Below are 144,179 nucleotides of genomic sequence, written 5' to 3' on the forward strand. Positions count from 1 at the left end.
CAGTTGAGGCATGGTATGGCCTGGATTGAAAAAGAAATTGTCGTTGAATGTGCATTGCGATATGTAAAGCTAATGACAAATAACATCATAGGAAATCAAATTCGTGTATTGTGCCCTATAAAATAAATAGCAGAATATGTTATTCGTTTCAAAAGGTTTAGCTTTGGATTTGGATTTGCATGGAAATATGTGGACCGTTGTGGAACCTTACTGTTAGACTATGGTGAATGATATGCATGAACTAAGAGGTCAGTACTATTATTGCTATGATTTTATAATGGATTTTATATGCCTACAAACATAGGTATATCGAGTTTTTTTTACCATTTTGTGTGGTTTTGTACCAAAATGTTCAAATGCAAAATTACCCATAAATACTCCATTAAGGAACAGGGGCAGTCTTTTCACATATTAATGAGTGCTGTCCGATTTAACGTTAAGTTCAATGATAAGGGGCCTCCTTTTTGTAGCCGATGGCGAACGGCGTGCCGCAGTGCGACACCTTTTTGTGTATCCCGAATTTCAGAACTGTTGTTCAGTCTGGAAAGAAAGTACAAAAATGTACAAATATCCAAAAACAAAAACTTTAGTCTCCCGGTACATACTGTCAAGTTGTACCTGTATTCCAAATTTGAGAGTTGTAGCTCAATCCGTAAAGCAGGTACAATTATGTGCGTTTTAGTACCAAATGTACGGATATCAAAAAAACTTCTAGTCGCCCGTTAGATACTGCTAAGATGTACCTGGATCCCAAGTTTGAGAGCTGTAGCTCAATCTATAAAGAAAGTACGAAAAAGTACCAATTACAGCACTTGAGTACGTTTTCTCCCACTCCTGGTACGATTTCAGTTTTTAGTATTTTTATCGTATTTTTTGTCAAGACTACGATAATTTTAACCCAATTATTTAATTTTACGCTCTCCGTTTAGTGTAAAAGTAAATAAGCTATTTCGTACAATTTATTAATTTTTGGTACCATAGTGTACGATTTGTGAAAAAATCACTTAGTCAGCCAACATATGTTTCTTAGTTGAACCTACATGTTAGATTTTAGTACTAAACTTACTTTCCTCCCGTTTCCAGTACTATTTTTCATATGTTTCTATCTATCCCCTTTATTTCGCAACAACAATCATGGAAGGCAAATTTCGAAGTTCTACCTCTACCTGTAGTTTCGAAGTTCTAATTACCAAAATTCAAGGCTCTAGCTTAATTAACAAAAAAGGTACCAAAATGTAGCCATATCAGTACTCAACGTAGTATTTCTCCCACTTCCGGTTCGATTTTGGATTTTTTTTCACCAAGTTTTATTTTTTTCAGACGCTCTTTAATTTTAGGGCCAATTCATTCCCCTAATCCTGCCAGTTCGCGCTGGGCAAACATTCACTGTCTAGTACTTTTTAGTACCTAAACGTATGAATACCAAAAAAGTCTTATCCCGCGTCTAGGTTCCATGGCCCACATTCGTGCCAAGATTCATGCTTCTAGCTTTAGACATTTGGGCTGGGCCCAAGTCGGCCCATTCTACTGAAAATTTAAATTTTGATGGTTAAGGATTTCTCTTAAAACTAACGGTACTAACCATATGTTCATGTCTGTGACACAAGTCGTTGACAAATGAGCAGTTATGTCCCCCTTTAAAATCTTATTTTTTGTGGTTCCTCAAAAAAAAAAGAAAACATTTTGCTTACATAAACAAAAATTTTTTATAGCTTTTATTTGTAAAAAACTTCATACGAAAACATCCATTAGTTGAAGGGGTCCTCTTATATAATTATTTTTTTTTTTAATTTTCTACTTTGAAGGGTTTTATTTAAAAGGTTAGTAAACATTTCTTAACAATTTCTATTTTCACTTTCACGTTTTTTCCCTCCTCGACCATCAACAATGCTCTCGCACCATTCTTTTTTAAATAATGTGAGAAGGGAAAAAAGATTTTTTTCCATATTCAGCAATAGCAATAGATTGTTTGTGTTATTAAGGCTTAGACTGAACAGAATATTAAGTCCCATTTCGTTTCCACTTCTGCTCCTATCTCTATTAAGTGAGCATCAATAATCTTCCCGTTCTCTCTACTTCTCTTTGGCTATTTTACTGTTTGGAATCAAAATTTTAGAGTACAAGGTAGGGTCTAAAACAATGGAAACAAGAGGGAGATAGTAAATGTTATGTTAAGGAGAGCAGCAGCTCACATAACATCAATGACACTTTTTCCGCTTCCAATGCTTTACTGGAAACGGAAAGAGCGCTGGCATAAGGGTATTAGAAACAAAACTTTAAAGAAGAGCATCTTGGCTCTTGGAAAATTACATACCTTCATTGTGTTCAATGAAATCAAAGAACTTTTGGCAAACTCTTTAGTTCTTTATAAGCGGTTGGCGGGTGGACATTGAAAATACGGTAATCGGACGATCGGTTTTCGGTTTAGTAAAATACCTAGTCATTGTGAAAATAACTACAAGATCGATCAGTACAAACAAATAAATATGAACTATAGGAAGATTCCTATTTGGAAGTTGTTTTGCGTAAAAATATACAAAAGGTTTGTCATGCATTTTTCTTTTCGTTCGTTACTGCATGTGTGCCGTGTGCGTGAGTGTTTCGTGAGTGCATGTGTGTAAAAAAAACCTTGAAAAACCTTTTACCGGTCCGCAAAATTGGTGTACGGTTCTCGCCATAAATGATGGCAAGCTATAAACGAAAAAAGGGTTTTAACAAATCTTTCCAGTGAAAATTTTGGGAAAAGTAGCAAACAATTGGAAATGGTTAGTGAGCGACTTAATCAAAAGTAAAACTACAGAAAAAACAAATAATTGTAATGCTAATATGTAGATACCTATAATCGATAGCTGTAAAAGTAATCCTTTGCCTTATTCTTTGTTATAATTTTGTGTATATCCCAAGTGACTTAAATCAAATTCATGTCATTCGTTTCTTTAAGCAAATTTCCTTTACCAACTACAAAATAAAACCAAATGTAATGTGCAAAATCAGTACAGTAGGGCTTAAAATATGAATCAGTTAAAATATCATCAGCTCATTACCATTGTTGGGGTCTGCGTGTGTTCTTTCGTGTGTATACAATTCTGTCGTCAGAAATGCGGACGTCGTCGTCGTTAATGGCATCGTTATGTGTTTTGCGCTGCGCGAGTGTATAACGAACCCCCCAACTAAAGCAAAGCTTTTGATTGTACGACTGACTCATGGCAACAGGCGAGTGAGTGTTGGCGCAAGAAAACAAGTGCTTGTATGAGTTTAGGGATAAGCAAAAACACAAACAACAGAAGCTGTTCTAGTGTTTAAGTGATTTGATGAACAGATCTTTATTTTCGTATGTGTTTGTATGTTGTTAGCAGAGTATGCATGTCAGTGGTTGACACATAAAAGTGTTAGAGCGAATATATGTTACAGGGGTTGATTAACAGTTGAGGCATGATATGGCCTGGATTGAAAAAGAAATTGTCGTTGAATGTGCATAGCGATATGTAAAGCTAATGACAAATAACATCATAGGAAATCAAATTCGTGTATTGTGCCGTATAAAATAAATAGCAGAATATGTTATTCGTTTCAAAAGGTTTAGCTTTGGATTTGGATTTGCATGGAAATATGTGGACCGTTGTGGAACCTTGCTGTGAGACTATGGTGAATGATATGCATGAACTAAGAGGTCAGTACTATTATTGCTATGATTCTATATTTGATTTTATATGCCTACATACATAGGTATATCGAGTTTTTTTTACCATTTTGTGTGGTTTTGTACCAAAATGTTCAAATGTAAAATTACCCATAAATACTCCATTAAGGAACAGGGGCAATCTTCTCACATATTAATGAGTGCTGTCCGATTTAAGGTTATGTTCAATAATAAGGGGCCTCCTTTTTGTAGCCGATTGCGAACGGCGTGCCGCAGTGCGACACCTTTTTGTGTATCCCGAATTTCAGAACTGTTGTTCAGTCTGGAAAGAAAGTACCATTTTTTACGGTTAGTACCAAAATGTACAAATATCCAAAAACAAAAACTTTAGTCTCCCGGTACATACTGTCAAGATGTACCTGTATTCCAAATTTGAGAGTTGTAGCTCAATCCGTAAAGCAGGTTCAATTATGTGCGTTTTAGTACCAAATGCACGGATATCAAAAAAACTTCTAGTCGCCCGTTAGATACTGCTAAGATGTACCTGGATCCCAAATTTGAGAGCTGTAGCTCAATCTATAAAGAAAGTGCGAAATAGTACCAATTACAGCACTTAAGTACGTTTTCTCCCACTCCTGGTACGATTTCAGTTTTTAGTATTTTTATCGCATTTTTTGTCAAGACTATTATAATTTTAACCCAATTATTTAATTTTACGCTCTCCGTTTAGTGTAAAAGTAAATAAGCTATTTCGTACAATTTATTACTTTTTCGTACCAAAGTGTACGATTTGTGAAAAAAATCACTTAGTCAGCCAACATATGTTTCTTAGTTGAACCTACATGTTAGATTTTAGTACTAAACTTACGTTCCTCCCGTTTCCAGTACTATTTTTCATATGTTTCTATCTATCCCCTTTATTTCGCAACAACAATCATGTAAGGCAAATTTCGAAGTTCTACCTCTACCTGAAGTTTCGAAGTTCTAATTACCAAAATTCAAGGCTCTAGCTTAATTAACAAAAAAGGTACCAAAATGTACCCATATCAGTACTCAACGTAGTATTTCTCCCACTTCCGGTGCGATTTTGGATTTTTTGTTTCACCAAGTTTTATTTTAATTTTAGGGCCAATTCATTCTCCAATCCTGCCAGTTCGCGCTGGGCAAACATTCACTGTCTAGTACCTAAACGTATGAATACCAAAAAATCCCTGTCTTATCCCGCGCCTACGTTCCATGGCCCACATTCGTGCCAAGATTCATGGTTCTAGCTTTAGACATTTGGGCTGGGCCCAAGTCGGCCCATTCTGCTGAAAATTTAAATTTTGACGGTTAAGGATTTATTTTTGTCTCTCTCTTAAAACTAACGGTGCTAACCATATGTTCATGTCTGTGACACAAGCCGTTGACAAATGAGCTTTCAGTTATGACCCCTAAAAATTTATTTTATTTTGGTGCTCAAATTTAAAAAAAAAAAAAAACATTTTGCTTACATAACAAAACTTTCGTACGAAAACATCGATTAGTTGAAGGGTTTTTTGAAAGACTAGTAAAAATTGCTTAACAATTTTCATTTTCACTTTCAAGTTTTTTGGCTGCTAGGGCGAAGATTACTTAATTTTATAATTTATGTTGGTTTCTCTTTTCTATCGTTAGAAGCCATCAATACAACTTTCAACAGGTGCACAGAATTATGTGTTTACCATAAGAGTAGTATAATTTTTGTAAACAAAAAAACTGTCATTTACACAAAACCACATGTATTGGGATGAGTACAAGTAATAGACAGGGTTGTCGAGCGTGGTTAATGTGGTATTTATATCATAGAGGCGTTTTCACAATAAATTCAGTATAAGTACAACATGCCTCCGAAGCCTTCACACCTAATATGACTGATGAGTTATTCTAAACAAATTACGAAACGCGTCCCATAGTGGTTGGTGAATGATGCGATCTCCTGCTTTCCTTTTTCATTCACAAAGAAAATCTTCGATCATTGAGCTTGTCTCGAAAGAGAAACAAACATTTTCGATTTGTGTCCACCGGGGCAACCCTGTGCGGGGGTCCCTCTGGGACTTTTTTTATAAGTTTCGTATTCTACTTCCAATTATCTTGCAATTGATACCCATATTGCCCCAATCGGTAAATATGTGATGTAAGGGCCGTTTTTGAGGGAGGGGCGGGCCCCCGACTCAAGTTCGTACTCTACGCTTAAATGCTTTTCATTTCATATCCATATTGTCCCTATCACTAAATATCTGCTATTGGATGGGTTTTGGTGTAGGGCGTACCCACGATTATTTGACCCAAAACATACAAAATTCCACTTGAATCGATGCATCCATTTCCGAGATCAAAATCGGTTCAGCTGTTTTTTAATCTATTCGGAACAAACAGACAAAGCGCAACACTTTCATTTTTATATAGTAGACTAGCTGCACCCGTTGTTGTTGTTGTTGTAGCCACATTTTCATGTGGAGGTGTGGATCCTCGTCAAGTTCCTGTAGGTGAGCAAGCTCGTTGCGGTCCAAAGCACCGATCGCCGGTGAAATATGAAGGATATTGGTTATTTAAAGGCACAAATAACTCGCCTTGTCATATCGAGCATCATAGGCACTCAGTACTTTTGTAAGAGCCGGTACCGCCCGACCTCTCACTGAGATTCTCCGCTCGATACCGCTGATTGTCCGCGACTGCCGTTGCAGCTACTCCGTATGGAGCATTCCATTATCCCCAACTTGTGCGCGTGCCCGGTAGCTTGCAGCTAAGCTTCTCGTGATAGCAATGAACACCACACAGATCGAACCTCAATGTGCAATAATCAAAAAAGCCATTTTCTTTAAGTTTCATTTTCTAATCACGTTTATTAATTTTTTTACTTATATCTTTAAGTAGTATTATAAGATGTTAACCGGCACTCTTAGATGTGTGTATAAGTAATTTTAGTCAACCACTTCAGGTGGTTCCTCTGCTAATTGATTGATTTGCTTAATTTTAATCGTTTTTCCAGTGTTACGTTCGAACATTTCGGTTAAGGCCTCGTCGCTCATGGTAGCTTGATGAACACGATTCAAGTGGCGCTTGAATCTGAAAGAAGAATATGAAATATCGAATTAATTAAAACCATTTGTCCGCTTAAATCAGAGCCTTGTATATGACACTTACACTACACGTGTGGAAAATCCATGATCATCACATAACTCACAACGATATGGCATGCCCGTGTGTTTAAATGTGTGTGCTTTTAGCTTCTGTCTGGAATTGAATTCTGCATGACATTGTTTGCATTGATGCTTGATGCCGTAATGCTTTTGCAGGTGATATGTCAATCGGACTTTGATGGCAAATCGTTTGCTACATAAGTGACACGCAAAAGGCATCTCTCCAGTATGAGATCTCAGATGGACATTTAAGTCAAACTGCCGGGCATACTTTTTATCACAGTGGGGGCATTGTATATTCTTTTCTAGATGTAGTTTCATGTGATTCATGAGTTGATTTTTTAGTTTGAAGGCATTGCCACATATAGAACAAACATGATCTCGTTCCTTGTGGGCCTGCTTGCGGTGGGTTTCCAATAGGAATTGTGAGGTATACTGACGATCACAATCGCCACACACATACACTGTATCGGGGGATTCTCCTTGATGGGTTTTTTCATGTTGATACAGGGATTTTGAACTTTTAAATTCACGAGCTGAAGATTGATGGATGAATGGTAGGTTAATGAAATACTTTTACACATTTATTCATTTTAATGTTTAGAAATCACACAAAGTTGGCACAAATATTTTTTTGAATTTCATATTTTCACCTCATCAGGCGAGGGTTCAAGAAAACCAAAGGGAAATGGAAGAACAAATCAGTTCAAACCAGCAGGTAAGGCATTAACGTCTTTTTCGTGCACAAGCAACGACTTAACTAGAAGTTGTGTTTCTTTTGCAAATTGCAAATTTTGCCCATGAACGTTCCACTAAGGAACAAGGGCAAACTTTTCACATATCAATGAGTGCAGTCCGATTCAAGTTTAAGCGCAATTATAAGGGGCCAAGTCCGAACGGCGGGCCACAGTGCGACACCTCTTTGGAGAGAAGTTTTTACATGGTATAGTACCTCACAAATGTTGCCAGCTTTAGGAGGGGAAAACTACCGCTGAAATTTTTTTCTGATGGTCTCGCCAGGATTCGAACCCTGGCGTTCAGCATCATAGGCGGACATGCTAACCTATGCGGTAAGGTGGCCTCCTTTTGGTAATTTGCATAAAAGTCGAAACTAGGAACAAGGTCTTCACGTCACTTGAAGGCAGCACTTGACTGACAAAGAAAACGTGTTGACCACGATCAAAGCAATTGGCCGGTTTGTGGTAAGTTATGCAGCGCCAGTGTGGTCTCCTCAACTATGTGACCCGTATGCCGCTCGAACAGATGGACTTAAAAGTATGAAACAACAAAGGAGACAGAGAACTAATATTTAGTGCAGTTGAGAAAAGCGGATTAGATTTCTAGGCCCAACCCACTTTAAGCATTTTTAAAGATAAGAATTTATACGGAAAATATTTGGACCGCATCGTTGATAATCAACTCTAAGAAATAATTAAATTTTGTTTATACTCGTACCAATAGAAAAGTGACTACCCTTCCCAACATCCCAAAAAATGTTAATTCAGAATCTTTTTGAGGCAGCTGAGATTACAAATTTATTTGACGCAAGCTCGTTCCGGTTCAAAGCACCGATCGCCGCGGGAACAGAGTGGCCATTGGTCATTTAAAGACGCCAATAACTCGTCTTGTCAAATCAAGCACCATAGGCAATCTGTATTTGTGCAAGAGCCGGTGCTACCTGACCTCTCACTGAGACTCTTCTCCGCTCGATACCGCTGATTGTCCGCGACTGCCGTTGCAGCTACTCCGCATGGAGTATCTACTATCCGCAACCTGTGGACACGCCCGGTAGCACCAGCTAAGCTTCTCGAATCAACGATGAATGACTCACAGATCGGAAATGAAAATGAAACAAGTTAAAGCGTGCTAAGTTCGGCCGGGCCGAATCTTATATTCCCTCCACCATAGAACGTTGATTTCTTTTCCCGACACCTCTTTTTAGGCAAACAAAGGATAAAAGAAAAGAATTGCTACAATACTGGAGCTATATCAAGTTATGGTCCGATTCGGACCATAATCGAACTGAATGTTGGAGACCATAGTGGAAGTCATTGTGTAAGATTTCAGCCAATTCGAGTAAGAATTGCGCCATTTAGGGGCTAAAGAAGTAAACTAGAGAGATCGATTTTTATGGAAGCCGTATAAGGCTATGTACTGATTCAGACCATATTTGACACGTATGTTGAAGTTCATGGAAGAAGCCGTTATACATAATTTCAGCCAAATCGGATAATTATTACGCTCTGAGGAGGCTCAAGAAGTCATGATCCCAGATCGGTTTATATGGCAGTTATATCAAAACATGGACTGATATAGCCCATTTACAATCCCAACTGACCTACACTTATAAGAAGTATTTGTGCAAAATTTGAAGCGGTTGGCTTTACTCCTTCGAAAGATAGCGTGCTTTCGACAGAGAAACGGACGGACAGGCGGACGGACTTGGCTAGATCGACTTAAAATTTCATGACGATCGAGAATATATATATTTTATGGGGTATTTCGAGGAGTTACAAACAGAATGACGAAATTAGTATACCCCATCCTATGGTGGAGGGTATAAAAGTTTTAAACATCATTTTATTTTATGAGAAAAGAACGAAATGCCACGATTTTTTTGAAAAAATGTTCGCCTTCGCTGTTTTTCCATAATTTTTAATTTTTCATTGTCATTTGATATCCGAATGGCCTCAAGACCTTTGGATCCTACCCGGGTCTAATTTTTAGACATTTGGGTCTAAAGTTGGGTACCAAATTTGTTAGGTTATGTTAGGTTGAAAAGAGAGGGCAGATATATTTATCCGCCCCATGCCACTATGGACATAAACCTAAGCCAGTAATCGACTTGTTGTGCGCTCTAAAAACTATAAAGTAACCTTTAAAAAGAAAATTTTAAGTTAGGAATTCCGTGCTACTTACAAAATCCTTAATTGTTTTCAATACTCCCCTAAGTTGGTTCATGTCTGGTATTCTGTCTCCACCTAAGTGCCGGTATCTGTTAGACGCAAAAGCCGGGCAATGACAAAGGAAATGCTCCAACGTCTCACCATCTTTCTCACATGCCCTACACAAGCTATCACTTGCCGCACCGATTTTACAAAAGTGACCTCGAAGTCCTATGTGTTCCGTTATGATACCAATAGCTACACTGACCTCCTTCTTACTTTCTTTCAGTAATAGCCTCGTCTTGTCACGATCTGGATGCCTCCATAGGATTTTCGCCGCCCTACCGATCGTTTCGCTGTTCCACAATGTTGCATACACATTCGTCGCCCACTCCCTTAAATCGGATTGCGTCGACCCGAAAGGCTTCGGGTTAACCAAGTTTATTGACGGCAGTCCTCTTGCCTTCACCGTCAAATCATCTGCCCTTTCATTTTCCATTACTCCGTTATGGCCCAGCACCCAAACGGTGCGGATTTTGCCATCTTAAGAGAAGGCGTTAATCTCCTTCTTACACTGCAAGACTGTTCGTGACTTTGCCGTCCTGGTTGTTATTGCCCTTATAGCAATTTTTCTCTCGGTAAAGATGTTCACAATTGTCTTCCTCGCGTTAGCACCACACCACTTCACGCATTCCGTGATCGCCCGGATCTAAGACTGCAGGATCGTATTATGGTCGGGCAGTCTAAAACAGATCTCAGTCCCTGGGTTCTCAATGTAGACTCCCAGGCCCACTCTGTTCTCTAGCTTTGATCCATCCATGTAACATGATCTTCCAGATGGCAATACTAGGGTTCCGCCAATCCAATACTGTGCCGATGGCAACAGTGCCTCACTCGACTTCAAGGTTCATCTTAGGTATCCGATCGGGAAGCTCTTCCCTTCCTTCCATCCTCAATCCGTTCTCCCATCGCCATAAGTCGCTGTGGCTGCCTCACACTTAATATGTATGTCAAAGGGTCGGATATCTAGAATAGTCTCCTGTGTCCTAGTGGGCGTGGTCCTCATCACTCCGCCTACGCCAAGACAACATGTTCTCTGAACTCTCTTTGTAAGGTCCTTATGTTGTACTTTTTCCCCATAGCAGTCCACCAAACTACAGAGGTGTAATTAAGTATTGGTCTTATCACGCTCCTGTAGAGCTAGTGGACAATCCTGGGATTCAGGCCCGTCTACATAGTGTCCAACATCTGTGAGCCTTCTCAGTACGCTGCTGAATGTGACACTTCCATTTCAGTTTTTTGTCCAAGATCACACCTAAGTATTTGACCTTGTCAGATATCGAAATCGTCTTATTGTCCACCCGGCACTGGTCTAACGATTGGATCAGTGTGTCGGTCCGCATATTGTTTGTGTTTGAGCAGTTCGCTTGGTGTCCTATTTTTTATCATGGTGTCTACAATACGTTCCGTGGTTTTGAGAAGAATGGACGTAGGGCTTATGGGTCTTTAGGCCTTTGGTGTCGCATAACTTGCCTTGCCGGGCTTGGGTATGAACACCACCCTTGGCTCCTGCCAGGTTTTTTGGATTATACGCAAGTCCTAGGCGCGCTGTGAAAATTTTGGCCAGATTTGGCGCCAGATAGTCTGCCTCTTTAGTCTACCAAATTTGTACTATGCTTTTAAAGACCCATATTATCCTGATCGGCTACATGTCACTTTTATTGCGGGTAGACGATCCTCGGATATGTGGGTTCAAAATTATACAACAGATTCATACTATATTTCCAAATACATTTCATTTGATCCCCGTATTGGGTGTTTTGTTTTGAGCGTGAGGTGGCTCCCAAGACACTTGTCCCAAATTTGGATAACAAATTCGTACTCTCTTTCCAAAGATCGTTTATATTAATCCCATATTGTGCCAATAGGTCTGTATGTCAATTAAGGATGTGGGGTGGCCCACTTGGCCCACATTTTTATATCAGATACTCTATTTGTTTATATATTTAATTTAATACCCAACATGCCCCATTCTGTAAAAATGTTCCCCCACCCGTTTTGGGGTGGGTCGTTCGCCTATGTTGCTTGCCCAATTTTTTTTTACAATTTCATGTTTTTGCTTTACCATTAGATTGCAAAACAAAATTTCGATTCGTTGCACATATCTCTGGAGGAGCGATGTATTTGAGACAGCAAGTCTTTTTACAGTAATAGGCATAAGATAGATTTAAATATATAAAAAAATAAAATACTTACGGCAAAATGTACACAAAAACTTGTTAGTGTCCTCTTCGTTTGGCATCTTATCCTTTCGCTCATGCAATGACATGTGCCTCTTCAAATTTTTCTTCGATATTTTCCTATTACAGACATCACAATTAATAATGGCACTACTATTTTCCAACATGTTGTCTTCGTTCTCATCTAGTACAATATCATTGTCTTCCGTAGATGAACATTGTTTGCTTTGAAGGGTTAATGGTGGCACAGTTGCTGTCGTCGCCAAATTGTTCTCATCAACTTCTGCCGTTTGTCTCATTTTACGAGCATGAACATAAAGTAAATGGTCCACTATATCATCTACCACAAGATCGGGACATAAAGGACAAGTTTGTATATCGGGACGATGACCGTGATTAAGAACTTCATGTATCAAAAGATCTCTTTCATTGTGACATTCTTCATCGCATTGTATGCACATATAATTAACAGATGAAGACCTCTCTGCATCATCTGGCTTAGGTCTTTTTGTATGTCTCAACTGTTTGTGTTTTTTTAGGGTGTTGCGACATCTGAACTGACAACGACATTCTGGGCAAACATGAGGTCTCGATTGTTTATGTATATTCATATGACCCTCGTAAGAAACGTCTCCTCGTAAAATCTTTTTACACTCAATGCATTTCCATTTTGGGGGCTTAAAGTTGTGAGAAGCTTCGTCGGCAGGATTGTAGACTATGAGATAGTTGTCATCACATTCATCTTCTGGATGACATTCTGTTATAGTTTTCACATCATCAGTAAGGCTTTGCTGGTCATTCACAATAACATTTTGTTGGGTGGCAGCTACTTGGGCAAGTTCTTCTAATGGACCTTTGGGTGAGGGTTTAGGAACATCGCCTTCAAGCTGCTGTTGTTGATGCAGCACTTTCGGTTTTTGTTCTTCCTCATCGACCTCAATGATTTCTTCCACCATTTGAAGCTCCTCTACATTTTGTTCCTCCTTTAGTGGAGAAGTGAAACAAATTATGTTTTCCTATTATAATTGAAATAAATATATTTTCTTACCTTTGCATATGGTTCGACTATTGTCATTTCATGACACTCACCAGGTACTTCTTCTTCGGCATCCAGTACTTCCTCTTCTAGCACACATACTTGCATGTAACCCTCCTCATTATCCAATATTTGTACATTTCCCTCCAGTGGTTTTCTTTCCTCTTGCTCATTTCTTAATAGCTCATCACTTTGTCGGATTAAAATGCAAAAATCTATAATGTTTTCAATTTCAGCGCAACACACATTACATATTTGTTGTGGCAGGCCATCACTGGGAAGCAATTCGACTTCAGCTAAATGCCTTATGTTATTCGCATATGTTGTTGATGCTTCGCTATCGGCAAATAACTCTAAATATCTATCGGAATATTTTAAACAAATACGACATCGCATTCGTTCCATTTAGATTGTTTTGTTTCTCTTTAATTATGGAAAAAAAACTAATAGCGTTGTTTACGTTTATGGCAGCTTTTGAACTGTGTTATCGATAATCGATTGTCCACTATTTTCATTGATGAAATTACACATACATATCGATGACAACTTGGTAGACCCAATGGGAAAAACTGTCAACACGTAATGATTTCAATTTTTCAAATACACATTTCGGCTGAACTGTATTTTACGGGGTAGTTCGCAAAAAAATCAAATTTTTTGCATACCCCCTAATTTTGACCCCAGGAACCCGAATATAAAGTCCGTTTTTGGGGCTCGGGCCCGTGGACCCCTGAGGGGCATGGTCGACTAACACGCATGTAACAATGTCGAACAGCGAAACAAAACGGTCGGTAGGAAGGCGGAAGAAATTAACAAGGAAAGGGAAGTAAGAAGGAGATCAGTATAGCTTTAGGTATCAAAACAGGACAGATAGGACTGCAAGCTCACTTATGCAAAATCGGTGCGGCAAGTGATAGCTTGTGTAGGGCATGTGAGACATTGGAGCATTTCCTATGTCATTGCCCGGCTTTCGCGGCCAACATACACCGGCCGGTGTATGTTTGGTATTGGAACCAACTAAGCGGCGGGGTATGAAAAACAATTAAGGATTTTCTAAGTAGCACAGAATTCCTAACTTAAATTTTCTTTTTCGATGTTGCTTTTTAGTAGTTAGAGCGAACAACATGCCGATTCCTGGCTTAAGTGTATGTCCAAAGTGGCATGGGCGGATTAATATCCGCACCCTCTTTTCACCTTCCCCCTTACCCTAATTTTCAGAAACGCCAGATCTCGGTGATGGGTGGTGCGATTTAAGCGAAATTTTGCTCTCTTATAGTAACATAAAAATAAAATTTTGATATCAAAATTTCGGATGGTGTACCTAGGTTGCCGCTCCGCCCTAAAACCTACCAAATATATATTTGGACCAATCACGAAAATATGGGTATTTAGGATAAGAAAACGTATCTGATATCCAATTGTCGGACCAAGTGTTATAAGGACCACCCCAACCCCCTAAATCGGATATATTTATCGACCATGGCAATCAAATGAATATTTGCAAGTGGAATACAAATCTGATGTACAAATGCGGGACCAAATTTCTGGGGGTCCACCCTTTTCCAAAACACGCCCAAAAAGGACTTATTTACTGACCAATATGGGGCTTAAATTAAAGGTATTTGAGTGTAGAATACGAATCTGATATCCAAATGTGGGCAAAGTGTTTGCCTCTCCCAAAAATAACCCCCAAAGAGTACAAATTTACGACCATAGCCATATGGAGCTCAAATGAAAGGTCTTTTGGGAGTAAAGCAAGAATTTGATATCAATATTCGGGAAAAAGAGTCTATAGCGCCACCCCACCCTCATAATACCACCCATATATGACGCATTTGCTAACCATTATTTACCGACCACGTCAATGTGGGGGAGAAGAGTACGAAATTGATACCCACCACTCGCGACCAATTTTCTGGGGGTCTACCCCTTCCCCAAAACACCCCACAAACAGCAATTATTTACTGACCATCGCAATATGGGGCTCAAATAAAGTTATTTGGGATTAGAATACGAATCTGATATCTAAATGTGGGACAAAGTTTCTGGGGGTCCACCCCTTCACCAAAACACACCCCAGACAGGATTTATTTATATTGCCATATGGGGCTCAAATGAAAGGTATTTGGGAATAGACCACAAATCTGATATCAACATTCAGGACCAACTGCCTAGGGGACGTCCCACCCCCATAACAACCCCCCCATAGGACGGATTTCCTCACAATGACAATTTGGGTCTTAAAGGGAGTTGAACTCGATATTGATAGTTTTTAGGGCTCATACCCCAAACCGGATATATTTGTTGACTTTGGCAATAAGGAATTAAAATGAAAGGTATTTGAGATTAGAAACGAATTTGATATCCAATTTTGAGTCCAATGACAATATGGGGTTCAAATAAGTGAAATTTGAGAGTAGAGCACGATGCTGATATATTTTCAGGTTTAAGTGTTTGGAGGACAACCCCACTCCCCAAAACACCCCTAAATCGGGCATATTTACCCACCACGTCAATGTGGGGCTCAAATGAAAGGTATGAGGGGGAGAAGAGTACGAAATTGATACCCACTTTCGGGACCAATTTTCTGGGGGTCTACTCCTTCCTAAAACACTCCACAAACAGCAATTATTAACTGACCAACGCAATATGGGGCTCAAATAAAGGTAATTGTGAGTAGAATAAATGGTCGAAAATAAATATTCAAAGGACAATTTTGTTCTATATAAAGTAGAAGAAGGCACAGCGGAGCGGGCCCGTTTCAGCTAGTAATTTATAATTTTTTTTATAAATTTAATGAAAACATTTCCTAAACAGTTGAATAGAGTTTCATGAATATAATAAATGTTATTATAAATTTTATGAAATTTTATGAAATTTTTTCTTAAACGTTATGAAAAATGTTCATAAATGTAAGGAAAAGTTTCATTGGGACGTATTTAAAAATTTGGTTATACATGTTATCACAAAATCATAAATATAAGGAACATTTTTCTTTCTGTGTAGGTTGTTAAAGATCATTGTTCTTATTATTATTGTTCTCTCTATTCGTTCGTTCGGTGATTTCAATAAGTTGGCGAATGACGAAAAGTTAGTGGTTTTGCCAGTTATTCTACTTATTGTATATGTTCGATAGGGACTCTTAAGTATAGACGGTTCCTAAGTCCGCGATTACTTACAACCTTTATCATGGTTTCATGGCTTCACCGATTTCTTAGTACTTACTCTCGATTCCCATCGATAATTTAGCATCACATCTATCAAATTTTAATTAATATAAAGAAATTTGCATTAAATCATTAAATTTTTTATTTTAAATGGCAATGATTTTGTTTAGATTCTTATACATATATAATTCGATTAACAACATCTATACAAATATGCTTCAGTTTGTCTTCAATATCATCGGCAACACACAATGGGGTTCAGTGGTACGTGGATTGTCCGAGTATAAAGCGACGGTCTTCTCATTCAAATCAAAAATTCCTATGGCAATTGTTTTGACTTCCTGGCTCAGGTTTCCATCTTCACGAAAGACACAATGCTCGCCACCGCTGCAATCGCCCAGCATGTTTATTACATCTTGTTTGCTTTTCGCTGGCTCATAGGTACCAAAAGTGTTCATGCGAGAAATGCTGGAGTCCAACATTATCTGATTGGCTTGTTCGATTTCAATGCGTTCGTATCTGCAAAAGGAGATCAAAAGAAATGTTTGTAAATATCAACATAACTTACAAAAATAGTTTTATAAACAATTTTTTAATGACAATACTTTAATAATTTGAAAATTTAATTAAAAATAGTAATTTGATTTTTATTGAAAATTTAGTCAGATAGTTTAAATTTTCAAAAAAAAGTTTTATGAAATTTCATTTTTATAGAATTTTACATATAGACTCCTCCTCTACCAGGTAATCTTACTTCGTTCATTTCCTGTTACGCCATAAGGCTTTACTGACGGCCAATTCTGACTTCACCACACTTATTTTGTATGAAACAACTTGAGTTGGAGAAGAGCAATGCTCTCTAAAGGTTATAGGCTTAAATAGACGCTATACTAAGATATGTTTTTGAACATTTTATTGGTGACGGAAATTTTTCCAATTCCTAATAGTTTTCCATAAAAATGACGAAATTTGGGAATTTGTTTGCAGAGTTAAATTTTTCAACGCAACGCTCAAAAACCAAGCTTAACGTATTTATTAATTTTTGGCCTTAAATAACACCACCACCTTTGGTACTTTTCATCAAGATTCACTTAAACTTGATTTTTCACCCAAGCGTATTACAGTCTGGCAGAGCAGATTGAAGGCTCCACGTTTTGCACGGTAAATGAATATGCCCCCACTAGGATTGCGAGCAGGTGTAGCAGCTCGCCAGACATTTCCATTGCTCCTCTGATCTCCCGAGTGACGTATTTTGGCAAGCCGTCATTTTTTTTGGGATCAGACCTCCTTCCCATAATTCTCAAATCGACCGACACCTGACTACATAACCTCCCTCTGAGCGTAGGACGTTTATCAATCAGAAGAAGAACGATTGGGCTGGCTTCAGATAGTACCCCAATCGCAGCTTCAATGAACTGACACACCCCTCGAATTTGCTAGTTGCCGAGAGGGAATTCCGAGATATCATTAACGCAGCAGTCGCTCACTTGATACCAGCCGGTCGAATACTCCAAGTGCGGCCCAATTTTCCGGCGCAGGCAGTGGTACTCGCAGACGAGCGTGATGGGATTCGTTGTACCGATCCCACTTAACCCGAATCGGCGAGCTGAATTTGAAAATAAACAGGGCAGTCAACGAACATAAGCGGAATTTTGTGGCTGGAACACTTGGAGCAATGTTACCCTGGCACCGGTATAAGCAAGCTGTAGTCTACTGTTAAGTCACTGTTGAACCCCGGTAAACGGTATGACAGGACCTCAGCCACTTTTGGCGACGTAACCGTGACTGATCCGAAGAGATGTGTCAGGTTGTTCGACCGTCAATTCATTTTGCATCCCGAAAGTGACGCAGTTTAAATATCTGGTCTATGGTTGATTTACCAGGTCTAAAGCCACATTGAAAGTGCCCATTTATTTCACTGACATAAACTTTAATCTTTCACACAGTACGCTTGAGAGTATCCTGCATGCGATGGGGAGGAGACTTATTCCTCTGTAGTTGGCACATATCGTCTTGTCCCCGTTCTTGTGTACAGGACATAGTAGAGGTTCTAATCATCGGGTGTGCGTTCTTCTAGCCAGATTGCGCAGACTACTACTTCATTCTCGTTCCTGAACATTTCGATTCCCTCACACTCACACTCACGTCTTTCCATTTTCTATTTCTTCTTCTTGCGGAAGAGACGTTTTCCTCTCTCCTTTTCTCCCGAATCTTTTCCTTCATCTGATGCGTTGTTACTGACTGTAAGGTTGCCCTGTATTCATCATTCTTGGCTTCAGCAGCACTGTTGGTCGTACCATTGGTTCTTTAGCGGAAGCTTCCTGTACCCAAGTACGGATTTCGCGGCATTTTCCATTAAGTGGGCAATGGATTGTGTTGTGTTCTGTTGCGTTCGCAGCTTTTCAATGTCGAGCTTCCGTGCAGTGTCAGATCGTGTCTCGCTACACTAAATCGTGTGCGAACATTTGCTGCAACAAGCTAGTGATCCGAATCGATGTTTGTCCCTCGGTTTGATCGTACATCTAACACACTTGTTGAATGCCTTCCATCTATCACAACATGATAGATAATAGCAATATGAACGTGTGAATTCTTCGATGTTTGAATCTGGTGTTATTAACTTCCTTGTTCTTTGCTGCGGCGAAATCTATTAGCCTCAATCCATTTTCAGACTTTTCTTCGTGTAGGCTTAATTTTTCGACTGTTGGGCCAAAGATATTTGCCTTCACTATTTTCGCATTAAAATCTCCTCGGACGATTTGAATATCATGGGCGGGACAGCGGTCCAATTCTGTTTATAGATGCTCGTAGTATTCTTCTTGGTCTGTTCGTTCTTGTCTTCCGTAGGGCCATAGGCGCAATTAAGGCTGATCTTGAAATATTTAGCCTTTATGTGGACTGTGGCTAGCCTCTCATCCACCGGAGTAAACCTGGAGACAAGGTGTTTCAATCTCCGACTAACCACATATCCACAGCCAAATTCATGCCTCCATTTCATGGCAGCTATAATATAGGGTATTGTGTGGAGTCTTTTCTTTCCCGAACCATCGCACTTCCCGCATGGCGGTAATGGCTGCTCTGTATTTCTCCAATACACGTATACTTGCCCCCTCTATAAAGAGTGCGGACATTCCAGGTGCAGATACGCAAATCATGGTCTTTAAAACGTTAGTCAATATATGGGGGATGCGTTTTTAATCTTCTTCGTTTTTTCACAGTAATCTCTTCAAGTTCTTCAGAAGAACTCGTGGCTCTTTTAGCTCACTGCCTTTGACGGATGTTTTTAGGTAGCTACCCCGGTGACACCGAGGGAGGTTTGTGTCCAGACTTTTGATTTTCATATCATAATTTGACGAGATTTGATTACCAAAAAAAAAAAAATTGTAGAAACCTGATTTTCATTTTGTCGAAGTCTAGAAAATAATGTCGAAATTCGATTTTCATAGAAAATTTTGTGGTAATTTGTTTTTAAAAGAAAATTTTAGTGAAATTTGATTTTCGTAGAAAAGTTCAAAAAATTTGATTTTCGTAAAAATCTTGTGGAAACTTGATTTTCCTTCAAATACGATTTCCTTCGAAATTCGAATTTCATTCAAATATTTGTCGATATTCCCTTTTCATACAAAATTTTGTCAAAATTTAATTTTCATTCGTTCAAAATATTTGATTTTTATAAAAAAAATTGCTCGTTCAACTTACTTATTTGCATGATAACTGTGTTCACCGGTTTGAATTTTTCTAATATTCAATGTCGATTCTTTGGTATTGCCTTCGGTTGGGGCCATTTCAATGTTGTAGCACAAATTTGAGGGATCGCTGCAATAAGAACAACGAATTAATTTTTGCGGATTTTGAAAAAGCCTTAAAAATATATGTAAATAAATAATGGATTTGCCATACTTTATAAAGCACATGTTTATGGAACATCCATCACCAGCACCCACTCCAGCATCCCTAAGAATTTTCAAAGCTTGGTCTGAATTATCGGCACTTAACAAAGCCCGTGTGACAAAATGTCTGGCTGCAATAATCATAAACATATAATGAGGTAGGAATATTAATAATATCATATAAATATGATATGCACAGTGGAACTAAATGAAGAAAAAGCAGAAGATATAATCCTATGACTTAATGATGATGCGACCACTTTAAATTAATATTTAGAGTTTTCCAGAGAAGGATGTACTGCTAAGCTATTCTACGATATGTATGACTGAGGAATTACAACCATTTTAAGTTGTATACAATTTATTGATGGATTTTCGATGCAAGTTTAAAATTTTGTTTGTGAAGTAATGGATTTAAAGTTTGATGTTTCTCTTTCGTCGAGTTGAGCTAATTGGATTTTTTATGGATTTTCGGTGACATTTTTAACATTTTTTCTCTCTCAAGTTGAGTTTTATAATCGAAAAAATGTCTGTTATGAACAAAGAAATGACATTTGATATCCACACCATATTCATTTTCCTCTTTCTTTGAGGAAAATTTAAAATTTTTAAATATTCCGAAAGTGCATATAAACGAAAATCTATATGTCTCGAAAATTTTAAAGTGGTCACATCCATATTTTAAACATGATATATCCTCTCTTCCTTCGCCTCCTCTGTGGTCTGTTAAGGTCTTACGTGTTTTGCCACTTCTCAATATTTCAGCCGATAAGGTGTTAATGGAGAATACCAAACCGTGGTGATTGTAATTCATGGTATAGCCTGGCAAATGACCTGCATAGCACAGTGACATGAAACGTTCCTCCTTGACATTGTATTTTCCTTGGGGTGTTTCGTTGATAATATGGGCAACCACAAAGTAATAGTGATTCAAAGTTTCGGTTAGAGCATCCTCAGTGTGACCCAAAACACGCTGTTTAAATTAAAGCATTTCGGAGAGAATTTTTTTGAAAAATGTATGGTTTACAAAAAAATTTTTGCTCTCACCTCATGTTCTCCATTTACAATGATTGTAGAACATCCTACTGGCTGTTTTTTAATTGAATTTAAATGTTTAACGCTTTGTGGCAGTATATCATCCATATGCAAAAGGAAGAGCTGAGAAATAGAGAAAAAAAAATAAATTAACATTAAAATTACATTTAAAAAATAAACCAGTCTACACAATTTTAGTTAAAACTTCAAGATAATCAAAATTGAAAGACAACCAAAATTCCAAGAAAATCAAAATCCCGAAAATATAAAACTTCGACCACATTTTATATGAAAATTATCAAATTTTTCTATGAAAATCATATTTTGAAGCGGCTTTCCACCTAAAAATGATCCTATAAAAAATCAAATTTTGCCTAAATTTTCTAGTTTTGCAAAGTTTTTTATGAAATTAAATAATTTCGAAAAAAACTCTTCTATAAAAAAAAAAAAACAATTTCGACCACATTTTAATGAAACAAAATTTTCTATTAAAATAGAATTTTAAACTCCCGGCAGGCGAGAGGCCCAGAGAACGCGATAGCGCTGAAGAGAGGCCAATCAGGCACCGAAACGTCCGCTAATGGTGTGTTTGTCCGTGTCCGATCCGGCTGTAAGTCTGGAGATTTCTTTTTTGTAATCATGATCATAAACAGATGTGAGGCACCGAATCGTCCGCTAATGGTGTGTTTGTCTGTGTCCGATCCGCCTGTAAGTCTGGAGATTTCTTTTTTGTAATCATGATCATAAACAGATGTGAAATAAATAGGTTAGAACTACTTTCCGCAGTTGCTCAAGAAATCAGAGAAGTAGGTTATATGGGAGGTATGTTTTTAGGTTATTGGCCGATTCTAACCATACTTCGCTCGTATTTTGGAGGTTATAGTAAAAGTAATTTAGCAAAATTTCAACCAAATTGGGTAAGAATTGCGCATTCTAGTAGATTCGAGGGATCGGTGTATATAGGAGATATATCAGGTTATAGACGGATTCAGACCATACTTAGCACGTATGTATGTTGGAGGTCACAGTAAAATTTATTGTACAACATTTCAGGCAAGTCGAGCAAGAACTCTGCACTCTAGGGGCTCAAGCAGTGCATTCGAGAGATAAGTTTATTTTCTTTTCATTTAATCAACACGCAGGGTATGTTCCCTATATCTTCAAATGCATTGTGTTGGCGAAAAAAAAGTTAGGAATGGGAGGGAGAAAGAAAGGAGTACTAATTATTGATATTTGTCTTGAATTTCTGGATGTCGTAGTCGGTGAGAAAGTTATTTGCCGGAAGTCGATTCCATATACAAACAGTTCGGGCGAAGAAGAAATTTTCTCTGTAATGCCAATCAATCACAAATCCTGGAGAGTCTCATAAGGAGTCTCATATGGGCGCATATGAGACTCCTTATATAGCATACTTGGCATGAATGTTGGAGGTCAGAGCGGCAGCCATTGTGCCAAATTTCGGCCGGGACTATTATATGGAAGCTATATTAGGTTACAGACCGATTCAGAGCATACTTGACACGAATTTTGGAGATCATAGCAGAAGTCATTGTGCAAATTTCTGCAAAATTAAGTAAAAATTGCGCCGTCTAGGTGCTCAAGAAAAACATTCAGGAAATCGGTTTATATGGCAGCTATATCAGGTAATAGATCGATTCAGACCATATTTAGCACGAATTTTGGAGATCATAGTAGAGGTCATTGTGCAAAATTTTTGCAAAATCGGATGGCGGCCTATAGGGGCTAAAGAAGTCATAACGATGGATCGGTTTATATGGAGGCTATACCCAAATCTGAACCGATGTGGCCCCTTTGCAATCCTCAATGACCTACATCAATAAGAAGTATGATTGCAAAAATATCAAGATGAATGATTGCAAAATTTCACCCTTCATATATTATTTTTAGTTCCTTTTTTTGGGTAGGATTTGAGTACAAAATATTCTCGGTCGTCCTACATGGTAGTTTGGTGTTGTTTTTATTGGGAGTAGTGGGTCAGTGCCCCCGACGCTAAACCTAAAAGATTAGAATCCTTTATTGTTGCGATCTACATGCCCTGCTAAACGGCAGGTCGTGACCCAAATACTTGAATCCTTTCATCAACATTATATTGGAACTCTACTGACATAGACCTTTCTTTTAATTGACATATTATCCCGTCTCAGACACCAAGGAATACATTTTTATGTCAGATTTGTACACTACTTTTAAATACCATTCATTTGATACCCATATTGTCCAAAGCGGTAAAAGTGTCCTGTTGGGTGGGGACCCCACGACACTTCTGGTGACATTTTAATGCCAACTTCGTACTCTACTCTTTAATAGCTTTCATTTGATACCCATATTGATCCAATCGGTGAACCTGTCCGTTCCCCCGAGTTATTTGACCCAAAATTTTGTACCAATTTCGCGTTTTTGGGGTACCATAAGGTAGCATGCAAAATTTCGTTTAAATCGGTGCACCCATCTCCGACATCTGGCGTTTCCGAAAATTGGGGCAAGGGGGAGGGTCAGCCTTCTAAATTGAGATATTTTGCTGAAACTTTACACAGATCAGTATTTCTTCCATAAGCGGGCTATGTTCTTGAACGGGCCATATTGGATAATATTTGGATTTAGCTGTCATATATGTCCCGATTTAAGGTCTTGAGCTTGTAAAAGGTGCATTTAATATCTGATTTTTATGAAATTTGCAAGAGAGGTTGGTTTAGGAGGCCATCGTAGCGCAGAGGTTATGGAGGCCACCGCAGCGCAGAGGTAAGCATATCCGCCTATAATGCTGGATGCTTGGGTTCTGGCGAGTACATCAGAAAAAGCTTCCAGCGGTGGTTATCCCTCCTAATCCCATGTAAAAACTTCTCCCCAAAGTGAAGTTTGCCTCTGTTTCTTAATAGAATGTTCATGACAAATATATTTTTTTGTCTTGGAATAGCCCCCATATTTCCGAACCAAATATGGTTCATATCGGACCATATTTAGATGTGGCCGGCATATTAACCGATTGGCGCGTAAAAGGCGCATTTATTTATCCTTATTCCGGTTGGAGATGGCGTAGTCTAATTTCGAAACTATTCTTTTACATTGTAGGTTTCACGCAAGTTGAATTCGACTGTCAAATTTGGCGAAAATGATCGATATATAAGTTAAATGGTAATGGTGGGTATCCAAAGTTTGCTACGGCCGCACTAAATGCGTTTTTACTTGCTTTAAATGAACTTTTAACGAATTTTTCAATGCAAGCCACGAAATTCCTCGAAATTTTCTTTATTGCAATTACATAAGTTTTTCATGCCAATGCTCACCGCGACTCATTAAAATTTGCCATTGAAAGACATTTGGGCCAATGTTGCACTTTAGTTAGCCACCATTGACCCTTAACTTTTTTTTTTTTGAGCTACTGTTAATATTACATTGCCAATAGCAAGGGCTTCAATAATAGAACACCGTATGAAAATGACACGCAAGCATTTCAATTCTTAAATTATTCCTCGTTGTATTTCAAGCTACAGTCAATCTACCACAATTCGGGGGAGGGTAAACGGAATACCATTTTTACACTGAAATGGATGTCCGCATTTTAAACTGTAAAAGTGGCAGAAAAAAAAACAGGTGTTAGAAGCCAAAAAAAATTCAATAAAATTGAGTGAATTACATGGGGCTTGTGGGCCAGCTTGTTGTTTAATTCTAATCGTATACTCTAGTACATGTTTAGTTTCAATTCTTATAAATGTCAGCTATAAAATTCAAGGCAAAAACAGCTTAATTAAGCTTTTGAAATAAGCATTCTTTTTGTGGTTAGGCATTGCCTTTTTAGCAGCAAATGACAACTAAGTTTGATCTGATATTGAATAATTATGGTTGTAAAATTTTGTAAAACTACTGCGTTACGTATGGATATATTGTAATAAAAATTCCTTAGCTGTCAAATTACTACTTGGGAACACTTTAAGAATATTTACATCAAATTTTATGATATATACAAAATCACGATAAGAACTATAACTTCGATAGACTATTAAAACAATGCTTTTAGATTAAGAAGCATAAACAATGCTGTTTTGAATTTAGCTTGGAGTTCTTTGGCCAAAGGAATGTCCAAAGTCTCCATCATACAGATAACTTCCGATCCGAAAATACAAAAGATAGGAGCAACGTTTGTAAGGGACCTACACCATATTAAAGCTGAGGACTAACAACAGCAATTTTCTGAAAGAACATAGGCTTTCTGCATATATTTAAATTTAAAGTATTTTGTACTGATCATATCAACATATAAAAACTGTGGCGGTGTTTTCACTTTCAAATTCGGGGATCGGTTTATATGGGGGCTATATCTGTTTATAGACCGATTCGGATCAAACTATGCATGAATGTTTAAAGCCATAACACCAGTCTTTAGCCAAATCTGATGAAAATTAAGGCTTCTAAGGGTTCAAGAAATCAAATCCGAGGATCGGTTTATATGGGGGCTATATCTGTTTATAGACCGATTCTGATCATACTTAGATTGGATGTTGGAAATCATAACTCAAGTCTTTGTTCCAAATATCAGCCAAATCGGATGAAAATTGAGGCTTCTTAGGGGTCAAGAATTCAGATCCATGGATCTGTTTATATGGGGGCTATATCTGTTTAAAAACCGATTCGAATCATACTGGGCATGGATGTTGAAAGTCATCACGCAAGTCATTCTTCCAAATTTCAGCCAAATCGGATAAAAATTGAGGCTTCTAAGGGCTCTAGAAGTCAAATCTGGGGATCGGTTCATATGGGGGCTATATCTGTTTAAAGACCGATTCGAATCATACTTGGCATGGATGTTGAAAGTCATCACGCAAGTCTTTGTTGTACATTTCAGCCAAATCGGATGAAAATACGGCTTCTATCGGCTTAAGAAGTCAAATCGGGGGATCGGTCAAGATGGGTTTCTACTGGGTAAATACCCAATGCTTGGGTATTTATTGAGTAAATACCCAATAAATACCTTTTTTGGATATTTATAAATATTCAGATATTTTGGTAATGAAATAATTTTCCAAAAAATTTATGATTATTTCGTATTCTCTGTATATAAACCTGACCAACTGATCCCATAAAATCGGAACTTAGTTATAAATAGCCGATATATAGACCGGTCTCCAGACGTAAATAACGCAATAAATTGGACATTTTCCATCCGATTTCGATGAAATTTGGAACAGTGAGTTCTGGTAGACCCTTACCCATTTCTGTGAAGTGAAGTTCAGATCGGAACATATTTGGATATAGCTGCCCTATAGACCGACCACTCGATCTCATACTTAGATTGGATGTTGGAAATCATAACTCAAGTCTTTGTTCCAAATATCAGCCAAATCGGATGAAAATTGAGGCTTCTTAGGGGTCAAGAATTCAGATCCATGGATCTGTTTATATGGGGGCTATATCTGTTTAAAAACCGATTCGAATCATACTGGGCATGGATGTTGAAAGTCATCGCGCAAGTCATTCTTCCAAATTTCAGCCAAATCGGATAAAAATTGAGGCTTCTAAGGGCTCTAGAAGTCAAATCTGGGGATCGGTTCATATGGGGGCTATATCTGTTTAAAGACCGATTCGAATCATACTTGGCATGGATGTTGAAAGTCATCACGCAAGTCTTTGTTGTACATTTCAGCCAAATCGGATGAAAATACGGCTTCTATCGGCTTAAGAAGTCAAATCGGGGGATCGGTCAAGATGGGTTTCTACTGGGTAAATACCCAATGCTTGGGTATTTATTGAGTAAATACCCAATAAATACCTTTTTTGGATATTTATAAATATTCAGATATTTTGGTAATGAAATAATTTTCCAAAAAATTTATGATTATTTCGTATTCTCTGTATATAAACCTGACCAACTGATCCCATAAAATCGAAACTTAGTTATAAATAGCCGATATATAGACCGGTCTCCAGACGTAAATAACGCAATAAATTGGACATTTTCCATCCGATTTCGATGAAATTTGGAACAGTGAGTTCTGGTAGACCCTTACCCATTTCTGTGAAGTGAAGTTCAGATCGGAACATATTTGGATATAGCTGCCCTATAGACCGACCACTCGATCTCCCTATATAGCGTATTAAGGTCATAAAAGATCCATTTATTACCCGATTTCGATGAAAATGCCATAGTGAATTCTAGTAGACCCCTACCCATTCCTGTCAAATGTGGTAAAAATCGGACCATGTATGGTGTTTTACTGGACAGAAAATTGAACTTCAAATCCAACATTTTGGAAAAGGCAGGAAAGGTATCTTTTGCCCTATACACCTGTAAGAGAGCCATTGGCAAAAGTTGGGGGCTTACACCGCGTGTTATTCATTGGGTATATACTGCAGTTGTCAGACCTATAATTTTATATGGTGTTGTGGTCTGGTGGACGGCGCTTCCAAAGTCCACCACACCCGCACTGAGGACGACACTATCTGATGCACTGAATTTAATGCTACATCGTATGACTCTGGACATTGTGGGTAGACAAATTGCAGCGACCACTGCCGTGAGGTTAAGGGTGCTTTCTCATTGGTCATGTGGCGGCCACGGGCACTGTGTTATCCTTGATACAATGTCCGATGTTCCAGGCGGTGTGGATTACACCCTACCTGAGACGTTGTTTCATAAAATGTACTGTACCACTATTCCTGATAGAAGCGATTGGAACTACGATATCCCTGGTAACAGAAGTTATGTAGACTTCTATACCGATGGTTCAAAATTAAACGACCAGGAGGGCTTTGGAGTGTACTCTAATGATCTAGAACTGGTCATATCGAAAAGGTTACCCGATCACTGCGGGGTGTATCAAGCGGAGATCCTTTCAATTAAGGAAGCGATGTAATGGCTTAGATATAATGTCATTGCGACGATTGGCATAAATATCTTCACAGACAGACAGGTAGCCATTAAATCCCTGGATAACGTATTTCTCAACGAGATGGCTGAACAGTTCAAAATTCACCTGTTCTGGTGCCGGGCCACAGAGATAGCCCAGGGAATTGTAAAGCGGATGAGCTTGCGAGACTAGGAACTACATTACACATTCCAGGGATACTGTAACCTGTGGGTATGCCTCTAGCGACATGTAAGCTAAGTTTTCAGAATCAGGCCTGAAAGACAACGAATGATAGATGATGACAAAGAAGGGGCTGTAAGCATTCCAAAACTATGTGGCCTAATCTAGACTTGAAGAGGTCTACTGCTTTGCTGTCATTGGCTAGAACAGACGTCTCAGTCATCTCAGGTCACTGTCTAATCGGAAAACATGCTGACAGTCTGAAGTTTGCCAGCAACGAATTTTGCAGAAGCTGTGAGGACAACGAAGAAGAAGAGACTGTAGAACACCTTCTGTGTGTGTGACCCGCACTATCAGTCAGAAGGAGTTCCACTTAAGGTTCTCATTTCTTTGAGAACCTGTCTGATTTAGCGGATGTGAACATTCGCAAGTTATTGGGCTTTTTAAAGCGATCTGGATGTTTCAAAGGTAGGAACTAGAAGGTATCTTCCTTCTTCTGTTCCTGTGGTATTACAATGGACGAAAACGTCTAAACGTGAGTCTGATGGCTGCCACTAAAACTTAACCTAACCTATGCTGAATTTTCCAAAATAAGTTTAATGGAAAAAAAAACAATGTTTTGACCGACCGGGGTACTCGAACTTGTGTTTGTAAGTCATGAATGGCATGGGAGTTTTGTGCTCTACATGGTACTACGCGTATTTTAACAACTATCTCAACGAATTTGTTGAAAGTCGACAAAATTTCAATAATTTGTTCTGTCTCTTGTAGAGACTTACTTACGTAAAAATGCAAATTTGCCCATGAACATTCCATTAAGGGACTGGGGCTGACTTCTCACAAATCAATGAGTGCCGTCCGATTTAATTTTAAGCTCAATGATAAAGGACCTCCTTTTTATAGCCGAGTTCGAACGGCGTGCCGCAGAGCGACACCTCTTTGAGGAGTTTTTACATGGCAAAGTACCTCACGAATATCGCCAGCATTAGGAGGGGATAAGCACCACTGAAAAATTTCCTGGCAGGACCAGGATTCGAACCCAGGCGTTTAGCGTCAAAGGCGGACATGCTTACCTCTACGGTGGCCTCTGACTTACTTGCGTACTTCAACAAATAATATCGTCGATTCAATGCTAAAATTTGTTGAGATGAGATATACAAATTAGGTAGTTGGTGTTTTCTAAGAGTTATTTTTTCTGAGTACCAATCTACCAATTAAGGTAGATCGATGATTTTTTCGCAGGATTTTTGCGAAAATTTTTTATTTAAATATTAGCAAGAAATGATTTTGAATAATATCTCACTAAAACTAGAAAATATTCTCAATGTTGTTTCTATGGAACAAGTGATCAAAATGCAAACATTGATGGAAGAAGCAGGGCCTGCGAAGGGGCTACCTCCTTGCTGTCGGCCTTGCTCAGTCATAGAGTGGTTCTTTCTCTTTAGAAGCAGGCACGGAATCGTTGCCATTTAAGTAAAATAAGGTAGCACTTAGTTAAGGGGATAGATGAGAAAAGGGAGATATTTTAGGCGAATAGAAAATGACAATTTTGAATGATGTTTATCAAAACTGCAGCATTAGGTGTTGGCCCGCCGCCTATTCTTAAATTTCTTGCCCAACCTTGCCTAATTTTTAATGTTGAGTTAATTCCACTCACAAATGCTAGTGGAAAACCAAGGTTTATTATGCCTTTACTTCAAACATTCCCACACTTTTGTGCCTATCAATATTCCAATTTTCTAAATGACATTTAAATACATAACCAAAATGTGCAACTGTTTTAACGCCTTATAAATTTAAATGACATGTAGCGGTAATTGTTATAGCCGCATTAAAATTGTTGACTGATTGAGCGGAATCAATAACACCACAAAAAAAAAAAACAACACAAGTCAGTATTTAAAAATTACAATTGCAAGGCACATTAGCGTTCCATTAGCAACTCAATTAGCATATCAACAACCGCCGCCAACACACACACACAGAGGTAATAGAATAAATGCGTTATTAGTTGCCGCTTATTGATTGATATACAAATCCAATTAAACAAACTGTGATTGAAATACACTCCAACTACACTACGTTTAGACAGACAAAATCCAATAACCAAAAAAAAAAAAATCCTATCAGATAATAGTATCGAAATTGGTCTTAATAATTAAGGTGGCCATTACCTTAAGTGATGTCTTTAACTAAAGAATTGGTTTTACAACAGTGGCTTATCAAGTATGACCACTTGGTTAATTGATCCTTATTATGGCAATGTTTGAACAAGAGATCAATTGATCATCTGAAGGCTAACATCCATAATAGAAGGTTGGATCCATTTTTGCGGATCACTGCGAATGCCATTATCATTTGGCGCATGGTCAATGTTGCATGTTACAGCTAATTGTTAACAATTTTTAGAGGTATTAGAATCAATCATTAAGAAATCGAGTTCTTTTCAAGGATTGATGTTCAACTCATGGTGGTAGGTGCAGCAAGCAATACGACCTCCGAAACCTTGAATATGATAATAACTATGTGAATACTTTTATTAACTGTGATAACAAAGACAAAAGGCCCATTAAATGCATAAGAAACTTATCTAACCATATCTTGATATAGCTCTCCTACATATTTGAACAAGTAAAAAGGCGTTAAGTTTGGCCGGGCCGAACTTTGGATACCCACCGCCTGGGATATATTTGTAAACCACCTTTCGTCAAAATCCGGTGATAAATGAATATCTTATGCCCCATAGCAGCTACATCGAAATATGTTCCAAATTGGACCAAATACTAATAAGTAAAGGGTGATTTTTTTGAGGTTAGGATTTTCATGCATTAGTATTTGACAGATCACGTGGGATTTCAGACATGGTGTCAAAGAGAAAGATGCTCAGTATGCTTTGACATTTCATCATGAATAGACTTACTAACGAGCAACGCTTGCAAATCATTGAATTTTATTACCAAAATCAGTGTTCGGTTCGAAATGTGTTCATTCACCGTTCAGCGATGAGGCTCATTTCTGGTTGAATGGCTACGTAAATAAGCAAAATTGCCGCATTTGGAGTGAAGAGCAACCAGAAGCCGTTCAAGAACTGCCCATGCATCCCGAAAAATGCACTGTTTGGTGTGGTTTGTACGCTGGTGGAATCATTGGACCGTATTTTTTCAAAGATGCTGTTGGACGCAACGTTACGGTGAATGAACACATTTCGAACCGAACACTGATTTTGGTAATAAAATTCAATGATTTGCAAGCGTTGCTCGTTAGTAAGTCTATTCATGATGAAATGTCAAAGCATACTGAGCATCTTTCTCTTTGACACCATGTCTGAAATCCCACGTGATCTGTCAAATACTAATGCATGAAAATCCTAACCTCAAAAAAATCACCCTTTACAAGTCATTGTGTATAAAAAAAATTAGGCCTTTTGAGTAGCTGTATCTAAAAACAAACCGATCTGAACCATATACGACATGGATGTCGAAAAGCCTAACATAAGTCACTGTGTAAAATTTCAGTGAAATCGGATTATAAATGCGCTCGTTATGGGCCCAACACGTTAAATCGAGAGATCGGTCTATATGGCAGCTATATCTAAATCTGGACAGATTGGGGCCAAATTGAAGAAATATGTCGAAAAGTCTAACACAACTCATTGTCCCAAATTTCAGCAAAATCGGATAATAAATGTGACTTTTATGGGCCTAAGACCCTAAATCGGCGGATTGGTCTATATGGCAGCTATATCCAAATTTGGACCGATCTGTGCCAAATTGTAGAAGTATGTTAATAGGCTTAACTTAACTCACAGTCCCAAATTTCGGCGACATCGGACAATAAATGCGCCTTTTATGGGCACAAGACCTTAAACCGAGAGATCGGTCTATATGGCAGCTATATCCAAATTTGGACCGATCTGGGCCAAAATGAAGAAGGATGTCAAGGGCTAACTGTCCCAAATTTCAGCAAAATCGGATAATAAATGTTACTTTTATGGGCCTAAGACCCTAAATCGGCGGATCGGTCTATATGGCAGCTATATCGAAATCTGGACCGATCTAGGCCAAATTGAAGAAGGATGTCGAAGGACCTAACACAACTCACTGTACCAAATTTCAGCAAAATCGGATAATAAATGTGACTTTTTATGAGCCTATGACCTTAAATCGGCGGATCGGTCTATATGGTAGCTATATCCAAATCAGGACCGATTTGTTCCATGTTGCAAAAGAACGTCGAGGGCTTAACTTAACTCACTGTCCCAAATTTCGGCGACATCGGACAATAAATGCGCTTTCATGGGCGCAAGACCTTAAACCGAGAGATCGGTCTATATGGCAGCTATATCAAAATCTGGGCCAAATTCAAGAAGGCTGTCGATGTGCCTTACACAGCACACTGTCCCAAATTTCGGCGACATCGGACAATAAGTGCGCCTTTTATGGGTGCAAGACCTTAAACCGAAAGATCGGTCTATATGGCAGCTATATCCAAATCTGGACCGATCTGGGCCAAATTGAAGAAGGATGTCGAAGGACTTAACACAACTCGCTGTCCCAAATTTCAGCACAATCGGATAATAAAAGTGGCTTTTATGGGTCTAAAACCCTAAATCGGCGAATCGGTCTATATGAAGATATAGTCCGATATAGCCCATCTTGGAACTTAACGTGATTATGGACAAAAAGATAATCTGTGCAAAGTTTCAGCTCAATATCTCTATTTTTTAAGACTGTAGCTTGATTTCAACAGACAGACGGACGGACAGGGCTAGATCTTCTTAAACTATTACGCTGATTAAGAATATATATACTTTATAGGATCGGATCGGATCGGATCGAATATACCCCCATCCTATGATGGTGGGTATAAGAAGTCATTAAAAACCCTTGTCAAATGTGACTCATGGTGGACGGTATATAAGATTCGGCCCGGTCGAACTTAACGCGCTTTCACTTGTTAGGATATGGAAATACAAAAAGACCCTATGATGTTAATAGGTACCTAAACAATTTTTAGTTTTTCACCATCTGTCCAGTTCTCTTCCAATAGATTTGGTTTCAACAAGTGCCAAAGATAAGCGTATATATCAAGGTTGCGCTAAAACAAGGCAAAGGCCAAAACAGAGGCACATCTGTGTCAACCAATTCTACTTAGAAGCCAAATAAATACTTTGAATGTCATTGTGGACAAGTTGTACAAGAATAAAGTGATTCACACTGGTTAACGCTGCTGGCGACTGCACTCTGCTCAACAATTTAATTAGTCTGCCATTCTAGTTGGTACGATGCATTCGTTGATAATTATGTCTTATTTTAAGGCACGTAATGTCTAACAATTGCCGCAGACATACATTCATCATATCGATTACAAGACTTCTACTACATAACTAACATCTAAATACATGTGTACGTATTTAAATGGATGTTAGTGTATAGTGGAGCCCACCATTACGTGATAATTCCGATTACATATTACAATGTTGTTGCTTATCTTAGGTTTTTATAACATGTTTACTTTTCTAATTGGTGCAATGAGGTGACCAGATGGTGGTATTGTGTGTGAAATTACTGTAGCAATTGGCTACGACCATGACAAATAGCAGATACAGTGATTGTTTGCTATTTGGGATGCGATCCTCGAGTTTACCACAATTTTGAAAAATACTATATCAGAGATGAGCTGACTAATGAAGTGTTAGCAACGCATCCGGTAGGATTTCACCAGATCATCGGTTCTAAGTGGAGGATCTGGTAAAGAGAGGATTTTGGAATATATGATGAACTGTGAGCCGTCGCACTGCGGCACGCCTTCCGAGTATAGAGGGTACATATTGATGCTGCGCCTTGCGTCAGCAGAATGTATTGAGACCATCAAAAAGCTCATTGGAAGTATCCACAGTACAGTACAGTCCATTGTAAAGCTCAAGTATCGATACTATCGATAGATTGATATTTATTATTAAAACTATCGAAAATATCGAATGTAGCAATTATCGATAGTTTGTCAGCTCTACTCTGTAGTGGCTCAGGAAGTCAAGATCGGTTTATATGGCAGCTATATCAAAACATGGACCTATTAAAACGATACTTAGCACAGTTTTACAGACCGATTTCAACCATACTTAGCACAGTTGTTGGAAGTCATAACAAATTTGCTAAATTTCAGCGAAATTGAATGAGAATTGCGTCCTCTAGTGGCTCAAGAAGTCAAAATCTGTTTATATGGCAGCTATATCAAAACATGAACCGATATGGCCCACTTACCGACATACACTAATAAGAAGTATTTGTGTAAAATTTCAAGCGGCTAGCTCTACTCCTTCGAAAGTAAGCGTGCTTTCGACAGACGGACGGACAGACGGACATGGCTAGATCGACTTAAAATGTCTTGACGATCAAGAGTATATATACTTTATGGGGTCTTAGACGAATATTTCAAGGAGTTACAATTAGTATACCCCCATCCTATGGCGGACGTTATAAAAAAGATATGCAGCTTGTAAAATGTTTCCCTACTAGACATTGTCCTCACATTCTCTGACTTCTGAATATATCCCATCGTAATAGGTGTCGAGGATGGGATTTTTCTTAGCCTAAAGGCCTCAGATGTATCCTCCACGGAGCTGCAGAACTACACCCAGGATTTAGTCTGACCCTTTTTCAGCCCTCCCTTGTATTTTCTAAGCTCAACCTAACAGACGTCCCCATCGTTTGGTGCCCTTGTGAATTTCGACCTGTTGAGGAGTTTTCTGCAGCCCTTTCTTAGACAAACCAGTTATAGGCCGCATTGTACACGGATGTCAAGGGGCCTAAAATAAAAAACTGTCCCAAATTTCATATAAATTTGTTAATAAATGTGTCTTTAATGAGCCTAAGACCTTAAATCGGTAGATAGGTGTGTATGGCAGATATATCCAGCCCATTTTCAAACTTAACCTGCCCATGGAAAAGCAAGTAAAAGCATTCTAAGTTCGGGCCGAATCTTGGGAACTCATCACCATTGATTCTGCACAGTTGTTGGAAGTCGTAGCAGAACACCCAAAGTTTCAGCCAAATCGGACAAAAATTGCGGCTTCGAAGAGCCCAAGAAGTGTGTTTATGTGGGAGCTATATCAGATTATAGACCTATTTGAACCGTACTTGGTAAGTCATAACAAAACACTATGTGCAAAAGTGCAGCTAAATTGGACAAGAATTGCGGGTTGTAAGGGCTTAAGAAGTCAAATCGGCAGATCGGTTTATATGGGAGCTATATCAGGTTATAGACCGATTTAGACCTTACTAGGCATAGTTTTTGGAAGTCATGGCGGTACACTACATGCAAATACTTAGCCAAATCGGATGAAAGTTGAGGCTTCCAGGGGCTCAAGAAGTCAGATCGGTTTATATGGGAGCTATATCAGATTATAGACCGATTTGGACCGTACTTGGCACTGTTGTTGGAAGTCATAGGAGAATACTATGCGCAAAATTTGAGCTAAATCGGACGAAGTTTGTGGTTTCTAGGGGCTCAATAAGTCAAAACGGGGAATCGGGTTATATGGGAGCTATATCAGGTTATAGACCGATATGGAGCGTACTAGGCACAGTTGTTGGAAGCCATACAAAATTTGTGGCTTCTAGGGGCTCAAGAAGTCAAATCGGGAGATCGGTTTATATGGGAGCTATATCAGGTTATAGATCGATTTGGGCCGTACTTGGCACTGTTTTTGGAAGTCTTAGGGGAATACGATGTGAAAAATTTCAGCTAAATGATCCGAAGTTTGTGGCCTCTCAAGGGCTCAAGAAGTCAAAACGGGGAATCGGTTTATATGGGAGCTATATCAGGTTAAAGACCAATTCGGCCGTACTTGAAATAGTTGTTGGAAGTCATAACAGAACACTAAATGCAAAATTTCAGCCAAATCGGACAAAAATTGCGGCTTCCAGCGGCTCAAGAAGTCAAATCAAATCAAATATGGGAGCTATAGCAGGTTATATACCGATTTGAACCGTACTTGGCACAGTTGTTGGAAGTCATACCGAAACGACATATGCAAAATTTTAGCCAAATAGGACAAAAATTGCGGCTTGTAAGGGCTCAAGAAGTCATATCGGGAAATTTGTTTATGTGGAGCTATATCAGGTTCTTGACTGATTTGGACCGTACTTGGCATACAAAATTTCAGCCAAATCGGAAGAAAATTGCTGCTTGTAGGGGCTCAAGAAGTCAAATCGAGAGATCGGTTTATATCGGAACTATATCAACGCTACGTGCAAAATTTCAGCCAAATCGGGCTTTAATTGCGACTTCCAGGGGCTCAGGAAGTCAAATCGGGGGGTCGGTTTATATGAGAGCTATATTTAAATCTGAACCGATATAGCCAATTTAAAATCCCCAAGACCTACATCAATATTAAGTATATGTGCAAAATTTCAAGCAGCTTTGCTTTACGCGTTCGACCGCTATCGTGATTTTGACAGACGGACGGACATGGCTAGGTCGAATCAGAATGTCGAGACGATCCAGAATATATATATACTTTATGGGATCGCAGATTAATATTTCGAGGTGTTACAAGCGGAATGACTAGGTTAGTATACTTCGATCCTATGGTGGTGGGTATAACAATAACCTGTGGAAAGTTTCAGTTGAATATCTCTATTTTTAAAGACTGTAGCGTGATTTCAACAGCCAGACGGACGGACAGACGAACATGGCTAGATCGACGACCAAGTATATATGTACTCTATAGGGCCAAATATGCATATTCCGATGTGTTGCAAACGGAATGAGAAAATGAATATACCCCCATCCTTTGGTGGTGGGTATAAAAATACGCTGAGATGAAATGAGAATGCCACCAACAATTTGATTCAAATGTTGCTTATTAACGTATTAACCCATGCATGTGTAAATATATTTTAGTTTTTTGCTACTCAACAGCCAAATGGTTTCGATTTCCTTTTTAAATGAAAAAAAAAAAAAAATATGCACAAGTGGTATTAATTAAAGAAATGCATGCATTTTTTGTTTTGTAGATAAAATAAAAATAAATACAACTTAAGATTGAGACGATAGCAATGGTGGGTTTTTTTCTTGTTTTGCCATGTGAAACAGCTAAACATCTGGGCAAAATAATCGTCATTTATTTGAAATATGATGGTAATTTTTTACATCTCTATATTGACGCATTTTAGCTTGCGGGTGATGCTAATTGTTTAATGGTTACTGACCTAGGTTCATACACTAAAACAAGTTGCGATGTTTTTTTGTGCATTTATTTTGCATTGAAGTGTATTTTTCAGGGTTAGTTAATTATTATTTAACATTGCATAGATTTTTGTGCTAAATTTAAACATGGCAAATTATAGACGAGTACTTATTCAATTGAATTGAATATGTTTAGAAAGTTGTAATGATTTGTATGATTTGTGGGTAAATGCGTTCACAAAAACAAACTTAGAATTTGCATCAAACGCATATTTGCATATTTAATTTAAAAGTAGATTTTCTATGACAAATAATGGAGTATGAAACAGGTAAAAGCGCTATAGTGAGGCCGGGCCGAATCTTATAAATCCTCCACCATGGATCGAAAATTAATTTTTCAAATATTTAGTAGATATATTAAGTTATGAACCGATATGGGTTGTACTTGTCATGGCTGTAATAGGTAATAAACACGTAAAAGTTCAACCATTTTGACAAATTTTGGGAACCCACTACCATGTATTCTGCTAAATTTAACAACGTCTGCGATATCTCGCTTTGCCGTAGAAGGAGATATCGGTTTATATGGGAGATATATGAGGCTTTAAACCGATTTAAACCGTACTCGGTACAGTTGTTGGAAGTCATAGCAGAATGCTACTAGCAAAATTTCATCCAAATCGGATGGCAATCGCAGCTTTTAGGCGCTTAAGACGTTAAATCAGGTGACTACCATGTATACTGCTAAATTTAACAACGTCTGCGATATCTCGATTTGCCGTAGAAGGAGATATCGGTTTATATGGGAGATATATGAGGCTTTAAACCGATTTAAACCGTACTCGGTATAGTTGTTGGGAGTCATAGCAGAATGCTACTAGCAAAATTTCATCCAAATCGGATGGCAATCGCAACTTTTAGGCGCTTAAGACGTTAAATCAGGTGACCTTTTTATATGAGAGCTATATTAGGTTATAGACCAATTTTGCCAATACTTGGCACGATTGTTGGAATTTGTAACAGAATACTATGTGCCAAATTTCAGTACATAGGATAACAATTGCGGCTTATAGGGGATCAAGAAGTCAAGTCGAAGGATCACATTATATGGGAGCTATATTCAAATCTGAACCGATATGAGCCATTTGCTATAATAAAAATATATGATATCCAACTTTTTTTTTGCACAAAATGCAAAAGCTTGACTTGTATGACATGTGGTTTCAACAAGACGGTGTCACATGCTACACAGCACGCGTAACAATGGACTTATTGAGAGGCGAGTTCGGTGAACATTTTATTTCACGTTCGGGACCGGTCAATTGGGCGCCTAGATCGTGCGATTTAACACCTTTATACTATTTTTTGTGGGGCTATGTTTAAACTCATGTCTATACAGACAAGCCCGCTTCAATTGACGCTGGAAATTGACATTGGAAAAATTTATTAATGATATACCGGAATCCGAAATCGGTATATAACCTTATGATGTGAGAAGTGTGCTCCTGTTCCTTAGTGGAATGCTCATGGGCAAAATTTGCAATTTGCATAAGCTGATATATCTTCCATATAAACCGATCTCCCGATTTGACTTTTTGAGCCCCTGGAAGCCTCAATTTTCATTTGGTTGAAATTTGGCACATAGTTTTCTGTTATAACTCAACTGTTCAACAGCTGTGGCAAGTTTGGTCCAAATCGGTCTATAATCAGATATAGCTCCCATATTTCAGCAGAATCTATGGTGGTGGGTTCCCAAGATTCGGCCCGACCGAATTAATTTTCTTAATTTTTTTTTTAAATTTTATTAAAAAAATTGTAATATTTTTATCAGCCACACAATTTTTACTGCAATAAGCTATTTTTTTAGCATTATATAACACTTATGGAAAAAATTGGATTTTAGTGCTCATGACATGGCTTTTCGCCATACCAATATTTTTTAAAAGGACAGCAGGAAATGCTATTAAAGACTGAAAGGGTTTACAGAAATTCCACTTACGAACATTTTCCAAGCCATTTTTTTTAAATTATATAAAATTATTGATTTGTAACAAAAAATTTTGTTAGTTGTCTTTATTAAATGAGAACAAGTAAGAACGTGCTAAGTTCGGCCGGGCCGAATCTTGTAAACCCTTCACAATGGATCGCATTTGTCGGGTCCTTTGCACGGTATCTCTTTTTAGGCAAACAAAGAATAATGGATAATAATTATTATGCTATTGGAGCTATATCAAGTTTTAGTCCGATTTGGACCATAAATGAATTGAATGTTGCAGACCATAGTAGAAGTCATTGGGTAATATTTCAGTCCATTCGGATAAGGATTGCGCCTTGTAGGGGCTCAAGAAGCATAATCAGGAGATTGGTTTGTATGGGAGTTGTATCGGGCTATAGAACGATTTAGATCATAACGTATGTTGAAGGTCATAGGAGAAGCCGTTGTACAAAATTTCAGCCAAATCGGATAAGAGCTATCTAGCCTCTAGAGGCTTTACAAGTCAAGATCTAAGATAGGTTTATATGGCAGCAATATCAAAACATAAACCGATTTGGACCATACTTACCAGAGTTGTTGGTAAAAAAAGCTTCTCATGCTAAATTTCAACCAAATCGGATGAGAATTGCGCCCTCTAGTGGCTCAAGAAGTCAAGATCCAAGATCGATTTATATGGCAGCTATATCAGGTTATAGACTGATTTAAACCATACTTAGCACAGTTGATAAAAGTCGTAACAAAACACCTAATGCCAAATTTCAGTCGAATCGGAGGAGAAATTTGGCCTCTAGTGGCTCAAGAAGTCAAGATCCAAGATCGATTTATATGGCAGCTATATCAGGTTATAGACCAATTTGAACCAGACTTAGCACAGTTGTTAGAAGTTATAACAAAATACCTCATGGAAAATTTCAGCCCAATCGAATTAAAATTACGCCCTCTAGTTGCTCAAAAAGTCAAGATCCAAGATCAGCTATATCAAAACTTGGATCGATATGGCCCACTTACAATCCCAACCGACCTAAATTGCTAAGAAGTATTTGTGCAAATGTTCCAGCGCCTAGCTTTACTTCTTCGAAAGTTAGTGTGCTAGCTAACGGACGGACATGGCTGGATCGACTTAAAATGTCATGACGATCAAGAATATATATACTTTATGGGGTCTTAGATGAATATTTCGAGGTATTGCAAACGGAATGACGAAATTAGTATACCCCCATCCTATGGTAAAGGGTATAATTGCATATGCAAATGCAAATTTTGCCCATGAACATTCCACTAAGGAACAGGGGCAAACTTCTCACATATCACTGACTGCAGTCCGATTCAAGTTTAAGCTCAATGATAAGGGGCCTCTATTTTATAGCCAAGTCCGAACGGCGTGCCGCAGTGCGACACCTTTTTGAAAAGAAGTTTTACATGGCATAGTACCTCACAAATATTAGGAGGGGAAAACCACTGCTGAAAACTGTTTCTGATGGTCTCGCCAGGGTTAGAAACCAGGCGTTCAGCGTCATAGGCGGACATGCTAACCTCTGCGCTACGGTGGAAGGGTATAATTAAAACATTTTATTCTTCACCTAGAAATTCTCTTAAAGGCATACAATTTCTTTTCTCCACCATTTATTTAGTTTTTGAAGTATATACTCCATATTCCTCACTTCCATACAAGCGTTTTTTTGCAGAGTTCACTGGCGTTGCCCATGGCAACAAATCACGCTACCTGAGATGATCATCACCTACATGTCGCTGTTATTGCACGTTATTCCGCTCTTGGGCTTGGCTGCATGCATTTGTGAGTGTTGTGTGCGGTTGTGATGGCCTGTGGTCCGTTAATTAATTTGTACAGCTGTCAAGGGTATATTTAATTCGGCTTGTGCACCCCTTTGTCCCTTGCTTACTATCGACTGGTGATGGTAAGCACCATAACGAGATCATCACATCACTTGTGTGTAATGCAACAACAACATTTTGTCCCCTTTTTTTCTATCCATTGCTAGAGGATGTTGTTATTTTTTATATGAAAATCGTTATTTATTGCTGCTTTTCTTTGAAACACAACAACCACAGCATCACTTGAATATTGTCTTGTTTCGAAGACCGCTGGTGAGCTGTGGAATGCTATGCTATTGTTTTTTGTTTGCTTGTCACAGCCGGTCAATTTTCTTTTCAAAATTTAAAAGCTTCCTAATAATAATAATTTGAGCAGCAGTCATTTTCAGCAAACAACTGACTTTTCAGCTGTCAGTTTGCTGTTCTGAAACTGCAAACATTCAGCTATAACAGCAGAACTAATGCTGCAATAGCAGCAAAATGAATTACTTTCAGTCAGCAGAAAGTGTTTGCTTTTCTCTATGAGTGTAAAATAAGTGACTGTAAAACGCCTCGAATAATTAGTTAAATCTAACCCTCTTATAATTTACCAACATTGTATAGCCCTTTTCTCAAGCAATTCATACGTTACGGAAAAATACCAATGACTAACGTAAAATGTGAATTATTGTGTACAATATTTAAAATATTTTCTCAACAACATCTGTTATAGGCTTAAGCAATTAGTAATGCTCTTAAGGTTGAGCTGTTAACTAAGACAATGAGTCGTTTACACGATAATTAACTGCTGAAAACATCATTTCAAGTGTGAAGCTTAAAATTAAGTCTTGTTGGAATTTTTAACAATTTTTAAATAAGAAATATACAAAACAAAAAATAATATAAAAAATATGTAAACAACATTGTTAACCACAGCAAAAAAGCTCAAATAAGACTCGGGCATAAATTCATTTTAAATCTTAAAAGCAAATAAAAGTTTTTACAGATGAGATAATAATATGATTGATCGTCTGCAACTATTTGCCATTGAGAAACAGATTATTTAAGCTATTATATGTGCTTCTTCTTTTGGCTAAGGAATTCTGTTTTTACATCTATACGCTGTTGCGATGTAATAGAATATTTAATTTCGTAACTTGTTCAAGTTAGCATGACAAAAAAACATTCCCACTCATAGTAATGAGGGGGATAGAACTTAATTCCTCTAAGTGCATAGATAAGATAGTGAATAAACTGTTAAGTGCTTATAATCTTTCGTATCTATATAATTTTATGGACATTGTGTGCAGTCAATTTGTATAATAAAAAGGTGTTAGCAACTTGCCAATTGCTACTTACTTACCTTATGGAATTCGACTTGAGCTCCCTCGGCTACACCTTCCAATTCTCTGATGTATTGAGGGAATGAGTTTTTTACACTTTCCAACGTTTCGTTATAGGCATTTTCTAAGGAATTGAAATTATATAACAACATATTTAATTAGTAAAATTAATAATAAAGCCATACATTAGAAAAAAGAAACACGTTTGTGATGCAATGACTTTGTTTACTTGCTTTCGTCTAGTTTACTTAAAAAAATATTAAATTAAATTCAATTAACCTAGTTTTTCTGTTTGTAAGACTCGAAATATTGATCTGCGATCAATATTAATGTATTGATCCTAGATCTAAGTTGATCTAGCTATGTCCGTCCGACCGTCTGTCGAAATCGTGATAATTTCTATAGGAGTTGCAAATTGGCCACATCGGCTCAGATTTGCTTATAGCTCCCAAATAAAGTGGTTCTTCGACTTGAATGAATCCATACAAAATTTTTAAACTTCTAAAAAAAAGCGTGCAAAGTTCGGCAGAACCGAATCTTGGGAACCCATCACCATGGATTCTGCTTAAAAATGTATTAAAACTTAATTTAGTTGAAGGGCATATTTTTACAATAGATTTCTGCCAAATCGGACAATAAATGCGTCCAAGACCTTAAATCTCGAGATCGGTCTATATGATAGCTATATCCTAATCTGGACTGATTTGGGCCAAATTAAGCATGGATGTCGGGAGGTCTTACATAGCTTTCTGTTCCTTATATCGGCGAAATCGGACAATAAATACGCCTTTGATGGGCTAAAGGCCATAAATCGAGAGATCGGTTTATATGGCAGCTATATCTATACCGATCTGGGCCATATTGAACAAGGGTGTCGAGAGGCCTAACAAAACTCACAGTCCCAGATTTTAGCGAACTCGAATGATAAATGTAGCTTTAGTGGGTCTAAGTCCTTATATCGGCAGATCGGTCTATATGGGGGCTATATGAAGATATATATATATATATATATATATATAGCCCCATATAGCCCATTTTCAAACTTAAGCTGTCTATGGACAAAAAAAGAATGTATGAAAGGTTTCAGCTTTATATCTCTATTTTTAAAAACTGTAGCGTGATTTCACCAGACAAACGGACAGACGGACGGACGGACAGATGGACGGACATGGCTAGATCGTCTTAGATTTTTACGACGATAAAGAATATATACACTTTATAGGGTCGGAAATGGATATTTCGATGTGTTGCAAACGGAATGACAAAATAATTTTACCCCCATCTTTCGGCGGTCAGCAAGAAAAAGGGAAACCTGGTTACAGATACAGATGATGTGCTTAACATATAAAGGGCAAAGCAGCAGGAGCCAATGGATTGGCAGCCGAGCAGTTTAAGACTCGAGGCGAGACGCTGATAGGGCGTATGTACTTTCGACGGTTAGGAATTTGAACCTGTCTGCTATGCTGGCAATGAAATACAATAATACCTCTTAGGAAAAGGAATTTTAGGTTCTCTATAGGGAGACCGAATGCATTTTGGGAATGGCTTGCGACTCGGCCAGACCAATGGGTCTCAACGTTAATCCGTAATCACTCACGCCCACATGTCTAATATGAATGGTGATGTTATCGAGGTTGTGTGCAAGGAACATGACGAGGCCTTGGAGCACTTTTGATGTCCAGCTTTCGAAAGGGAAATGTACAACCGTTTGGAATCAGACGTTACACTAAAATGGAGTCTAGATTTTGAAGCAGACTCCGATATGGGCACAGACTCCACAATCCCGATTGAATCAACTCAGAAGCATAGAATGTGAGAGCCTCAAGGAAAATGTGAAAAGCTCAGACTTCCAGACATAGGCTTTTCGAAGTTTCGTTTTAGAACTTGAAGAGCGCATCTTGAAATGATCACTGGATTGTGCTTTGTCCTCAAGGACAAATGACGGCTTAGGTCCCGTACTTTTTTCTTCAACCTAACCTAAATGAACTGAACTATGAGACTTTGGAACGTTTTCTATACCAATGCTCCGCTTCCAACGGTTAATAGGCTAAGGCATTTAGGTGCGGATACGTTACCAGGCTTGAACCAACTCGAGAGCATAGAATGGAGAATGATTAGGGATTTTGTGGTCAGCGTGGAATTTCTGACATTGATTTCTTCGGAGTTTAGATAGCATAACAACTCAATTGCTGGCGATAATTTGCACCCTTTTCTTCAACTTAAGGCCTGGTTGTGCTCTCGTAAACATACCGTAAAAGTAGGAAAACGTGTCAGCTGTTTTGTTTTGTTTTATGAAAACGCATGCAAACGATTACCGAACGTTTGTCAACCGTAAACGGAAAGTAGAATTCAGTAAAAATAAAATTTTACGTTCCGTTTTCATGTCAGGAGATAAAATTTGAAGTTTGAAGAAATTCCAAAACCAAAAATTAATGTTTAGAAAACTGCTATTCTCCTATTCTATTTCTCTGTGGCATTTATTACAATTTATTGTTAATAATAAAGGTTAATCGGGTAGTCCACCATGAAAAGGTGGCCAGTCTGACCTGTTGTGGAAAGTAAATGTTGTGAAAAAAGTGAGACATATGCGATAACAAGAAATGACAAGAAGAGAATCGGGGTAAGCGCCAATACGGCGCTGTCGTATCCGCTTATCCATGTTATCGCTATGTCGTGAAACTGAGGTCTATTCCACACACTCCTCCAGTCACTACGATCTCACTGTTCTAGAACCCACGGCCTTTAAGGCCGCCATATACACACACAGATTTCGACCCGGCACGCGATGTTTATAAGCACCACATCAGTTGAAACTCTGAGCTCAAATATGTTGGGTGTTCATCGTCACTACAATAGGCCCAATGGCCATAACGTTCCCGCGGTGATCGGTGGGCGGAACGAGCTTGAAGAGAATCGCTACCTCCACATACAAATATGGCTACAACATCATCAACAACAACTGATTTCGAAAACTTTTAATCCCTTCCCAGAATTTCTTTTGCGTCTGGCACATAGCTCTCCCTGAAATGTTGTGTGTGTGTCGCAGTATATTCCCAATCCCTGTCTCTTGAAACCCTCCTCAGTCTGCCCACCGCATCCATAGTGTCAAGAAGGGAAACTTGGCCTTATTCTGTCTCCCCGTGCGGCTCAGGGCGGTGACTGTCGACCCATTTCCTCGTTGTTAAATGTCTTCTCAATATTCGAGAAGGCCACTATTGCGTACTTCTTCAGTTGCAGAGACGTCTCAAATTCAAGCATCACTCGTGGAGGATCGTCTTCTTCGACTTGCCCTTGAGTTATGCCTGAAGTTCTTCAGATCTCTCTCATCTTCAAGCCTTTTTATACCCTACACCAATACTATGGTACAGGGTATTATAACTTAGTGAACTAGTTTGTAACACCCAAAAGGATGAAAGATAGACCCATTGATAAGTATAACGATCGACCCAGAATCACTTTCTGATACGATTTAGCTATATACGTCTATCTGTCCGTCCGTCTATCTTTCCGACTGTCCATGTTAATTTTTGTACAAAGTACAGGTCGCAGTTTTCATCCGATCGTCTTAAAATTTGGTACAGGCATGTTTTTCAGCCTAGAGACGAAGCCTATTGAAATTGGAAAAAATTTGTTCAGATTTGGATATAGCTCCCATATATATGTTCGTCCGATTTTCAGTAATAATGCAATAAAATGGTTATTTGTAAACCGATTTTCTCGAAATTTGGCATGAGGGATTTTCTCTTGACTCTCAATATTACTGGTGAATTTCATGGAAATCGGTTCAGATTTAGATATAGCTCTCATATATATATATAGCTCGATTTTAACTTCTAGAGTCACAGCAAGCGCATTTATTGACCCATTTTGTCAAAATTTTACAAAACGCTATCCTCGACGACTGCCACAGTATCTGAGGAGTTTGCTCGAAATCGGTTCGGATTCAGGTATAGCTCTCATGATCGTCCGATTTTGAGAAATATTGCAAAAAAAAGTGCTCATTTGTTAACCGATTCTGTCAAAATTTTGCAGGAAGGATTTTGTTATGACTCTCAATATAATTGGTGAATTTTATAGAAATCGGCCCAGATTTAGATATAGCTATCATATATTTATTAGGTTGCCCAAAAAGTAATTGCGGATTTTTCATATAGTCTGCGTTGACAAATTTTTTCACAGCTTGTGACTCTGTAATTGCATTCTTTCTTCTGTCAGTTATCAGCTGTTACTTGTAGCTTGCTTTAGAAAAAAAGTGTAAAAAAAGTATATTTGATTAAAGTTCATTCCAAGTTTTATTAAAAATGCATTTACTTTCTTTTAAAAAATCCGCAATTACTTTTTGGGCAACCCAATATACGGCCAGAGTTTCACCCCAAGAGCCACTGCAATCGCATTGTTTGACCAATCTTGCCAAAAATTTTGCACAACGCTTTCCACGACGACTACTACATCTGAGAAATTTTTCTCGAAATCGGTTCAGAAGTAGATATAGCTCCCATATAAGTATATGTTCGTCAGATTTTGGGTAATTTGCCATAATGTTTCCACCTGTTGTCAACCGTAGTTTGAACATATTTGCTCGCCGAGGTCCATCAAAATTGGTTCAATATTGGATATAGGTCCCACGTTGTATTTATAGGGTAGGTGTAGGGTATTATACAGTCGGCACCGCCTGACTTTTGCCTTCCTTACTGGTTCTTTTTTTTAATTTTTTTGTTTGAAATGTCAAATGCTATGTTTGGTAGTTGCCTCTTTACATTTACGATACATTTGTTGTACATTTACGAGAGCATAACCAGGCTTTTAGCCTTACCTAAATGAACTTGAACAGAAAAATTCAGATATATGACAAATGTTTTCAAAAAACAGAAATTCAAAGTCATCATTAGTCGTCATTGAATCACTTATTTTTCGAACCTCGCGTAATGTTTATCAACTGTATTCAATACTGAAAATATAACGATTGTTAAAACAATAAATATACAATACTTATGAAAATTAGAAGAAAAGTAAATAAATTCCAAGTTCGCTTCATATTTAAAAATAGTAGCTCTTTATACTCACTTCCTTTTTCTGTGGCATACAATGGCAAATAGACTTCATTCAATGGTCCCGACAATAGCAAAAAGTTTTTAATAACCGATGCAAAAGTGCGACCCTGAAATTAGAGAAGAAAAGGGGCAAATGGTATTTAGTTCGACACTAAAATTGAAACTTAAATTGTTAATATAAAATTTAGCATGTTAATGGATTTCTTAAAACGTGAGGGAGTGCATGGTATCAGTTTAAACACACATGCACACGAAACAGACCATCTAACGTTATTTGCATATTCTATTCATGAAATGGTAACAATTAAAATATCATGCATGCTAAATATGTTAAAAAAAAGATTTAAAAGTTCAACATTTTAAACTATCTTAGATAAATACATCACGATTTTAACTAATGTAGCCAAGTTTTTATTTATTGTTTTCGGTATTTCAATTCTGACAAGATACAATTTGTGTAAAAAAACCCCCCAGAAGTTTTTTAAGATTTATTGCTTTACAAGGCACAGTGTTGTGATAACCTCAAAAATTTATGGTAATTTTTTTACCAACCGCTATAGGTTGGTATACAAATTGGACATCCGCTATAGGATGTCCAATTCCGATCCGACAAGGGTCATATCATATATTTTTGATCGTCGTAAAATTTCAAGACCATTTCGTCTACCCTCAACCAAATTTGTTATTCAAAACAGCAAAAATGTTTGTTTGTCTGCTGAAAATAGGAGAAAAAAACATAACTGCCGTTTCAGCAAACACAGGGCTGCTATACTGGCAAACATTTCGGTCAGCTAAATCAGCAAACAAAATCTGATAAACAAAAAATTTGCTTTTTTATGTTTGTCTGTTACTTGTTTTGATTACTTTAGACATTTTTTTTTAGAAATTTTGTTGGAAGAGAAGATGATTTTAATTTGTGGAATATTACTGTAAAGAAGCTACCTGATCCATCCATTGGTATTCATTTCGAAATGTGCCTGAGCTCGCTCGCATTTTTTATACCCACCACCATAGAATAGGGGGTATATTGATTTAGTCATTCCGTTTGCAATACATCGAAATAACAATTTCCGACCCTACAAAGAATATATATTTCGGATCGCTATAAAATTCCAAGAAATTGAGATATTTAGCGGAAATTTGGCACAGATACGTCTTTTTGATGCACGCTACTTAAGTTCTTGAACGGGCCAAATCGGACCATATTTGGATATAGCTGCTATATATGGACTGACCTGCCGATAAAGGGTCTAATGCCCATAAATGCTTTATTTTTTATCCGATTTAGCTGAAATTGGAAAAAGTGAGTAGCTTAAGGCGCTTTCCGAAATCTGACCCAAATATGGTTCAGATCGGACTATATTTACATATAGCTGCCATATATACCGATCTGCCGATAAAGGATCTGAAGCTCATAAAAGCTTTATTTTCGGATTTCGCTAAAATTTGAAACAGTGGGTTAATTTAAGCCTCCCGAGATTTGAACTTCATATGGTTCAAATCGAACTATATTTAGATATAGCTGCCATATAAATCGATCTTCCGATTAAGGGTCTGAAGCCCATAAAAGCTTTATTTTTTAACCTATTTCGTTGAAATTTTAAATAATGAGCAGTTTTAGGACCCAAATATGGTTCAGATCGGACTATATTTTGATATAGCCGTCATATAGACCGATCTGCCGATTAAGGGTCCCGAGACCATAAAAGCTTTATTTATTACCCGATTTCGCTGAAATTTGAAATACAAAATTCAACAGTTACTTATATTTAGTAGACCACTCAATGTCCATGCAGAATTTGGGTGCATGAGTTATCCTATTTTTACCGGATTGCGGCGAAAGGGGGTTTACATATATACCCGAGGTGGTGGGTATCCAAAATTCGGCCCGGCCGAACTTAGTGCCTTTTTATTTGTTGTTATTGCTCTACTAATAAGAAACACATTTAGATTTGTATTTTATTTTTATACCCTCCACCATAGGATGGGAGTATACTAATTTCGTCATTCTGTTTGTAACTCCTCGAAATATTCGTCTCAGACCCCATAAAGTAAATATATTCATGATCGTCATGATATTTTATGTCGATCTAGCCATGTCCGTCCGTATGTCTGTCGAAAGCACGCTAACTTTCGAAGGAGTAAAGCTAGCCGCTTGAAATTTTGCACAAATTCTTCTTATAGGTGTAGGTCGGTTTGGATTGTAAATGGACCACATCGGTCCATGTTTTGATATAGCTGTCATATAAACCGATCTTGGATCTTGACTTCTTGAGCCACTACAGGGTGCAATTTTTATCCGATTTGGCTGAAATAGTGCATGAGGTGTTTTTTTATGATTCTCAACAACTGTGCTAAGTATGGTTGAAATCGGTCTATAACCTGATATAGCTGTCATATAAACCGATCTGGGGTCTTGACATCTTGACCCTCTAGAGGGCGCAATTTCCATCCGATTTAACTGCAATTTTGCATGAAGTGTTTCGTTATGACTTTTAACAACTGTGCTAAGTATGGCGCAAATTGGTATATAACCTAATATAGCTGCCATATAAACCGAATCTTGACTTCTTGAGCCTTTAGAGTGCGCAATTCTTATCCGATTTGACTTCCATAATACTACTGTAATAAGGATACTGCCTTTGGGTCCTAAGCCCATAAAAGGAGTAGAACCGAATATTGTCCAAATCGGACAATATTTAGATATAGCTGTCAAATAGGCTGATCTGGCGACTAAGGGTCTTTATTGCCTGAATTCACGGATATTTGGCACAGACAGTTTTACATGTGTCCCCAATGTCGAACCGACAGTGATTCAGGTCGGTAAAGATTAAATTTTTGATAGGCCATATGAACCGATCTTCTGACCGAGAGCCTTGACACCATAAAAGGCGATTTTATTATCCGTTTCCACTGAAACTTATAGCAGTAGGTTGTATGAGGTTCCTTGATACCTGTACCGTGCATGGTAAAGATCAAACTATCTTCAGATATACTATAGCAGAACCATCTCCCGCATCATCCGAGGCGAATACCATTTTTGGACAAAAGCGCCATATTGACTCCAACATCTTTTATACCCACCACCATAGGATGGGGGTATACTAATCTAGTCATTCCGTTTGGAACACCTTAAAAATATTCGTCTAGGACCCCATAAGGTATATATTCTTATATATATTCTTGATCGTCTCGACGTTCCGAGTCGATCCGATTTTTTTCCGATTTGGCTGAAATTTTGCATGTGGTGTTCTGTTATGACTTCCAACAACTGTTTCAAGTACGGTCCGAATCGGTCTATAACCAGATATAGCTCCTATATAAACCGGTCTCCCGATTTGACTTCTGGAACCCTTAAAAGCCGCAAATTTTTGTCTGATTTAGCCGAAATTTTGCATGTAGTGTTCTGTTATGACTTTCAATATGTATGCGAAGAACGGTCAAAATCGGTCAATAACCTTATATAGCTTCCATAAGAACCGATCTCACGATTTGAATTCTTGAGCCCTTAAAAGCCACAATTTTTTGTCTGATTTAGCCGAAATTTTGCATGTAGTGTTCTGTTATGACTTCCAAAAACTGTGTCAAGTACAGTTCAAATCGGTCAATAACCTGATATAGCCCCATATAAACAGATCTACCGATTTGACTTCTTGAGCCCTTACAAGCGTTATTTGGCTGAAATTGAGCATATGGTATTTTGTTATGACTTTCAACAACTATGCCAAGTACGGCCCAAATCGGTATATAATCTGATAAAACTCCCATATAAACAGATCTGCCAATTTGACTTCTTGAGTCCTTACAAGCCGCAATTTTTGTCCGATTTGGCTAAAATTTTGTATATAGTGTTCTGTTATGGCTTCTCTCGATCATCCTTGTTCGGTACCTAGAAGTATGTAGAATAAAATTAGGCCCTTCATCTAAATTTATTTTGCATAAATTTTTTGCATAATCCATGGTGGCGGGTCCCAAGATTCGTCCCGGCCGAACTTAGCACGCTTTTACTTTTTTTTAATTTTTAAAATTTTTTTGTTAATTTTAATTTCCTTTATTTAATTTTCATTTTACTGTAATATTATATATTTTTTTTAATTATTATTAGTTTAGTTATGTCGTGTGCTTGGCGTAATCCATCTGATGTTGCTTTGATCTCCATGCCTTATTACCATGGCGAATTCTGTCTTATGTATATTTACTACCTAGCTGAGCGAAAGACACACTTAATTTTATTCTGACAAGTGGTTAGTAGTCGCATGATGTTGTTTTTGTTGTTGCTGGTATTACTTGTTTCGAAGTTCATGACCGAGGCAATCGGCAGACCAATTTATTGGCTATTTCTATTTATAGAGAGACAAACGTGCAAAGTGGAACCACTAGTGTGGTTAGCGTGATCTTCATACCATTCTATAGCAGGCCTGACCGCGATGAGCGTTTTTTTGATTTATAAAGTGTTTCTTTAAACAAGAAAAAAATCTATAAAAAACACTAATTTACCATAAAGTTTATTTATAACAGGGGTGCTATTAAGTCGTTGTGCGTTTTTTTTTTGGATGTTGGTGATCAAATTTTTTGGCGAAACTTAATATGTTGTGGGAACTTCACTCAAAATCGAAGTGAATGTTTATTAGTTGATATTTTTAATTGTACGAAAGTACGATAAGGTCGAATTTCATTGCTTAGTCAAGGTTCTATTTATTTTAGAAAATTACCTGAAATATTGATGAGATTGATGTTTTAAAGCTTCCATGAGTTTAGGAAATATTACAATATATATTTTTTTTTAATTTTTTACAAAAAGGAAATTAACGTAGTTTTGTCTTTATTTCTCCAATTAGTTTTAACAATAATTTATACGTGACTATTTAACAAAATACTTTATTTTTCGCATTAGATATGCACATGTTTTGTTTTTTTTTTCTAAGTACACTCCCTTTAGCGATGTAGTAAATAAAAACTATTTACATCCGTGAGGGAAACCCACAAATCATTTCCAGCCATGATGCTTGGCCGTTGTTGGGTATTTTCCATTCAAGCTATTTCATTAAATTTTAATAAGTTGAAATAAGAGTAAGTAAAAACGGCTTAGTTCGGCCGGACCGAATCTTATATATTTTCGTCAGTGACAGAGATTATCTGTTCGTCCAAAGTAAAATACATTGAGCTTAAAACTGGAATCGGACTGCACTCATTGTGAGATATGTGAGATGTTTGCTCTTGTTCCTTTGTCGAATGTTCATGGGCAATATTTGCATTTGCATTTACACCTATAAAAGTTTTTTTCTGAATTTTCAATGACGAAAAATAATCGAAAATATACAACACTAGCTGAACCGGGTCCGCTCCCCTGCGCCTTCTTTTACTTTATATGGAGAGCAAAATTTTCCTTGGAATATTTATTTTCCAAAATTAAAGATCTTTTAGTGAAATACCATGCTACGAAAATAGTGTATCGCTTGACTAACAGTTTAACAATATAAGTGCCTTTATCTGAATCCCATATGATCTTTATTGGTCTACGAATTTAAGTTTGGATGTAAGATGTACTCCATTCTTAAAATATTTTATTACAGCCCGATATTCTCATGATGTCTGATTTAGGGATGTTTTCGGGGGTGAGGTGGTCACACTGACACTCGGCCCTGAAAAATATCAGCATCGTGCACTTCTCTCAAATATCATTTATTTAAACCCCATATTGCCATTGGTTTAAGGGGAGTTTACATGATGAGGCGTCCCCCAAACACGAGGCCCCAAAATTGGTTATCAAATTCGTTTTCTAATCTCAAATACCTTTCATTTGAGCCACATATTAGCATGGTCGAAAAATGTTTACCCTTTGGGGGTGTTTTGGGGAAGGGGTGATGCCCTTAATACATGGTCCTACATTTGGATATCAAATTCGTATTCTACTCCCAAATACCTTTATTTGGGCCCTATATTGCTATGGTCAGTTAAAAATTACTATTTGTGGGGTATTTTGGGAAAGGTAGACCCCCAGAAAATTGATTGAAAGTGGGTATCAATTCTTGCTCTCCCCCCCAATACCTTTCATTTAAGCTCCACATTGACATGGTCGGTAAATATGTCCGGTTTAGGGGTGTTTTGGGGTTTGGTGTGGTCCCCCAAACACTAAGTCCTGAAAATATATCATCAACGTGCTCTATTCTCATATATCTATATATGATTTATTTGAACCCCATATTGCCATTGGCCTCAAAATTGGATACCAAATTCGTTTTCTAATCTCATTTAAACTCCTTATTGCAAAAGTCAGCAAATATGTCCGGTTTAAGTTATTGACTCTAAAAACTATAAATATTTAGTTCCACTCTCTTTAAGACCCAAAATGTCTTGGTGAGCAATTACGTCCTATAGTGGTGGGACGTCCCCTAGACAGTAGGTCCCTTATGTTGATATCAGATACGTGGTCTACTCCCAAATACCTTTCATTTGAGTCCCATATTGTCATGATTGGTCTATTAATATGTTTGGTAGGTTATAGGATGGGGCGGACCCCCAAAGTACCCCATCCGAAATTTGGATACTAAATTTTTATTTTTAGGGTTCTATATGAGAGCACACAAAATTTCGCTTAAATCGTACCACCCATCTCCGAGATCTGGTGTTTCTGAAAATTAGTGTAAGGGGGAGGGTCCAGTAATCTAAAAACGAAAATTTGGCATCAAAATCTAGGGTGGGGTGCCTAGGAGGGTCGCTCATCCCCAAAACCCGCCAAACAGATATATAGACCAATTACTACAATATGGGTATCAAATAAAAGGTATTTGAGAGTAGGAAATGAATCTAATATCCAATTGTGGAACTAAGTGTTCCGTAGGCAGCACACCCCCAAAAAAACCCTCAAATCGGACATATTTACCGGCCATGGCGATATGGATCTTAAATGAAAGGCCTTTGGGAGTAGAGCACCCCAACCCAAGCAGGACTTTGTACTGACCATTGCAATGCGGGGTTTAAATAAGAGGAATTTGAGAGCAGAAAAATCTGCTGGTAGATTGCAATACATTCTTAACTAAAATTAAGCAGAAATATTTTACAAATTTAGAGTACTCCTCTCCCACATAGCATTGTCGAGCGCAGCGGAGCGGGACGGGCTTAGCTAGTATAAAGGGTAATTTTTTTAAGAGATATAGGAAAGTTCTTCAAAAAACACATAAAATTCGGAAAAATGTATGAAATCTTTACTTGAATCGATATAATTTAATATTTGCAGATTATTTCATGCAAATGTTGACAGTGACTGCGCCTCAAATGGTCCATCCGATTAGTCCAATTTCGGCATACACTATCCAACATTTCGACCGATATCTCACGAATAAATGCCTAATACAGTCAATGACAGAACATTTGTACCACTAGCCGAACGTAGAATAGCGTTCCAAGCGCCTCGATCTTCTGCGATAATTCTAAAATGTCTGACACTAAGTTTCGAAGTGTCTCCCACCACTTGATCTTGCCATCGGGCTTTTAGTCTTCCCGGTTTGCGTGTACCACCGTGTTTGCCTTCAAAAGACTTCTTTGCTGGAGCTTCTTCATCTATTCTGACAACATGACCTAGCTAACGTAGCCGTTGTATTTTGATGCATGTAACTATGCTATCGTCGTCATACAGCCCATACAGCTCGTGGTTCATATGTCGCCTATATTCTCCACAAAATATAGTCTAAAGGCGTTAAATGACACTATCTAGCACGCCCAATCGACCTGTCCCGAACGTGAAATAAAATGTTCATCGAACTCGCGTGTTACGCGTGTTGAAACCACATGTCATTCAAGTCAAGCTCTTGCATTTTGGGCAAAAAAAAGTTGGATATCATCTCACGATAGCGCTCACCATTCACAGTTACATTGCGATTCGCATCATCTTTGAAGAAGTACGGTCCAATGATGCCACCAGCCCATAAACCGCAACACACTGTGACTTTTTCTGGATCCATTGGTAGCCCTTGCAATGCTTCTGGCAGATGTTCACTCTAAAATTGACAATTCTTGCTATTTACTAAACCATTGTCCCAAAAATGAACTTTGTTGTAAACTGGAAGAAGCGCGCGATGATCTTTCTTAACAGAGCACGGATTTTGATAAAAAAATTCAATAATTTGCAAGCGTTGTTCGTTTGAAAGACGATTAAAGGTTAAGTTATAGACCAAACTGAAGTTGTTTGACAGTGAAACAAAACACGAAACGTGCGTGAGATGTTTAAGTGTTGCCAAAAATATAATAGCAAAAAAATCACCCTTTATAAATAAATGTGACAGTCGTCTAAACATGCGAGGCATTATATTTACAAACAGCGCTTAAAAGGTGTTTTTGGGATAATCCGAGTGTTGCGCAGCAACCTTAAAACAAAATAATCTGTGGAGAGATTTTTAAATAAATCCATTTTGCACACGGTCGTCGCATAGTGGGATAGAATCAAAAGAAAAAACTAGTAAAAAATATGCCATTTGACAACGGACAGAGATGTTCGGACTCGGCTATAAAACGCAGGTGCCTTATGATTGAGCTTAAAACTTGAATCGGACAGCACTCAATGATATGTGAGAAGTTTGCCTCTGTTCTTTAGTGGAATATTCATGAGCAAATTCGAAATTTGAAATTTTGGCCGAGATTGGCTTCGTATTTTGTGATTCACGAGGGCATTTATGGTTCGTTTTTCATTTTGATGCATGATTTGGATTGGTGAAAATGACCTTGCTGCAGTATGCATCAAAGTCCGATAATTCAAAATATGTAAGACACGTTACAATAGAATTGCTAAAATATCAAAAACGTTTTATTGTTTAAAAATTTTATAAAAAATCCTCAATTGGCTGTTTGTTTCAATTGGTTAATGTGGATATTGTAAGCTCTCATTCAATTTTACTAATTTACAAATCCTATACATAAACGAAATGTTTAAAACAAAAATTTAAAACGGGCTTGTAAGTAAAATGGAACAAAATCTCGATTTGAATTGAAAAATTGGAAAGCCATGTCGTCAATATTTTCAACAACGCCTGTTCATGATTATGACACCAAAATTGCAAGATTTTACAACGTTTGTTTTCTATCAGTGTTTTAGTCCAAATATTTTTGTTTGTTATATAAAAGTGTTACTCCACCGAACGCCCACAGCTTTTCTTTAATTTGTAAATTCCTTGATTGTTGGCTACCACTTGAATTCCCCAAGTGTCAACGACTATCTAACAGTAAAAGGTATTAATTAAATTATAATGACATAAATTGCTTTAATTTCTAATGACTTGCATAAAGCGTTTACCATATTAAGGGAATTGGAAATTGTTGATTACAATCTAGAAAAACTACAAACAACATTATAATGAGAAAGAAATTTGTATTTAATTAAATGCAACGTTCAGACAATACAATAAAAAGGCGTTTAGTAAAACAAAAAAATAAAAGTGCTAGACAGTCCAAATGAGTATTCAAATTTGTGGGTCGGTTGCTTTTGCCACAAGTTGAAATATCATATGTAAAGCTTCATATGTATAGTATACTAGATGAACCGGGCCCGCTCCGCTGTGCCTTCTTTTATTTTATATGGAACAAAATTATACGTCCTAAACATATGGTCCCGAATATTGTCATCAGATCCTTTGTTTACTTCCAGATACCTTTTATTTGAGCTCCATATTCATATTTCCATAGCCGGCAAACATGACCGGTTTGGGGGGATTGGGGCGGCCACTCAGTGATTGCCCTCGAAAATATATATCAGATTCGTGTTCTACTCTAAAATACCTTTTATTGGAGCCCCATATTGCAATTGTCAGCAAATACGTCTTATTTTGGTGGTATTAGTGGGGTGGGCCCGTTGACACTTTTCCCGAATATTGATATCAGATTCGTGCTTTACTCTCAAAGACCTTTCATTTGAGCCCCATATTCCTATGGTCGTAAATTGTTCCCCTTTGGGGGGTGTTTTGGGTAAGGGGTGGCCCCCCAGAAACTTGGTCCCACATTTGGATATCAAATTGGTAATCTACTCGCAAATACCATTCATTTGAGTTCCATATTGCCATTGTCGATAAATATGTCCGATTTAGGGGTGTTTTGGGGATTGGGGTGGTCCCCCAAACACTTGGTCTGACAATTGGATATCAGATAAGTTTTCTTATCTTAAATACCTTTCATTTGAGTCCCATATTGTCCTGATTGGTCTTTATATATATGGTAGGTTTTGGGGGTGGGGCGGCCCCCCTAGGTACCCCATCCAAAATTTAGATACGAAATTTTTGTTTCTAGGTAACTATAAGAGGACATACAAAAATTTCATTTAAATTTCCACCCACCCATTTCCGAGATCTGGCGTTTTTGAAAATTAGGGTAAGGGGCAGAGTCCGCTCCCCTTCAGATATCAAAAAATGTAGTAGCCCCGAATTTAAATCAGCGTCGTGCTCTGCTCTCAAATATCATTTTTTTATTTGAACTCCACATTGCCATTGGCCTCGAAATTAGATATCAAATTTGTTTTCTCATCTCAAATACCTTTCGTTTAAACCCCTTTTGCAAAAGTCAGCAAATATGTCCGGTTTGAGGTTTGGGCCCTAAAAACTTATATTGCTATGGTCGCAAATTTTTCCTGTTTGGGTGTGTTTTTGGGTAAGGGCGGCTTCCAAACACTTGGTCGCACATTTGAATATCAAATTTGTATTCTAAACTCAAATACCTTTTATTTGGGACCCATATTGACATGGTCAGTAAATACGTCCTATTTGGGGAAGGAATGGACCTCCAGAAACTTGGTCACAAAAAAAAGTTGTTAAGTGAAGAACTTTTATGCCTTTCAATAATATCCACATCAAAAACGGTCCAGATCGGGCAGTATTCGCCTTTAACCCTTGATAATATGATTTTAAATTTTATTTCCCACCTTTGTTTTCAAATAAATCCCACTTCCATTCGCACTTGCATGGTGTTTGCTCAAATGTTATCATTCATATAAAGGTGCAATACACATTAACATTAGAGTGGGACGATTTGAACATCTTAAGCGTTTCTGATTTTAGGGATTGTAAATGCAAATTTTGCTTATGAACATTCCACCAAGGAACAGGGCCAAACTTCTCACATATCAATGAGTGCAGTCCGATTCAAGTTTAAGCTCAATGATAAGGGCCCTCCTTTTTCATGGCCGAGTCCGAACGGCGTGCCGCAGTGCGACACCTCTTTGGTGAGAAGTTTTACATGGCATAGTACCTCACAAATGTTGCCAGCAGTAAGAGGGGAAAACCACTGCTGAAAATTTTTTCTGATGGTCTCACCAGGATTCGAACCCAGGCGTTCAGCGTCATAGGCGCACATGCTAACCTCTGCGCTACGGGGGCCTCTTGGGATTGTCCGGAGCAAAAAAGTCCACTAGACCATACGTCTATGGTGGAAATCGAGCCTCCGAGCCATCTGTTTTGACTTGCAGTTTTTTCTCTGACTTTTGTCACGTTTTTTGCATATTTTGGGCTATAACAGCCAAACCATTAAGATTTTCGACCCAATACTAAGATTACAAAAGCACCGGAACGCTCCTTAACGCAGTTTTGGTCTTGTGCAAGTGCAAATTTTTCGTCCAAATATTGATAAATTATTTTGAACAACTGACAATGGTAGTTCATCAATATTTTCAAGAAAAATTTTGACTTTCTCAAGGATAAAACACCTTTTTTTTGCTCAGAAACGCGAAGCGCCCATTAAAATATTTTTCCTTCCATACTAATCGCCCCACCCTAATGAACATATGATTTTATTTTTTATTTATTCATACTGTTATTATCATCACTTGACTATTTGCTTTAAAATTCGATGAAGCAATTTCGTTCGTTTATAACGAATTGCTTTTTTTATTGCCAGCGTTATCTTAAGTTATTTAATGCTAGATTGTATCAGAAATTAAAGATAATAAAATAAAAGAAACAAGTAACAAGTTAAAGCCTGCTAAGTTCGGCCTGGCCGAATCTTGGGTACCCCACACCATGGATTCCGCTAAAAATGTACGCTTATTAACTGGGTTCGTATTTAAATTATTTTGGTCTCAAGAAGTAATATCGGGATATAGGTACTTTGGGGGGCCTTTATCACCATATTGAACGATTCGGATAAAACTTGGCACTGATGTTGGTAGTTATAAGAAAGGGGTTTGTGCCAAATTTCAGTCAAATCGGATGAAAATTGAGGCTTCTAAGGGCTCAAAAAGTCAAATCCGGGAATCGGGTAATATGGGGGCTATATCTGTTTATAGACCGGTTCGAATCATATTTGGCATGGATGTTAGAAGTCATAACTCAAGGCCTTGTTCCACATTTCAGCCAAGTCGGATAAAAATTGAGGCTCCTAAGGCCTCAAGAAGTCAAAAACGAGAATCTGTTTATATGGGGGCTATATATGTTTATAGACCAATTCGGATCATACTTGGTATAGATGTTGAAAGTCATAATTTTTATCTTTGTTCCAAGTCTTAGCCGAATCGGATGAAAATTGAGGCTCCTAGGGGCTCAAGAAATCAAATAGGGGGATCGGTTTATATGGAGGCTATTTCTAAATCTTAACCATTATGTGCGATTTGCAATCCCCAAAAATTTCAAGAAGCTAGCTTTACGCGTTCGACCGTTATCGTGATTTGGACAGACGGGCGACTCAGAATGACGAGACGATCCAGAATATATGTACTTAATGGGGTCGCAAATCAATATTTCGAGGTGTTACAAACGGAATGACTAGATTAGAATAGCCCTGTTCTATGGTGGTGGGTATAAAAATGAGTTAAGCTGCCATTACATGATCAGACATGTCATTTCAATTTCAACAAGTAAAAAGGCATTAAGTTCCGCCGGGCCGAACTTTGGATACCCATCCCCATGGATAAATTAATCATCCTTTTTTATTATAACTCCAGTAGCATATATATATTCATAGGGGCTGATCTGGATCATATTTGATTCAGGTCCCGATAACTCTTATACAAGTAACAGTTTCAGCGAAATCAGGCAACAAATCGGCTTTTTGTGGGATTAAGACCCTTAATTGGAAGATTGGTCTACATGGCAGACATACCTATATAGTCTGATTTGAATCGGATTCAAACTAATTCAAATTTCAGCGAAATCTGGTAATAAATAAAGTTTTTATGGGCTTCAGACCCTTCATCGGCAAATATAGTCCGATCTGAACCATAAGTGAGTCGGATTTCGGGAGGCTTAAAACTAGTCACTGATGCAAATTTCAGCGAAATCGGGTAATAAATAAAGCTTTTTTAGGCTTTAAACCCTTTATCAGCCGATCTTAATGGCCTATATGGCAACTATATCTATATGGTGTGATCTGGATCATATTTGGGTCGGATTTCGGGAGGCTCAAAAAACTCACAATTGCAAATTTCAGCGAAATCGGGTAATTAATAAAGCTTTTATGGGCTTAAGACCCTTTATCGACAGATCGGTCTATATGGGAGCTAAATTTTAATATAGTCCAATCGGAACCATATTTAGATCGGGTGCTGGGAGGCATATAACATTACTCAATGTTCGAAATTTCAGCGAAATCTGGTAGTAAATAAAGCTTTTATGAGCTTCAGGCGCTCTATCGTTAGATCCGTCTATAGAGCAGCTATTCCAAATATGGTCCGATTTGGACCGTTCAAGAACTTAACCTGCGTGCTGCAAAAATACGTATCTGTGCCAAATTTCAGTGATTACAATGACAGACAAACGGACAACGTTAAATCACCTTAGAATGAGCCTTCGATGTTGGGCATTATGTAGACGTTCCGTAGGCTCCAAATGGGGCCTCAATCCGAGGATAGTCTACTGGCTCTGCAGGGGCTTGATTAGACCAATACTTACTTACGCCTCAGTAGTTTGGTGGACTGTGATGAAGAAAAAGTACAACATAAGAACCATACAACAGGTTCAGAGAACATGTTGTCTTGGCATAGGCCGAGTGATGAGGACCACGCCCACTAGGGCACTGGAGACTAATCTATATATCCGACCCATTGACATACAAATTAAGTGTGAGGTAGCCACTGCGGCTATGAGACTTAAGGCGATGGGAGAATGGATTGAGGATGCGAGCAGCACACACCATCGCGGTATAATCAAGGCGACGATAGGAAACCTGGAAGGAAAGGAAGAGGTTTCCGATCGGACACTGATGCCAGCGGCACAGTCTTGAACTGACGGAACCCTAGTATTGCCATCTGAAAGATCATGTTACATGGATGGATCAAAGCTGGAGGACAGAGTTGGCCTGGGGGTCTACATTGAGAATCCAGGAACTGAGATTTGTTTTACAACGCGAGGACATCGAGTGTGAAAACCTTTACTGACAGTAAAATGGCCATAAGGACGGTAAGGTTACGAACAGTCATGTAGATTAAGAAGCAGATTAACGCCTTCTCTGAGGATTGCACAATCCGCATCGTTTGGGTGCCGGGCCATAACGGAGTAAGGGGGAAAGAAAGAACAGACGATATGGCAGTGAAGGCAAAAGGACTGCCGTTAATAAACTTGGTTAACCCGAAGACTTTCGGACGACGAGCGCGAAACAGTCGGTAGGACGGCGAAAATCCTTTGGTATGGTCCGGATTGTGAGAGGACGAGGCTATTACTGAAATGAGATAAGAAGGAGGTCAGTACAGCTTTTGGTATCATAACGGGACACACAGGACTACGAGCTCACTTATGCAAAATCGGTGCGGCAAGGAGGATATTCAACAAAAATGTTTGGAGGGGTACCAGAACTCCCTGTGCCAAATTTCAGCAAAATCGGATGAAAAATGCTCCTTTAATGAGCTCAATACTCTATATCGGAAGATCGGTCTATATGGCAGCTATATCCAAATATGGTCCGATCAGGACGATATTCAACAAAAGGTTTTAGAGGGGTACCAGAACTCGACATGCCAAATTTCATCAAAATCCGATGAAAAATGTTCCTTTTATAGGCTAATTACACTATATCGGGAGATCGGTCTATATGGCAGCTATATACAAATATGGTCCGATCTGGACCACATTTAAAAGGGATGGGTAGGGGTCTTTCAGAATGTACTGTGCCAAATCGAAATCGGATAAAAAATGACAAATTTATTGCCTCAAGACTTTATGTCTGGATATCGGTCTATATAGCGGCTAGATATAACTAAAATCTGATTTTATGAGATAAGAAGGTCAGGTTTTCCTACAAAAAAATACCAAATCATCAACAATTTTTTGGAAAATATTTTTATACTCAAGATATCTGCAAAAATATAAATACCCAAATAAAAACCCAAAAAGGTATTTATTGGGTATATACCCAATCAATATCCAAATGTTGGGTATTTACCCATCTCTATGTATGGGGTCCAAATCCTTGAAAATGCAGGAGAGATGTCCCAACCAGTCTACACCGAAAAAGCTTTTGTCCTAACTTTAAATATTTAGTTAAGTTTTCATCAATATCAAGATTTTTTACTTGATATTAAAATGTTTTATTTATATTGAGGAATTTTCATTTACTTGATATTAAGAAAGACAATTTTGGAATGGTAAACAGACACACGTTTTTAAATAAATTTACTTATCGTACTTATTAAATAAAATTATACTAACTCTTTATTTATTTTTTTTTTTAGCCAATATGAAGGTAAGTTCTGCAACAAATTAGATTTTTTTTCCATTTTCCCGGTAAACTACATTTTACGGAATTATTTTTTTTTTTAATTTTGGTTCCACACAAATCATAGAATCCTTATAGATATTTATGTATAAATGTAGCAATGTTGAACTATTTTTAAAATTTTTATTTTCATATTCCTTTATATTCGTCGAAGAGCATTTATTGACTCCCAATACAATATTTTTACTTAACAATTTTTTAACCACTGCTCGCTCCATCACTTACCATGTCAAATCCAACCTCATAATGAGTTCCACGGGTGTAAAGGACTGGAACAGCCTGGCGACGAGGAATATTTTTAGCGCTCATTTTTGCTACTGTTGTTGGGGTTGTTTCTGATGTGGTGTTGTTGCAAGCTGCAATTTGTTGATACTACTGACTTTGGTTTTGCGAAAATGCAAGTGACTTGTGAGAGCTTCTTATCAATTTTTTTGTCAATATGTAGCTTTATGAAGAGTAAATATTTTTAATGCGATAAATCTTTTACAATATTATAAAAAAAAAAACAATGCCAATGCCAGCAACACAACACTTTTTCTTATAAAAAGAGAGGGAGAACACACCAAAATTTGGCACAAAAAAAAAAAACAAAACAGATTAATTAACCAAATAAATGACACTTGAAATAATATACACAATTTTTGATGACAATGTCGTCGCTGTATGTCTGTTTTCCACTTTTGAGTGTTCGATACTATTTGACTTTTGGTGTAAGAATTTTATTTTATATCATTTTATATGTTCTGTTACTTTAAAGGTTTGAGCAATTAATTTCTCCGTTCAAAAAATTCGTATCGATGTGCAGCGTTTAACCGTAATTCTCAAACTAATTGGTTTTGGATTTGTAGCCCGCTAAGTGAGTTCGCTTTTCTTGGGTGGTTGGTGCTTGTCTTCTAATTTTTGTTTTTGTTGTTGCTGATTATTTGGTTAGATGTTTTGTTGTAAGTTCTCTCTGTTTTGTTTTCATGTTTTGGTTCTAACAATAACAATAACAACAACTCACAACACAGTGGCGGCAACGACGACCCAATCCAACTCAACCACTAGAGATGTGCACGTGAGAGAATTTTCACTCTCGCACGCTCACGAGAAAAAATTTTTATGATTAAAATGTGTATGGTCAAGCACGACTTTTTATGCCGACTCACGTTCACGCAGGATTCATGAGAAAATTACGACTAACGAGTCACTCACGACTCACGAAACTTTCTCGAGACGCTCACGACTCACTTGATACTCACGAAACACTCACGAGACAATCACGACTCACGAGAGAATTATTACTCCCGAGAAAAATCACGACGAAACACTCACAACTCACGAGATGCTCCGAAGTCACAAGGCTCTCACAACTCCCGGTTGAAAATATATTTTTCCCTGAAACGAAGGCCACTGTAGCGCAGAGGTTAGCATGTCCGCCTATGACGCTGAACGCTTGGGTTCGAATCCTGGCGAGACCATCAGAAAAAATTTTCAGTGGTGGTTTTCCTCTCCAACATTTGTGAGGTCCTATGCCATGTAAAACTTCTCTCCAAAGAGGTGTCGCACGCCGTTCGGACTTGGCTATAAAAAAGGAGGCCCCTTATCATTGAGCTTAAAACTTGAATCGGACTGCACTCATTGATATGTGAGAAGTTTGCCACTGTTCCTTAGTGGAATGTTCATGGGCAAAATTTGCATTTGAAACGAATATTATTTTCCAAGCGTCTCAAATCAAATCGCCCAGCCCATACGGCTAAAGCTAGAATAATGAAATTTTGCACAAATGTTGGTCTTGGGTCAAAGGCACGGGATAAGGCTGGATTTGATGATATTCGCCCAGCGCTAACGGAAAGGCCTAGAATTGTGTTTCAGGCCTCAAATAAAAGAACGTCTCAAAAAATTAAATTAAAGAGCGTCTCGAAATAATAAGGTTTGGGTCATAGGCACGGGATAAGGCTAAAATTTGTGATATTCGTACGTTTTGGATGCAAAAAAGTTCCAAGAAGTACGAAATGGCGCTAACGGAAAGGGCTAGAATTATGTTCTAAGGTTTGGTAAAATATTTTGGAAAATCGTACCGGAAGTGTGGGAAATAGTACCTATAGTGCCGCAATTGGCATTATTTGGTACTTTCTTAGTAAATTGAACTAGAGTTCTGAATTTTGAAACTTGGGTACACTATGGCAACCTTAATTGGGTGACTATAAGAGTTTATTGACATTCGTACATTTAGATACTAAAAAAAGTAGCAAAAAGGTACGAAATGGGTGAACTTTGTACAGGGTGGATGGATAGAAGTAGAATTTTGAAATTTGACTTAAAAGACATCTGGGGCAAAAGGATGAGGGCAAAAAAAAAAATGGAAAAAGAGTACAAGTTACGAGAGAAAATGTACATTTGGAACATCGTACCGGAAGTGGGAGAAATAGTATGTTTTAGTACCGCAATTGCTACTTTTTGGTACGTAATTTGTAAATTGATCAAGAGCTCTGAATTTTGAAACTTGGGTACACTATGGCAAACTTAATTGGGTGACTAAAAGAGTTTGTTGGAATTCGGACATTTAGGTACTACAAAGTACTACTAAAGTACGAACTGGGTGAACTTTTTACAGGGCGAATGGATAGAGGTAGAATTTTGAAATTTGACTTAAAAGACATCTGGTGCAAAAGGATGAGGGTGAAAAGAAAAATGGAAAAATAGTACTGGTAACGGAAAAAAACGTACGTTTAGTACCGCAATTGGTACCATTTGGAGCTTTCTTTACAGATGGCAGTCCTTTACACTCAGACAATTTTAGGTCCATTGTGATACCACAGTAGCGACAGACCAAGGCTTCTGGCGGGAATCGAACCCACGACCACAGCACTGGTAATCCAAGCATGCTACCAACTCGGCTACCGGGGCACCCACAGATGGAGTTAGAGGTCTGAAAAATGGTATGATGGGTGACAATATGATCTAATTAAAATTCGTACATTTTGATACCAAAATTTGTGCTATTGCGCATTTTGGTGACTATGATCTCTTTACAAGTCGCACATTTAGATGATAATATTGGTACCATTTGGTACTTTCTGTGCAGTATGTAGGCATGTAATAAAACCTATGTATAAATAAATGATGGGCGACTAAATGTTTGTTTCACAATGCGAACATTTTGGTACAAAAATTGGTACTTTGTTTACATATGGAGCTAGAGGTCCGAAATTTGACATGAAGGTACAACTAAGAAATATATGATTGGCCAAATGATCTATTCACCATTCGCACATTTTGCTACCAAAATTAATACCATTTGGTATTTCCTTCATAGATGGTGTTAGGGGTCTGACATTTGGCATGTAGGTCCACCTAAGAAATAAATAATGGATGACTAAATGATCTATTCAAAATTCGTACATTTTGGTACCATATTGTACTTTGTGTTCAGGTGGAGTTTGAGGCCTGGAATTTGGCATGTAGGTACAACTAAGAAATATATGATGGTGACTTAATGTTCTATTACAAATTTGTACATTTTGGTACCATTTGGTACTTTCTTCATAGATGGAGTAAGGGGTCTGAAATTTGGCATGTAGGTAGAAATTAGGTAAATTATCATACATTTTGTTATCAAAATTGGTACCAATTGGTACTTTCTTTACCGATAGAGCTAGAGGCCTGAAATTTGGCATGCGGATACAACTAGGAAAAATATAGTGTTTGACTATGAGCTTTTTGCCTGAATTCATACGTTAAAATGCCGTATAATTTAAGCACATGCAAAAAAAATGTTTGTTTTGATATACTGTAACGGTTAGTGGTGATTTTCTCGTGAGTCGTGATTGGTGTCGTGAGCGGGATTTCACTCACTTACGCACGAATAATTTTATTGAATCACGGTTACGCGTGATCACGTGATTTGATTTAGATCTCACTCATGAATAACTTGACTCACGCGTGGTGCACACGTGACACGACAGCTCTCTACTCACGTGCACACTTCTACCAACCACTACAAGTCAAAACCGATGATTTGTTGTTATCACAAATCCACACTCGCCCAATGCGCCAATAACACTCGTCCAATCCACCAATAACACTCGTCCAATCCACCAACAACAGTGACGTATGTATGTTGCCTTAAGTTTAGCCGACCACTACGACATCTTTACCTAAGTTATTGTTTTTGTTGTTCTCCATTGTTATTATGCCGTCGCAATCATTGCTACGTTATCCACGAACAATTTTCGTACTGATTCGTGTTAGAATACGATTGCGACGATTAGCAGGCGGCACACTTATGCTCAAAATTCGATTCTATAATTGGCACTACTAAACTTTTAACGAATTTTGTGAATGCTGATCTTTTAATAGATCATTTTCTTTGTGGGGTTCCCCTTTGGCTACACATGTTCGAGAGAAATAATGAAGGCGTTAATCATATTCGTTTGTCATTTCTTTATGGGCAAAGTGTTGCCATATAGCGAAGTATTGGTTTGGGATTGTGAAAAATATAAGTCGACAAATGAAATTAGCCCGTGTTTTTGTAAGGAGGGGGAAAATTAATTTTAAAATTTGGGTTTCATACATAATTGCGTCGAGAAATTTTAGTAATAAAAATTATATCGAAATATTTTTATTAGTACCTAAATATTTCCTCGAAAGAGTATTTTCATAATGAAAAAAATGTATTCTAAATATAGGTTAGGTTTGGTTGAGGTGACAGTAGGCCATCACAGACTGCCACAGGAGCAAAAAAAAAGAGGATGCCTTCTAGTTCCTACCGTTGAACCAACCAGATCTCTTTAAAATGCCCAACAACTTGCGAAGGTTCACATGCGCTAAATCGGACAAGTTCTTTAATGAGACCTAAAGTGGAACTCCTTCTGACTGCCAGTGCGCGACACACACAGCAGAAATACAGCCAGAAAAAATAGTCTGCTCATAACAGCAAACAATGTCTGCAGATATTAACTAAAAAAATTTTTAACTTTTGAATGAATCCATTCAAAATTCAAGAAGTTAAACCCTGTATATCAGGGTTTATAATGATTTAGGCCATATTTGGCAAGCATGTTGAAGGTCATAGGAGAAGTCGGATAAGAATTGCATCCTTTAGAAGCTCAAGAAATAAAATCGAGCGATCGGTTTATATGGAAGCTATATCAGGTTATGAATCGATTTTATCCATATATGGCATAGTTGTTATAAGTCAACACAAAACACTTCATGCAAATCGGATAATAATTGCGGCCTCTAGAGGCTCAAGAAGTCAATATCCGATATCGGTATATAAAGCAGTTATATCAGGTTATAAACTTATTCGGACTTACTTAGCACAGTTGTTAGAATTAACAACACAACACTTCGTTATAAATTTTAGCTAAATCGGGAAAAAAATTACGTCCGCAAGAGGCTCAAAAAGTCAAGATCCGAGATCGGTTTATATGGCAGCTATATCAAAACATGAACCGATATGGCATATTTACAATCCCAACCGACATACCCTAATAGGAAGTATTTGTGCAAAAGTTCAAGCGCCAAGCTTTATTCCATCGAAAGTTAGTAAGCTTTCGACAAATGGACTGACGTGACTATATTGACTTGGAATGTCAAGAAGATGTAGAATATATATAATTTATTGGGTCTCAGATCATTATTTCTATGTGTTACAAACGGAATGACGAAATTAGTATGCCATCCTATGGTACAGGGTATAATTACTGCTTCCCATTTTCAGAAGACTATGCGGTTACAGCAAATATTTTTGCTGGTTTTTACTAAACAATTTCTATGAGTGTAGTCCCTTTTTCCTCGACAGCTTCTGCAAATGCCGTTACTTGCAACTTCAGTGTGTCAGCATGTTTTTCGATCAGGCAGTGACCTGTAATGACGGATACAGTAACTGAGACGTCTGTTGTAGCCGGCGACAGCAAAACGGTAGACTTCTTCAAGTCTAGGTCTAAAACTTTATTTTTGCGACTATCTGTCAGTAGTTGCTCTTCGGACATGATCCTGAAGACTTAGCTTACATGTCGCTAGAAGCTTACCCGCAGATTTCAGTATACCTGGAATGTGTGCTAGTGTCGCAAGCTCGTCTGCTCTACAATTCACTGAAATACTTCTTTGACCCGGTACCAGAGCAAGAAAAGATGGATGGATGCCAGAATTTGCAGACAAGAGTTCCAACTTTGCCTTAATTTGATCAAAGCGATGAGAAAAGACGCATAGGTCCACCTTATCGGTGTCCCCAAGGAAGTCGTTTTTACGCCAGTGAATGCCGTAGGGTGTCGTGCATTCGCTGTCTCTAAGACAGAGTATAGTAAAATTTAAATTAGTGTTGGCTATAGAATCAACCTTGTTTTACTACTTTATAAGTCTAAAAAGGTCGACTTTCTTCTCCATTGAAGCGGCCGGAAACCCGCTTGTTCCTTCTGCAAAATGGACTGAAGTGCAGGAGAAATACGCTGACAGCGTTATTGCTGTCAAATTTTTACCCTGAGTGAGCTCACCCTTCTTTGGGATTGTGACCATGATTTCCATTTTCCATGCTGTGGGAATAACATTTGCAGCACACGCCTCTCCGATGATAGGGGTGATCGATTGAGCAATGGACAATTCGACAGGTACGTTGTCAGGACCGGCTGAGAGAGTCTTCAATTAATAACAAGTCAAGAGCTTAGAATTTGTTTTAATTTGATTTAATAAAAAATTTCGTCAAAATTTTAAGTTTCATAACTTTCAAAATTTTAGGAAAATTGAGATTTTCGTGGAAAATATACTCTAGATTGAATTTTAATAGAATTTCTTTTAACAGAGCACATCTTTTTTAAAAAAATGTCCCCTTAACTTTTTCAAGAAACACTAACATCTGGTAACTCATTTGATTAGTTTCTTTTATCTGGGCGCTTTTTTACTTTCTGTCTCTTCTTTTGTATATTTTACATGCTTAGCTACTTTCAAGGGCTAGCTTTTGTGCCTGTCACATAAACCCAACATTCAAAATCGATATTTGCTATACGTTGTTATGGTAACACTTAAGCCATTTTTAACAAATTACCTGTGTATTTTTAACATTTCTTTAGAATGTTGTTGCGGCCATGGGACGCCGATTTCAAAAGAATGCGTCGGGGAAAAAATTCAAAACAATGCGTGGCGCATAAAAATGCTTTGTGGATGTAATTAATTAAAAAGCTATATTTAGAAAGCTGTATTATAAAAAGTTTTTATTGGGTTTTAATCAAAACGTACAAAGAATGAATGAATAAATGTATGGCTTCAGACCGTAGGGTTCTCTGGGAACCCAAACCATGGATTCTGCTAAAAATGTATACAAAATAAATTTAGTTGAAGGGCATAATTTGACTCTACATAGCAAACTTCTGTCAAACCAGCAGAAATTAAAGTTTCTAGGAATAGAACAAGGATGATCGAGAGACCGGTTTATATGGGAGCAATATCAGGTTAAACATTGATTTGGTTCAAATCGGTTCATAACCTGATATAGCTGTCATATAAACAGATCTGGGATCTTGACTTCATGAGCCTCTAGAGGTCGCAATTATTATCCGATTTGCCTGAAATTTTGTACGACGGATCCTCTCATGACCATCAACATACGTGTTTATTATGGTCTGAATCGGTCTATAGCCCGATACAGCTCCCATATAAATCGATCTCTCTATTTTACTTCTTGAGCCCCCAAAGGGCGTAATTCTTATTCGAATTGGCTGACATTTTACACAGGTCTCCAACATACAATTTAATTGTGGTCTAAACCGGATCATATCTTGATATCGCTCTAATAGCAGAGCAAATCTTTTCTTATATCATTTTTTGCCTAAGAAGAGATGTCGGGAAAAGAACTCGACAAATGCGCTCCATGGTGGAGGGTATATAAGATTCGGCCCGACCGAACTTAGCACGCTTTTACTTGTTTGACATTATATTCGTATTCCCGAAAGCTTTTCGTTTAAGTACCATATTGTCACTTTGATTCTTGACGGTACTTTTGGGGAGGTTTTGGGCTTGGAACGCCTCGCTATGTACTTGCATCCAATTTTAAGTATCCTATTCATATGCTACTCCCAAACATATTTCATTTGATTTCCATATTTTCCCGTCCACTTTTGGTTTTGAGCGCTACTTATGGGGCTGTTTTGGGCCTGGGGCGGCCCCCCAGGTATTTGGATCCAATTGTTGACACCATATTCGTATTTAACTCCCAAATACTTTTCATTTGAATCATTGTCCCAATCGGTAAATATGTCCTGCTGGGGTTTTGGACCAAGGAAAAAGACACCAAGGAAAAAGATTTTATGTCAAATTTGTACTCTATTTTTAAATACCTTTCATTTGATACCTATATTGCTCAAAGCAATAAAAGTGCCCTGTTGGGTGGTGTTTTTGTGGTTGGTCGACCCCCCCGAACACTTAGTGTGACATTTTTATATCAAGTTCGTACTCTTCCCTTAAATACCTTTCATTTGATACCCATATTGTCCCAATCGGTTAACATGTCTGTTCGGGTGGGTTTTGGGATTGGGCATCCCCCCAGGTTTTTCGACCCCAAAGTTGTATACAAATTTCATGTTTTTTGGTGAATCATAAGGTGGCATACAAAATTTCGCTTGAATCAATGCACCCATCTCCGAGATCTGGCGTTTTTGAAAATGGTGATAAGGAGGAGAGTCCGCCCCCCGCTTCAGATATAAAAAAATTTAGTACCCTATTTCAGAACTAGGTGTATTAGTTGTGCTTCCTATTGGCGACGTCACATTGTCTAGACTGGCGCTTTCGCTTTGGGTTATCGTTTATAAGACTTCACGTGTTGTGTGGGTTATGAAATTTTAACGTCAAATAAAATATAAAAATGTCTATAATATGAAAATTATAAATTTTAAGTAGCTTCAACTGTTTAACATACACGAGCAAAATATACACGAGCAAAATATACACGAGCAAAATTTGCAATTGCAAATTGTCCATGAACATTCCATTAAGAACAGGGGGCAAACTTCTCACTTATCAATGAGTGCAGCCAGCAGCAAAATGTAGTGTAGGAAAAAAATACATCTTATATATAAAAATCGGACCCTCCCCCTTACCCTAAATTTCAGAAACACCAGATTTCGGAGATGGGTGGTGCGATTTAAGCGAAATTTTGTGTGACCTCATATAGTGTCCTAAAAATAAAATTTTGGTATCCAAATTTCGGATAGGGTACATAGGGGGGCCGCCCCATCCTAAAACCTACTAAACATATAAAGGGTGATTTTTTTGAAGTTAGGATTTTCATGCATTAGTATTTGACAGATCACGTGGGATTTCAGACATGGTGTCAAAGAGAAAGATGCTCAGTATGCTTTGACATTTCATCATGAATAGACTTACTAACGAGCAACGCTTGCAAATCATTGAATTTTATTACCAAAATCAGTGTTCGGTTCGAAATGTGTTCATTCACCGTTCAGCGATGAGGCTCATTTCTGGTTGAATGGCTACGTAAATAAGCAAAATTGCCGCATTTAGAGTGAAGAGCAACCAGAAGCCGTTCAAGAACTGCCCATGCATCCCGAAAAATGCACTGTTTGGTGTGGTTTGTACGCTGGTGGAATCATTGGACCGTATTTTTTCAAAGATGCTGTTGGACGCAACGTTACGGTGAATGAACACATTTCGAACCGAACACTGATTTTGGTAATAAAATTCAATGATTTGCAAGCGTTGCTCGTTAGTAAGTCTATTCATGATGAAATGTCAAAGCATACTGAGCATCTTTCTCTTTGACACCATGTCTGAAATCCCACGTGATCTGTCAAATACTAATGCATGAAAATCCTAACCTCAAAAAAATCACCCTTTATTTAGACCAATCACGAAAATACAGGACTGAAATGAAAGGTATTTAGGATAAGAAAACGTATATGATATCAAAATGACAGACCAAGTGTTAGGGGGACCACCCCAACCCCCAAAACACCTTTAAATCGGATATACAATATTTACCGACCAAGGTAATATGGGAAATGAAAACTTTTTGCGAGTAGAATACGAATCTAATATCCAAATGTGGGACCACGTTTTTGGGGGTCCACCCCTTCCCAAAAACACGCCCCAAACAGGACTTATTTACTGACCATGGGATTATGGGACTTTAATAAGAGGTATTTAAATGTAGAATTAGAATCTGATATCCAAATATAGCAACAAGTGATGGGGTGCCACCTCTCTCCAAAAATATACCCAAGGGGACAAATTTACCACCATAGCAATATGGGGCTCAAATGAAAGGAGTAAAGCACGAATCAGATATCAATATTCGGGAAAAATGTCTATGAGGCTACCCCAACCCCACAACACCACCCAAATAGGAAGTATTTGCTGTCTATTGCAATATGAGGCTCAAATAAGATACTTTTTAGAGTAGAACACGAATCCGATATATATTTTTAAGGCCAACTCACTGGGTGGTCACCCATCCCCCGAAACACCCCCCAAGCCGGTCATGTTTGCCGACTATGGAAATATGGGGCTCAAATTAAATGTATATGGGATTAGACCACGTATCTGATATCAACATTGGGGGCCAACTGTCTACCGGACGTCCCACCACCAAAACAACCCCCATATAGGACATATTTGCTCACCAAGACAATTTGAGTCCCAAAGAGAGTGGAGCTAAATATTCATAGTTTTTAGGGCCAATATCCCGAACCGGACATATTTGCTGACTTTTGTAATAAGGAGTTTAAATGAGATTAGAAAACGAATTTGATATCCAATTTTGAGGGCAATGGCAATATGGGGTTCAAATTAATGATATATAGATATATGAGAATAGAGCACGTTGCTGATATATTTTTCGGGCTTAGTGTTTGGGGGACCACCCCAATTCCCAAAACACCCCTTAATCGGGCATATTTACCGACCATGTCAATGTGGAGCTTAAATGAAAGGTATTGGGAGTAGAGCAAGAATTGATACCCATTTTCGGGACCAATTTTCTGGGGGTCTACCCCTTTCCCAAAATACCCCACAAACAGCAATTTTTTACTGACCATCGCAATATGGGGCTCAAATAAAGGTATTTGGGAGTAGAATACGAATTTGATATTCAAATGTAGGACCATGTATTTAGGCATCACCCCTTTCCCAAAACACCCCCAAAGGGAAAAAAAATTTTCGACCATGCCAATATGTGGCTCAAATGAAAGGTATTTGAGATTAGAAAACGAATTTGATAACCAATTTTGGGGCCATGTGTTTGGGGGACGCCTCATCCTGTAAACTCCTCTGCAGCCAATGGCAATATGGGGTTTAAATAAATGGTATTTGAGACAAGAGCACGATGACGATATTTTTTCAGATCCAAGTATCTGGGGGACCACCTCTTCCCCGAAAACACCACTAAATCAGACATCATGAGAATATCGGGCTGAAATGAAGTATTTTAAGAATGGAGTACACCTTGCATCCAAACTTAAATTCGTAGACCAATAAAGATCATATGGAATTCAGATAAAGGCACTTATATTGTTAAACATTTAGTCAAGCGATATACCATTTTCGTAGCATGGTATTTACCTAAAAGATCTTTAATTGTCGAAAATAAATATTCCAAGGAAACTTTTGTTCCATATAAAGTAAAAGAAGACGTAGCGGAGCGGGCCCGGGTCAGCTAGTATGATATATAAAATAATCTCATAATAATTCTCATTCTTAATGAAAGTATCAGCATTGATTTGTATGGGTTTAAAGTGTAAATTTTTGATACAGAAATCAAAGAAGGATTGACTAAAAATTGAGGAAGAAGAGTTGTAAGCAAATCTTAATGAATCGAAACGAAGGAAGTATTCTCTATTACACTTCAAGTGGCTTAGCCCGCTTCTGCAATGAAATGATTCAATAGATGGGAAGTATTGAACTTTATGACCTCACCCCAAGATACTTGTAGCAGAGTACCGCTACAAATGGGTGAGTACCGTGCTCAACTGACACGAATTGTTCGATTCGGTTTAGTTTAGCTGCGTCAAAAAAACACTTGTGTCAACCCTATTTTTATCTGAAAAGAAAAATCACTGTTGCTCAATAGGTCTTTTGTGCAAATAATACAAATATAAAGCCCATATATCAACTGTTGGTCTAACTCCCGTATAAATTACCATTGACTGAAAAAAATATTAATAGCCATTGGTATGTTGGGTATTAACATGCGTTGTGTACAACTATTGAATATCTGTTGAGTTAACAAGGATGATCATTTTAGGTTATAACACAATATAAACGATTAATTATTACTGCAATTAATTTAGATAGCTGGAACCTTAGAAAAAGTTCATATTTCAATCCAGCTATCAATATCATCTCTACTTTTTTAAGTGTGGCAACGCACAAGAAACACACTTAGTCATCATTAAAAAGCCATTGCCAAATTGTCAGCCACAATGGGTTGACTTAAACTAGCCATTGAACATTTTGTCGTAACCCTACGATTAGCCTCTACATAGCTATTGGGTTGCCCAAAAAGTAATTGCGGATTTTTCATATAGTCGGCGTTGACAAATTTTTTCACAGCTTGTGACTCTGTAATTGCATTCTTTCTTCTGTCAGTTATCAGCTGTTACTTTTAGCTTGCTTTAGAAAAAAGTATAAAAAAACTATATTTGATTAAAGTTCATTCTAAGTTTTATTAAAAATGCATTTACTTTCTTTTAAAAAAATCCGCAATTACTTTTTGGGCAACCCAATATAAAAGTGTTATCATTTGTTTGGACAACGATGTAGCAGAAACGATTGTTTTATTTTAAATTAATTGAAGATGCGATGAAAGCTTCCGTTATAACAAAAGAGGAAGAAGAAAGAAAAAAGTAAACAAATAATAAGCTATCGAATGTTTTCATGTTTCCTAGGTCAGTTAATGGCCTGGAGCAATGAATGAAGCTATAAAATGACTATGCAAATATGAATTTGGGGTTTAAACAAATTTTGAGCGTGAAACCATCAACAAGTTTGCCAGCAGAAGCAGAAATTGTAGACAACGTGAATTCGAGCAAAATGGGATTATATAAAATTATAACAGTTAGTATAACAGTTTGCTAAATGGTGTATAACGGATTTTATAAATGTTCAAAAATTAAAAAGAAATAAAATGTGTCGATAATAAAAAAATTCAACTTGAACTTGAAAAAGATACATAAAATAAAACAGTACAATTAAAGTGATTGAGGAGACTCGTAGCGGTGTAAAAACACAAAAAATAAACAAAATAAAAAAACATTACAATAATATTCATTGCCATATCCTAAGTGTTTTATAGGATCGAGGAAACAAAAACCACTTAACTGATACAGAGAAATTATTGAATACAATTTGCCATCTTTCTGATAAGCAGTATTCTTGGTTTCCTGGCTGCCAAAACAGAAAGTGAAATTTTCATTTATATACAATTTGAATCATGGATTATTAAGCTCAACTCAAAAGAAAATGAACACCTCATAGAAATGCTTAAGTTTGGTGACAGCATCTGTTGTGTTGCACACAAAATCAACTTTCCATTCATATCTCATCTTATTGGATTAATCAGAAAATGGAATTTTATACATTTTCTTTGGTTAAACAAAAGATTTATATTATGTTGAAATTCTGGAATTTGTATACCCTCCACCATAGGATGTGGGTATGCTAATTTCGTCATTCTGTTTGTAACACCTCGAAACAAGCGTCTAAGACCCCATAAAGTATATATATTCTTGATCGTCATGACATTTTAAGGCGATCTTGCCAAGTCCGTCCGTCCCACTGTATGTCGAAAAGCATGCTTGAAATTTTGAATATTTTTTATTGGTGTAGGTCGGTTGGGTTTGTAAATGGGCCGAATCGGCTCATGTTTTAATATGCCTGCCATATAAACCGATCTTGGGTCTTGACTTCTTGAGCCTCTAGAGGCCACAATCTAGTCCGATTTCACTGATAAAAATATCAGTGGTTTTGATGTTTTGATATCACTTCCAAAAACTATGTTAAGTATGGTGCAAATCGGTTCATTACCTGATATAGCTGCCATAGAAACCGGTCCGATTTAGCAATTATCGTCCGATTTAGCTGAAATTTTGCACGTGGTGTTTTGATATCACTTCCAATATCTGTGTTAAGTATGGCGCAAATCGGTTCATTACCTGATATAGCTGCCATAGAAACCGGCCCGGGATCTTGAGTTCTTGAGCCTCTAGAGGGCTTAATTCTTATCCTATTTAGCTGAAATTTTGCACGTGGTGTTTTGATTTCACTTCCAAAAACTGTGTTAAGTATGGCGCAAATCGGTTCATTACCTGGTATAGCTGCCATAGAAACCGGTCCGGGATCTTGAGTTCTTGAGCCTCTAGAGGGCCTAATTCTTATCCTATTTAGCTGAAATTTTGCATGACGTGTTTGGTTATGACTTCCAACAACTGTACTTAGTATGGTTCAAATCGGCCAATAACCTGATATAGCTTTCATACAAACCGATCTGGGGTCTTGACTTCTTGAGCCTCTAGCGAGCGCAAATCTTATACGATTTAGCGTTGGGGAGGCCACTCTAAAATGCCAATTATTTGAGCCCCATATGGCTATGGTCGGTAAGTTTGTCCCTTTTGGGGGGTGCATTGGGGAAGGCGGCCCTATAGACACTTTTTACCAAATGCTGATATCAGATTCATGCTTTACTCTCAAAGACCTTCCATTTGAGCCACATATTACTATGGTCGATAAGTTTCTCCTCTATGGTGGTTGTTTTGGCGGAGGGGCGCCCCCAAACAATTAGTTCCTCATTTAGATATCAGATTAGTATTTTACTCTCAAATACCTTATATTTGAACCCCATATTGCCAAGGGCATTAACTTAGTCCTTTTTGGGGGTGTTTTGAGGAAGGGGAGAACTCCCAGAAACTTGGTTCCGAAAGTGGATATCAATTTTCTAAATACCTTTCATTTGAGCCCCATAATGCCATGGTCTGTAAATATATTCTATTTAGGGTTTTTTTTTGGGAGTGGGGCGGCTTCCCAAACAAATACGGCGGCTCAAATACCTTTCGTTTGAGTCCCATATTGTCGTGATAGGTCTATAAATATATTTGGTGGGTTTTTGGGTGGGGCTATCAAATTTTTGGTTGTAGGTTACTTTGAGAGAGCACACAAAATTGCACCATCTCCGAGATCTGGCGTTTCAGAAAATTAGGGTAAGGGGGAGGAAAAGCCCCTCCCCCCTTCAAACATCAAAAAATGTAGTACTCTATTTTTACCACGGGACCATTGTGCACAATCTGTGAAAATGCCAAGCAAATCGGTTCCTCCATTTTTGAGTCTTTATGGAACAGACAAACAAACACAAATTGATTTTTACATATAAAATTTTGTCAAAACGCAATTTTCACAAAATATTCATCAAAATTTAATTTTCATTGAAAATTTCTTCATAATTACTTGTGTATGTCTCTTAAATCCCCAAAAACGCAGTGTTAACGGATAAGATTTGTTTCTGGATATGCTATTAGTGTTTTAAAGAAGGATTTGAAGAAATTTAAATTTCAACGAGTTTTTCAAATGTCGGCGTTTTGTGTTAATTTCTCTTTGAGTTGGACTTAAAGATCACCAATTTGATGCAAAGGAAAAAATTAAAGCCACAGAAGATACATCACACCAACCATAATTTGACGCATTTTAATTTCATAAGAAATTTGTCCACACGTTTTAACCTTCCGTATAACGGAAGCTCTTTATAATGAAAATTTTAACACCTCTATATTATGCTTTTTCAGATTTCTTTTATGTGTCTACTTTTAATTGACTTCCTAGAAAGTGTTCCCACATTTTTGGGTGATGAATTTGTTCACATTAAGGTTCATGTGCCTAAGAAAGTGCCCATTTCTAGTCCACCCCATAATCCCAATAATGGCCATAAAGTTTCGCGACACTATCATGGACACAAGAAACCAAACAAACCACCTTCGCATTTCGATACTGGTCCCTTATTAGAGAATATTATACTCTCCGAACTGGACCATCCTAATATAGCCCCCACTGGCAATGCTGAAGAGGAGAAAAATGTAAAAATCAACACATTTACAGTGATTGAGGAGACCGATTCTTCATATAAAACTCCTACTACTGGACATGGTGGAGATCATTTGGAAACTCTACTCATTAGAGAGCAAAAGGACCGACCACATGATGTCACCATTAAGGTGCTGGGAAATACCCATGGCCACCATTCCAAATATAAGAACAATAGACCACATGAAGAGATAATAAAAGTGGTTCATGATGATCACCACCATCACCATCATCATCACGATTCAGATGCAAATGAGGAGTACGAAGATGAAGTTCATGACCACCACGATCCCTGGAAGGAGACGTTTAAGGGAGTTAAAGCCAACAATTACAGAGATCCTGAGGAAACCAAAGATTCAAGACACAAACACCATCGTCATCAGCATAAATATCAAATCGAAGATATAACCACGGATGGTGATTCCGATGACTACAATGACTCTGAAGATTTGGAGGATCACCATCACCATTCTTCGCATGACCACCGCTCCAAACATAGAAATTCGCATGGCAAATATTCATATAAACGTCCACATCACCATTCCACAAATCCCCAGTATGATTATAGCCCTCCATCAAAAAATAAAGAAAGTTTTTTGTTAGAGCCCAAAGTATATCCACGCCATAAAACCCGTTCTCGCCCATTTTACACAAACATTGACAAGTATCACTCATCTGTGGAACCACATAATGTAGGTTACCGGCAATCTTCCCCAACTTATGTGGATAATGTTGATTGGAATCATGATGGCGAATACAGGAGACCTTTGCCGCAGTATTCCAGATATGCAGAATACGTGACAAGAGATACTTTCCAAAATGCCAACCAAATATATCGGCCCGATTTCTCACCACCTGCAGTAGGCGATAGATGGAAACAACAATTTGCTGGTCCTCCAGAAAACGAGGACGTAGAGTTATTCCCTTACAATACCCAAAACACACTTACGGGTTATGCGAACCAAGGGCGGCCCTCATATGGATATCCCCCCACTCGTCAATCGCCGATTTCATATTCAGATAGACCATATCTTCAAACAGATCATTTCGAACCACCACCTCCACCTCCTATAAACAATGCTCCCATACTTCATTCAACATTACCTCCACCCCCACCCCCACCGGCTTTGCCGGTCCATCAAAATACTCTGTTCGATGATTTGCCACCAGAAATTCCGCCAAATCATAAATCGGCGCCTAACATCGATTGGCCCGAAGGTATGGGCAAACCTAACAACTCGGAAATATATTCCGGCCCCGATAGCTATAGTGCTGAACATGTCCAGGGATTGAATAGTGGTGGATATCTCTTTGACTCTTCATATCATTAGCTAACAAAGTCATCCTTAAGATAATTGTTTCCTTAAGTAGTACAAAATTATGGAATAAGCTATTTATCATATTAAATATAAGATTTAAATTTTTTAGTTTTTTCACTTTTGTTGTTTTTTTTTTTTGTAGTCGATACATCAGTGTCGTGTTCTTAGAAAGACATTATTCCAATACTCACTAGTCGAGTATATTTTGTCGGTGTAACATAAGGATCGGTGTTAAATGGAGTGCTGGTACTTCGACATTGGTTGTATGAGACAACTTTGGGGTGAAAGCACAGGGCTTGGTTATGTTAGGGAATGCATTGCCAATCACCTTTGCACATGGGACCAGAGTCAACGCCCTCTACCGGTTATTTACGCGGAATGGTGATTGGGAGACGGGCTTTACGTGTTTTGGAAATGGCGTGATCACGGCAATCATATAGATGCCAAAAGTTGTTGTAACCACATTTTCATGTGGAGGTAGCGTTCCTCGTTAAGCTTCTGTAGGTGAGCAAGCTCTGGTCCGGTCCATAGGACTGATCGCCGTGGGAACATTGTGGTCACTGGTTATTAAAAGGCGCCAATAACTTGCCTTGTCTTACCGAGCATCATAGGCAAAATTTAAAATTTTTGCCCATGAACATTCCATTAAGGAACAGGAGCAAACTTCTCACATATCAATGAGTGCAGTCTGATTCAAGTTTAAGCTCCATGATAGGGGGCCTCCTTTTTATAGCCGAGTCCGAACGGCGTGCCGCAGTGCGACACCTCTTTGGAGAGAAGTTTTACATGGCATAGTACCTCATAAATGTTGCCAGCATTAGGAGGGGAAAACCACCACTGAACATTTTTTCTGGTGGTCTCGCCAGGATTCGAACCCAGGCGTTCAGCGTCATAGGCGGACATGCTAACACCTGCGCTACGTTGGCATCATAGGCACTCAGTGTTAAAGCAAGAGCCTATGGCACCAGGACTCTCCACCCGATTGTCCGCGACTGCAATTGCAGCTACTCCGTATACGGAGCATCCCACTATCCGCAACCTGGGGATGCGCCGGGTAGCTTTCAGCGGAGCTTTTCGTGATGATGATGAACGCCACACAAATCGGAGCTCAGAGTTTTAACCCGTATGGTACTTATAGGCATCCAGTGCTGAGATGCCATACATCGATGTTATCTGTGGCCTGCGATACTCAAGCACGTGAATTATATCACGGCTTTCATGATGGCGATTAACATGACTTTGAGTCACGTAAATCCAAGTCTCAAATGGCCTGCGATAAGCATAAACACGGATAAGATGGGTCTGAATAACTTATGGTTTGGGATCGGCCTTAGGTCAGATGGGTCTGAATAACTTATGGTTTGGGGTCGGCACGAACGATGCTAGTGGATGGCAAAATTGCAAAATAACAAAAAGTCATGGATGCAAAATGTCACACGTGAGTTTTGTCGGGGTCACTTTAGGCCAGTGATAAGCACACAAGTGAAAATAACTCGAACAAGTAGGTAAGGTTAGGTTAGGTTGAAAAGAGGGTGCGGATATTAATCCGCCCTTATGACACTATGACCATACACCTAAGCCAGTTATCGGCATGTTGTGCACTCTTAATACTAAAAAGTAACCTCGAAAACAAAATTTTAAGGCAGGAATTCCGTGCTGCTTACAAAATCCTTAATTGTTTTCAATACCACTCCCCTATGTTGGTTCTTGTCTGGTATTGTGTCTCCACCTAAGTGCCGATATCTGTTAGACGCGAAAGCCGGGCAATGACAAAGGAAATGCTACAACGTTTCACCATCTTCCCCGCATGCCCTACACATGCTATCACTTGCCGCAACGATTTTACATAAGTAAGCTCGTAGTCCTCTGTGTTCCGTTATGGTACTAATAGCTATGCTGACCTCTTTCTTACTTCCTTTCAGTAATAGCCTCGTTTTCTCACGATCTGGATTCCCCCATAGGATTTTCGTCGTACTGCTGACCGTTTAGCTGTTCCGCGAACCTAACTCGGACTGTATCGACCCGAAAGGCTTCGGGTTAACCAAGTTTATTGATGGCAGTCCTCTGGCTTTCACTGCCAAATAATCTGCTTTTTCATTCCCCCCTACTCCGCTATGGCCCGGCTACTAAACGACGCGGATCGTGCCATTCTCAGAAAAGTCGTTAATCTCCTTACATCCCCGCACTGTTCGTGATCTTTTCGTCCTGGTTGTTATTGCCCTTATGTCCTGTTTACTGTCCGTAAAGATGTTCATAATCGACCACCACACGCATTCCGTGAACGCCCGGATTTTCGCCCGCATGACCGTTTTATGGTCATGCAGTTCAATACAGATCTCAGTCCTTGGGTTCTCAATGCTGACCCCAGGCCCCTCTACCCTCTAGCTTTGGTCTATCCTTGAAGCATGAACTTCCAGATGGCAATACCACAGTTCAGTCAATCCAATCCAAGCCTGTGCCACTGGCAGCAATGTCTCGCACTCGACCTCAAGGTTCGTCTCAGGTATCCGGTCGGAAACCTCTTCCCTTCCTTCCAGGTTTCCTATCATCGCCTTGATTATACGGCGATGGTATAAGATCCTCTCATCCTCAATCCATTCCCCCATCGCCTTAAGTCTCATAGCAGACGGGTTCAAATCCGCCCACAAATCGAACAAGTAAAAACGTGCTTAGTTCGGCCTGGCCAAATCTTGGGAACCCACCACCATGGATTCTGCTAATTTCGAAATACCAAATTTCTACCAAATCAGGCAAAAATGATAAACCGATTTAGACCATACTTGGCACGATTGTTCGAAGTTGTAACGAAACACTCATGCCAAATTTTAGCTCAATCAGATAATCGGGAAGTCGGTTTATATGGGACCTATATCAGTTTATAGACCGTTTCATGTACTAAGCACGATTGTTGAAAGTCGTAACAGTACACTACGTGCAAAATTTGAGCTCAATCGGACAATAACTGCGGCTTCTAGGGGCTCAAGCAGATAAATCGGGAGATCGGTTTATATGGGAGCTATATCTGGTTATAAACCTATTCGGACCATATTTGGCACGATTGTTAGAAGTCGTAACGAAACACTCATGCAAAATATCAGCCCTCAAGATGTCAAATCGGGAGATCGGTTTATATGGGAGCTACATCAGATTATAGACCGATTCTTAAGAGTCGTAACGAAACCAAATGGGATAACAATTGCGGCTACCAGGTGCTCATTTGTTATCCCAAAACCAAGCCAAACCAAGATATGGGTTTATATGGGAGCTATATCCAAATCTGAATCGATATGGCCCATTTGCAATACCCAACGACCTACATTAAAAAGAAGTATCTGTGTAAAATGTCAAGCGGCTAGTTTTACGCATTCGACCGCTATCATGATTTCGAAAGACAGAGGCACGGACGAACAGGGCTAGAATGTCGAGACGATCAAGAATATATATACTATTAGGTTGCCCAAAAAGTAATTGCGGATTTTTCATATAGTCGGCGTTGACAAATTTTTTCACAGCTTGTGACTCTGTAATTGCATTCTTTCTTCTGTCAGTTATCGGCTGTTACTTTTAGCTTGCTTTAGAAAAAAAGTGTAAAAAAAGTATATTTGATTAAAGTTCATTCTAAGTTTTATTAAAAATGCATTTACTTTCTTTTAAAAAATCCGCCATTACTTTTTGGGCAACCCAATATTTGATGTCGCAGATCAATATTTCAAAGTATTGCAAACCGAATGGCTTGATTTGTATATCCTATGGTGGTGGGTATAAAAAAGAGCTTTTGGGATAACGGAACCTCAATAAATGGTGTTATAACGGAATGCCACATGGGCGATATGGGTCTGCGTTACATATAGTCAGGGATATGAGGTATCACATTCACTAACGAATCCATTACTGGGGTCTCTTGATGTGGGTGGTAAGCACGAAAGTAAAAATAACTACAACATACAAGTAGGTATTATGGAAGCGGTCCCAAAATAAGCCATAGGTAGGTTGCCACTTTTCGGGAAAGAATTTATTTTCATACAACTAACGCCATCTTGGGCGCCCCGGCAGCCAAGTTGGTTGCGTGCTTGGATTACCAGTGCAGGGGTCGTGGGTTCGATTCCCGCCAGAAGCCTGCGTCTGTCCCTACTGTGGTATCACAATGGACTTAAATTTGTCTAAGTGAGTCTGTAAAAGACTGCCACTCTTAACTTACCTAACGCCATCTATATGCCAGGTCATGTTGACCACCACCTCAGATTTCGTCAAAATCCGACGACTGCGAACTTTATGAACCAATAGCAGATATATCGGAATATGGTCAGATCTGGACCAAAATCGGCAGGACCTCGAGACGTATAACCACAACTCACTTTTCAAAATCTGGAAACCGGACAATAGGTAGACCTTATATGCGTTTAAGGGGCCACCTTAGCTCAGAGGTTAGCAAGTCCGCCTACGACGCCGAACGCTTGGGTTCAAACCTCGACGTGAACACCGGAAAAAATGTTCAGCGGTGGTTCCCCCCTTCCTAATGTTGGCTACATTTTTGAGGTATCCTGCCATGTTAAAACTTCTCCCCAAAGAGGTGTCGCTCTGCGGCACGCCGTTCGGACTCGGCTATAAAAAGGAGGTCCTTTATCATTGGAGGCCACCGTAGCGCAGAGGTTGGTATGTCTGCCATGACGCTGACCGCCTGTTCGAATCAGAAAAAATTTTCAGCAGTGGTTTTCCCCTCCTAATGCTGGCAACACTAGTGAGGTGCTATGCCATGATGTGTCGCACTGCGGCAAAGTGGTGTCTTGAATCGGAGTGCACTCATTAATATGTGAGAAGTTTGCCCCTATTCCTTAATGGAATGTTCATGGTCAAAATTTGCATTTGCTTATCACTGACCTTAAATTTGAATCGGACAGCATTCAGTGATATGTGAGATGTTTGCCCCTCTTCCTTAATGGAATGTTCTTGGGCAAAATTTGCATAATATTCGTTTAAGACCGCAAATTGGGGAGATCACTTTATATGGCAGCTATAATCATATATGGTCCGATATGCACCATTTATGAACCCATAGCTGCTATATCGAAATGAAGTATATAAAATAAAGGCAGGATGTCACTGTTTAAATTTTAGAAATTGTATAATAAGTAGGCTTTATATACGTTTAGGATCGTACAATAAATTGGGGAGGTCACTCTATATGGTAGCTATAACCATATATAGTCCGATTTGCACCATGTGTTGGGGTCTAATACAACTCACTGTACCAAATTTCTGCAAAATCGGGTCTGAAATACGCAATGTAAGTGTTCAAAACCTGAAATATGGAGATCGATCTATATATGGGGACTGTATTCAAATATGGTTAAATCTGAACAATACTCAGCACAAATATCAAGGGGCCTAACCATAAGCATAGAAAGGGTGGGTTAAGCAGCCCCCAGAATAGTTTTAGCCTCCCACAATTTTAAAAACTACGTTGTGTTCGACAAAATTTGCTAATGTTTGTACTTCTCAAAGCATACCCTCAGTAGAGTACCTCACAAATGTCGCCAGCATTAGGAGGGAATAAACACCACTGAAAAGTTTTCCTGATGTTCTCGCCAGGAGAAACGTCTATTCCGTCAGAATGAAGTCCGGAAATTCTACCAAAGAATTAAACATCAAACCGATGGATTTGGTGCAGGCACATCCTCATGCAGAGACAAGGAAGGAAATCTATATTATATAATATTTTATACAATTGCTAGTGTCCGACGTTGACGGCGAAGAGGATACCGCAGAACCAATCAATGAATAGAATGTTTACCTCCTAGTCAGAATGAGGTCCAAGTAGCAGTGACCCGTCTAAAGAACAACAAGGCAGCAGGAGCCGACGGGTTACCCGTTGAACTATGTAAGACCGGAGGCGACACGCTGATATGGCATATGCATCAGCTTATCTGCATAATCTGGCTAGAAGAATGCATCCCGATAATTGGTACCTCAGCATACTATGTCCCGTACATAAGAAAGGAGATAAAACGGAATGTACCAACTACAGAGGAATAAGCCTCCTCCCCTTTGCATACAAGATACTTTCGAGCGTACTGTATGACAGATTAAAACCCAAAGTCAATGTGATAATTGGGCCCTATCAATGCGGCTTTAGACCAGGTAAAACCACCCTAGACCAGATATTCATACTGCGCCAAATCCTGGAAAAGATCCGAGAAGGACAAATCAACACCTACCATCGCTTTCGATACCCCTTTACGTTCAAAGGTATTTCAAGTCATATCTGAGTTTGGTTTCCCTGCAAAATTAATAAGACTCTGCAGGATGACACTTGAATCTCTCCGAACTGTTCTATACCAAACGAAGTTTCAGAGAAGGAGACATCCTATCGTGTGATCTCTTTAATATCCTGCTGGAGAAAATTATACGAGATGCAGATGTGAATAGATATGGCACACTAATCGCAAGAGAACACGTGCTACTCGCCTATGCCGACGACATCGACATCATAGGTCCGTCACCGAAAGTAGTAACTGCAGCCTTTGAAAGAATCGAAAGATAGTCAGTGAAAATAGGTCTGGCCGTAAATGGAGATAAACGAAATGGATGGTTTCAACTCCCAAAACGCCTTGTACAACCGAGCAGATAAAGAAAATGAAGAAAGTTGGGAACCACAACTTTGTGATAGTCAGTAACTTTATTCACCTCGGCACCGCCGTAACCAAAACGAATGACACCAGTTTTGAGATAAAGTGAAAAATAATATTGGCAAACAGAAGCTAAGCAGTTTAGAAACAAGGCCACCTCTCGACAGACGAAGATTACACTATACCAGACACTGATACTACCCGTGCTGTTATATGGTTCTGAGGCAAGGGAACTTTTGAAAGCAGATGAGGCAGTGCTTGGAGTATTTGAGAGAAAGTTTCTTCGTAAAATATACGGACCAGTTTGCGTTAATGGAGAATAAAGCCGACATATGAACCACGAACTGTATGACGACGATAGCATAGTTACACGCATCAGAATACAACTGCTGCGTTGGCTAGGTCAAGTTGTCAGAATGGATGAAGAAGCTCCAGCAAAGAAGTCTTGGTACACGCAAACCGGGAGGACCAAAAGCCCGATAGAAAGATCAAGTGGTGGGAGACACTTCGGAACTTGGTGTCAGAGATTTTAGAATGATCGCAGAAGATCGAGGTGCTTGAAACGCTATTCTACGTTCGGCTAGTGGAACAAATGTCATATTAATGTCATAGCCAATTAAAGCAAGTAAGTTACCTTGTTGCAATATTAAGATCTGCGATACAAAAATTTATGTTGTCTTTAATATAATTAATGTAGTGTTGTTAATGAATGTGTGAAGAACCAAAATTACGGAAAAATTTTACTTCGCCACAAATGAACATTGGCAGCTTAAAATTTTTTTTTTTTTGAAAGGAGAGTGGCGTTAGGGGCCTCTGGGCCTCATAAACCTGGAAATTTAACATCATCTCTTCAATATCTCAGCTATAACAATTCAACATTCTTTCACGCGAACCATGATAGAGAATTATTTCAGGACAAGTTTGCGAATGCAGTCGCGGATAGGGGGGTTCGCCTATCACTCTGTGCCTTTTCTATAGTTGGGTTTTTCAAAATTAGCTTAACCGGGCCCTCTTCGATGTGCATTCTTTCACAGTATAAGAAGCAAAAGGGCCAACTTTTGAGACATTTCTATAGGAATTTTGTTAAAATTTCATTTCTATAGGAATTTTGTCATAGTTTCATTTCTATGAAAATTTTGTTAAAAATCTTTTTTTAATGCTTTTTGTGTGCTATCACATTGTACGTAGGGAATTTCGACATTTGGAGTATTCCTCATTACTTCCCAGACCAATTTGATATCTAAACGTTGGACAAAACCACAATGTCATTGTACTATAAGTTGATAATGCAATGTGAATGACGTGTCGTAAACTCATTTTGACCCTTGCCATGCATTTGAAATAAAAATGAACTTTTATTTAAATGATCGCAACTAAAGAAAGGTTATTGATTGAAGCCACATAAATTACCAATGCACTCCTACTTTTTTTAATTACCATTTGCAAAATCAACATTGCTGTGCTTACTTCAACAGTCTGTCTACTTTCGGGAATATGCTTATCAATATGAAGTTATGTGGTTATGGTTTGTTCAACTCATTCAATTTTTTTTAATAAGTTATTAAAAAAAAATTTCCTCGAGCATTTTTCTTCCCAACTTAAAAGATTTTAAGCGTGCCAGTGGCTTTGGAATAATTATTTTCTGTTTGGCAACCGTTTGGCCATGACACTCCAGATGTTTATCTTCTAAGCACACGTGGACAAAATAATTGCATGAAATATGAGCCACCTTACCATTCCGAATGCAGGAGTGGTCAAATGATGTAAAATTTGCATTTTTCTTAACTTTCGTTTATTGATCACTCAGCTTATTCTAAAACAATAAAAAAGGGGTAACAGCAAATGCCATGTCCAATTTCACGAATGTGGCTGTTCCGGAGCTGTCGATATGGAAACTTAAAACGTGTGGTATATGGGAATATATTTACATTTTTGATTTGAAATAATAACGAACTTTTTTTTCTTCTCTCAAAAACTTCATATGAATGTATGAGAGAGGTATGGCTATCAATTGCCGTGGGTGATTAAACTTTTTACGAGATAACATAAAAGTAAGATTTATGAGCTTTGAACCAACGTGAGAATTTTGTAAAACTTTTATTTCTATAGAAAAGAATTCCAAAATTTAATTTTTACAAAACTAAATTTAATTTCTACGTAATATTTTTTAAATTTCATTTCTATAGAAAATTTTGTAATTTCTGTAGGAAATATTGTCAATGCTTTGTTTCTATATGAAATTTTGTCCAAAGATCATTTCCATTGGAAATTTTGTCAAAATTAGATTTTTATCGAAAATTTTGCCAAAACTTTATTTCTATAGGAAATTTTGACAAAATTACATTTCTATAGGAAATATTTGTCAAAATTTCATTACTTTCGGAAATTATGTAAAAATTCCATTTTAATGGGAAATTTTGTTAATTTTTTTAACGCGTTTTGTGTGCTATCCCATTGGCATTTCGATATTTGGAGTATTCCTCATACTTCCCATACCATTTTGATATATTAACGTTAGACAAAACCACAATGTCATTGTACTATAAGTTGATAATGCAATGTGAATGACGTATCGTAAACTCATTTTGACCCTTGCATTTGAAATAAAACTTCACTTTTATCTAAATGACCGCAACCATGGAAAGATTATAGATTGAAGACAGATAAATTACCAATGCACTTCTACTTTCTTTAATTACAATATACAAAATCAACATTGCGGCGCTTACTTCGACCGTATGTCGACTTTAGGGAATATGCTTATCGATAGATATGCACTGCGGCACGCTGTTCAGACTTTTTTTTTTTAAACTTATCATCTTAACCTAAACAAGTATGGGAGCTATATCTAAATCTGAACCGACTTTGATGTAATCTTGCAGATATATTAAAATCAGTAACCAAATCGGCTATGCCAAATTTTGTGCAGATCGGTTAAAAATTGTAGCTACTACGGTCATTTAAGTTCAAATCGGGCGATACATATATATGGGAGCTATATCTAAATCTGAACCGATTTTGATGAAATTTTGTAAATATGTTAAGATCAGTAACAAAACAATCCATGCCAAATTTTATGCAGTTCGATTGAAAATTGTAGCTACTACGGTCATTTAAGTGCAAATCGGCAGATACATATATATGGGAGCTATTTCTAAAATTGAACCGATTTCGATGAAATTTTGCAAATATGTTAAGATCAGTAACAAAACAATCCATGCCAAATTTTATGCAGTTCGATTGAAAATTGTACCTACTACAGTCATTTAAGTGCAAATCGGGCGATACATATATATGGGAGCTATATCTAAATCTGAATCGATTTTGATGAAATTTTGCATATATGCTAAGAGCAGTAACAAAACAATCAATGCCAAATTTTATGCAGATCGGTTAAAAATTGTAGCTACTACGGCGGCTTAAGTGCAAATCGGGCGATACATATATATGGGAGCTATATCTAAATCTGATCCAATTTTGATGAAATTTTGTAAATATGTTAAGATCAGTAACAAAACAATCCATGCCGAATTTTGTGCAGACCGATTGAAAATTATACCTACTACAGTCATTTAAGTGCAAATCGGGCGATACATATATATGGGAGCTGTATCTAAAACTGAACCGATTTCGATGAAATATTGCATATATGCTAAGAGCAGTAACAAAACAATCAATGCCAAATTTTGTGCAGATCGGTTAAAAATTGTAGCTACTATGGCGGCTTAAGTGCAAATCGGGCGATACATATATATGGGAGCTATATCTAAATCTGAACCGATTTTTACCACAATCAATAGCGTTCATCCTAGGGCCAAAAAAGTGATATGTGCAAAATTTCGTGATGATTGGACAACAAATACGACCTGCACTTTGATTACAAGAATACATGGACTCACAGACGGACAGACGAACATGGCTATATCGAATCAGAAAGTGATTCAGGACAATGGGTCTAGCTCTTCTTCTTCTTAGGACACGGATGTCGAAAAGCCTAACCTAAGTCCCTGCGTCAAATTTAAATGAAATTGGATAATAAAAGTGCTTTTTAAAGGGCCAAGACTTCAAATCGAAAGATCGTTCTATACGGCACCTATAACCAAATCTGGACCGATGTGGACCAAATTAAACAAGGATATAATGATCATCCTATTTTATCATAACTCCACTACTATATCCGTAGTTAATAGGGGCTGGTCTCGATCAAATTTTATTCAGGTCCCGAGAACTCATATACAAGTAAAATTTTCAGACAATAAATCTGCCTTTTATAGGCCTCAGACCCCCTATCGGCAGATCGGTCTATATGACAGCTATATCTATATAGTCTGATCTGACTCATAATTGGGTCGGATGTCGGGAGGCTTAACAACTCACCTTTTCAAATTTCAACGAAATCGGCTAATCAAAAAAGCTTTTATGAGCTTCAGACCCTTATTCTGTTTCAAATTTCAGCGAAATCGGTTAAAAGATAAAGCTTTTATGGGCTTCAGACCCTTTGTTGGGAGATCGGCCTATCTATATCTAAATGTAGTCCGATCTGAACCATATTTAGGTCAATTGTCGGGAAGATTTAAACTACTCACTGTTTCATATTTCAGCAAAATCGAATGAAAAAAAGTTTTTATGGACATTAGACTCTTTATCGGAAAATTGGTCTATATAGCAGCTATATCCAAATATGGTCCGATTTGGCCCGTTCAAGAACTTAACCAACGTGCATGAAAAAGACGAATCCGTGCCAAATTTCAGCTCAATATCTCATTTTATGAAGGCTGTGGAGTGTATACAACAGACAGACGAACGGACAGACACACGGACATCGTTAAACCGTCTTGGAATTTTACGACGATCCGAAATATATACACTTTATAGGGTCGGAAATGGATATTTCGATGTGTTGCAAACGAAGTGACACAATGAATATACCTCCTATCCTATGGTGGGGGGTATAAAAAACTAAACATATAAAGACAAAGAATCTTTCTCTCAAATACTCCAAGCACTGCCTCATCTGTTTTCACAAGTACCCATGCCTCAAAACCATATAGCAACACGGGTAGTATCAGTGTCTTGTATAGTGTAATCTTCGTCTGTTGAGAGGGGGCCTTGTTTCTAAACTGCTGACTTAGTCCAAAGTAGCATCTGTTTGCCAGTATTATTCTTCGCTTTATCTCAAAACTGGTGTCATTCGTTTTGGTTACGGCGGTGCCGAGATGAATAAAGTTACTGACTATCTCAAATTTGTGGTTCCTAACTTTCTCCATTTTCTTTATCTGCTCGGTTGTATAAGGCGTTTTGGGAGTTGAAACCATCCATTTCGTCATATCTTCATTTACTGCCACACCCATTTTCACTGACTGTCTTTCGACAGACCTATGATTTCGATGTCATCGACCTATGATTTCGATGTCATCGGCATAGGCGAGTAGCATGTGTTCTCTTGTGATTAATGTGCCATATCTATTCACATCTGCATCTCATATAATCTTCTCCAGCAGGATATTACAGGGATCACATGATAGGTTGTGTCCTTGTCTGAAACCTCGTATGGTATTAAATGGTTCCAAGAGATTCTTTCCTATTCTTACTGAGGAACGCGTATCAGCAAATGTCATCCTGTAGAGTCTTTGCAGGGATACCAAACTCAGACATGGCTTGAAATACTTTTGAACGTAAAGGGGTATCGAAAGCGGCTTTGTAGTCAACAAAGAGATGGTAGATGTTTATTTGTCCTTCTCGGGATTTGGCGCAGTGTAAATATCTGGTCTAGGGTGGATTTACCAGGTCTAAAGCCGCATTGATAGGGCCCAATTATCTCATTGACTTTTGGTTTTAATCTTTCACACAGTACTCTCGAGAGTATCTTGTATTCCTCTGTAGTTGGCACATTCCGTCTTGTCTCCTTTTTTTGTGTACGGGACATAATATGTTGAGGATCCAATCATCGAGTATGCGTTCTTCTAGCCAGATTGCGCAGATAAGCTGATGCGTACGCCTTATCAGCGTGTTGCGTCCGGTCTTAAATAGTTCAGCGGGTAACCCGTCGGCTCCTGCTGCCTTGTTGTTCTTCAGTCGGGTCACTGCTACTTGGACCTCATTCTGACTAGGAGGTAAAAATTCTATACCTTAATCATTGATTGGTTGGAAAGCGTTGACCACCGCTGAAAATATTTTCTGATTTTCTCGACAGGATTTGAACCCAGGCGTGCAGCGAATAAAGTCACTATTGACACTGGAAGCAAGTGGTGTGAAAGAGGTGACGTATGCTTCAAGACATTATACGTATGACACCGATGTGGGCAACCAAAAGTTGTCCAGGCGTTAATCCACCTAAGACGGAAGTAGTTCTTTTCAGAAGGACGTCAAGGTAACCTTGGTGACAATTTTTCCTTTACAAGATGAAGAAAAAATGTTCTATTTTTTTACCGGACATAAAATTAAATTTCACATTTCCTTGTAAAAAGGGAGAAAGGCCTGGCCATGTCCTGGCTAAAATGCTAATTTGTCCATGAACATTCCATTAAGGAACAGGGGCGAAATGTGCTGTCTGATTCAAGTTTAAGCTCAATAATAAGGGACGGGAAGAACGCTTAACGCCTGGGTTCGAATCCTGTCGATACCATCAGAAACAATTTTCAGCGGTGGTTTTGCCCTCCTAATGCTGGCAACATTTGTGAGGTACTATGTACAACTTCTCTCCAAAGAGGTGTCGCACTGCGGCACGCCGTTCGGACTCGGCTATAAAAAGGAGGCCCTTATCACTGAGCTTAAACTTGAATCGGACTGAACTCATTGATATGTGAGAAGTTTGCCCCTGTTCCTTAGTAAAATGTTCATGGGCAAAATTTGCAATAAGGGAACTCCATTTTATATCCTAGTCAGAACAGCGAGTCGCAATGCGACTTCTCTTTGGGGAGAACTTTTTACATTGCCTCTATGCATGGCATAGTACCTCACAAATGTTGCCAGCATTAGGAGGGGATAACCAAAACTGAAATTTTTTTCAGTGTAACTTTACCCACTTATAGTTATGCCACATATAATTTTATAACAATTTACATTTCTTGTGTCACTGTACGCTGTTCTGCATTTGATTTTATAAACCTTTTGCCTTGCTGCAAGTTTATGGACAACATATATTTGAAATAAAGCCGGAGCTGCTAAGACATACGCTTTCATGTGATGCATTTTAAGCACTCACTCTTAGCGGGTAACGACAATGAATGACGTTTGGCTGAGCATGCCCAACAACCATTTGAAGTGGTTTCAAATGATGTCTCCTGCGAACGATTCTACCTAAACTGTCATTTATGAAAAAAGGAGAAGCCTTACGTTATACATAAAACTGCATGCCATATACGATGCGTATGTTATGAGAATTATTTTTGCATTTGCAAAAATATCATAATTTATGTCTGCAAGGGTGTAGTCTGGAGACTTTATGGCTGTAATTAAGAAAGTATGGAGCATTCATATGGAGTATGCAAAGCATTTCATATTTGCAAAAATGATGACATCATGCATCGAGAACACAAAAAGTTATGTTTGCAGAGTGGAAATGTTACCAAGTAAAAGCGTGTTAAAGCAGATGAGTGGTTAAGAGGGGTTATATTAGTTGCCCAAAAAGTAATTGCGGATTTTTTAAAAGAAAGTTAATGCATTTTTAATAAAACTTAGAATGAACTTTAATCAAATATACTTTTTTTACAATTTTTTTCTAAAGCAAGCTAAAAGTAACAGAACAGAAGAAAGAATGCAATTACAGAGTCACAAGCTGTGAAAAAATTTGTCAACGCCGACTGTATGAAAAATCCGCAATTACTTTTTGGGCAACCCAAAACCCAAACCCCTCTTAACCGCTCATCTGCTTTAACACGCTTTTACTTGGTGACATTTCTACTCTGCAAACATAACTTTAACATAACCGATTTGCACGCTATTGTTTGAGAATTTCAGTTAAAAACCCACTATAATTGCAATTCGAGTGGCCCAAAAACTCAATTTGGTTGTTGTTGTTATAGAAGCCACATACTTTCATGTGGTCGTATCAATCTTCGTCAAGCTTCAATAGGTAACCAAGCTCGTTTCAGTCCATAGAACCGATCGCCAAGGGAACGTGATAGCCATTGGTTTTTTAAAGGTACCGATAACTCTCCTTGTCATATGGAGCATCTTAGACACTTAGTATTTGAGAGAGTGCCGATGTCGCCCGTTCTCTCACTGAGACTTTCAACTCGATACCGCGGATTATCCGCGACTGCAGTTGCAGCTACTCCATATGGAGCACCATCCCCAACCTACGATTAGGTTACATTGACAAACATTACGGTTAGCTTACATTGACAAACATTTTTTCAGTGTAGTTTTCCCGGGCGCCCCGGTAGCCGAGTTGATAGCGTGCTTGGATCACCAGTGCAGGGGTCGTGGGTTCGATTCCCGCCAGAAACCTTGGTTTGTCGTTACTTTGGTATCACAATGGACTTAAAATTGTCTAAGTAAGTCTGTAAAGGACAGCCACTCTTACCTAACCTATCCCGTAGATCTGTTTTTATGAGAGCTACGTCAAGCATGGCTACAGTATGTTAAAGATTTCAGCCAATTTGCATAATAATCGCACTTTCTAGAGCCTCAAGAAACAAAATCGCAAGATTCTATCTTAAGCCCTTACAAGCCGTAATGTTTGTCGGATTTGGCTGAAATTGAGCTTGTAGAGTTCCGTTATGACTTCCAACAACTGTGTCAAGTATGGTCCATATCGGTGTTTAACCAGATATACCTCCCATATAAACCGATCTCCAGATTTGACTTCTTGAGCTTTTACAAGCCGCAATTTTGGTCCGATTTGGCTGAAATTTTAAATGAAGTGTTTTATTAAGACTTCCAACAACTGTGTCAAGTATGGTCCGTATCGGTCTATAACCTGATATAACTCGCATATAAACCGATCTCCCGATTTGACTTCTTGAGTCCTTACAAGCCGCAAATTTTGTTCGATTTGGCTGAAATATTGCATTCGGTGTTCTATTACGACTTCCAACAACTGTGCCAAGTACGGTCCGAATCAGTCTATAATCTGATATAGCTCCCATGTAAACCGGCCTCTCGATCATCCTTGTTCGGTTCCTAGAAGTTTTAATTTTTGCTGGTTTGACTGAAGTTTGGTATGTAGAATAAAAGTATTGGGTTGCCCAAAAAGTAATTGCGGATTTTTTAAAAGAAAGTAAATGCATTTTTAATAAAACTCTAAAGCAAGCTAAGAGTAGCAGCTGATAACTGACAGAAGAAAGAATGCAATTACAGAGTCACAAGCTGTGAAAAAATTTTTCAACGCCGACTATATGAAAAATCCGCAATTACTTTTTGGGCAACCCAGTATACCAAGATTCTTCCCGGCCGAACTTAGAAAAATTGTTCTACGTTATAGGATGGAACGGTCTAATATTTATACATCTTCGGGTGTATTTGTATTGGTAATTTTTTATATTGCCAATTTTTTCTTCTTCAGTTTGGGGTCCAATGTTATGGCGCTGGTATTACCTTCTCAAATTTAGAAGGCATTAGTACTTCTTGAGGTGATACCATCCATTATATATCATCAAATAGAAGTTAATTCATGTATTGATAAGTTATCCGTGTTTCGTATTACTAATCCAATATTGAAAGCAAAAAAAAAGTTAATTAATTATTTCAATACCCAGAAGTGCATTCCAAATCCAATGACATATTCGATTTAAAGATAAGTCAATTGACTTTAAACTTCATATTCACTATTATACTGACAATATCAACAGTTCAGTTCCAGAAATGGTGGTGCAAGTGTCTTCTTTCTTGCATTGGCATCTTAAAATATTTCAAGTATTGGGGTTTTGCTTTGAGAACATAGGCAGCGACAATGTAAATCGAAAACGATGGTCATACCTATGGCCCTGTTTTCTTATGATCGCTTTTAATGTTGTAGCTTTAATGTCTCTCTGCAACAGTGAAGTTGTTTTCTTTGCCAATGACTCCTTTGGATTCTTCAATGATGTTCTAAAAGTGGTTGCTGCTGACATTGCTGTTACCATCTCATATATGGAATCGATATTGAAACGTTCTTCTTGCCACAAATTTTGGTCAATTTATTGCAAATTACAAGAACAGAAATGGGAATGGACAAATTGGCAAGAGGAGTTACGTGAAAATTTTCGTTTTGCCATTATGTTTTACACATTTATCATATGTGAAGCATTAGTGTTGTTGATTTTGGCTATTGCTTACCCTTTTCAATTATTTTGGAGTATCTATTTTCCCTTCATCATTGTTATCCATTTACGTAATATGCAAGTCATATTTCATGTTGAATTAATACGCCTTGAATTGCTGAAACTCCGCGATGATCTTATTCGCATGGCAGACTACTCGAAATTTCTAGCTCAAGGCAAAGGATTTAGGGGTCTTGAGAATTTTTTTCACTTCAAAATAGTAGAGAAACAGAGAAACTACCAAATGATCTATGAAATGTATGAACATTTTCAAAACACATTTGGCTTCTCCATATGTGCTGTGCTTTTGATGATTTATGTTAGGATTTTGGTGGACTCATATTTTGGTTACTACAATGTTTACCATGGATCGATTACATTTGGTAAGTCTAAGCTCTCAAAAAGGATTAAGGATTTCTGATTGAAATTTTTTGGTTTTTTCTTTTAGAAATATTTGTGGTCACTCCAGCTTTTATGCAGATTCCCATGTTTCTTATTTCTTCGAAATGTTGCATGGATGTGGTATGTTCTTTGAAGTAATGTTGATAATTCTTTTCATAGTAAGTTATTGCTAATTTTAGGTAAAATCTATAACTTTGAATTTACATGGCATCATCAGTCAATTTAATGACCAAAATATCATTATTTCTACACAGGTAAGCTTTTTAATATGAAATAAGGGTTTAAAATTCTGGGGCTTTACAAAAAAATAGGGCACTATGTATTCGTTTGAAATGCTCCTTGTAGGTTAGGATAGTATTGGGTTGCCCAATAAGTAATTACGGATTTTTCATATAGTCGGCGTTGACAAATTTTTTCACAGCTTTTGACTCTGTAATTGTAATTCTGTCAGTTATCAGCTGTAACTTTTAGCTTGCTTTAGAAAAAAAGTGTAAAAGAAGTATATTTGATTAAATTTCATTCTAAGTTTTATTAAAAATGCATTTACTTTCATTTAAAAAATCCGCAATTACTTTTTGGGCAACCCAATATATTAGGTTAGGATAGTTTGAAGAAGAGTGTACGGGATTCAAAAAATCCTATGCCCTTGCGGGTATATACCAATCAAAACCGAACTTTGGAAATCCACCACTTCGGACATATATCGGGGTTTTCAATAAAAGCGCTACAAAAGTTTTTTTTTTTTAATATTGGGTTGCCCAAAAAGTAATTGCGGATTTTTCATATAGTCGGCTTTGACAAATTTTTTCACAGCTTGTGACTCTGTTATTGCATTCTTTCTTCTGTCAGTTATCAGCTGTTACTTTTAGCTTGCTTTAGAAAAAAAGTGTAAAAAAAGTATATTTGGTTAAAGTTCATTCTAAGTTTTATTAAAAATGCATTTACTTTCTTTTAAAAAATCCGCAATTACTTTTTGGGCAACCCAATAAAACGAAAACGTTTGTAGATATCAATGAAATTCTATATTTCTGTGAAAGTATGTTCGATGCCATTATGTATGGAACTCGATTTCTTTTGCATCGTCACCACGGGTATGCTTGCAGAAGTTCAGACGCTGAACCCAATTTTTTACGTTTTTCAAGCATAAATCTGCCGATACTGCTGCAATTTCGCGTTCGAAATTCGTACGCAAAGCAATAGACCTCTTAGCTAGCCATCATAGTTTTGGTTTTATGGGGCCAATACCTTAAATCGAGCAATGGGTCTATATGACAGCTATATCTAAATCTGAACCGATCTAGGCCATCTTCAACTCACTGTCCAAAAAAATGGGCCTTTTATAGGCTCAAGACCCTAAATCGAGAGATCGAACTATATGGCAGCTATATCCAAATCTGGAATGATCAGGGCAAAATTAAAAAAAAAAAAATGTCTAAGGGCCACACGCAACTCTCTGTCCCAAATTTTAGCGATATCGGACAATAAATGCACCTTTTATATACCCAAGACCTTAAATCAAGAGAGCGGTCTGTATGGCAGCTATATCCAAATCTGGACCGATTTGGGCAAACTGAAGAAGGATGTTGAGTGGCATAACACAACTCACTGTCTTAACTTTCAGCAAAATCGGATAATAAATGTGGCTTTTATGGGCCAATGACCTTAAATCGGCGGATCGGTGGGGGGCTATACCAAGACATAGTTCGATAGAGCCCATCTTCGAAATTAACCTGCCCATGAACAAAAGAAGTCTCAAGACGTCAAATCCGGGTATCGGTTTATATGGGGCTATATCCAAATATGAACCGATATGGTCCATTTGCAAACCCAACCACCTACATCAAGAACAAGTATCTGTGCAAAATTTCAAAATTTTAGCGTTCGAACGCTAAGGTAATTTGGACAGAAGAATGGACGGATGGACATGGCTGGATCGAATGTCAAGACGATCAAGAACATATATACTTTATAGGGTCTCAAGTGAATATTTCGAGGTGTTACAAACGGAATGACTAGGTTCGTATACCCCCAGTAGTGAGTATAAAAATAGAGATATTGAACTGAAACAGATTCTTTTTTTGTCCAGGTTAACTTCGAAAATAGCCCTTGATATAGACCGATTAAAGTTCTCGCTGAATCTTGGGACGGTGGGTTGTGGACCGGTGGATCGGTCCAGATTTGGATTTAGCAGTCATTTAGGCTGATCTCTTGATTAAGGGTCTTGAGCCCATAACGGGTGAATTTATTGTCCGATTTCTCGAAAATTTGGTACAGTGAGTTGTGTAAGACCTCTCCACATGCCTGTTCAATACGGTCCAGATCGGTTTAGATTTGAATGAGGCTGCCATATATACCGATCTCCCGATTTAAGTTTTTGTACCCATAAAAGCAAAATTTAGTATCCGGTTTCGCTGAAATTTGTCATAGTGATCTGTGTTAGGCTCTTCGAGATAGTGCTTAAAATAGTCTAAATCGGTTTATATTTGGGTATAGTTGCCATAAATATCGATCTCTCGATTTAAGGTCTTGGGTCTGATTTCGTTGAATTATGGTACAGCGAGCTATGTTAGGCTTTTCGACAACCGTGCTCTATATGGTTCAGGTAGGTCTATATTTGGATATAGCTGTCATATACATATATATACCGATCGCCCGATGTAAGTCCTTATGTGCATTCTATGACCGATTTCGGTGAAATCTGGTACAATATCGGACAGATCGGACAATATTTTGATACAGCTGCCATATAGTCCAATATTCTATTTTAACGTCATAAACAGTGAATTGTGCTGGACACCTCGACGTCCATGGTGAGTTTGGTTCAAGTGGGACCATATGTATGCTATTGCTATTTCGATACAATGCATTTTTCACCGTATTATGACGAAAGGTGGTTAATATATGTGTGTTCAAGGCGGCACAGCCGAACTTAATGGCTTTTTACTTTTTGTTTTTGTTTTTCATTTTTATTCTTTCACAATATTCCGAAAAAAATCCTTTTTTAGCTGCAAAATTTCTCTTTGCAAATTTTACATCAAGAAATAATCATAAATGGCATTGGGATATCGCGAATGGATGGATATATGTTGACTAGGGTAAGTCGATGAATCATATATTGTATAATAAAAAGTTAAAGTTAATGTGTTCTACATTGTTCAGGTCATTGGATCGATAACAACCTACATGATATTTTTCATACAATTTATGCCCAAATTTTCGAATGTATAAGCTAATGATGTTCAATAATCTTATAGTAATAAATAATAACAACAGGCTACTAAACAAACAACAATTAACATAATTAAAATTAAAAAAAAAAATATTAAATAAAAACGGCAATTTGGCCGGTTCAATACCAATCTTCATGTATTAAAGTGAGTCAGGATGTTGATTAATTGTGACTAGGTGAGGTTATGTTGAAGAACATGCGCAAGGCAACCTCGGTTGCCACCTTCGCTCTGGCAATGGTAGAATCAGCATCAGCATCACCAACCCAGCTGATTTAAAATTGAGGAATTTCAGAGTTGTATCGTCCCACTGAATTGTCGTATACCATGATTCAACCATGCTTATGAATCATTGTGTACGTCCTAGAAAGAAATTAAATAGGAGAAAAGAAGAATACGAGAAAAATGAGTGAAATCTTTTTTTGAATCGACAGTCCGGTCCATATAACTTAATGTTTGATGAAAATGTTAAACGTGACTGCGCCTCAAATAGTCCATCCGCTTAGTCCAATTTTGGCATATTCTTTCCAACATTTCGGTCGGTATCTCACGAATTAATGCTTCAAGCGGGCTTGTCTGTTTAATTATGAGCTTTCACATAGCCCACAAAAAATAGTCCAAAAGGCGTTAAATCGAACGATTTAGTCGGCAAATTGACCCGAACGTGAACTCTCCTCTTAATTATTCCATTGTTACGAGTGCTTGGTGGCAAGTGGGGCCGTCTTGTTGAAATCACATGTCATGTAAGTCAAGCTCTTGCATTTTGGGCAAAAAAAGTGAGATGATATCCATCTCACGGTAGCGATCAACATTCACAGTTATGTTACGCATTATCTTTGAAGAAGTACGGTCCAATGATGCCACCAGCCCTTAAACCGCACCAAACTATGACTTTTTCTGGATGCTTCTGGCTGATTTGACCCCAAAGAGATGACGGCTTGCCAGAATACGTCACTCAGGAGATCAGGGGATGGAATGGAAATGTCTGGCGTGCTGCTGCACCTCCTCATAATCCTAAACGTGGAGCTTTCAATTTTCTCTGCCAAAGCTATGCCACGCTGGTCGTTACCTAGGGGAGAATGCCATGAAGTGTGATGCGAATTAAAGTCCCCTAGAACCTGACGATTATGGGCAGATAGCAACCCCCACTTATGTCGGGGTTGTAAGCCTGGCCATTAATCGGAATATAGCTACCAACCGCCGGTATGGACACATTGTATACCTCTATCTCGGCAGTACCGGACTTGACTGCTTTTCCCATGCATTCTATGTATAGGGGTCACTAGCGCCATGCGCAGGCGAGATGGTGTATTGCACGGAATGGTGTATTACGAAGGCCAATCCCCCACATCAATTCCTTGAGCGATGCTTACGTAGCACATTGTAACCGTGACTACTGTGCAAGCTGCAGGTGTTGGTCAGCTTTGTCTCCTGGATCGCTGCGACCAATATGCTCTTCCTACTCATAAAGTCCACAATCTCATCGATCTTGCCACGGAGACCGTTGCAGTTTAACTTCAATAAAGATACACTTCCCGGTACTGGCCTGGCAATATTTGGGCTGGGATGCTGCCGTTGCGTTAATTGCCGTACGGGAGAGGTCGGGGGGGTCACATAGTCCGACGACGAGGACGACGCTTGTGACCCTCTGCTGGCTATGTTCGCACAGCACCTTGCGACATAACCAGTATGACTATACTCCTGTAGTGAAGTGAAGCCAGAGCAAGATCGGAAATATACCTACTCCATGCACCGGTTACACCTCACCGACTACGACCGATGGTGGAGGCGGTTCTGGCAAACCGAACAGAACCAGAGTCCAGGGTTCTTTTCAATCCCGGCACAGACCAGAAGCGTGCGGAGAAGGCACTCCGGGATGTGCCTCTCCCATGACGAAAAAAGACGAACACGTACACTAAGGCGGCAGACCTTGTCGATGAGGATTCCATCGGGTCAATCCGGTGCGTACAACCGGCTGCCGTGGGTTTCAGTTCTCAGTTTTCGAGCCCAAATTCCATTTTTATACCCTCCACCATAGGATGGGGGGGTATACTAATATCGTCATTCTGTTTGTAACTACTCGAAATATTCGTCTGAGACCCCATCAAGTATATATATTATTGATCGTCGAGACATTTTATGTCGATCTAGCCATGTCCGTCCGTCTGTCGAAAGCACGCAAACTTCCGAAGGAGTAAAGCTAGCCGCTTGAAATTTTTCACAAATACTTCTTATTAGTATCGGTCGGTTGGTATTGTAAATGGGCCATATCGGTCCATGTTTTGATATAGCTGCCATATAAACCGATCTTGTATCTTGACTTCTTGAGCCTCTAGAGTGCGCAATTCTTATCCGATTGGAATGAAATTATGCACGACGTGTTTTGTTATCATATCCAATAAATGTGCCAAGTATGATTCAAATCGGTTCATAACCTGATATAGCTCCCATATAAACCGATCTTGGGTCTTGACTTCTTGAGCCTCTAGAGGGCGCAATTCTTATCCGATTTGAATGAATTTTTGTATGTAGTATTTTGTTATGATATTCAACAACTGTCTTAAATGAGGTTCAAATCGGTTCATAACCTGATATAGCTGCCATATAAACCGATCTTGGGTCTTGACTTCTTGAGCCTCTAGAGTGCGCAATTCTTATCCGATTTAAATGAATTTTTGTATATAGTATTTTGTTATGATATCCAACAACTGTTTTAAATGAGGTTCAAATCGGTTCATAACCTGATATAGCTCCCATATAAACCGATCTTGGGTCTTGACTTTTTGATCCTCTAGAGTGCGCAATTCTTATCCGCTTGGAATGAAATTATGCACGACGTGTTTTGTTATCATATCCAATAAATGTGCCAAGTATGATTCAAATCGATCTATAACCTGATATAGCTGTCATATAAACCTATCTTGGGTCTTGACTTATTGAGCCTCTAGAGGGCGCAATTCTTATCCGATTTGAATGAATTTTTGCGCGAAGTATTTTGTTATAATATCCAACAACTGTGCCAAGTATGGTTCAAATCGGTTCATAACCTGATATAGCTGTCATATAAACCGATCTGGGGACTTGACTTCTTGAGCCTCTAGAGGGCGCAATTCCTATCCGATTTGGCTGAAATTTTGCATGACGTATTTTATGCTTACTTTCAACAACTGTGTCAAATAAGGTTCAAATCGGTTCATAACCTGATATAGCTGCCATATTAACCGATCTGGGATCTTGACTTCTTGAGCCTCTAGAGGTCGCAATTATTATCCGATTTGCCTGAAATTTTGTACGACGGATTATCTCATGACCATCAACATACGTGTTTATTATGGTCTAAATCGGTCTATAGCCCGATAAAGCTCCCATATAAATCCATCTCTCTATTTTGCTTCTTGAGCCCCCAAAGGGCGCAATTCTTATTCGAATTGGCTGACATTTTACACAGGTCTCCAACATATAATTTAATTGTGAGCCAAACCGGGCCATATCTTTATATCGCTCTAATAGCAGAGCAAATCTTTTCTTATATCCTTTTTTTCCTAAGAAGAGATGCCGGGAAAAGAACTTGACAAATGTGATCCATGGTGGAGGGTATATAAGATTCGGCCCAGCCGAACTTTGCACGCTTTTACTTGTTTTTTATTGATTCGGTAGTTCACAAAGAAAAAATAGCAAAATAAAGCATTATTTGTTTGGGAATTTATTTAAAAAGACTTAAATCTATCTCATTTATCTCATTGCAATTTAGCTAAAATATTTACTCGGTGTAATTATGGATTCTGGAAGTTGAGTTGAAAATGATGATTGCAGAATAAGCCAAAAATACATGGGAATGAACTAGGGTGTTGGCACTATTGGATGTGCTGTTAAACAAACAAATAAGGGCTATCAAAAAAATAAGAGTATAAGTCAAACATGTACAGCATTTCCATTCAAGTGTTTATAATGAAAAATAAAAGAAGGAAAAATTCAAACTTTTGCCAAATTTACGGAACGAAAATATGTTTTGAAAGAACAAATTTTGGGTTTTTACAACTGGAGTGATTTTTTTAAAAGACAATAAAAGTAGTTCAATTTGAAGAAGAGTTTAGTGTTACACAACTTGTAAAAAGTAAAAAAAAATGTTTATAAAATCAACCTTTTTTTTGTATAGCCAATTTGCAAAATTTGACACAATTTTCATGCCCTTGAAATATGGCAAATTCTCTAAATGTGGTTTTAAATAGTGTACAGCTCCCACAGGGAATCCTCAATGTAGTTTATTGTGTGTATGTTTCAAATGAGATTGATGTGCTGTTTTTTTCCGTTTTTTTGTTTTAATTACTCTACAATACCTTAAAAATACAACGACAAAAAAAAAATATTCACACAAATTAAGAAATTGTTGGGGCCAAAAATAGAATTAAAACAGCAGTATAACAACTTAGAACAAATCGGTTTCATTAAGTGATTCATTCAGTCAGTCTGATTATTTTTTGTTTTGTTTGCTTTAAGAAAACCATAAGGTGTAAACCTCAAAGGTAGATTTTATATAGTATGTATATATGTTATTTTAAATTATTATTATATAATAAAAACATACAATCTAAAAAAAAAAAACTTGGACAACTTAATAGATTTAATCGTATTCATGACTGGATTCGCGCTTAGATATTAGATTCTCCTTCTCCTCATCATTGCCCTCGATGATGGTGGTACCCGAACCCACATTACGACTTTGGGCCTTTGTACGATGTATGGTGTGTGTTAGACCGGATTCTGTAAGAACCTCAACCTCGTCGTCGTCATCATCATCGTCCACAGCAAAGTAGGGATGTGACGATGTGGGACGGAATTTATAGCCTGTCAATACGAAAAATACATAGGTGGCCATTTCACGGAACATCTCATCCAACCAGGCGTACTGGAAGGCCACTGTCATCTTCAGCAAGTAGACAATGATGCGCGTAAAGTAGATGTAGCAAACAATCATGATGTAAAATTGGCGGAATAGTTTCAATTTGCGTAGATTAATGGCTGCTTTGCCATCTGTAGCCGAGGCTTCATGCAAATGGCGTATTGACCAGACAATGGGGAATAAAATGGCACCACAACACAGCAAATCGACAAATATGAAAATGTTATGCCATGTTCTGAATTCAGCATCACTTTCTTCGGATTCCTCGATAATGATTTCGGCAACATTGGCCAAAACCTGTGGGGAAAAGGAGGCAACAATAAATAAAAAAAAAATACAAACATAATGCAAATATCTACCTGTAAAGGTATGACCACCATAAAAATCTTTTTATCCTTATCCGACAAAATGTGTTTAATAAAAGTCCAACCGGTTCCAATTAAAACGATGGTGATAAACAAAACTGCTCCTTTGAGTCTGAAAAAAAAAATGGAGTCAAAACGTTAAAAAAAGAAATATGGGAAATTTCCATATTAGGTCAGTAGGTCAAAACCCCAAAGGGTTCGACTTTTTATATAACCTCCACTTAAGATAAAGACTTTGCCATAACTGGAGCTAGACCTTGAGCGTCTGACAAAGATGCACCTTACAGGAACCAACTGAAACGGCTTGCCAAGTGTGTTCTCACGAAGCTAAGAATCATAAGCGCCCAGTCCCATGGCAGCCGGTTGTACGTACCGAATGGACCCTGGAATCCTACACTGCCGTCTCAGTGCACAACACGCTGCTACAACAACAACAACCATAAGCGCCACGCCTCAAGGTATTTTTAAGGTCGGCAACAAACTAGCTTAAGGTGACATGTTGAGCTTGTTTGAGGAAAAAAAAACCTAACTATCCGGGATCGAAGACTTTTTGGTGAAACGAAGATTTGAGGCGGAGCTAAAGGGTGATTTTTTTGAGGTTAGGATTTTCATGCATTAGTATTTGACAGATCACGTGGGATTTCAGACATGGTGTCAAAGAGAAAGATGCTCAGTATGCTTTGACATTTCATCATGAATAGACTTACTAACGAGCAACGCTTGCAAATCATTGAATTTTATTACTAAAATCAGTGTTCGGTTCGAAATGTGTTCAAATTTTGACAAATTTTGTTCAGCGATGAGGCTCATTTCTGGTTGAATGGCTACGTAAATAAGCAAAATTGCCGCATTTGGAGTGAAGATCAACCAGAAGCCGTTCAAGAACTGCCCATGCATCCCGAAAAATGCACTGTTTGGTGTGGTTTGTACGCTGGTGGAATCATTGGACCGTATTTTTTCAAAGATGCTGTTGGACGCAACGTTACGATGAATGAACACATTTCGAACCGAACACTGATTTTGGTAATAAAATTCAATGATTTGCAAGCGTTGCTCGTTAGTAAGTCTATTCATGATGAAATGTCAAAGCATACTGAGCATCTTTCTCTTTGACACCATGTCTGAAATCCCACGTGATCTGTCAAATACTAATGCATGAAAATCCTAACCTCAAAAAAATCACCCTTTAAAAGGTATACGAAGAGAATGCCGGCAAGTGATGGTTATGAACACCACATAGTTTGGAACTGTGAGCTTCGATTTGTGGGGTATTCATCGTCATAAAGAGCAGCTCAGCAGGGAGCTCAGCGCGTTCCCATCGGGCGGCACCGGTTATTGCCTAAATACTGAATACCAATGATACTCAATCCCATGGCAGCCGGTTGTACGTACCGGATTGACCCGATGAAGTCCTTCATCGGCAAGGGCTGCCGCCTCAGTGTACAACACACTGCTACAACAACAACAACAACCAATGATACTCGATATAACAAGGCGAGTTATTGGCGCCCATGGACCGTAACAAGCTTGCTCACCCATGAAGTTTCACGATGATAGCTACCTTCACATACGGAAATGTGGCTATGACAACAACAACAACTAGGAGGATTAAAAATAAAGCCTATGGAATAAAGCAGCATGCGGACGGAGACCTGTACTAAGACGAGACGTCACTCAATGTGACGTTTTCGTCCATTGTGATACCACAGGAACAGAAGAAGGAAGATGCCTTCTAGTTCCTGCCGTTGAACCATCCACATCGCTTAAAAAAGCCCAATAACTTGCGAATGTTCACATCCGCTAAATCAGACAGATTCTCAAAGAAATGAGAACCTAAAGTGGAACTTATTCTAACTGATAGTGCGAGACACGCACACAGAAGGTGTTCTAAAGTCTTTTCTTCCTCGATGTCCCTACAGCTTCTGCAAAAGTAGTTGCTGGCAACCTTCAGTTTGTCATCATGTTTTCCGATAAGACAGTGAACTGTCATGACGGACACAATGACTGAGACGTCTGTTCTAGCCAATGACAGCAAAGCAGTAGACCTCTTCAAGTCTAGATGAGGCCACATTGTTTTGGAAAGCTCACAGCCCCCTCTTTGTGACCATCTGTCATCCGTTGCCCTTCGGGCCTGGCCCTGAACACTTAGCTTACATGTCGCCAGAGGCATACCCACAGATTCCAATATGCCAGGAAGGTGTAGGGTAGTTTCTAGTCTCGCAAGCTCATCTGCGTTACAATTCCCTGGGATATCTTTGTGGCTCGGCACACAGAACAGGTGAATTTTGAACTGCTCAGCCATCTCGTTGAGAAATCTGCGATAATCGAGGGCGGTTTTTGTGTTCAGAAATACATTCTCCAGGGATTAAATGGTTGCATGGCTGTCTGAGAAGATATTTATCCCAATCATCGTAATGACATTATATCTTAGCCTTTCCACCACTTCCTTAATTGCAAGGATCTCTGCTTGATACACACTGCAGTGGTCGGGTAACCTTTCGATATGACCAGTTCTAGATCTTTAGAGTACCCAAAGCCCACCTGGTTGTTTATGGAGTTGAGTACCTTACTACTGTCCTCAGCCTATCTTTGAACACTCTTATAGTTCCCGATGTCTGGAAAATGTGCAGTGATCCCGCTACTGAAGCCAGTAAAGGACCCGAGTCGTACAGACTATCTTTCGTCTGCTTGATTCTGTTGAGTGTCAAGACCCAGGAACTCTGCGACTAACATGGGGTGCGTCCACAGGGATCTTGGTCTGAGTAGAGTGGGTGTGTGTTAAGCAGGTGACGTGTATCGTGTGGTCCCTGGTCACAATCGGGACATACATCTTGCACGTCGGCATCAATTCTTGCTCTGTAGGAGTTGAGGCTGCATCTGCCGGAACGTAATTGACCCAGAACTACTCTGGTTTGCTGGGGGAGGTCAATTTCTTCAGGTGCAATGGGAGGCGAGGACTACACTCACCCGGTAACCATTTACCGCATCTGAGGTCCTGTCATCCCGTCTACCGGGGCTCGAGAGTGACTTAACAGTAGACCACAGCTTGCCTAAACCTGTACCTAAGTTACTTTGCTCCAAGTGTTCCAGCCACAAATTCCGTTCAAGTTCATTGACTACCCTGTTTCCAGATTCAGTTTGCTGATTCTGAGGTTAGTGGGGTCCATACCACGAATTCTATCACGCTCGTCTTCGAGTACCAGTGCCTGCGACGGAAAATTGGGCCGCACTTGGGGTATTCGACCGGCTGGTAAAAAGCGAGCGGCTGCTGCCGCAATGATGTCTCGGAATTTCCTCTCGGCCATTGGCACATTCGAGAGGGTAGCAGTTCACTGAAGCAGGGATTGGTATACTCTCTGAAGTCAGCCCAATCGTTCTTCTTCTGATTGATAAACGTCCGACGCTCAGAGGTTATGAAGTCGGGTGGTCGGACGATGGTTAGAATTATGGGGAGGTGGTGTGACCCCAAAGAGATGACGACTTGCCAGGATACGTCACTCAGGAGATCAGGGGGTGCAATTGAGATGTCTGGCGAGCTGCTGCACCTCTTCGTAATTCTAGTGGTGGCATCCTCATTCACCTGTGCAATACGTGGAGCTTTCAATCTGCTCTGCCAAAGCTGTGACACGCTGGTCGTCACCTAGAGGAGAATGCCATGAAGTGTGATGCGCATTAAAGTCCCCCAGAACCAGACGATTATGGCCAGATAGTAGCCCATTTTATCGGACTTGTAAGCTTTGCCATTAATTGGGGCACAGCTACCAACCGGCGGTATATACACGTTGTAAATCTCTATCTCGGCAGTACCAGACCTGACAGCTACCCCCATACATTCCATGTATGGGTCACTAGCGTCAAGCGCAGGCGAGATAGGTCTATACTGCACGGAATGGTGTATAACGAAGGCCAATCTCCCACCTCCATTCCTTGAGCGATCCTTACGTAGCACATTGTATCCGTGACAACTGTGCATGCGGCAGGTGTTGGTCAGCTTTGTCTCCTGGATCGATGCGACCAATATATCTTTCCGACTCATAAAATCCACAATCTCATTGATCTTCCCAGGGAGTCCTTTGCAGTTAAGCTGCAAAAACGATACACTTCCCGGCAGTGGCCTAGCAATATTTGGACTGAAATGCTGCCGTTGCGTATATTGCCATACAGGAGAGGTCGGGGGGTCACATAATGCGACGACGAGGATGCAGAAGGCGACGACGAAGACGCTTGTGACCACGCGCCGGCAAATGTGTGCGGTGATGGAATGCAAAGCAAGTGTTGTGCTATGCAGTTTTCGAAACCATACTGATACGCGTTTGGCTACTGGTGAGAGAAGGGAGATCGGTCTGCCCGACTCCCTTTTCTTGGATCCTTTTTAGGCTTCAGTATCGGGATTACTCTGTCCAACTTTCAGACATTGGATACTAAAAGAGTGTTCAAAGTCAGTTTGTGGACAGTTGTAAGGTACTCGACTCCAGGTAGATCCAGTTTCTTCAGCATCAGTGTAGAGATTCCGTTGGGGCCCAACGACTTGGATGACTTTTCGTCACGGATGAGATTCGTAACTTCGCCCACGGTAAACTGTCATGGCTGTCCTTCGGCTCGGAGACAACGGATACGACAAATGGCTCTCCTCCTAGCCCTGTCACTCTCAGGATGTATTGGGTTGCCCAAAAGGTAATTGTGGATTTTTTAAAAGAAAGTAAATGCATTTTTAATAAAACTTAGAATGAACTTTAATCAAATATACTTTTTTTACGCTTTTTTTCTAAAGCAAGCTAAAAGTAACAGCTGATAACTGACAGAAGAAAGAATGCAATTACAGAGTCACAAGCTGTGAAAAAATTTGTCAAATGAAAAATCCGCAATTACTTTTTGGGCAACCCAATACAATTAATTGAAGGATGTCGCCAAAAGTGACTGAGGTCCTGTCGTCCTGTCTACCTGATTTCGAGTGTGACTTTACAGTATACCATAGCTTGCCTAAACTGGCACCTTAGTTAAATTGCTCCAAGTGTTCCAGCCACAAATTTCGCTTAAATACGTTGACTACCCTGTTTATTTCCAGATTCAGCTCGCTGATTCTGGGTTTAGTGGGGCTCGTGCAACGAAGCCGACCCAATCGGCTTCAGAGCAAGATCGAAAATGCATCCACTCCATGCACCGGTTACACCTCACCAACACTGACCGATGATGGAGGCGGTTCGGGCAAACCGAACAGAACCAGGGTCCGGGGTTCTTTTCAATCCCGGCACAGACCACAAGCGGGCGGAGAAGGCACTCCGGGATGTGCCTCCCCCATGACGAAGAAAGACGAACACGTACACTGAGGCGGCAGCCCTTGCCGATGAGGATTCCATCGGGTCAATCCGGTGCGTACAATCGGCTGCCATGGGATTGAATTTTCTTTTTTTTTAACGACCAAAAGCTCTTACTTCCACTTGGAGATGCAATAACTTTGAGAGAAGGATATTTTTATTCAAACGCAAATTCCGGAATGTCTCCTCTTCGATCTGACAGTATTCCTGCATGCTTGGTTAAACCAACATTTTTTCTCACATTATATTAGTTGGCTCCGGTTAGAAGTGTTAGTATTGGGTTGCCCAAAAAGTAATTGCGGATTTTTTAAAAGAAAGTAAATGAATTTTTAATAAAACTTAGAATGAACTTTAATCAAATATACTTTTTTTACACTTTTTTTCTAAAGCAAGCTAAAAGTAACAGCTGATAACTGACAGAAGAAAGAATGCAATTACAGAGTCACAAGCTGTGAAAAAATTTGTCAACGCCGACTATATGAAAAATCCGCAATTACTTTTTGGGCAGCCCAATACATTAATAGTCCAGATAAAAATATGTACACTGAGGCGACAGTCACTGGCCGGTGTATAAAACACGCTGCTATAGGACTCTAAACTAAGTCGTAATATTTAAACAATTGTTCTTTAATACTTACAAATGCGCAATATAGTACAAAATCGCCCAAGCTTCCACATGTTCGCCACGAATTTCAATAAAATGATAGTTTATTGAATGGAACATCAATGAAAGTGATTTTAGGAACACCAAAACGGCCATGATGTAATGAATTTTGTATACAGTGTGCCTAGAAATACAAAACGAAAAAATTATAAAAAAAGAAACCAAACAACAACTATGACAACTTACTTGCTCTTCTTTAAGATGAAAACCCAAAAGAGGCCAGATAAAAAGAATAACAAAGACATCATAAGATATAGGGCGGGTAAAGGCATTTCACCAGCTGATAAATAATTTCCATTATTGTTTTCCTCAATATCGACCTGAGAAAAACAAACATACATACATCCATCAATAAAAGTCAATATTTTTTATGTAACCTAGCTAGGCTTACCACAAACGAAACCTGCTTCTCACTGCCATGATAATTTTCACAATTATGGAAATATAAATTATATAGACCTTCCTCATGTAGGGTGGCAACAAACATGGCAAACTTGCAAACAAAAGGATAAGGATAATAATCGAGAATCGGAGGGTAATTTTTCACAAAAAATACCTACCGACATATTGTAATTGTTTACTCCATTTATCACTGTCTTTGTCAAGGGCAATGCCAAATCCGAGCAAAACTCATGCGAATGTAGAGAATTTTCATTGGAAAATGCTGACATGTCTTGAGCAACATAGGTTGAGGGAGTTGGCACAGAATTTATTTGTTGTTTTTCATGTGGACTTTTCTCCTCCACTTTAGGCTGAGATTTACTCTCCTCCACAGGTTTGTTTTGAGCAACTGGTGGCAATAGTTTTAGCTCATCCAATCTATCCTCTGATATGACATTATCTTCATCATTCTTTAGGGGACCTTGGGGCTTTGAGGGCATTATAGGAACTTCATAGGAGTCATCTTCATCTAGACCATCTAAACCAGCAGCTGCAGCATTTTCATCGACATTGGCTTTACCCTCATGTGGGGCAAGATCACGTCTTCGTCGTCGCGGTCCCAAAACCAAATTGTCCCCATGAGTTTTGTGGGCTGATTGTCTCTTGTTGCGATACATGGGAAACATGGAGCTGTCTCGATAGATTTGTTGGTTGCGCCATTCGGGGGAACATTTTACATGGACTCTGTGTAGTAGAAAGATATTCTTATTGATATGGCTACAAACTTGGCTATGTAAAGCAAATTGGTATTGCATCACCAACAAGTTGTTGGAAGTTATAAACACCTAAATAAACATTTGACTCATGTGACCATGACTAATTTCACTTATCGCCTATAGAACGATAAAAGAGTAAAGCTGTAAAAGTGGTAACTGCTACTACAAGCTCCGAGACAAAGGCAAAAATAAGTACAAGCAATTGCATTGCTATGGTCTCCGAGAAAAGTCAATGAGGCAACCACATTTGTATGTGGAGGTCAATCCTCGTCAAGCTCCATAGGTGAGCAAGCTCATTCCGGTCCATAGGACCAATCGCCGCGGGAATGTTAAGGTCATTGGTTGTTTAAAGGCGCTAATAACTCGCCTTGTCATATCGAGCATCATAGGCACTCAGTATTTAAGCAAGAGTCGATGCCGACCGGCCTCTCAATGAGATTCACCACTCGTGCCTCCTATGGAGCATCCCACAATCCGCAATCTGACGGATTCCGATTTGTATGGCTTGTAATGACGATGCAAGCCATACAAATCGGAACTGAGAGTTCCAAACCGTGTGCTATTCATTGTTTTTATTGTTGTTCTAGCAGTTTGTTGTGTTCTATTGGGTTGCCCAAAAAGTAATTGCGGATTTTTCATATAGTCGGCGTTGACAAATTTTTTCACAGCTTGTGACTCTGTAATTGCATTCTTTCTTCTATCAGTTATCAGCTGTTACTTTTAGCTTGCTTTAGAAAAAAAGTGTAAAAAAAGTATATTTGATTAAAGTTCATTCTAAGTTTTATTAAAAATGCATTTACTTTCTTTAAAAAAATCCGCAATTACTTTTTGGGCAACCCAACATCTTTCGTCTCCTTGATTCTGTTGAGAGTTAAAATCCAGGAACTTTGGGGCTAACATGGGTTGCGTCTAGAGGGATCTAGGTCAGAGTCGAGTGGGTCTGGCTGGGCAGTTAAACAGGTGGCGTGTATCGTGTGGTCCCTGGTCACAATCGGGACATACATCCTGCACGTCGGCATCACTCCTTGCTCTGTAGGAGTTGAGGCGGCTGTATCTACCGGAACGTAATTGAGCCAGAACTACTCTGGTTTGCCGGGGGGTCAATTTCTTCAGGTCGTTCTCCAAGGACTACATTCACCCGGTAGCTATTTACCGCATCTGCTACCGTATCTGCATGAATGTTGTCTAGATCCGCTTGTTATGCCGCTTGATCTAGAGGTTCTCTCTTGTAGCACTGAACCTTATGTAGATCTACCTTAAGGAATCTGGGCGTCATCACAAGATTATGATTTGGGTGGTCTCTGCAATAACAGCCCAAAAGGTATTGCTTAGACAGCATGTAGCTATGTGTTCCCACTGGTAGGATTTTTGTCTCCTGATGGAGGTGGTTCACATGAAAACTGAGGAGACAGCCCGTGGCAGTTCGGACGGCGGCATTCAGACAGATCTGAATATTATTCCACTGCGTGTCACAGAGCTGACGAGACCTCACTGGCGCTGCATAACTTAACACAGACCCGCCAATTGCTTTGTACGTGGTCAACAAGGTTTCTTTATCTGCACCTAAGTGACCTGAGGAACTTGTTTCTACTTTTGACTTTATCGCAAACTGCTGTGTCATGTGGGAGAATATCAAATGTGACACCAAGTTTTTTTGGACACTTGATGGTCGGAATCATTTCTCCATCGACCATCACAGTCAGCTCAGTATTCACCTCACGCGTATTTGTAGTGAACAATGTGGCTGAAGATTTGATGGCATATATCTTCAGATTTCTTGCAGCGAAATATGAGGCAAGTTCGTTGAGATAGAAGTTCAACCTATCGGAATTTGACACATGGTCTGCGAGAGAAGCGGGTAGCAACCGAGATTGCTTGTCGCATGTCCTCCAACTTAACCTAACCTCAACCTATTTTGTACTCCTTAAACTCTAAATGGCGTCATGCCCCATGTTGATGATATCTCCAGAGGGCAGGGACCACACGATGTACGGGTTGCTAGATTTAAATATTTAAGAGAACCCACCAAGCAAATTGAGAATGAAGGCACCACACAACACAAACCTTTTTGTGACTATGCCACTACCGCCTAGAGGTAAAATATTTTCTGAATACCTGGCGACAACATCAACGGTGGTTATTCCCTCTGATGCTAGATACACCCTGCAATCCTAGGGCAGCCGGCTGTACGTACCGGATTGAACCAATGAATCCCTTCATCGGCAAGGGCTGCCGCCTCAGTGTGCCACACACTGCTACAGCAACAACCCGGCACGAGATTACTATGAGCACCACACAGGCTGGAACTTTGAACTCCGATCTGTGTGGTGTTCATTGTTATCACGAGAAGCATAGCTGCGAGCTTCCGGGCGCGTCCACAGGTTGTGGATAGTGGACAATCAGCGGTATGGAGCAGAGATTCTCAGTGAGAGGCCGGGTGGCGCCGGCTCTTGCATAAATACTGAGAACCTTTGATGCTCGATATGACAAGGCGAGTTTTTGGCGCCTTTAAATAACCAATGGCCATGATTTTCCAGCGACCGGTCCTTTGGACCGGAACAAGTTTGCTCACCTATAGGAGCTATATGAGGATCGCCTCCTCCTCATATAGACAAGTGGCTACAACAACAACTAGTGAGCAATCCCATGGCAGCCGGTTGTACGTACCGCATTGACCCGATGGTCAATCCTATATCGGTAAGGGCTGCCGCCTCAGTGTACAGCACACTGCTACAACAACAACAACCAGTGAGACCAGTGTACATTGGACCTTTTTTTATAGGCAATCCGGATGTTATAGATGAGGTTTGTCAATTGTAAGGTAACATATTTTTAGAGATCTTTTTCATGTGGAGGTGGCGATCCTTTTTTCATGTGGAGGTGGCGATCCTTGTCATGCTCCTGATGTGAGCAAGCTCATTCCGGTGCAAAGGACCGATTGCTGCGGGAACAGGGTGGCAGTTGGTTAAACGCGCCAACAACTCGCCTTGTCATATCGAGCATCATAGGCACACAGTATTTGCGCAAGACTCGTGCTACCACTGATTGTCCGCGACTGCCGTTGCAGCTACTTCGTATGGAGCATTACACTATCCGCAACCTGTGGACGAGCTTGATAATTCGCAGCTTCTCGTGGCAGCAATGAACACCACACAGATCGGACCTCATTGTTCCAGCCTGTGTGGTGCTCACAGCTATCCCGTGCCGGGAAGGAATGGTATCTCAAATTAGCTACCATACAAAGATTTTCAAATATTTGACCTTGTCAGATATCAGATTTCGATATCTGACAAGGTCAAAAACTTAGGTGTGATCTTGGACAGGATACTGAATTGGAAGTGTCACATTCAGGAGCGTACTGAGAAGGCTCTCAGATGTTGGGCACTATATAGACGAGCCGTTGGCTCGAAATGGGGCCTGAATCCGAGGATAGTTCACTGGCATTACAGGAGCGTGATTAGACCTTGCTTGCTTACTTACGCCTCAGTAGTTTGGTGGACTGCTATGGAGAAAAAGTGCAACATAAGTACCATACAACAGGTTCAGAGAACATGTTGTCTTGGCATAGGCGGATCGATGAGGACCAAGCCCACTAGGGCACTGGAGACTATTTTAGATATCCGACCCATTGACACACAGATTAATTGTGAGGTAGCCACTACGGCTATGAGACTTAAGGCGATGGGAGAATGGATTGAGGATGGGAACAGCTCATACCATCGCGGTATAATCGAGGCTACGATAGAACCCCTGGTAGGAAGTGAAGAGGTTTCCGATCGGATACCAGGGATGAACCTTGAAGTCGAGTGCGAGGCACTGCTGCCATCGGCAGTCTTGGATTGACGGAACCCTTTTATTGCCATGTAGAAGATCATGTTACACGGATGGATCAAAGCTAGAGGACAGAATGGGCCCGGGGGTATACATTGAGAACCCAGGCACTGAGATCTGTTTTAGACTGCCTGACAATAATACGGTCCTGCAGGCGGAGATCCGGGCGATCACGGAATGTGTAAAGTGGTGTGGTGCTAACGCGAGGACGTCGAGTGTAAACATCTATACCGACAGTAAAATTGCTATAAGGACAATAACAACAAGGACGGTAAGGTCACGAACAGTCTTGCAGTGTAAGAAGGAGATTAACGCCTTCTCTGAGAATGGCAAAATCCACATCGTTTGGGTGCCGGGCCATAACGGAGTCTGCCGTCAATAAACTTGGTTAACCCGAAGCCTTTCGAGTCAGCGCAATCCGAGTTAAGGGAGTGGGCGACGAATGCTCATGCAACATTGTGGAATAGCGAAACGGTCGGTAGGACGGCGAAAATCCTATGGGGGGATCTAGATCGTGAGAAGATGAGGCTATTACTGAAAGGAAGCAAGAAGGAGGTATCATAACGGGAAACAGGACTACGAGCTCAAAATCGGTGCGGCAAGAGATAGCATGTGTAGGGCATACGGGGAAAATGATGAGACGTTGGAGCATTTCCCTTGTCATTGTCCGGCTTTTGCGTCTAACAGATACCGGCACCTAGGTAGACACAATACCAGACATGAACCAACTTAGGGGAGAGGTTTTGAAAACAGTTAAGGATTTTCTAGGTAACACAGAATTCCTAAATTAAAATTTTCTTTTTAGAATTTTCTAAGCCGATTACTGGCTTAGGTGTATGCCCATGTTGTTGTTGTTGTTGTTGTAACAGTGTGTTGTACACTGAGGCGGCAGCCCTTGCCGATGAAGGACTTCATCGGGTCAATCCGGTACGTACAACCGGCTGCCATGGGATTGGTGTATGCCCATAGTGGCATGGGGTGGATTCATATCTGCACTCTCTTTTCAACCTAACCTAACCCAACCTAAGATTTCAGTTGTCATCTGCGATTGATGCCGACATGGTAAAGTTGGTCCCGCATTCTAAACATGATACACTCGATACCTCACCGGTTTATTAGTGCAGCCAATTGTACTTAACAAGGAACCAAATCTTTCTGGACATATTCTAGCCAAGTTGAAGAGGCATTAGATCTGGATATTTTACAGAAACTATGCAAACAAATAATTAATGAAAAAAAAAGATCAATACGATTGAGGTTACTACACTCCTTTTTCTAAAAAAATTATAAAATCGAAGTTATAGCACTCGAGCGGTTGAACAAAAATGTAACTCGATGATTTATATTTTCCAAAACTTTTCAACAACCTCGGTTTTGTTTATCTTATGCCTATTAATCAACACAAAACACCCGTTGTCACAGAGACACCCATCCCCTAACACTTGCAATACAAACTTCCCCCCGCGGAGACAATGACGATTGATTTGTTGCGAAAAAAAAACACAAATCCCCACACAACTTACTGTAGTTTCTTCAAGTCAAATAAGAAGAATAGAATGGGACCACTCCTTTGCAAACCGGATGATTCTTCGAGCAAGCATTTATTTTGATGGGAATCCAAATAGGGATTCATTTGGTCTATGGTAGTTTTGTCCAGAGAAAGGCCAATCTGGAAGGAAGGAAAGTGTGAAGACAAAACTCATCTTAAAGATTTCAACAACTTACATTCTCATTGCCTTTCTCATCGGAGAGAACAAGATTACTTAATTTCACATTCAAATGGCCATGGGTGTAGAAACCAAAAGTGGATAGGGCTATGTATGGGCGACTATCAGTCTGCCGAAAGAAAAGAAAATGCCTTTCAATAATAAATCGCAGGTGTTTATTTCGTCGCAGTTACCTGCACTTCCAAATGATGTTTGCGACCCTCCACCAATTTTGAGTGGAAAAATGCGGCTATTACGCTTAAAACAAATATTGATTTGGCCAACGTCATTGAACCGCACCACATCCTTCCCAACAATGAAGACGCCGTTGCTTGTGGCCTATATATTGGGTTTTTCATCAATGGGTGGTGGCCTGATACACAAAATGACTTATCCAAATGTCTCTAAACTGCGTACGATTTGCGTTAAGTTTTTGTAGTTTTTTTTTTTATTTCTTTTTTGTTATAAATAAACCGTGTAGTTATATAGGATTTTACGTGAGAATACCTTTTGGAATATAAAAATCGATTTTCTGCTAATCGATTATTTGTGTAAAACGACGAAGTAGACTTTTAAAGAATAAAAAAAATCGAAGTAGACTATGAAATCGAGTTATCGAATTTTCTGTTAAAATGCCGGTACGCAACTCACATGAAATTTTCGTTGCCATAAGATAAAGCATATCATAAGCAAAATTTTCGGTTTTGATACCGAAAATTTCACTCAAATGGAATTACTTTCCGTAACGGGGTGATAAAAGAGCCAGAGGGGAATATTTGCTTGCAACTATAGATAAGTACGCACCTTTAGAGATTTTCGGTTGCAGCCAAGACATTTATTGCTTTGTTTTATTTTAGTACTGTATATTGAAAATCACTATTAATCGGTTCTTATCCCGGCACGGGAAAACTGCGAGCATCACACAGGATGAAACTTTGAGCTCCAATCTGTATTGTGTAATATTTTTGTCACGAGAAGCTTAGCTGAGAGCTACCGTTAACATGTTGCGGATAGTGGAATGCTCCCTACGGAGTAGCTGCGAGTGAAGAGTCTCAGTCAGGGGAGGGTGGCATCGGCTCTTGCTTAAATATTGAGTGCCTATGATGCTCGATACGACAAGCCGAGAGATTGGCGCCTTTAAATAACCAATGGCCATCATGTTCCTACGGCGATCGGTCGTATAGACCGGAACAAGCTTGCTCGCCTATAAGGGCTTGACGAGAATCGCCTCCTTCACATGCAAATGTGGCTACAACAACAACAATCGGTTTTGATTATTTGTTATCGCATGATACCGATAACTGCAAGACGTGTCGATTTTAAGTAATTTTGACGATTTTTTTGCCCAATGTGACGCTTGCCAATTTTTTGCTTTATATCCCTTTTCGTGTTGACCATTTTTTTACTTTGAAGGTCACATAATTATTAGGATCATATTGCAAATTTTCCACGAATATTCCATTAAGGAAATGGGGGGCAAACTTCTCACATATCAGTGAGGGCTGTCCGATTCAAGTTTAAGCTCAATGAAAAGGGACCTCCTTTTTGTAGCCGAGCCCTTACATCTTGCCGTTCCTCTTTGGGGAGAAGTTTTTATATCGCTCAGCTAAAAAAATTCATTGAAAAATCTTAATTTCAATAAAAATTTATTATACCCACCAGCGTAGGATAGGGGGTATATTCATTTAGTCATTCCGTTTGCAACACATCGAAATATCAATTTCTGACCCTACAAAGTATTGTATATATATTTTGGATCGTCGTAAAATTCTAAAACGATTTAACGATGTCCGTGTGTCTGTCTGTCCGTCCGTCTGTTATAATCACTCTAGAACCTTCAAAAATTAAGATATTGAGCTGAAATATGGCACAGATACGTCTTTTTGGTGCACGCTGGTTAAGTTCTTGAACGGGCCAAATCGGATCATATTTGGATATAGCTGCTATATAGACCGATTTTTCGATAAAGGGTCTAATGCCCATAAAAGCTTTATTTTTCATCCGATTTCGCTGAAATTGGAAACAGTTAGTAGTTTAAGGTTTCCCGACCACTGACCCAAATATGGTACAGATCGGACTATATTTAAATATAGCTGCCATATAGACCGATCTCCCGATAAAGGATCTATGCACATTAATGCTGTAGTTTTTATCCGATTTCGCTGAAATTTGAAACAGTGAGTAGTTTTAGTCTTCCAGACATCTGACCTTAATATGGATTAGATAGGACTATATTCGGATGTAGCTGCCCTATAGACCGATCTGCTGATAAAGGTTCTGACGCCCATAAAAGCTTTATTTATTACCCAATTTCGCCGAAATTTGAAACAGTAAGTTATCTTAAGCATCCCGACACCTGACTTAAATATGGTTTAGATCGGACTTTATATGGATATAGCTGCCATATAGACCGATCTCCCGATAAAGGTCTGAAGCCCATAAAAGTTTTATGTTTTAACCTATTTGGCTGAAATTTTAACAGTGAGTAGTTTTAGGCCTCCCACTTATGTTGCACTTTTTCTCCATTGCAGTCCACCAAACTACTGAGGCGTAAGTAAGTATTGGTCTAATCACGCTCCTGTAGAGCCAGTGGACTATCCTTGGATTAAGGCCCCATTTCGAGCCTACGGCCCGTCTACATAGTGCCCAACATCTGTGCTCCTTCTCAGTACGCTCCTGAATGTGACACAGTCAGCATCCGTAATCCAGTTTCCTGTCCAAGATCACACCTAAGTATTTGACCTTGTCAGATATTGAAATCGTCTTATTGAGGAAACTTGGTGCGTTAAATTGGCTCACCTTCGTCTTCCTCGTGAACAGGCATATTTCAGTCTTCTCTGGGTTAACATTGAGACCTCTGGGTCTAGCCCAGTCATATGCCATATGCAAGACGCTTTCGGCCCTTCTGCATAGTTCGTTCGGATCCTTACCTCTTAGAAGTATTATAACATCGTCGGGTTCAAATCCCTCCTCAGTCAGCATCCGTAATAGGTCATTTACAGTGGTCACCCTGTGACGTGCCCTGTGCCACTTTCTCCCTTATATTTATGCCATGGGACACACAATTTATTCACCTGTTCCTTAGCATATGGTTTATCCAGTCTCTAAGGACCGGGTCCACCCGATACTGGTCTAGGGATTGGATGAATGTGTCGGTCCGCACATTGTTAAAAAATATTGGACATTACTTGGCATACCTTGGAAATGCTGATTTATGCTTGTTTTTATAAAATTTAGGAGAATACCGCCGCTGTCTACTATCTTCTACAGTAATTCCGGCAGGTCAAAAAGTGTGTAGGCGAGCTTGTCACTATAATGTAAATGAATGAGTGTTTTGAATATCCTTTCAATCGTATATTACCGTCCTGTACGGAGGGATGCTGCCTTATGGGCAATGGCTGCATTAGTGAAAATTGAAAGTTTAATAAATAAACAGTCGATTAACAGATATAAAAAAATTTTCAACTTTTCTACATTATATTAAGTGTAAATTGGGATTACCTCATTGGGATTCGTGTGTTTGCTGCTACTACTACTACTTCTAATTGTAAAAAATGCTTACGTAAGTGTATTAAAAGGTTCACGCAAAAAAAATTATTCGTTTGACATAAAGGATATTTTCGCCAAGTAAACTTCTTTTCTGAAAAACGTTGGACTTTGTTTACGATAAAAGCGCATACTTTTATACCCTACATCACTACAGTGTGGTACAGGTATTATAACTTAGTGCATTTGTTTGTAGCACCCAAAAGGAAGAGAAATAGACCCATTGATAAGTATACTGATCGGCCCAGAATCACTTTCTGATTCGATTTAGCTATGTCCGTCTGTCTGTCTGTCCATGTTAATTTGTGTACAAATTACAGGTCGCAGTTTTCACCCTATCATTTTCAAATTTGGTACAGACATGTTTTTTGGCCTAGAGGCGAAGCCTAATGAAATTGGAAAAAATCGGTTCAGATTTGGATATAGCTCCCATATATATGTTCGTCCGATTTATATATATAACAAGTAAAAGCGTGATAAGTTCGGCCGGGCCGAATCTTATATACCCTCCACCATGGATCGCATTTGTCAAGTTCTTTTCCCGGCATCTCTTCTTAGGCAAAAAAGGATATAAGAAAAGATTTGCTCTGCTATTAGAGCGATATCAAGATTAAGGGTCGGTTTGGGTCACAATTAAATTATATGTTGGAGACCTGTGCAAAATGTCAGCCAATTCAAATAAGAATTGCGCGTTTTGGGGGCTCAAGAAGTAAAATAGAGAGATCGATTTATATGGGAGCTGTGTCGGGCTATAGACCGATTCAGACCATAATAAACACGTATGTTAATGGTTATGAGAGGATCCGTCGCACAAAATTTCAGACAAATCGGATAATAATTGCGACCTCTAGAGGCTCAAAGAGTCAAGATCCCACATCGGTTTATATGGCAGCTATATCAGGTTATGAACCGATTTGAACCTTATTTGACACAGTTGTTGAAAGTAGGAATAAAATACGTCATGCAAATTTTCAGCCAAATCGGATAAGAAATGCGTCCTCTAGAGGCTCAAGAAGTCAAGACCCAAGATCGGTTTATATGACAGCTATATCAGGTTATGAACCGATTTGAACCATACTTGGCACAGTTGTTAGATATCATAACAAAATACTTCGTGCAAAATTTCATTCCAATCGGATAAGAAATGCGCCCTCTAGAGGCTCAAGAAGTCAAGATCCAAGATCGGTTTGTATGGCAGCTATATCAAAACATGGACCGATATGGCCCATTTATAATTCCAACCGACCTACACTAATAAAAAGTATTTGTGCAAAATTTCAAGCGGCTAGCTTTACTCCTTCGGAAGTTAGCGTGCTTTCGACAGACGGACGGACGGACGGACATGGCTAGATCAACATAAAATGTCGCGACGATTAAGAATATATATACTTTATGGGGTCTCAGACGAATATTTCAAGTAGTTACAAACAGAATGACGAAATTAGTATACCCCCCATCCTATGGTGGAGGGTATAAAAATCAATTTGTGTTTGTTTGTAGGTTTGTAGGTTTGTTTGTTTGTGTGTTCCTTATAGACTCAGAAACAACTCAACCGATTTTCTTGAAATTTTCACTGATGGTGCATAATGATCCCGTGGTGAAAATAGGGTACTAAATTTTTTGATATCTGAAGGGGGAGCGGACCCTCCCCCTTACCCTAATTTTCTGAAACGCCAAATCTCGGAGATGGGTGGTGCGATTTAAGCGAAACTTTGTGTGCTCTGTTACAGTAACCTACAAACAAAAATTTGGTATCAAAATTCCGGATGGGGTAACTAGGGGGGGGGGGGGTGCCCCACCCCAAAACCTATCAAATATATACATACACCAATCACGACAATATGGGACTCAAAAGAAAGGTATTTAGGGTAAGAAAACGTATCTGATATCCACTTGTCGGACCAAGTGCTAGGGGGACCACTCCAAGCCCCGAAACACCCCTAAATCGGACATATTTACCGACCATGGCAATATGGGACTCAAATGAAAGGTATTTGAGAGTAGAATACGAATCTGATATCCAAATGTGGGACCATGTTTCTGGGGGTCCATCCCTTTCCGAAAACATCTCCCAAACAGGACTTATTTACTGACCATGGCAATATGGGGCTTAAATAAAAGGTATTTGAGTGTAGAACACGAACCTGATATCCAGATGTGGGACCAAGTGTTTAAGGGGCCGCCCGTCCCCGAGGATATCCCCCACAGAAGACAAATTTACGACCATAGCAATATGGGTCTCAAATGAAAGCACGAATCTATATCAATGTTCGGGAAAAGTGTCTATGGGGCCACCTCACCCCCATAACACAACCCAAATAGGAAGTATTTGCTGACCATTGCAATATAAGGCTCAAATAAGAGATATATGAGAGTAGAACACGATTATGATATAGATTTTTAAAGCCAAGTCACTCAGTGGCCACCGCATTCCCCAAACCGGTCATGTTTGCCGACTATGGCAAAATGGAGCTCAAATGAAGGGTATTTGGGAGTAGACCATGAATCTGTCATCAACATTCGGGACCAACTGTCTAGAGGACGTCCCACCACTAAAACAACCCCCAAGTAGGACGTATTTGCTCACCAAGACAATTTGGGTCCTCAAGACAGTGGAGCTCGATATTCATAGTTTTTAGGGCCCATACCCCAAACCGAATATATTTGCTGGCTTTTTCAATAAGGGGTTTAAGGGAATGGTGTTTGAGATTAGAAAACGAATTTGATATCCATTTTTGAGGCCAATGGCAATGTGGGGTTCAAATATATGAGAATAGAGCACGTTGCTGATATATTTTCAGGGCTTAGTGATTGGGGGACCACCCACTCCCCAAAAAACACCCGTAAATCGGGCATATTTACCGAACATGTCAATGTGGGGCTTATATGAAAGGAATTGGGGGTACATCAAAAATTTATACCCACTTTCGGGACCAATTTTCTGGGGTCTACCCCTTTCCCAAAATACCCCACAAACAGAAATTTTTTATTGACCATAGCAAAATGGGGCTCAAATAAAGGTTGGGAGTAGAATACGAATTTGATATCCAATGTATTTAAGGCATCACCCCCCTTTTATGTTTAAAATTGGGTCCAAGTAACTGGGGGGCTTCCCTAACCCCAAAATCCCCTATAATAGACATTGGATGATCATGACAATATGGGACTCAAACGAAAGGTATTCTGGAGTAGATTACGAATATGGCCAGGAAGGAGGAATAGGCTTACAATTTTTTGATATCGGCAGGTGTTGGACCTTCGCCCGTTACCCCAAAAACACCAGCCAAAATCAAAGTGAACCGATAAAGCCAATATGGGTAGCAAATGAAAGGTATTGGAGAGTAGAATACGAAAATGTATTCACATTTGAGTCTAAGTACCCATCGGCCCGGACCAACCCCAAAACTCCACCAAATAGACATATTGGACGTTCAGGTTAATATGGGGCTCAAATGAAAGGTATTCGAGAGTAGATTACGAATCTAGCAAACAAAATCAGATCGAAGATTTGAGGGTCACCCCATCCCCCCACAACCGCCCCAAATGGACATATTACCCATCATGACTACATAGGGCTCGGTTTGTTTGTTTGTTCCGCAAGATCAACGGAACAAACAAAACGACTGAACAGACTTTTCAAAATTTTCATAGATTGTGTAGGTTTGTCTGGAAGGAAACATATAGTTTTAGATATCGAATCAGGGGCGGACTCTCCTCCTTACCCCAAGAAGGTCACTCAAAACCAAAGGTGGACCGATAGGCACAATATGCGTATCAAATGAAAGGTATTGGAGACTAGAAAACGTATGTCGTATTAAAATTTGGGTCTTAGTATCCAGCGGGTCGCCCCAACCTCAAACCCCATCTAAACAGATATATTGGATGTTCATGTCAATATGGGGATGAAATGAAAAGTATTCGGCAGTAGGCTACAAATATGGCATAAAAAATTAGGTCCAAGTAATGGGAGGTTGCCCCACCCCCAAATTGGCATATTAGCCGACCATGGCTATATGGGACTCAAATGAAAGGTATTCAGGAGTGGATTACGAATAAGACATTAAAATTTGCGTTCGAATCTAGGTGGCGCTTTTCCTCCTAAAAACACGTCAATTGGTTTAATTGACCCATTATGACAATATGGGACTCAAATGAAAGGTATTTGAGAGTAGAAAAAGAATTTGATATCAATTTTGGAGCCAAGTCTTTGTGGGTACACCCTGCAGCACCTTAAAGCAAACTGAACTAACTTACCGACAATGGCAATATGGAGCTCAAATCAACGGAATTTGGGAGTAAAGAACGAATTTGATATTTATTTTTAGGGCAAAGTGCCGATGACCGCCCCAGCCCCAACACACTCTCCAAACGGTTTATATTTACCGTCCATGGCAATATAGGGCTGAAATTAAATGGATTTTGGAGTGGAGAACGAATTTAATATCCATACTTGAGTCGAAATGTTTGAGGTGCCATCCGTCCCCTAATAAGCACTTTTCATTGCCCTAATTTTCAAAAACACCAGATCTCGGAGGTTGTTAGTGTGATTTGTTCGAATACTTTTTGCACTCTCACAGTCACCAAAAACCAGACATGGTTTCTATATTTGGGGTTGGGTGCCCCGGGGGGCCATCCAAAACACGCCAAATGGCTATATATACCAATCACGACAATATATAGCTCAAAAAAAAAAAAACGAATTTGATATCCAATTGAAGAGCCATGTGTTTGGGGAGCCGCCCCATCCCAAAATACCTCCCAATTATATAAAAGCTGTCTGTGGTGGAAATTTATAGATTTTCTGGAAATTGATACACATTTTTGGGACAAAGACCCTGGGGTCCACCCTACCCTCAAACATAATTTATTTTCCGATCATGCCGTTATGGGGCTCATTTCAAATATATTTTAAAGCAGAGAACGAATCTTATATTTACTTTAAGGGCCAAGTGTCTAGGTGGCCACCCAACCCGAGAAATACCCCCCAAACCGGAAATATTTGCCAATACGGTATTATAGGACTCAAAAGAAAGGCATTTGGAAATGGAGTGAAAATTTGCCCAGGAACTGAGCAGGGGCAAACTTCTCACACATCAATTAATGCTTTCGGATTTAAGCTCAAACTCAATGACAAGGGACCAAATCCGAGAGGCGTGCCATAGTGCCACACCTTTTTGGGGAGAATTTTATACATGACCATGCATAGCATGGTACAGCGCAAATGTCACCAGTATTAAGGGGGGATAAACACCGCTTTGAATATTGTCCGATGTTCTCCCCAGGATTCGCCAGGAGTCATCCTAAAAAGAGATTAGAGAGTTAAAGAAGGCGCCGAGGAGCGGGTCCGATTCGGCTAGTAATGCAATAAAATGGTAATTTGTTAACCGATTCTCTTGAAATTTAGCAGGATTGATTTGTTTATGATTCTCGACATTACTGATAAATTTCATGGAAATCGGTTTAGATTTAGATATATCTCTCATATATGTATATACAATATATCGCCAGATTTAAATTTCTAGAGTCACAGCAAGCGTATTTATTGACCAATCTTGTCAAAATTTTGCACAACGCTATCCCCAAAGACTTCCACAATGTCTGAGCTGTTTGGTCGAAATCGGGTCAGATTTAGACATAGCTCCCATATATATGTTCGTCCGATTTTGAGACATTTTGCTATAAAGTGCTCATTTCTCCCTTAATTTGGTATACCATATGCTAATCTTGCCAAAATTTTGCACAACGTTTTCCTCGACGACTATCACAATATCTGAGTAGTTTGCTCGAAATCGGTTCAGTTTTAAATATAGCTCCCATATATATGTTCGCCAGATTTTGGGTAATTTGCAATAATGTTGTCATTTGTCAACCATAGTTATTACATTTTGAACATATTTGCTTTGCTTGAAATTTGATATGGAATGTTTATTAACCCCTCTAAAAACATCCGCTGAGGTCTATCAAAATTAGTTTAGTATTGGATTGATTATACAGTCGGCACCGCCCGACTTTTGCTCTTCCTTACTGGTTTAAGATAAATTCTTGCAAGAATTTGTGCCAAATACAAAGTTTCCATTTTGCATCTTCGATCATTCAGCTCGTCTCGAAAGAGAAACAAACAGGAAAACAAAGTTTTTACCCTGGCAATACCTTTCATTCTTGATATATAGAACATACTTGCTGAACCGGACCCGCTCCGCTGAGCCTTTTTATACCCTCCACCATAAGATGGAGGGTATACTAATTTCGTCATTCTGTTTGTAACTACTCGAAATATTCGTCTGAGATCCCATAAAGTATATATATTCTTGATCGTCGTGACATTTTATGCCGATCTAGCCATGTCCGTCCGTCCGTCTGTCTGTCGAAAGCACGCTAACTTCCGAAGGAGTAAAGCTAGCCGCTTGAAATTTTGCACAAATACTTCTTATTATTGTAAATCGGTTGGTATTGTAAATGGGCCATATCGGTCCATGTTTTGATATAGCTGCCATATAAACCGATCTTGGGTCTTGACTTCTTGAGCCTCTAGAGGGCGCAATTCTTATCCGATTTGAATGAATTTTGGCACGACGTGTTTTGTTGTGATATCCAACAACTGTGCCAAGTATGGTTCAAATCGGTTCATAACCTGATATAGCTGTCATATAAACCGATCTGGGATCTTGACTTCTTGAGCCTGTAGAGGTCGCAATTATTATCCGATTTACCTGAAATTTTGTACGACGGATTCTCTCATGACCATCAACATACGTGTTTATTATGGTCTGAATCGGTCTATAGCCCGATACAACTCCCATATAAATCGATCTCTATTTTACTTCTTGAGCCCCCAAAGGGCGCAATTCTTATTCGAATTGGCTGACATTTTACACAGGTATCCAACATATAATTTAAATGTGGTCCAAACCGGACCATATCTTGATATCGCTCTAATAACAGAGCAAATCTTTTCTTAAATCCTTTTTTGCCTAAAAAGAGATGCCGGGAAAAGAACTCGACAAATGCGATCCATGGTGGAGGGTATATAAGATTCGGCCCGGCCGAACTTAGCACGCTTTTACTTGTTTAACTCTCTAATATCTTTTTAGGATGGGGACACTTCGCCCTGAATGCGGATATCGAATTCGTGCCACTGTAGCCTTTCAATAGATAAAGCCCCTGTATATTTCGAGCCCCGGTTTGTTCTGTAGAGGTTTTAGAAGAGTCCACCATTACCCAGAATTAGCAGAATCAATGATGGTGGATACCAAGATTTGGCGCGTTTTTGCTTGCAAAGAATGGGGTATATTCATTTTGTCATTCCGTTTGCAACGCATCGAAATATCCATTTCCAGTAAAGGGTGATTTTTAAAGAGCTATAGAAAAGTTTTCCAAAAAAAAAAAACACATAAAATTCAGAAAAATCCATGATATCTTTATTTGAATCGATATTCCTGCAAATGTTGACCGTGACTGCGTCTCAAAAGGTCCATCCGCTTAGTCCAATTTTGGTATACTCTTTCCAACATATCGGCCGGTATCTCAAGAATATTCTTCCAATGCGTCTATTGATGCCGGCTTGTCTGTTTCGACATGAGCTTTAAGATAGCCCCGTAAAAAAAAAGTCTAAAGGCGTTAAATCGCAAGATCAAGGCAGCCAATTGCCCGGTCCCGAATGTGAAATAAGATGTTCCCCGAACTCGCCTCTCAATAAGTCCATTGTTAAGCGTGCTGTCTGGCAAGTGGCACTGTCTTGTTCAAACCACATGTCATGCAAGTCAAGATATTAAATTTTGGACAAAAAAAAGGTAGCGCTTACCATTCACAGTTACATTACGATTCGCAACATATTTTAAGAAGTACGGTCCAATGATGCCGCCAGCCCATAAACCGAACCAAACTGTGACTTTTTCTGGATGCAATGGTAGCTCTTTCAATGCTTGTGGCTGATCTTCACTCCAAAATCAACAATTCTGCTTGTTTACGTACCCATTGAGCCAAAAACGAACTTTGTCGTAAAATGGCAGAAGCGTGCTATGAACTTTCTTAACAGAGCACGCGTTTCGATAAAAAATTCAATAATTTGCAAGCGTTGTTCGTTTGTAAGACGATTGATGGTTAAATTATAGACCAAACTGAAGATTTTTAATATTCAAAAACAAAACACGAAACGGGCGTGAGATGTTAGAACCAGTGTTGCCAAAAAGATAATAGCTAAAAAATCACCCTTTATTAGCCCGTAGTGAATGGTTATTTTACTTATAGTAATTTACAAAAATTCTGATTGTATAGAGTAATAAAAGAATTTAAACTGTTTCCCTGTTTTTCAACAGAGGCATTGATCTTTGTTCAGGTGAAGAGAATTAAACCAAAATTATTCATTGATGTTTGCTTTTAATCGCGATTATTAATTAAGAAAAGGAAAATTAATCAATGAAGACTTTAAGTCAGCAAATGTATTCAATGATGTAGTTAATCATTGTCATGGCTATATAAACCTCAGATTCTTGCAGGTTCTGAGTAGAAACATAAACGTTTTAATTACAATGAAGGTAATTTGCATCTCCACCATTTTTGTTGTCCTGTGCAGTTTTCTGATGTCTGCTCATGGTAAGTAGATTTTCTTCAAGAGCGAATGTTTAAAAAATAATTTTGTGAGCAAGGACTGATTTATTTTAAAATTTCATCGTTTCCAGGACAACGCCGCTTATGTTTATCATTTCCGAGATTGGTACCAGCAGGTCAACCAGGATGTAGACGAGTTTGTAGAACCGAAGGTGGACCGCCGCTTAATGTTTGCACTATATTTTCTTATAACCGTGTACTGCATTTTTGCATGGAAGGATGCTGTTTAAGGGGCAATGTTTGCGTTTATCCTTAGAAAGAGTTAATATTTCGTAGCAAAATTCACTAGCTTTTAATTAGATTTATGCAGTATTTAGTTAAACAAACAATATTATGTTGCATAAAAAAAACTCTTGTTTTTTTATACCCTCCACCATGGGGGTATACTATTGGGTTGCCCAAAAAGTAATTGCGGATTTTTCATATAGTCGGCGTTGACAAATTTTTTCATAGCTTGTGACTCCGTAATTGCATTCTTTCTTCTGTCAGTTATCAGCTGTTACTTTTAGCTTGCTTTAGAAAAAAAGTGTAAAAAAAGTATATTTGATAAAAGTTCATTCTAAATTTTATTAAAAATGCATTTACTTTCGTTTAAAAAATCCGCAATTACTTTTTGGGCAACCCAATAATTTCGTCACTCTGTAAAGTATATTTATTCTTGATCGTCATGACATTTTAAGTCGATCTAGCCATTTCCGTTCGTCTGTCTGTCCGCCCGTCCGTCTGTCGAAAGCACGCTACCATTCGAAGGAGTAAAGCTAGGCACTTGAAATTTTGCACAAATTCTTCTAATTTGTGTAGATCGGTTGGGACTGTTTGCCCGTCCGTCTGTCGAAAGCACGCTAACTTTCGAAAGAGTAAAGCCAGGCGCTTGAAATTTTGCAAAAATTCTTCTAATTAGTGTAGATCGGTTGGGATTATAAATGGGATATATCGGTCCATATTAAGATAAAGCTGCCATATAAACCGATCTTGGATCTTGACTTCTTGAGCATCTAGAGGGCGCAATTCTTATCCGATTTGGCTGCAATTTTGCGTGTCGTGTTTTGTTATGATTTCCACCAAGTGTGCCAATTATGGTTCACATCGGTACATAGCCTGATATAGCTGTCATATAAACCGATCTGGGGTCTTGACTTCTTGAGCATCTAGAGGGCGCAATTCCTATCCGATTTGGCTGTAATTTTGCGCAATTCTCATCAGATGTGGCAGAAACTTTGTACAACGACTTCTCCCATGACCTTCAACATACGTGCCCAATATAGTCTGAATCGATCTATAGCTTGATACAGCTCCCATATAAACCGGTCTCCCGATTTTGCTTCTTGAGGCCCTACAAGGCGCAACTCTTATCTGTATGTACTGAAATATTACACAATGACTTCTACAATTTTCAGCATTCAATTCGTTTATGGTCCGAATAGGACTATAACTTGATATAGCTCCAATACCACAACATGAATCGATCTATAGCCTGATAAAGCTACCTTATAAACGGATCTCCCTATTTTCCTTCTTGAGCCCCTAAAAGGTGCAATTCTTATTCGATTTGGCTGAAATTTTACACAAAGACTTCTACTGTTGTCTGCAACATTCAATTCAATGAGCATAGCAATTCTTTTCTTTTATCCTTTGTTTGCCTAAAAAGAGATACCGGGAATGAATCGGGAAATGCGATTCACGGTGAAGGGTATATAAGATTCGGCCCGGCCGAACTTAGCACTCTCTTACTTGTTTATAACTGGAATCAGAGCTATGGAGTTTTGGCCGATGGATGGCCATCACCTATGAATATATCAAAATTTCGCCCAATTCGATAAAAAATTAGTTTTTTGTGAACACAAGACTTTAATTCCATGTATACCGGGTATCTGGTACGAAATGTTACCAATTCGTGTTACCCGACACGATGTGCTACATTTTGTTGTGTGTAAATATTTTTATTGATTCAAATGAAAATACTAAAACATTAAACTACATTTTAGAATGCATTAAATATTGCTTGATATGAACACCATCTGAGTGGGTCCACAAACGAGATGCAAGCTAAACAAATGCAATCTGCCGGTATTTTGGCATATTGCAGTACAATGGGTTTTTTTAGCGCTTCGAAAAGCCTATCGAATCTGATTGGCAACGCTACCAGCATAATTATAACGATTTATGATGCGATACACAAACAGTTTGTTCACTTTTGGGTATTTGAGTTCGCCAACAATAGCCGCTTGTAATTTTCCTGCCAAATTTTACGCAATCACACTATTACGCTGGAACTCCACCACGTATAACTCTCTTTTTAAATAAACTAAGAAGTTCGCCAACAATAGCCGCTTGTAATTTTCCTGCCCAATCTCACGCAATCACACTATTACGCTGGAACTCCACCACGTATAACTCTCTTTTTAAATAAACTCAGAGGCAAATGCTTTTGGTGGCTTGTAAACAATATAATGAGCTGTCAAATATCATGTAGCTTTCATTTCAGGTTAGGAGGCCACCGTAGCACAGAGGTTAGCATGTCCGCCTATGACGCTGAATACCGGCGAGACCATAAAAAAATTATTTCAGCTGTAGTTTTCCCCTCCTAATGCTGGCAACATTTGAGAGGTACTATGCCATGTAAAAACTTCTCTCTAAAGAGGTGTCGCACTGCGGCACGCCGTTCGGACTCGGCTTTAAATAGGAGGCCCTTTATCATTGAGCTTAAAACTTGAATCGGACGCACTCATTGATATGTGAGAAGTTTGCTCCTGTTCCGTAGTGGAATGTTAATGCGCGAAATTTGCATTTGTCATTTCTAGTTTGACAGATATAACAGTGGAAACTTGTTAACATTGGTACTAAAAGCCTTGTTTACAAAGTATAAGACCATAGTCAGATTTTTCAAGCAAAGCACCAAAGCGGGCAAAAATTTAAAATCGCTCATGAAGACTTCTCTCATACATTGCTTCAAGATGGAACAGTTTGTACCTAATGAGACAGCGAATATTAGCAACAAATGATGCCATCGTTACAGTTCTATTATCAACTAGGATAAGTTAGGTTGAAAAGAGGGTGCAAGTATTAATCCACTCCATGCCACTATGGACATACACCTAAGCCAGTAATCGGCTTGTTGTGCGTTCTATTGGGTTGCCCAAAAAGTAATTGCGGATTTTTTAAAAGAAAGTAAATGCATTTTTAATAAAACTTAGAATGAACTTTAATCAAATATACTTTTTTTACACTTTTTTTCTAAAGCAAGCTAAAAGTAACAGCTGATAACTGACAGAAGAAAGAATGCAATTACAGAGTCACAAGCTGTGAAAAAATTTGTCAACGCCGACTATATGAAAAATCCGCAATTACTTTTTGGGCAACCCAATAAAAAAGTAACCTCGAAAAAGAAAGTCTAAGCAATTCCCTGCTACTTATAAAATCCTTAATTGTTTTTCATGTCACTCTCCTAAGTTGGTTCATGTCTGGTATAGTGTCCCCACCTAAGTGCCAATATCTGTTAGATGCGAAACCCGGGCAATGGAAATGGTCCAACGTTTCATCATCTTCCCCGCATGCCCTACACAAGCTATCACTTGCCGCACCGATTTTACATAATTGAGCTCATAGTCCTATGTGTCCCGTCATGATACCAATATATATACTGACCTCCTTCTTATTTCCTTTCAGTAATAGCCTCGTCTTCTCTCGATCTGGATTGCCCCATGGGATTTTCGCCGTCCTACCGAACGTTTTGCTGTTCCATAGGATTGCATGCACATTCGTCGCCCACGCCTTTAATTCGGACTGCGTCGTAGGTTCATCTCAGGTATCCGATCGGAAACCTTTTCCCTTCCTTCCAGGTTTCCTATCGTCGCCTCCATTATAAGGCGATGGTATGAGCTGCTCCCATACTCAATCCATTCTCCCATCGCCTTAAGTCTCATAGCCGAATTCTAGTCTCCAGTCCCTAATGGACCTGATCCTCATTGCTCCGCCTATGCCAAGACAATATGTTTTCTGAACTTGTTGTATTATCCTTACGTTGCACTTTTCTTCCATCGCAGCCCACTAAACTACTTTCCGTCCAAGATCACACCTAAGTATGACCTTGTCATATATCGAAATCGTCTTATTGAGGAAACGTGGTGCGTTAAATTGGCTCACCTTCGTCTTCCGTGTGAACAGGCATATTTCAGCCTTCTCTGTGTTACCATTGAGACCTCTGGTTCTAGCCCAGTCATATGCCATATGCAAGACCCTTTCGGCCCTTCTGAATAGCTGGTTCGGTTCCGTACCCTTTAGAAGTGGTAAAACATCGTCTGAGTAACAGTCGGGCTCAAATCCCTCGTCAGTCAGCATCCGTAATAGTTCATATATGGTGGCCACCCATAGGAGTGGCGATTAAATACCCCCCTGTGGAGAGCCCTGTGCCACTTTCTCCCTTATATTTATGCCATTATGGACACACAATTTATTCACTTGTTCCTTAGCATACGGTTTATTCAGTCTCTAAGGACCCGCTCTACCCAGTACTGGTCTAATGATTGGATCAATGTGTCGGTCCGCACATTGTTAAACGCCCCCTAGATGTCAATCCAAACCGCCAATGTGTACATCTTGGCATCGAAGAATTCTTCTATTTTAAGTACAACCTCGTGCAGGACAGTCTCCACCGACCTTCCCTTGACATAGACATGCTGTTTGAATTTGAGCAGTTCGCTGGGTGTCCACAATACGTTCCATGGTTTTGAGTAAAAAGGAAGTAAGGCTTATAGGCCTATAGGCCTTTGGTGTCGCATAACTTGTCTTGGCGGGATTGGGTATAAATACCACACTTGTCTCCTGCAAGGCTTTCGAAGTATATGCAAGTCCTAGCAACGCTGTGAAAATACAGGGCAGATGAGGTGCCAGATAGTCTGCCTCTTTCTGTAGTAGCGCCGGAAATATTCCATTAGGTCCTGGTGACCAGAATCTCTTCAAGAATTCCTTGACCATAAATTCCGTTTGATAAATTCCGTTATCAAAGAGTATTTCAAGAACAAAAATACAACATTGTATGAGACAATTGAGAACTGAGTTAAACAGATAACAAGACACCAAGATAATGAGATGAGTGAACGCATAAAATGAGCCCTTGAGCAAAAAGAGAGATTGATTCGGATTTCAGTGAGTGCATGTTGTACAATTTATGCATTTGGTTACATTTTGCTTCAGATAAAGTACTATTTTCCATGTCGTCTGTTTACGTACTACGAAATTCGTACGAAGGCAACGTGATTGATTTGGCAATAGCATGGGTAAATACACACACACACGCCTAGTTTCTTTTATATGGGAAAACAAACAGTTTGCAAACGATTAGTGTGATCAGTTCATATTTTGGAAATGACAGCGAGACGCTTTCATATACAGCGAGAAGTTTCTCATATGCAGCGGGTTGGGTAAAAATTTCAATCAATTCGAATAAAAATTGCTCCCTTTAGGGGCTCAAGAAGTAAAATAGGGGAGATCGGTTTATATGGGAGCTGAATCAGGCTATAGACCGATTCCGACCATAATCGGCACATATATTGATGGTCATGAGGGAAGTTGTTGTACGAAATTTCAGCCAAATCGGATAATAATTGCGCTCTCTAGTGGCTCAAGAATTCAGGACCGGTTTATATGGTAGCTATTGGTTGCCCAAAAAGTAATTGCGGATTTTTTAAAAAAAGTAAATGCATTTTTAATAAATCTTAGAATGAACTTTAATCAAATATACTTTTTTTTACACTTTTTTTCTAAAGCAAGCTAAAAGTAATAGCTGATAACTGATAGAAGAAAGAATGCAATTACAGAGTCCAAAAAGCCCAAGCTGTGAAAAAATTTGTCAACGCCGACTATTTGAAAAATCCGCAATTACTTTTTGGGCAACCCAATATATTATGTCATGGACCAATTAAAACCGTATTTGGCACAGTTGTTAGAAGTCATAACAACAAAATTCAGCCGAATCGGATAAGAATTGGGCTTTTAGTAGCTCAAGAAGTCAAGATGCAAGACTAGTTTACATGTCAGCTATATCAGGTCATAGACCGATTTGAAACATACTTAGGACAGATGTTGATTTCCAACATCTGTCCTAACAAATCACCTCATGGAAAATTTCAGCCAAATCGACTTAAAATTGCTCCCTCTAGTGGCTGAAGAAGTCAAAACCCCAGATCGGTTTCTATGACAGCTATACCAGGTTATGGACCGATTTGAACCACACTTCGAACAGTTGTTGGAAACCTCATACAAAATTTCAGCCAAATCGGATAAGAATTGCCCCCTATAGTGGCTCAAGAAATCAAAATCTAAGATCGGTTCATATGGCAGGTATATCAAAACATATACTGATATGGCCCATTTACATTCCCAACCGACCTACACTAATAAGAAGTATTCTTGCAAAATTTCAAGAGGCTAGCTGTACTCCTTCGAAAGTTAACATGATTTCGACAGACAAGCGGACAGACATGGCTAGATCGACTTAAAATGACATGACGATCAAGAATATACATACTTTATGGGTTCTCAGAGGAATATTTCGAGGAGTTATAAACAGTATGACGAAATTATTATACCCCCATCCTATGGTGGAGGGTATAAAAACACCAGTCATAGAGAAACACCACCTCCACCACCAATTTCAGGCAAATCGATTAATAATTGCCCCCTCCAGAGGCTCAAACATTCAAACTGGGAAGTCGGTTTATATGACAGTTATATCAGGCTATATTCCGATTTAGACCACACTTGGAACATTTGTTGGAAGTCATACCAAAACGACATATGCAAAATTTCATCCATATTGGATAAGAATTGCACCCTCTAGAAGCTTAAGAAGTCTAAACGGGAGATCGGTTTATATGGCGGCTATATCGGGATATGAAGTGATTTGGACCATACTTCACAAAGTTGTTGGAAATCAAAATAAAACACTTCATACAAAATTTCGGCCAATTCCGATAAGAATTGTGCCCTCTCGAAGCTCAAGAAGTCAAGACCCAAGATCGGTTTAAATGGCAGCTATTTCAGGTTGTCAACTTTCGGCCAATTCCGATAAGAATTGCGCCCTTTAGAAGCTCAAGAAGTCAAGACCCAAGATCGGTTTATATGGAAGCTATTTCACATTATCAACCGATTTCAACCATACTTGGCACAGTTGTTGAAAGTCATAACGAAACACGTCATACCAAATTTCAGCCAAATCGGATAGGAATTACGCCCTCTTGCGGCTATATCAGCCAAATCGGATAAGAATTGCTCCCTCTAGAAGCTATTTCGGGTTGTCAACTTTCGGCCAATTCCGATAAGAATTGTGCCCTCTAGAAGCTCAAGAAGTCAAGACCCAAGATCAGTTTATATGGCAGCTATTTCACATTATCAACCGATTTCAACCATACTTGGCACAGTTGTCATAACGAAACACGTCATACCAATTTTCAGCCAAATCGGATAGGAATTACGCCCTCTTGCGGCTATATCAGCCAAATTGCATAAGAATTGCTACCTCTAGAAGCTCTAGAAGTCAACACCCAAGGTCCGTTTACATGGCAGCTTTTTCAGGTTATCAACCGATTTCAACCCTACTAAGCACAGTTGTTGAATGTCATAACAAAATGCATCATGCAAAATTTCAGCTAAATACGAAAGGAATTACGCCCACTAGAGGCTCAAGATGTCTAATCGGGTTTATATGGCAGCTATATCAGGTTATGCACTGATTTGGACTATAGATAGACTATACTTGGCACAGTTATTGGGAGTCATACCAGAACACTTCATGCAAAATTTCAGCCCAATCGAATAAGAATTGCGCTCACTAGAAGCTTAAGAAGTCAAGACCCAAGATCGGTTTATATGGCAGCTATATCAAAACATCGACCGATTTGGCCCATTTACAATCCCTACACTAATGAAAAGTATTTGCGCAATATTTCAAGTGCGTAGCTTTACTTCTTCGAAAGTTAGCGTGCATTCGACAGAAGGACGGATGGACAGACGGACGGACATGGCTAGATCGTCTTAAAATGTCATGACGATGAAGAATATATACTTTATGGGGTCTTACATGCATATTTCGAGGGTCTTAGTTACATTCTTACATACCCTGCATCCTATGGTGGAGGGTATAATAACCCTAAACTCTGAATTGTGGTTGTTTTTCAAAATTATCTACTCAACAGCAACTTGTTCGTTTAACTCTATCTTTAGTGTCTCGCTCTTCAGTTGTCTTCAAATAAAGGGTGATTTTTTTGAGGTTAGGATTTTCATGCATTAGTATTTGACAGATCACGTGGGATTTCAGACATGGTGTCAAAGAGAAAGATGCTCAGTATGCTTTGACATTTCATCATGAATAGACTTACTAACGAGCAACGCTTGCAAATCATTGAATTTTATTACCAAAATCAGTGTTCGGTTCGAAATGTATTCATTCACCGTAACGTTGCGTCCAACAGCATCTTTGAAAAAATACGGTCCAATGATTCCACCAGCGTACAAACCACACCAAACAGTGCATTTTTCGGGATGCATGGGCAGTTCTTGAACGGCTTCTGGTTGCTCTTCACTCCAAATGCGGCAATTTTGCTTATTTACGTAGCCATTCAACCAGAAATGAGCCTCATCGCTGAACAAAATTTGTCAAAATTTGAACACATTTCGAACCGAACACTGATTTTGGTAATAAAATTCAATGATTTGCAAGCGTTGCTCGTTAGTAAGTCTATTCATGATGAAATGTCAAAGCATACTGAGCATCTTTCTCTTTGACACCATGTCTGAAATCCCACGTGATCTGTCAAATACTAATGCATGAAAATCCTAACCTCAAAAAAATCACCCTTTACAACATCATGTGGGTTCAGGGTTCATGAGTTCAGCAAAAACAGAGACCAATGAATGGGGTTTGTGCAGGCCTTTGGTACACATCGCAGTAAACGTCCGTTTCTTTACGACGTGCTCTGTTGTAAAGTTTGTGGACCTTTTTCCCAATGTTGCGAATCTCTCTTGTCATCCAGGGTCTTTCTTGGGCTCATTTCCATTCTCGTAGGGAACAACTATCCCCGAAAGACCCCACTATTGCAGTCGTAATCCTGTTGACATTGTCTTCAATGTCTTCTATGCTTCTGAGTAGTCTTCCGAATTTTGTCCAGTTGCTTTTAAACTTATTCCGGAAGCTTATCGGATTCGGCGCTGGCTGAGCGATTCTAAAACTTATGTTGCGATGGTCAGGGAAAGAGTGGAGATGGAGATCTCCAATACTGAACCTCATCGATTAGATTTTCCGAAGATATTGTCACATCATAAACCAACCAGATATATAATTTGCTACAAGCTTATACCGGTATTCACAAAACTTAATGTAGATTTGAAATAGGTTCAATTGACAGATTTCCTTTATAGGAATAAACTGTCTTTTTTTAAGGCTTTATTAAGTTTTGTGAATACAGCTGTTAGTATTTAAATAAATAAATAATTTAGAAATAATATTTAATTTCTTTAATCTTTAATGTTTTCTTTTGATTGTTTGCCAATGATTTTATTAGCTCATAGTCAATGTATAGAGTAATGAAAGAATTTAAACTGTTTCCCTGTTTTTCAACAGATGCATTGATCTTTGTTCAAAGAAAAGGGTGAAGAGAATTAAACCAAAATTATTCATTGATGTTTGCTTTTAATCGCAATTATTAATTAAGAAAAGGAAAGTTAATCAATGAAGAATTTAAGTCAGCAAATGTGTTCAATGGTGTAGTTAACCATTGTCATGGGTATATAAACCACAGATTCTTACAGGTTCTGAGTAGAAACGTAAACGGGTTTTTTGATTACAATGAAGGTAATTTGCATCTCCGCCATTTTTATTGTCCTGTGCAGTTTTCTGATGGCTGCTCATGGTAAGTAGATTTTCTTCAAGAGCGAATGTTTTTTGTGAGGGAGGACTAGTATATTCTAAAAGTTCATCGTTGTTTGTGATTCATTTCTAGGACAACTCCGCTTATGTTCCTCATTTCCGAGGTTGGTACTAGCAGGTCAACCAGGATGTAGACGAGTTTGTAGAACGACAGGTGGACCGCCGCTTAATGTTTGTACTATATTCTCTTATAACCGTGTACTGCATTTTTGCATGGAAGGATGCTGTTTAAGGGGCAATGTTTGCGTTTATCCTTAGAAAAAGTTAATATTTCGTAGCAAAATTATTTAGATTTAAGTTAGATTTATTGGGTTGCCCAAAAAGTAATTGCGGATTTTTTAAAAGAAAGTAAATGCATTTTTAATAAAACTTAGAATGAACTTTAATCAAATATACTTTTTTACACTTTTTTACTAAAGCAAGCTAAAAGTAAAGGGTGATTTTTTTGAGGTTAGGATTTTCATGCATTAGTATTTGACAGATCACGTGGGATTTGAGACATGGTGTCAAAGAGAAAGATGCTCAGTATGCTTTGACATTTCATCATGAATAGACTTACTAACGAGCAACGCTTGCAAATCATTGAATTTTATTACCAAAATCAGTGTTCTGCCGATATTTTGGCATATTGCAGTACAATGGCTTTAGTTAGCGCAGAGAAAAGCCTATCGAATCAGATTGGCAACGCTATCATTATAATTATAACGTTTTTTTTGTGCGATACACAAACATTTTCTTCACTCTGAGGTGTTTGAGTTCGCCAACAATTTGTATTTTTCCAGCCTAATTTCACGCAATCACACTATTACGTTTGAACTCCACCACGTATAACTTTGTTTTCAAATAAACTCAGAAGCAAATGCTTTTGGTGGCTTGTAAACAATGACTATGAACACCACAAGCTTGAAGTTTGAGCTCGGCCTTGGGTGGTGTCCATCCTTATAACGGGAAGCTAAACTGAAAGCTACCGGGCTCGTCCACAGGATGCGGATAGTGGAAAGCTTCGTTTTTATACGAAGTAGTTGCAAATGCAGCCGCGGGCAGTAAGCGATTTCGATAGGAGAGTCTCAGTGATGGGTCAGGTGGCACTGGCTCTCAATTAAATACTGAGTGCCAAAGATACTCGAGAGGACAAAGCGAGTTATTGGCGTTTTCAAATAACCAATAGCCAACATCAGCGTCTGTTCCCAGATTAGTGGTCGGCTGGAGGCGAGCGTAGGATCTTGGAGCAAGCGGCTCGCGACAACGAGGGATACATGTGCGGTTCCACAGAACCGATGCGGTTGAGGCGCTGGGTAAGTAACCCGCTACTATAAGAAACAAAGGAATAGTAAAAACGGACTCCCCCAACGTTGACGACTCACGCAAACGAATAAGGACCATGATTTGCGGATCTGCACCTGGAATGTCCGGACTCTTTATAGAGAAGGTGCAGTATATGCGCTGGCGGATGTATTAGAGAAGTACAATGCTGTTATTACAGGAAGTGCGATGGACTGGGAATGGCTTCACAACAACACCAAACGGTGACGAACTAGACTATAGCTGCCATAACACGCGACATGAATTTGGCTTTGTTGTTAGAAGGAGACTGAAATACATTGTCTCAAGCTTTCCCCCGGTGGGTGAGAGGCTGCGCACAATCCGCATAAAAGCCAAATTCTTTAACATCAGCCTTATTTGTGCCCATGCCCTGACGGAAGACAATACCCCAAGTGCGGCCATATTTCCCGGCGCGGGCAGTGGTACTCGTAGATGAGGGTGATGGGATTCGTCGTATGGACCTCACTAGCCCCAAAATCAGCGAGCAGAATCTGGAAATAAACAGGGTAGGCAACGAACATAAGCAGAATTTGTGGCTGGGACACTTGGAGCAATGTAACTTAGGCACCGTTTAGGCAAGCTGTGGTCTACTGTTAAGTCACTTTCGAACCCCGGTAGACGGGATGACAAGACCTCAGTCACTTTTGGCAACGTAACTGTGACTGATCCGAAGAGATGCGACAGGGCTAGGAGGAGAGCCATTCGTCGTTTCCGCGGTCTCCGAGCCTATGAACAGCCTTTACAGTTTATCGTGGATGTAGTTACAAATGTCAACCGTGGCGCCAAGTCATCAAAGGCGTTGGGTCCCGACGGAATCTCTACACGGATGCTGAAGAATCTGGATCTACCTGTAGTTGAGTAACTTACTACTGTCCTCAACCTGTCTTTGAACACTCTTAAAGTTACCGATGCCGGGAAGATGGACAGAGTGCTACTGAAGCCTGGAAAGGACCCGAGTTTTGGGGAGTCGTAGAGACCGATCGCCCTTCTCTCACCAGTAGCCAAGACGCTGGAGGCACTACTCCTCCCGAGCCTCGTAGGAGAATTTCCATTTGCTGAGCATAAGCATGGATTTCGAAGATTGCATAGCACAATAATTGCTTTGCATGCCATTATCGCACACATTTGCCGTGGCTTCAATCAGCCCAGGCCATGTGATACGACGGTCATCGTGGCACTGGACCTATCAAAGGCATTCGACACCTATCGAAGGCATTCGACACAGTCAGCCATGTCAAACTCTTTGAGGACATCGCCAATACGTCCCTCCAGCCAGGCCTGAAATGCTGGGTCGGGAATTATCTATGTGGTCTCCAGTCATTTGTGGAATTAAGGGATAAGAAGTCGAAGCACCGTAGAGTGAAACAGGGAGTTCCCCAAGAAGGAGTGATATATCCGGCACTGTTTTACCTCTACCTATCCTTCATTCCACCCCCTCTAGACGGCATAGAGATCGTATCATATGTGGACGATTGTACGATCATGGCATCAGGCCCCTCATCTATTCCTGACATCTGCGATAGGTTGAACGCCTACCTCAGCGAACTTGCCTCATATTTCGCTACAAGAAATCTGAAGATATCTGCCACCAAATCTTCAGCCACAAATATGCTTTGGGTGAATGCCGAGCTGACTGTGATGGTCGATGGAGAAATGATTCCGACCGCCAAGTGTCCTAAAATACTTGGCGTCACATTTGACAGCTCTTACACATTCTCTCCACATGCCACAGCACAGTCCAAGAAAACAAGGTCCTCAAGTCACCTGCCGGCAGCACTTGGGTAGCTGACAAAGAAA

The 144,179-nt window shown here is 39.0% G+C and overlaps 5 protein-coding genes across 9 annotated transcripts in view; 2 read left to right on the forward strand and 3 right to left on the reverse strand.

The window, feature by feature from the left end:
• Positions 1-13,367, reverse strand: part of LOC106081177 (zinc finger protein 585A) — an 18,750-nt gene extending 5,383 nt beyond the window's left edge. Inside the window, exons 1-5 of the mRNA XM_059367242.1 lie at positions 13,023-13,367; positions 11,943-12,942; positions 6,806-7,337; positions 6,592-6,727; positions 1-69 (exon numbers count right to left, since the gene is read on the reverse strand). The exon at positions 1-69 is cut by the window's left edge and continues 13 nt beyond it. Coding sequence (XP_059223225.1) covers positions 1-69; positions 6,592-6,727; positions 6,806-7,337; positions 11,943-12,942; positions 13,023-13,367 — 2,082 coding nt within the window. The remainder of the gene's footprint in view (positions 70-6,591; positions 6,728-6,805; positions 7,338-11,942; positions 12,943-13,022) is intronic.
• Positions 13,368-16,247: 2,880 nt separating this feature from the next.
• Positions 16,248-64,009, reverse strand: LOC106081172 (beta-alanyl-dopamine/carcinine hydrolase). Of its 5 annotated transcripts, none has more exons than XM_059367599.1 (9): positions 63,920-64,009; positions 63,395-63,700; positions 47,505-47,598; positions 42,461-42,564; positions 21,067-21,177; positions 20,758-20,992; positions 20,030-20,150; positions 19,829-19,945; positions 16,248-16,648 (listed from the first exon to the last, which is right to left on the reverse strand). In XM_059367599.1, the coding sequence occupies exons 2-9, from the start codon at positions 63,476-63,478 to the stop codon at positions 16,348-16,350; spliced, it is 1,167 nt and encodes a 388-aa protein (XP_059223582.1). In that variant the 5' UTR covers positions 63,479-63,700; positions 63,920-64,009; the 3' UTR covers positions 16,248-16,347. The 5 variants fall into 5 exon arrangements, with proteins under 5 accessions (XP_059223582.1, XP_059223585.1, XP_059223584.1 ...); XM_059367602.1 differs by having other exon boundaries at positions 63,395-63,614; positions 63,920-64,002; XM_059367601.1 differs by having other exon boundaries at positions 63,395-63,614; positions 63,804-64,002.
• A 14,537-nt stretch (positions 64,010-78,546) lies between these two features.
• LOC131997246 (uncharacterized) lies at positions 78,547-80,664 on the forward strand. Its single transcript, XM_059367885.1, has 2 exons — positions 78,547-78,602; positions 78,934-80,664. The coding sequence occupies exon 2, from the start codon at positions 78,943-78,945 to the stop codon at positions 80,557-80,559; it is 1,617 nt and encodes a 538-aa protein (XP_059223868.1). The 5' UTR covers positions 78,547-78,602; positions 78,934-78,942; the 3' UTR covers positions 80,560-80,664.
• A 16,316-nt stretch (positions 80,665-96,980) lies between these two features.
• On the forward strand, positions 96,981-101,084 carry LOC106081173 (gustatory receptor 8a). The gene is made up of 5 exons (XM_059367243.1): positions 96,981-97,800; positions 97,866-97,939; positions 97,999-98,073; positions 100,825-100,914; positions 100,979-101,084. Exons 1-5 carry the CDS (start codon positions 96,981-96,983, stop codon positions 101,045-101,047), a joined length of 1,128 nt encoding a protein of 375 aa, XP_059223226.1. The 3' UTR covers positions 101,048-101,084.
• Positions 101,085-104,726: 3,642 nt separating this feature from the next.
• On the reverse strand, positions 104,727-119,501 carry LOC106081180 (protein GPR107). Its single transcript, XM_013242972.2, has 9 exons — positions 119,179-119,501; positions 119,004-119,114; positions 118,802-118,947; positions 112,851-113,415; positions 112,682-112,783; positions 112,477-112,610; positions 112,265-112,414; positions 106,306-106,423; positions 104,727-106,243 (listed from the first exon to the last, which is right to left on the reverse strand). The coding sequence occupies exons 1-9, from the start codon at positions 119,341-119,343 to the stop codon at positions 105,668-105,670; spliced, it is 2,067 nt and encodes a 688-aa protein (XP_013098426.1). The 5' UTR covers positions 119,344-119,501; the 3' UTR covers positions 104,727-105,667.
• Positions 119,502-144,179: the final 24,678 nt, after the last annotated feature.

The sequence above is a fragment of the Stomoxys calcitrans genome, chromosome 4, assembly GCF_963082655.1.
Source record: "Stomoxys calcitrans chromosome 4, idStoCalc2.1, whole genome shotgun sequence".
Lineage (NCBI taxonomy): Eukaryota > Metazoa > Arthropoda > Insecta > Diptera > Muscidae > Stomoxys > Stomoxys calcitrans.

What these genes read in the sequence shown, in the direction of transcription:
- LOC106081172 (XM_059367599.1), bottom strand. Translation starts at nt 63,478, where the DNA reads ATGAGCGCTAAAAATATTCCTCGTCGCCAGGCTGTTCCAGTCCTTTAC. An exon ending in ATAAACATGTGCTTTATAAA is followed by an intron (nt 19,946 to 20,029) that starts GTATGGCAAATC and finishes TTCTTATTGCAG; the next exon opens with CGATCCCTCAAATTTGTGCT. An exon ending in CACAGTTATCATGCAAATAA is followed by an intron (nt 16,649 to 19,828) that starts GTAAGTTGAACG and finishes CTCCTTTTGCAG; the next exon opens with ATACGAACGCATTGAAATCG.
- LOC131997246 (XM_059367885.1), top strand. Translation starts at nt 78,943, where the DNA reads ATGTGTCTACTTTTAATTGACTTCCTAGAAAGTGTTCCCACATTTTTG.
- LOC106081173 (XM_059367243.1), top strand. Translation starts at nt 96,981, where the DNA reads ATGGTGGTGCAAGTGTCTTCTTTCTTGCATTGGCATCTTAAAATATTT. An exon ending in CCATGGATCGATTACATTTG is followed by an intron (nt 97,801 to 97,865) that starts GTAAGTCTAAGC and finishes TTTTTCTTTTAG; the next exon opens with AAATATTTGTGGTCACTCCA. An exon ending in ATATCATTATTTCTACACAG is followed by an intron (nt 98,074 to 100,824) that starts GTAAGCTTTTTA and finishes ATCCTTTTTTAG; the next exon opens with CTGCAAAATTTCTCTTTGCA.
- LOC106081180 (XM_013242972.2), bottom strand. Translation starts at nt 119,343, where the DNA reads ATGAAAAACCCAATATATAGGCCACAAGCAACGGCGTCTTCATTGTTG. An exon ending in AACATCATTTGGAAGTGCAG is followed by an intron (nt 119,115 to 119,178) that starts GTAACTGCGACG and finishes TTCTTTCGGCAG; the next exon opens with ACTGATAGTCGCCCATACAT. An exon ending in AGAAGCAGGTTTCGTTTGTG is followed by an intron (nt 112,611 to 112,681) that starts GTAAGCCTAGCT and finishes TGTTTTTCTCAG; the next exon opens with GTCGATATTGAGGAAAACAA.